Source organism: Centruroides vittatus, unplaced genomic scaffold (genome assembly GCF_030686945.1).
Source record: "Centruroides vittatus isolate TY-2023 unplaced genomic scaffold, ASM3068694v2 scaffold_464, whole genome shotgun sequence".
NCBI lineage: Eukaryota > Metazoa > Arthropoda > Arachnida > Scorpiones > Buthidae > Centruroides > Centruroides vittatus.
This window is the reverse complement of record NW_027122710.1, coordinates 2,422,840-2,551,799: the sequence shown is the minus strand read 5'-3', so window position 1 is coordinate 2,551,799 and position 128,960 is coordinate 2,422,840. Positions and strand designations below refer to the sequence as shown.

At 30.7% G+C, this 128,960-nt stretch overlaps 4 protein-coding genes and 1 long non-coding RNA gene across 5 annotated transcripts; 2 read left to right on the top strand and 3 right to left on the bottom strand.

The window, feature by feature from the left end:
* Positions 1-10,728: 10,728 nt before the first annotated feature.
* Positions 10,729-29,299, bottom strand: LOC136989327 (uncharacterized). The gene is made up of 4 exons (XM_067287458.1): positions 28,961-29,299; positions 24,838-24,948; positions 13,053-13,178; positions 10,729-10,914 (listed from the first exon to the last, which is right to left on the bottom strand). The coding sequence occupies exons 1-4, from the start codon at positions 29,114-29,116 to the stop codon at positions 10,783-10,785; spliced, it is 525 nt and encodes a 174-aa protein (XP_067143559.1). The 5' UTR covers positions 29,117-29,299; the 3' UTR covers positions 10,729-10,782.
* A 19,796-nt stretch (positions 29,300-49,095) lies between these two features.
* Positions 49,096-50,746, bottom strand: LOC136989278 (THAP domain-containing protein 1-like). The gene is made up of 4 exons (XM_067287396.1): positions 50,519-50,746; positions 50,268-50,433; positions 49,963-50,135; positions 49,096-49,804 (listed from the first exon to the last, which is right to left on the bottom strand). Exons 1-4 carry the CDS (start codon positions 50,669-50,671, stop codon positions 49,562-49,564), a joined length of 735 nt encoding a protein of 244 aa, XP_067143497.1. The 5' UTR covers positions 50,672-50,746; the 3' UTR covers positions 49,096-49,561.
* Positions 50,747-59,099: 8,353 nt separating this feature from the next.
* Positions 59,100-126,478, top strand: Hmt4-20 (Histone methyltransferase 4-20). The gene is given in 10 exon segments (XM_067287460.1): positions 59,100-59,466; positions 61,566-61,697; positions 82,805-82,962; positions 87,002-87,167; positions 94,250-94,362; positions 100,881-101,067; positions 114,031-114,167; positions 117,177-117,358; positions 123,941-124,283; positions 124,285-126,478. Coding segments are annotated over 8 exon segments (2,187 nt in total). The 5' UTR covers positions 59,100-59,466; positions 61,566-61,697; positions 82,805-82,813; the 3' UTR covers positions 125,195-126,478.
* On the bottom strand, positions 66,570-67,370 carry LOC136989298 (uncharacterized). Its single transcript, XM_067287418.1, has one exon. The coding sequence runs from the start codon at positions 67,368-67,370 to the stop codon at positions 66,570-66,572; it is 801 nt and encodes a 266-aa protein (XP_067143519.1).
* Positions 126,479-126,535: 57 nt separating the features above from the next.
* On the top strand, positions 126,536-127,052 carry LOC136989277 (uncharacterized). The gene is made up of 2 exons (XR_010882888.1): positions 126,536-126,641; positions 126,893-127,052. It is a non-coding gene; the product is annotated as an uncharacterized lncRNA (long non-coding RNA).
* The last annotated feature ends 1,908 nt before the right edge of the window (positions 127,053-128,960 follow it).

Below are 128,960 nucleotides of genomic sequence, written 5' to 3'. Positions count from 1 at the left end.
CCCCGTCCCTTGCCACTTACCGTCTCATTATCAGTCTAGTCAAACACATAATAGGCTTGCTAAATGAGACCCTCTTAGATCTGATTTTACAGATCGATTCATCTATTGATAAAACGAAAAACATTTATTAACCTAGGTGGTACTAACGAGAACAAATTCTGGAAAACTACACGTGACCAGCCCGTTGGCGAGATGCGAACCCACGACCAGTGTTAAGTAGTTTTTATCTATTCGGGCACTGGTGGGCACATTATGCAATGAGAATGTTTTCTAAAACGAAGTCGAAATGATTCAAACAGAAATCAATTTGCATTCACCGAATGACTTGTGAGACGATTGCATCATTTTAATGGTACTTATACACGGTTAAATTCTCAAATTCTAAGAAAAAAAAAAAAAATCAAAAGTTAATTATTGAAATTTACTTTCCTCTTGATTTAATGCGTAACAAAGAAACTCAAAAATTGATAATTTGTTGTTTTGCTCTTTCATTGTCAAGAGTGCGCTTTAGGAAACGATTCGAAAATGTTTTTTGATTCTTCTGGGTATCGACCCTTGCCTCGACTTTCGGGGTAAGATATTCTTTTACATTTTATCCCTCTTTATTCAAATAAAAATTCAATCAAGAAATTAAAGCGTTAAAACAGAAATATCTCGATGAAAATATTTAAAGAGTTTCACTGTGAAATATTTCTGAAGTTAGTTTTCAGTCGGTTTAGAATTAAGCGTCTATGTGTTTTGTTGTGTATATAATTAAAGTGTATTTATAATCGCTTGGGCGTCAAGAAGAGAAAACGAGTGCATTAAAACGCAAGCTCGACGAGATGCAGTTTTAGAGCCTCTTGGTACCTAACACAGGTACACAAAGGTCGTTCATATCACGAAATTTATTGACAGTTTAATCTATTAATATGAATTTAATTTAATATAAATTAACAGTTTTTATAAATTTCAATATACCTTACTTTAAAATAACAGGAGCTGATTTAGCCTTATTCAGACCTTAACCTGTAATTTATAAAAAACTCTTCCCTTCTCTCAAATATGTAAAAACACGGGGACCTAAGCAATACTTCATTTAGCTTGTAGTTTGATAAATTTTCTGAGAGATTAAACAAAAAGGTTCTTCAAAGTCTTAATCAAATAAATTCTCCAAAACTTTATAAAAATATTAATTTGTGAATTTTTGTATAATCGAGTTCGAAATTCGAAGAAATGATTTCAAATTCGATATTTATTGTCTCACGAGTTTTCTCTTTTCATATTCAGGGCGAGATTGGATAGATGTGAAGAGATGCGCGGGATATACAATCCTAATAATCTGGATCACTTTAAATTTCGGAGGAATAAGAAAGGCCTCCTGGAGCAGGATGAACCCGCTTTTGAAAATCTTAACATCATTGAAAATCATATCAATCCTGCGTGTAAAAAGGTTCTGAATAAAATTCGGCCTTTGTACCAGACTTCGTGCGATCGTTTTAATAGGTAAATTATAGTACTGTTTATATATAATACAGTTATATATATTATAACGTAATACAGGCAAATAACGATGCAAATATGCTCTGAGAAATACGTCGTTAAGGAATCATCATAGACTACACATACAAACTTATATTGTTATTCTAACATTTATAGAGGATGACAACACGTCCCTGTTTTCGTCTGATTTTAACCCTCAAAAATAAAATGAAATTTCAAATAGGATAATTTTATATGACTTGTAATGCAATTGAACCAATTTACAAGTCATACATAAAAATTTAAAAAATAATCTAAGTAAAGATATTTTTTAAATACGCTTTTCACTGATTCTTCAAAACTTCCTGGGTTAAGACCGTAAGCAATGTGGTTGTCGCCATGTGTACCACCGTAATAATAAGTACCTATATAACTAGAAAGCTGAGAATTTTTCGACTCGATGATAATCTTATGTGACCTTCATCGGCATATACACATTGAAACTTCGATACAGTACCATTATTCTCTTGTTAGATGGGCACTAAATCGAATGTGTGATGTATCTCGGCGACAAGAATTACGAATAATAACGAGATCTGCAAACAAATTAGAATTTCAATTAGGACAGGCCTGCCCGTTTCGAAACTAGTAATAAATTTAATAATATGATTCTTTAAGCCCGTGGTTCTCAATCCGTGTTCCGCGGAACACGGGTGCTCCGTGAAGCTGCTTCAAGTGTTCCGCGAAAAAATCAAATATACAATTAAAAATTGTTGCAAAAGAAAAATCAATACAATGTAAAATAATTTTTGTATGGGAATGTAATCAGCAAAGGCCAATGACGTCATAAACTGGACCGCGTGCGCTCTTGATTTAAAAAAGGTTTTCCACCCCTGCTTTAAAGTTGATGCATTGTAAGCGTTGCGCAGAAAAAAAAATGTCAAACACAACGTTTAGTGTTCCCCGACTTCAAAAAGATTGAGAACCACAAAGGCTTTAAGCGCTGGTTTGATTATGTCGTGAAAACTTTTGCGAGTAATTAGATACAAAGTTTTGCAAGTATTATAAGTTTTCTATAGATTTTATGAATATTCATTGAAGTTTGGTATATTTGGTTTCAAAATTATATATGAACTGTATTGTAAATTCTTCGTTTTCATGTTTAGTGAGAAATTAGTCGAAGATTACGAGGAACATGAACTGAACAATAAGACCATCGTGGTTCCTCCAAGTAACATCAAAATAAATAAAAATCACATGAAGCACGAAGATAATATGCAAAATTCTTCTGGATATAATGCAAACGCCTATGAAAATCGAGATGAGAATAAATTAAAGAAAGTGGGATCCTTCTTCAAAGCAATGTGGAAACCTGCGAAGAGGTAAGATTTTGTAAATACCAACAAAGTTCGATTTAGGCCCATTATTCGTTCGTCTGATATTGACGCTAAATAAAGCATGGTACTAAACCCAAACACTAAAACTTACACGTAATATTCGGATGTACGCAGAAATCTGAATTCGAAAGCTCTGTGATTTGATGTGAATCGTATAAATTTGGCGCTATATCGAGATTTGTCAAACCTATGTCATTTCTAATTCAATGAGAAAGTGAAATAATAAAGCTTATTAAATGCCAAAAAACAATTTACGATATTAAAATTATTTTACCAAGAATGAATTACTAGAAACTTACATGTCGTACGTTTGAGTATATTTCAGTCAAGTATTGAATCTGGACATAACGTCGTCAATATATTTTGAAAGAATCGAAATTCAGATAGACGTTTTCAGCGAGTAACAACACTTTTTTTGTATTCAGATCCGTGCACAAAGTGTGGAAAGGCGTGAAAGGTGGAGAAACTGAATACGTTCAGTTCAAATAAGATCTCTTGCTTCCATTATTGTATCAAGCTTAAAGATGTTTGCTTGATTTGGTCCGAGTTCGTCTTGGTAAAGTGTTTAATCGGAATATTTTTGTATTTTATACTAAACAGTCACTCGTCATCTAAAAATCCTAAAATAATCAAATTGACATTAATAATATTTGATACATAATAAATGACACACAACAATATTCAACTAATGGCTAATAATTTCTTTTATCTGCGTATAAAAGTTTTTGGAAGGAAATAAAGTTATTGATTTAAAAACGATTTATATAATATCATCATTTTCATATAAAATGTTTATTTTTTTCATTTTATTTTCAGATTTGAAAAGAAATTCAGAGATTTTTATCTCTATGTATATAGTTTTGTTCTTTGTTTATTTGCTTTATTCGTTACTCGTCATTGTTTTTATTGTTTCTATTTAATTTTCCTTTAATTTTTGCTTGTTTTACATTTAGTAAAAACCCAAAAAGATATAGAAATTTAAAAATAAAAAAAGTTATTCAAATTTATTTCGTTTTAAATTGTATTTATTCGTCTCTTTGTTGTTTCTATTTAATATTTCTTTTATTTTGCTTAATAATAAAGTTAAAAGAATTTTACATGTATGTTGATTTAGACATTCCAATTGTGACTCCCGAAGTTGTCTTTTTTGATTTTACTCTAGAAGTTTGTCTTTTTTCTCGATTGTTTCCAAAAATTGCGACGTTTCTCTCGATTGTGTCCCCAAAATTTGTGACATTTATCTCGATTGTGTCTCCAAAAATTGCGACATTTATCTCGATTATGTCCCCAAAAACTGCAACATTTCTCTCGATTGTCTCTCCAAAAATTGCGACATTTCTCTCGATTGTGTCCCCAACAATTGTAACATTTTTCACGACTGTCTCCACGATTTGTGACTTTGACCTTCGATTGTGTCCATTGAATGTCTGCTGATCATAGGAATACGAAAGGCTAAAGAAGATTTAATATAGAAAAAAATAAGACGGAATATTTCTGAAAAATTGTTTGAATAACGAATGTCTACCGAAATTGTCATGATAAAAATTGTGTTAAATGAAAGATATTATGAAATGGTAAGTAGAATTATTATTAAAAAATACAAATTTTAAATAAAGGTTGTTAAGCATTGTTCTTCATTTCCAGATTAGGAGTCATAAATTTTTATAATTAAGGAACATTTAAAAAGTTTGACATAACTGAAATTGATTTACGAGAAATATAACATCTGCATACAAAAGAATATATTTGGTTGAACATGGATGGATTCTTGATTTGTTAACTTAAATTTTAATCAATTTCATGAATGGAAACATCATGCGAATATAAAATAAAAATTATACATACATAATTGACTATTTTAACACTAATGGGCACTTTGGTAAAGCGGCTTGTGAATTACAATGAGTTGGATGAGCACACCAATGGCATAGCCTGTTTTATTTCAAGCAGATTGTCTTAAGTTTGCTTATCTAACTGTATAAAATGTATTTCATCAGACAACGCATCAAACGTCTATATTTAGTATTAGACAATGAAAATATACTGTATTTACTTTTCAAGATTAGTAGTACTGTACATAAAATACAGAGGGTTGATTACGTTACATAGTGCCGAATTAAGAGGCCTATAAAGTAACCTAAATGCCATGGCGCCAGTTTCGATTATGCTCGATCTGGTCATGTTGTGAAACTATAGCCCTATATCGAAATTTCCACTGTAGAAAACTTCTTTGAAGAACATTCATGTCCAAACAGTTCCATTCCTCCTTACAGGCTTTCCATACGCCTGCCATTGTTTTTGCACGACGGCTACCCAGAGCTCGTTTCAATAGACCAAACGCACAGTAGTCTATTGGAGCCACGTCAGGTGACTTCACGGGAATGTCAAAAGGGATGATATGTATTCCAGTTTCCTGTTCCAATACATGGATGAAATCTAAAGTCGATTTGGAAGTATGACTGGAATATACAGCAGCAAGTGGGCCAGTTGCTTTTATTCTACTTCCTACAACTGGAAGTATGGGTAATGTGCAAATCGGCATTATGGAACGCGATCAACCTTCTGTAGTTAATACATTTTCTTGCTTTTGGAAACATCGGATATAATTATATTCTATTGAAATGTATTTTCCCCCGTAATTCTGTGGGCAGTAGCGGATTTAGCACTTGATAGGCTCAGGCGCAATTAAATTTTCAGGTCCCCCTCTAAATATTTTCACCACCTCTACACCTTACAATGTTCATTCTACGCGCACGTTTTTTTACTCTGGTAGGCACTATACCGGTGGTGCAAACAAGTGAGATATAGGGAAATAACATTGAAAATTAACCAATATAAAATTACAGCTGTCTGGCTCTATTTAAAAGGTTACTGATGTTCAGATTGTGAAAACTTATTGGTACAAGAATTGTTAAGTTTCAATAGGTAAGTGTTAAAAACGAAAAAAAATTTAGTAATCCATGGATATAAAAAATAATTTATTTTAAAATTTACTACTGATTTGTATTTAAAACATATGCTCTTCACCTCAAATTAGTAATGGCTTGCCCCTGCACATCACACTTTTTCTCTAACAATAGAGTCGTGCCGGTCATCTAGTAACTGCTTCCAGGGGAAAAGTTTTGAATTGAAATAACGTGACTTCCGGTTTGTATCGGAAGTTTATGTATAGTTAATCTGGGTCTCCTGCCTCTAAGGTTTACATATCTGGTCTCGTCTTTTATCTATCTGACTCCGTTCTCGAGATTAAGGAAAGTCAGACAAGTGAAATTTATAGGTCTACAATTTTTTTCAAATTGCAGCCCAATAATCAAATATAAAGGTTAAGATACTTTTTACAAATGCAAAGTCAGTAAAGAATTGCGCGATGTTTCATAATTTTTGGTTGGATAATAGCAAAAACATACCTAAACTGGTTTACGATATATAGAAGGTAGAGCTGTCTAGGCGATGTGAATATATTTGTTTAAGTTGTTTTCTGAAAGTATAAAGCTTGAGTATTTTTCGTAGTTCACATTTTACCAGTAGTAAAATTCGACTTTTGAATTGACATTTGAAAAAAACCACTGTCGTGGAATCGGAGTCGATAAAATTCTTTCAACTCCGATTCCACAACAATGGTTACAACCATAAATTAGTAAAAAAACGGGGTGCGAATTATTCGATTAAATACAGTATATATTTGACTTCAATGTTATATGATTAATTATTGTAAGGAAGCATACAAAATTACATAAACTGAAGTAAAATGTTACTTACAGTGAATATGGAAATTTTTTTATTATAACATTCGTTTTCCCCACACGCACACACGCGCGCACACAAAAAAAGATTTATTTATTTATGAACCAATTTTTAATTTTAAAAATTTGCAATAGCAGCTAATATTGAAAGCTATTTTTGTTTTCTAAATCTGTTTTTGAAGTACTAATCATGTCTTATCAAATAATCCCCAGGAATTTTTCGGGGGTGGTTCATTCGGATATGTCGGGCATGGCCGAACTCATAATGGGATTGAAAAAAAGGCCCTCTTGGTGCCTATAGAGCAGAGTTATAAAAAAAAATCATGTCTTAAATATTATTTAGTAGTTATTTAAATGGGATGCAAGAAACAAAAATTTAAAAACAATTTTTTTATCAATAAAAAGTTAAATCATAAAATAAATAATTATACATTTTCCAATTTTCGATCAAGAATATAAATTTCCAACAAAATTTCTCCATAAACGTCTCTCCCCATTTTCTTCTTTTTATTGTTTCCACCTTGTGGGCAGTAACAGGATCCTTTTCTGGTCCATTACAGATTCAGCCAGGACCACACAATGGAATGGCCAAGAAACAAGGCCCAACATTTCTGAGACAGACCAAAATTTTCTGGGATTTACTCAGTCCCCCAGATTCAAATCTGGGAACCCAGAGCAGAGGCCGACTCAACTCCATTCGACTGAAGAAAAATCCCCATTTTGAGAAAAAAGCCAAACTAGCAACTTATCTCCCATCCTACATTTCAAATAAATTGTGAGCAACAGTTTCGGTGAAATTCTGTGATGATGTACAGTGAAAACTAAATTTTGCATAAAATTAAGTGGTTGTCATTATTCCCAGACTTTTCGAATAACAGGCCTTGTTTGATGACCTGTGATTAAAACTTCAACTTCAGAACACATTTATTTCATATTTACGACTAAAGTTTGCACTTTCAGTTACATTACCATTAACTTGCTATGATCTTAATTGCTATTATGGAACAGTGGTAGTTCCAGGAGCAAACCTAAAAGGGAGATTTTTAATTTGCATAATAAAAATATTCCTTATTTTTATTTTAAGTAACTATTAAAGCAATGAAACTAAGGTTACAATATAAAAATGTAACGGAATTGAAAAGCAACGATAGCTATATTGAAATGCAGTAGACTCTTGATAACTCGAAGTGGAAGGAACAGAAAAATTTTAGAGTTAATAATAGTTTCTGTAAATTGAAATTTTGTTATTTTAAATGAAATTGTTTTGAGGGAGTACAGCAATGTAACACTTGAGTGGTCTGCCAAGGGGAACGCCTCCCAGGTGGATTGTGTTTGGTGATTTTATCCACCCAGCCTGGTAGGCCATAATGAGATCTTAACTGTCACATTATTACCTAATGCAGACACCAACTGGGGCGTACTTCACTTTCATTGCACCTCTGGGCCAGAACAAGACCCAATGACTCGTGCACATGGGCTACATTATTATTTATAAATCTGTCAAAAACAAGCAGATGTAGAAAGCTTTCTGTTTTATTACTTCTTAATTAAAAGATACATAAATTTGGGAAATTTATCAGATGACTCACTGTTCTACCACCAGTCATTAATATAACCAAATAAATGAAGCATAAATGTAATTTGTTCCAACCATAGACAGATCTAGACAGGGTGATTGACCTGTAAGCTTTTTAATTACTAACAGGAACCTCATTACTTCTTTAAAGTAATACTTTTATTTTAACACATTTATCATTATTTTCCAATTTTGTTACATTTTTGTTATTTAATGTTATATAAATCATTGAGGCAATAATCTTTCATATATTTTATTACATAAATTAAAGTTACAAATGAAGATTTGCTCTTGGATCTTACTTGGTTTGAAACTTTTTGACTACATTTTCTTGAAAGGAGTCAATTCCATAATCTTTATCAAAAATGTATAAATCTGATCATTCTCAAGACATTCTAAATACTTGGGATGTCATTTCTTACAACAAATGCAAATTCAAACCAATTGCATTGACATATGACTAAATATGTAACAAGATGACATCGCCATAACTTCAGAAGTGAATATACCAAGCATATCAAAATACACTCATTGACAAAGTCACACACCAAAAACAAGACATTGGTATTCAATGAAACATTATTAGTAATTACATTGGTAATAAGTGATTACAATAGCATAGGAACAATTTCCTGTGGAACAACAATACAATTTTAAAAATTTTTTAGTATCTTGTAGGACTGCCTCTTCTCTCTGGATACACGTGGCAATATGGTTGAGCATGAAAGCATACAGCATCATATACTATCTTGCAACAGATCTGCCACAGATTTTGCGACTGCCCTCCAAAACCCACCACACTCCTAGGTGGCCAAAGCTGTTAACTCATCTAGTGTCAAAAATACTTAATAAACAACCAATTTGATGACTGGGCAGGTCAAGCAACATGACAGATTAATGTAAAATCTTAGCTACGATTGACCAAGTATTATCTTGCTGGAAATCGTATTTTCAACCTTGCAATGAAAGGCAATACAAGAGGGTACAGGATTTCCTAAACTTTACACTGCTGTGCTGACAATGTCTCTCTCACCACTACTGTGGGTACTATCATATAAGATGGCTCCCTGGACCAGTATGCTAGCTAAGGAGCAGTGAGCTACTCAACAGTAAAAGGTGAGATTGAAGTGATCACAATTGCATCAATTTCCAAAGAGAACAAAGATTGTTTGGCTTTGATTAAACAAGTACTAGACAATACTCTGCCAGTTTATAGCAGTCTATACTTATCTGCCATAGTACCACTGAAAACAAAACTGATGATGTTGGTTGCTAATGGCAAGACTCAGAGGCAGTGCATGTAAATTTGCCTATACTAGTCTCCTACCAATAGTATGGGAAGAGACAAGATTCTGGTTAGTGGACAAAGATGCCATTGCATTTATGCTTGTTTCATAATTAGATGATCAACTCTCCTAGTAGTCTGTCTGACATGTCAACAGTCACTTGCTATCAGTCCAGAACAGCCCAATTAGTAGATAATCTGGCAAAATGGTTTTCATACTTTTCTCAGCCTGATGATAGTCTTTCTCAAACCCAGTCAGCTTGCATAATGTCTTTAATTGCATTGTACAGGAATATCTAGTGTCTGAAGATCTCCAAAAAACAGATACACAAAAATCCTAAAGACAGTGAGCCTCTGTTAGCCTTTTTATAGGATACTGGGATAACAATTATAAGGCATTCTAGTGGCATTACCTAGCAAGCAACTGTAATTATTTGCATATCTGTCTAAGACATAAATGTTAGGCTAGCAAATAATTGAACAATTCTATCTGGATGCATAAATTTTTTGTCAATGAATGTATAAATGTATATGCTTGAACTTAAGATTATTCGAAATGAAAACGAACCTATAAAATAGTGATTTCCAAACTTTTTCAAGCCACTGCTCCCTTGGTTCCATAAACTTATACCCACTGCCCTCTTTCTTAGAAAAACTTTTCTATGAACTCACTCTTTACCATACATTGTTCTCCACATCTGGAAACCATTAAATGCAATGTTTCATCTTACCCATTTTAACAGAGGAAAGAGAAGGGTTGTCAGTCATCCCAACCCTTACCTATGATGACAATTCTGTACTCTGCCTCCAGTGCCTCGTCACCCACTTTCTTCATTATCATCCCACCTAGATTTACTTCAGTACCTACAGGGGGGTAGCACTCACTTTAGGAATTACTGCTATGAAATATGTTAAAATGAATAATTTTAAAAACAGTACAATACTTTTCATACTTTTCAAAATTATTCATTTACGATTTCTTTTTTTTGTAATATAAAAAAAATTTACAAAGTAAAAAGGAACTAAAGCCCTTAAATTCTACATCCCTTAAAATCCTAGCCCTTAAAATATGCATCATGTTTTTTTTTGTTATGAAATCAATGTTTGCTTGAAGATTGCCATTTGAATGGAAGACAATGGATTGAGGTATTTCCTTATATCAGTATTGACATACAATTTTTGTTAAGACAATATATTTAAAGCTGTTATCATCATCATGTATTATAATTCATGATGATGAACAAAGTTAAAAATCATTGATAATGATAATAGTTTAATTTTTTTTTATTATATTTTATTTAATTTACACTGTAATAACAATTAATTTCGTGCCATTATTAAGTCAATATAAGAACAAGGTAAAAGATCATCTTTCCTCACTCCTAATTTTTCCATCAATGAAAATGCAACATTTTGTCCAAATTCTGTATTTTGTCCTTCTGAAAGCACTACCTAAAATTTTATAAATTTCAATTATAAATTTATTTTCTAATATCTAGAAAATAAAATAATTACATAAATGTAGGGTACTTCATAAAAATGTTAACACTTACACAAGTTATAATTCATTTGCTTTCATTAAAAACAGTAAATGTTTTGTTTTTTCAATTTCAAACAGTTTCTACTTATTTATCATCATGATCAATACACACTTGAAATCTTTTCCAGGCAGTCCTAAAACCTACAGACCTAATTTTTGTATTAACATTTTTTTAAAGTATCCTATATAAAAGTGGTTACATATGATACATAGAATTTTCTAAATTATATTATTCTTTCTCTGACTTTCATAACTTTTTTATTCATTTTCTTCACTCATCTTGTAGAAATGTAAATGTTTTTAAAATTAAATTAATATAAAAACAACATTTTATATATAACTCCAGAAACATAAATAAATAAAAAATATGTAAATTTTAAATGTTTAAACTAATTTTGAAATAAATTCAACTATGTATATATGTAAATTTTATATAATTTACCTTTTGTATGATGTGTACAAATTTGAACTATTAATAAACTGTAGAGTTAAAATTAAAGTTTATATGCTGCCAAAAATGTTCCTAAAAGAACAACATCCTTTACTCCAACAGACCTCTTTTTGTAGGCTACTGTTGGAATCTAGAGACTTTAATCCTTCCTGGAGCTATACCTTTGCTAATATTAGTATATAAACTACAAGCACATCTATATATCTTTGTGAAAATTTATATAAAAATTGTATATTTATAACTAAAATTAAAGGCAGAAGTGTAGTTGAAAGAAGAATCAAAGTCTCTAGGTTTCAACAATAGTCTATGAAGAAAGAAAAGATCTGTTGGAGTAAGGATTACTTTGTCATTTATGAATTTTTTTGTCAACATGAAAACTTCAATTTTATTTCTACAATTTATTATGAAATACTTATATAACTTTTTGACAAAAGTCAAGTTTACAATTTTTAACTGTTTACTATTACATAATCTGAACTATATTTTTCAATAATAGAGCATTGTTTATACATCTCCCAGGAGACCACAGAAAAAAAAAAACATGTTTAACTGAAAAGATATAGAAATTTAGGTCAAGATAAACCAGAAGATGGCAGAAATAATAGTTTTTAATGACAAATGCATTCTCTTAATGAATATTTTAATGTCTGCTTTTTCATATTTCCATTATAAAACTAGCAATACTTTTTATTGATCATCAAAAAAAATATATATATAAATGAAGATATAGTGGTCAAGTTGAGTAGACAATCTATATACTTAATTAACAGCAATAAATTCTGAAGTAGGCTTTGTCTATTCAAGCTTCAAATATCACTTATGTGATATTTGAAGCTTCACTTGCACAATCTTCTACAAAGATTTTTTAAAATTTAAAATATTCATTAAGAACAATTAGGAATTCTATGTTAGAATCGTACATTGAAACAGTTCCTGAAATAAAGTTTGTTTTATTAAAGAAAAATTCTTTGTTTATAGACACTTTTGTTGTTACAAGATATTACAAACATGTAGACTTCTACATTATGATTTCTTTACATCAATACTTTAATATTAATCATGATTCTCTGAGAAACAATATATTTGGTGCATTAATTTATGTCATTTGATTTTAGGAATGTGAAGAGAGAAGTGAAAGAATAAAAAGAATGTATTCTAAAAATTCAGAGAAAATTTTCTAAAATTTACTATTGCAAAATGTATTATTTTTAGCAGAAAGAAAGAATTGTAAATAAAACTCAATAACAAATTTAGATGTATAAACAAAATATTTTACCTTTGAAAGGAGTAGAAATGTTTTGGGAGCATTACAACATTAAACAATCTATAAATGATAAAAATATTTTAACACTTCTTCAAATTCTGACTGGATGACTTAGTACATAAAATCTCACTAACTTCAAAACCTTTTCCACCAATTCTGAAAGTCAAAAACATTAGGAAGGTGACAATTTTGACAACTGCTAAACTAATTCTGGAGATTAGTGAGATTTTATGTAAATGATAAAAATATATAAATGGTGCTCCACTGTACATTAAACTATATGAATAAGATGTAATTTTAAAATTACATTATTCTACTAAATATAAAATACATACTTCTAATTCTAAAAAATAACCAAGATTTTCAACTTTATCCAAATGAACACGTGTATTGTCAATCAAGTATAATAATCTCTCTTTTTTCACAATTCCACGAAGTCCTAATGCTTGGCTTAGTACTTCCTACAGAACAGATTGAAATAATAGTTAGCTTATTATTATTGAAATATGTACATTTGAAAAAAATGCAAAGAAATTAAAATTTGCAAAACCAATTTTATTATTCTGCAAGATATTAAATAATTATTTATAAGATTCTTTATTTAATTATTTATCTGATTATCAAATTTCTCTGTAGACATTTAGTTTTTATTTCAAATATAATTTCATTTATAAATTTCTGGCTACAATTAAGCTAATTAAATTAAATTAATTATCTGTCAGCCAAAATTTTCCAGTTATCATTTTTCCATTTGTTAAAAACTTAATTAATAAATTTGAGTTAATTTGTCACAATTATTCCAAAATCACATCAAAAAATATATTCCAGAAGCAGGATTCAAATCCACAACTAAACATGTCCATATTCGAGAAAAATTATAAACTTTAATATACCTAACTTTAAAAAAGAAAAAGATTCTTAAAAGACAAATGATTATCTTCTAATACCAAATTTAAATTTAAAAATAAACAAGTTTCTCTTTGTTCTCTAATTGTAAAATTGTTTATTATGAGCTTATAAATATACTCATAAAAAATTTACATTAAAAACTTACATTAACAACTCAATCAAAGAATAATCTAAATATAAAAATTACAAACCATCTACAATTATAGAAAACTTGTACAGTTAGATTATAAAGTCTAAAGATGTTTATCATCAAACAAATAAGTATAACAGAAATAAAATATTCTATTTTCTAAAATTGTTTTAAAAATCTAAGATGAAACTTATCTAAAACTATCACAAATCATAGATTAAATACAAATAAACTTCATGTCTTCTTAAGTCCTTCACACCAATAGGAACACAACTGGCAGAATTGACTTTTTAGATTTAAAAAGTTGATTCAAAATACCTGCAATTTGTCACAAGTTTGTCAATTATGCTAAGTGCTGATGGCACGGGATCAAATTCTTATCTGATTCTAATCAAGCTGGTCTGAACTGCATAATCGCAAGTTTTCACTGTTCAAATGAAAAATGTGTGTTTACTGTTATGATTCATACAAAAAAAAAAACTCAACTCTTATTCCTGAATCAGATTCAATGATAAATGTTTAGCAAATGATGCAAAAGAAATCTTCAGTTTTTAATTTCATACACCAAACATAGTTTGCAAGACTAAAATTGTAGGAAAACAACAGCAATCCAATACAACACAATCAAAGTTTCAATTCACACTTTGTAAGCTTTGTTGCTTAGCCATGGTGACAGAATGATACATCACTTTCAAAATAAATGGTCCAAATCTTGAATATGTAAATTCATTTTCTCTTGTTTCGAGAAAATGAAAGTATAGCATATCTGTCAATGAAAAAATATAGGTTAATTATATCAAGTCTGGCAATGTTTTTACTGATTTATCAATATGTAATTGATTATAGAAATTTGTTTTAGGTGAATTTAACTAAAATAATGTATATTCACAAGCTGCAAAGAGACTTACACCACTTTCAAAATTAGTCAATTGTAAAAATCGTTTAATTTCAATTTTTAAAACTCAAATATCACTTAAAATATTTCATATTAATCCAATTTTGTTTACAAATAATAAGACAAAATAATAATAGTATTTTTAATTTTAAACGTTAATTCTATTGTTAAAATTAATATAACATATTGGTAGTATTTACTTATGCTCTTCATGTGGCAGTGTTTTAAAATATTCATGATGCACAGTAGGTATGTAGGGTAATAACTTCTCCATATCCTTATATTTTTCGTAAGTAATAGGTCTAGCATCGTGATATAAGGAGTCAGGTCGATTTTTTCAAATTTTGGCAGTCTTCCTGGATGTGTTGGTAATAAACTTAGTCTTAAATTCTTTGTCCTCCATCTAGGTTTTATATAAAATAGTATATGGTGCACTTTTGAGAAATCTCATCCAACATATTTGCAACCAATTGACTTTTGCTCCATTAGTGTTTCTGCTTATCTGTTTTTTGATTGCATTCTGTAGATTTTGTGTTGAAATGAAATCCTTTCATTTCATTTCATGCAAAATGAATTTATTACGTTGTCTACATTCTTTTATGACATCATAATAATCCTGTGGTGTGTACAGGAAATTCTTTTTTCATAATGCCATTTCTATAATACCGAAATTTGCATCATTTGGAAGGTATGAATGCCCGGAGAGTAAAAATTTGTGATCTATTGTTTCCATGTTATTTTCAAACGACTGGACAACCCTCAACCACATCAATACCATTTTTAAATTTCGATTTTGCCCAGTACACACATCACTGTATGCAATAACACGAGATTGAGTCGTTACACTTCGTAAATGTTTCAAACAGCAAGAAGCTACTTCTTGTGATCCCCTGGAAGCAGTGGTTTCGTCCCACACATACATATTAACTTTAACATCATAAAAATTGTGAAATCCCTTGTTTAAAACATACATATTTCGCTTATAATATGCAATTGAGACTAATAATTTGAGGTAGGGTAAAGCTTTTTGTAAGTCAAAAGAAAAGGCAAAGTATTTATCGCCATTTTTTGATGCCAGAACTTTGTCTTCTTGTAATGCTTTTCTTGCTAATTCAGAATCTTTCAAGTGAGCATCATGTCTTTGAACAAGAATTGCCTTTTCTTTGTCATCAGTTGTCGTCTTAATTTTCATATCAAAGAAATCGCATCTTACACAGGTATCTTTATGTGGCAAATGGAAATGTAACTTGAAATCTCATTTAAAGATTTTCCTGTATTCATTGACTGAACTCAAGTTATTTTCCTTACATTTTTCCAAGTACAAAGTATACGTTTTCCTTATGTTTAATTTAGGATTCAAAAACATCCATTCTGAATTTTGGGATCGAGTATAATGACTTTCAAATGCTGGGAAGCTTTTTATGTATTCTATGACTGTATTTGTCAATAGTTCACTAGTTCTTCTGCAAGGGCCGACCATTTTTCCACACATGTCTTTCGGAATATTCTCATGAGCTTTTAAGACATGATAAATTCGTCCAGTAGATATTTTGAAAGTATCAATGAAAAACTTCTTACATACTAAAATGTTTCCACCACAAGTGACCAGGTAAAATTTATAAGCATATGTCCTTGGAGTGCCTGAATAATGTCTTGGCCTTCTATTTACAGTTTCATGGTGAACATTACAAGAGAGAAATATGTTTTGCTTATTAAAAATCACCTATATTCCAAAACTTATCAAAAATTGCTTATGCTCTGATTCATTAACACGTTCTATACATTTCTTGAGCAGTTACAATTTTTAGATTCAAATTTTTTTGCTGGAATGAATTTTCCTTTTTTTGTATAGTAACCTTGTCAGCATTTCGCTTAATTTTGTTTGTCTGTTGCATATATTTCACTTTATTTTCTTCTGCAGAATCTAAGTTCTCAGTAACAATATCCTCATCTGATGCAGATTCTACCTCTAATTCTTCTTCTCTTTTTACGTTTCATTAATTTATTTTTCATAGTGGAATTATCTTCATCTTTCGATTCTAAGATTTTTCTTTCGTTTATATTCATGGGTTTTACTTCTATGTGAATTAATTCAAAACAAAATAAAATAAATATTTTCAATTGTTATAAAATAATATTGATTTACCACTTCTTACTACCTATATCACTATCTGAGGTTAATATGAAATTATCCATTTTAGGAGGAAAATAAAATAAGTAACCTAAAATAGTAACACTCGACAGGTGAAATAAAACAAATGTGAAACAGTAAGCCTACTGTTTGCATAAACAGGTGTCAAGGCTACTGACCCTGACACTTGTGTATGCAAATTGGACTTACACCACTTTCATAATCAATGGTTATGCCTTTGTCTTTCACTGGCAAATTTTAAACTAGACAAAGCATGGGCATTTAAGAAATTAAATACTGACTAGTTATAAATAAAAAGTTTACACTGAATTAAGCATAAATTATGTGATCTCATTTTTTTTTAAAATGGATTTGCACCACTTTCAAAATAAACAGTCCATTTGACACATTGGCTCTATTCTTATTTTGGGAAATATTATAGAAGACATAAAAGCTTCTTTGATATGATAAAGCAACAAAGCTTACAAAATGTAAATTGAAACTTTGATTGTGTTGTATTAGATTATAATTGCAGGAAAACAGAATCAGTCTTACAAATCATATTTTGGAGTAACAAATTGAAAACTGAGGATATTTTTTTCATCATTTGACAGAACATTTATTCCTAAATCTGATTCAATGATAAGTGCTTTTATCACCGAATTAAATTTTCTGTACAATTGCTAAACAGTTGCCAGATTATATCAAGCTATAATAAGGATACTATTTAGTTTTTCCTATATACAAGATATCAAAAAGCACACACTTTTGGAGAATAATGAGTCTCAAAATGAACCGTTCTAATGGATCTTTAATGGAAAATCATGAAAAAAGATCTGATTGTATGCTCCATTATGTAAGCACTTGGTTTATTTCATGTAAAAACACAACTTATAACTGAAAAAAATCGTTATTTCTATCTGACTGTATTATGCAATTTTCATCTGAATAATTTTATCTGAATAATAAGAACAATTATAGCATTTCTATCATCAGAAAGAAAATAAATTGTGATTCATTGTTTACATTAAAAAAGTTGAGAATGTTGTATTTCATTAAAATAAAAGAATTCTGAAAACAAAAATAAGATTTTATCTTAAATAAAGAGATCATTTGTTGGAGAGCAGTTTCAGTATTTCTACAATAATTCTTATAAATAACTGGTTGAAAAAACTTTAGTAAATGCCTGTAATAAGACATCACTAAAACTTAATTGTCAATTGCTTCAACAAGAACTTTGAGAAAATTGATTTTGAGATAAATATATACACTGCTGGACAAAAAGTGAAACACCCAGATGATGATGTTGCTTTATGGGTTAAATTCACTACTAGACAGAAAAAGTGTAAGTATAGAAATCCTTAATATTCACTTATTCAAGTTTTTTTCCCTCAGCTTTTATTATTTTGAGATCTCTGAAGAAATTTTCTTGCGATCACTAAGAATGTATTAACAGGGTGGAATCGACTCCTTACAAGAGTACAATCTCTGTAATATGACATATGTGGGAGCAGAACATTGCTGGATTAAGGAGATTGCCAGATCATTGGGAGTAAAATGAATTCAATGGTACATAAACGAATTGATATTAATAATGCAGCAAAACATAAATTGGGCTACTCAACTCATCAAAACATCCAAGTACAATGATGTTACTGGTGGTCACTGTTTGAGTTGGTGGATTCCACTAAATTTATTGGGAAATTCAAACAACTGGAAAATTTAATGGGAGGTACAGTATTTTTGATGGGAGATTTTGAGAGACTCATTTTTATATTTATACAGTATTGTGTTGTAAGATACTGTATCTTTTTTGGCAGCCTATGATGAAAAGGTTAACAATCTCTAATAATGTGCCCAAGCCAGAACCATCAAGCTCAACATCAAATTTTAATTCTCACTAAATATAGGATGAACTAGTATGAAGCTTGAGTTAAAATTGAAAAATGGCTGACAGTGTTTACATGTTAAAAATATACATTGAAGAAACAAATTATCTCTATGGTGGAAAATTGTTTTGTTCCTGGTGAAAATAAGAGTTTTAAAAAGAAGAAAATTTGCATTTCTTCAATGTACATTTTTAATATATAGCACTCATCCAATTTTAACCAACCTACTTTGTTTTTAAGTTTTGGAATTGCCACCAGAGGATGCTTTAACTTTTTTTTTTGGTATATTTTTGCAGATCATATTCTTAAATAAAAGGTTCTCTCTTTGGTGGGAAATTGTTTTGTTCCTAGTGAATTCAAAGGATGATTTTAAGATGACAATTTAAGTTTCACCAATGTATTTTTTTTAAAAGTGGGAAGCTTATCTATGACTTGGCAACATGCTAGTAATACCTAAGAGTTGAGAAGTGTTGGAGTACTCATTGTGTGGAAGTAGAAAATGGTCAGATTCTCAAAATTGTACTGTAGTTACATTTAGACATAAAATGTAAGAAATCATTTATATTACATTTTGTGAAAAAATGAAAATTCTGTATATTACTAACATACATTCAAACCACAAGTCTCATTAAACTAAAACTAAACAATGAAAAATTCTGAGATGATTGCTACTACACCTATCTCTTGATTTATTTAAAATTACCTTTTTTTTATAAAATAAATAATCTTGTAAGATCTAGCAGTTTGATTATCATTTAAATGTATCATACTTCCATAATTCTAAGATGGTTTTTCTTTTTTACCCATTTTTACTCGTCAAAAACAGATGCACTTTATAAATCAATACCTTCTTATATTTGCAGTCCAGAATAATTATCAGTAGTCATTGCAAGAAGACTACATAATACATTATGCACAAATAGGTAGATACTATTGGTTATACTGATCAACAGGAACATCAGTTTAAATAACAAGCATTTCATATGAAAAAATACAAATATAAACAATCTTTAAGCCCGATAATTATATTCAAGCCAAATGATCCATCAGATTAGATATCTACATTTAATAGAACATACTCAGTAAATAATTATTAGATCATCAAAACACACCTTATGTGCCAAGATAATTTATGAAAACATACTAATGCCTTCAATAAATTATCTTGGTAACATAAGGTATATTTTGATAATCTAATAATTTAGATATCCACATTAATAGTTCTGGAAGCAAAGATCAAATGAAGAACAGGTAGCATAACTGGAAATGCATCTGCACAGTAAAGAGGAGTTGTGGGTTAAAGCCTCATTCCAGGCCAATTTTTTTCTTCCAGAACCTTCTAAATTAATAAATATTAATTTTAATTATTTAATTTAATAAGAGATGACACTTAGCACCTACCTCTAATCCAAATTACTTAGCATTTAATTATTAATAGTAGGCAATTAATAGCAGTAATATAGCTTGATCTAATCTGGCAATCATTTGGCTTTAAAAAGCAGCATTAAAAGTTATTTTATATACAAAAGAACATAAAACTAGAGGTACTGGATATTATCTGTTTCATGGCATTTGTATTGGTTTTCATATTAGTTATTACCTGAAAAACTTAACAGAATTATTGTGCTACCTTTGAGGAACTCAAAAGTTAACACTACAGTTCCTCAATTCTGCACCACATGTGCAGAGAACTACAGTATTAAAAATATAACAGTCCCTCATTTAACAAATCATTCAGTTAATAAGATACTAAATAAATTACTTGTAAAGATGTTCAGTTTTAATAATGAATACTGTTCTAATTATTACAGACAGTGTTATGCAGGTTTCATCCAGGTGATCACATTCAGGAAGAATGATTTAAAGTTTAATGAAGTGTTTGAATCACAGTCACTTTTGGATACTCCAAGCAAATTAACTTGCCAAATATCTAAAGTACACATCTCAAACCATCATATTGAAAGAAAGTATCTGTATTTATCATGTGGTAAACATTTTAAACAAAAGCTTTTTTAATTATATAATTTAAAAACTAATGTTTTAAATATTACAGCATGAATAAAAAAAAGACATTTTTTACAGCTTTGAACTGTAAAATTAATTTGAAGTGTAATTTATTATTTTTTTTTTTTTCAAAAATACAAGTTATTGTAATAGTAAACAAACATATTCAGATGTTTTAAGTTAGGCTTAGACTGTAGAGCTAAGACATCTAGGCAAAAAATTATAGTTATAAAAATGATATGGTATGATTTTTATGAGTTCTAGTGTTTAGATGTTCTAGATGTTATAAAGTTTTAACTTAAAAACAAATTTTTATATTATTAGTTATTAGAAAAAGGCAAAAGCCTTACTGTTGTTGGGAGTAAATTTTTTAAAAAGTTGTCAGTCATAACAAGTAAAATTTTCACCAAGTTTCAATTGAGATATGATACATGGTCATCTTTATCTCCCCATCCCTTGACCTTTACCAAAATTTAATAATACCAATGTAAAACAGTGTATAAAAATAATCCTGCCAAGTTTCAGAATTTTTGGTTTACCTAGTCTCAAGATATAATGCAAATACAAAGTCCCTAATTTGGTGTTCAATGACCAATACCTTCCCTGTCAGAAGAAAAGGTCTAATCTCTCTCTCAGGATGACATGAGCAGTGAAAAATCAAATGAAGTGTAAGACAGATGCTCAGGTAAGACTCGGTGTCCACTTCAACTCCACTATCAAAACACTATTTATTGGAGAGGGGAAAATAAAAGAAGGGTTATAAAAAGCAACATTTTTGTACCATCCAGTCTTCCTTGACAAACAGGTTAAATTCAGAAGACTAAGTAATGTAATGTCTTTTGTAATGTCCAAGACTTCCAACTATCACCAGCAAGGTGTCCTTAACTGCTTGTTAGCTCCAGAGTGGCATCATTCAACAAATCAAGTTGAAGGCTACTCACCTCAAGGGGAACATGTTTAGAACTTGAATGGGAAGCTCAAAAAAAGTCTTATCACAAAAGAACAGTGGAAAATTTGCAGCACAGGATGAATGGAGGTAGGGATTCTCAGTAGGGAAAATTATTTCAAAGAGACAGAGCTTTGAGGAAGTTCAAAGAATAGATCTTGGAGAAAGAATGATACTTTTGGAGAAAAAGGATTCATGTCCTCGAGAGACAAATTTTTATCTATTCTGTCCTTCAATCACCAATTCCGATTGGTCTCTGTTCATCATCCTCATCCCTTGATTGCTGTGTTACCTGTTTCTAAGTGTAACTTAACCAATTCAGGTTGTGGGGGAAATCATTCACTGATGTTTAATGTGACACCAAATTCTAATCCAAACCAAGGATAGTTGATCCTAGGACTTGCAATGATTATTCATTTGTGTTGTGTTTATTTTACAAAAATCTCTCCCCCCCTATTCAAAAAACATTTTTAAATTAATTTTAGTGAGGGTATAAGACCATATCCAGAACCTCTCACAAGATAGATGGTACCAAACTTTATAAAATTGTGTGTGTATTTTTTAAGCCTCCTGGAGTTCAAAACATTTAGAAAGCAAAAAATACCCAAAGTAGTCAAAATTTGACCAGTTACCAAGCTTTCCTTATTATATTCTATAACAATCAGAAAGTAATTAGTAAATTTCTCCATACAGAACTATTTCATGCAAAAAGAAGATTTTTTAAATTTCTGATTATCTGTACAATAATTGTATAATCTCATTTTAATGGAACACTTAGGCCATCAAAAATCATCCTGTTCCAAGAATCCATATATTGTGAACAACTGATTTTTCACACACCCAGGAAAATATCCATTATTTGAAAAAATTTCCATTTTTTTAACCACAAACATAAGAAATCAGTTAATGTTACCTATGGTTCCAAAATGGCAGCTCATCTCTGATTCCAGCAAATAGAAGAAAGGAAACAGTGGGGATGCATGTTCTAACCTAACCTATTCTAATAATTTTGTCGGTAATAATTATGGTAATTCATTAGAATAGGTTAGGTTAGGTTAGAACATGCGTCCCCACTGTTTCCTTTCTTCTATTTGCTGGAATCAGAGACAAGCCGCCATTTTGGAACCATAGGTAACATTAACTGAAATATCTATACTTGAAATTATCCAGTCTCTTGAGATCTCTATCCTTTAATATATATAAACATGTTACAAGATCATACATTATGCTATATGCATGTATGACAAAGTTGATGGAAAACTACATAACACGAAAAAAGACAAAGTACTGTAAGTATGATCATTTGCACTTTACTTCATAATTTGTTAAAAACTCATTCATCTTGGTTTGTTTTTATGCTGCTTTTCTGTACATTGAGTATAACAATCAGAAGTAGCTTCCCACCACTAATCAGTGTGCTACAGGAAGGTGCTGACATGCAACTGCAAGTTAGCAATGTAAACTGTGACAATTATGCACATATTTTGTTCTGGATGCAATGCGTTTTAAAATTCAGTATTTGGAAACGAAAAAAGTTGGAAAAAAAAGAAAAAAAATAATACAGTAGAGCATCGATTATCCAAAACAATTTAGAACTGGGATCGTTCAGATAATCAATTTTTTGGATAACCGATTATGTACAAAAAATATATTAACCTATCCCATGTTGAAATTCGTTCAAATCCTGGCACGTCCTTAAGTACCCTCTCATGGTCGTGCCAGTGATGCCAGCTAAAACACGCACACCAACAAAAATAATATTGGAGTAGCCCAAGACATAGTCAAATATTGCAGTGTCATAGCACTAGCAGGAATTTAAATTTGCCGACTGGAATGCTTTTGGTTAAATCGATGTTTCAGTTAATCAATATTCAGCTAATCGATGCTCTACTGTAGTTACAGTGGATGGGGGCTAAAAATTTTTTTATTGCAGTATACATTTTGAAGACAAAATGTTTCTAAACTTTTTGAAAAATTGTTTTTGAAAACAATGCTATACAAACAAATCCATCTCCAATAAAATAACAAAAATATCCATTATATCAAATAAAGAAAATATCCAACAAAAAGAATATGCATGTCTCTTCTAAAAAAGAATAAATTGTTGGCAGTATAAGATTAAAAGATTTTTTAAAAAAACAAAATGCTTTAATGTAGTTATTTAAAAACACAATAAAATGCTTTTTTAATAACAACTGATATATTTAAATGTTTCTAAATGCCTATTATCAATTCTATTTTTTCTTAAAACAGAAAAACAAATTTTGTTTTTCTGTTCTTGTTGGAAGAAAATCATCAACTTAGAGTCATAAATATAAGTTATATCAGGACTGTGCTGTAAACTTAATCTTTAATAAAAAATACTTTTGCTAAAATGTAAGTAAAATTAAATGTTACAAATAAATAGTGGTGAATCTCATTTCCATTACTGTGTGGAGTTAATATAAAATATAATAAATATTACTACTATTATATTATATTTATTATATTATATTTTATAATATTCATACAAATTTTATTAATGTGTTTTATTTTTATTTTTATTAAAATTAATTTTTTGTAGATTTTAATCTGTATTCACTATAATTTTAAAATATGCATATTTACATAATTGTTAATAAAAGTAAATATATAAACAAAAAATCAGTTTATTCAATATAGCGCTAGTTATACATTTTGGAAAAATAGTAGAAAGGGGATATCAGAATGTTCTGCCACTGTCACTTTTTTATCTAAAGATTCAGAAATCATTGTTTACCACTTCTGTATTCACTGGTTTAAACAATTTATATATTATGTTGGCACTTATTACAATGTACTTTGACATTCATCACAATGGTTTCACTTGTTTTATGCAGTGTAATCAGTAATTAATTCTCAGTTAAGTCTTGTTTCAAATAGGAATACTTGCCAACAAGATTGCAAAAATATTAATATTTTTGCATTTTTATGTTAAGATTATTGATTCCTAAATTTTGTTAACAAATTCTTTTAAATAAATATCTGAAATCAAAAGAAAATTAAAACATTTTAATGGAATTTAAAATAAATTCTGTAAGCTGGAACTAATTATCCCTATAGCCCATTAAAATAATGGATTCAATTAATAAGATTTCCTGTTAATGAGTGACTCTGAAATAAATTATGCTTGTTAATGGAAGAATCATTGTATAATATGTATATAATATAAGCTTATAAATTTTATAAAATGCTTACTTTTAATCCATCAGCTTCCGCTTTATTTGCAAATGTTTGTTTCCAATAATTCGATAATTTTGGTCCTTCACTATTTGGTCTATCGTAAAAAACTAACATTGAAGATTTTCCCTAAAATTATAAATATAACTTTAGGAACAAATAGTAATAATCAAGTTAATGAATACAAAATATATTAAAAGTTAAAATATTTTAATTTTACCACAACTTTTGCAAAGTTAAAAAAAAAAAAACTTATGTTAGCAACTAAAATATAAAACATTTAAAAAGTTTTTTACCTGATATTTAAGAACAAAGTTTATGAATTTCTCAAAATTTTTAAATTTTATTTTCATTTAGTACAGGTTTGGTTTCAATTTTACTTTTAAAAAATTTTACAAGGATATTCCAGAATATAGTAATTTTACAATTTAACATTCCTGGTACTCTATTTGGAGTTAAATATTTCAATAATGATTAAAAAACAAGAGAACCAATTGAATTATCTGAGTAATTTATTATTTGTATTTTATAAATAACTTACTATTATTTATAAAAATACAGTACTTTTATTATGTACACAGGATGCCAACAAAAGGAACACCGAATACAGGAGTGTGTCTCTTACAAAGTGATCCAGACTAATAGCTCAGAAAGAACTATCAGATTCATGTAAATGATGCTTGCATTATCAAGCATGGGCTATTGGTGCATCAGTGAATTTCAAAAGGAGTAAAATTATTTTAGCTTCAATTGCTGGTAGAACTACAATTCCAATTGTAAAGTTGTAAAGCATGTTGAAATTAGTACATTTCACATTTTATTCAATCAAGAAAAAATAGAGGTCATACACAACCTTTAAATTTTTGGGATTAAATAGTAAGTTTGGTTTTCTGCAGTGCTGGGTTGCCTTTAAGTGTTTGCGTTTCAAAGTTTAAGTAATTTGTGATAAAGCTATCAGTGAAGAATTCATTTTGGTTTCATTAAAGAGTTCACAAGACAAAAAGGCTGTAATTTAGAAATTAGAACCCAGAGGAGTAAAGCAAATGAAAAGAATAAAACAATTTTTCCTGGTCATATACATTAAGCAAAAAATTTTATCGCTTTCTACATCAAAATATACAAATACTTTCATTTAGCAGTACCTCAAAGAAATTACTCAAGCCTATCTCGTTAACAGCAACATGTGTGTATTTGTGCAATTGTTGAGCTATGAACATCGGAAATTGTGACTGAAGTTAGCGTTTGATGGGTCTCCATAATTTGTCTTCAAATTCAACAAAATCCAATACTGGAAAAATTCCACAAAAGTAACATCAAGAGAATCTTGCAGAAACTAATTTTCTTATGGGAGTTTCTCCTCACAACAACCTTGGAGCCATCCACACCTGACCTGCCCAGCATATGAGTTGCCCTATATAAATGGTTAAATAGTAATGTGTCTGCCATCACATCTTTGACATAGGTATACACTCATTCGTGAGTGATACCTACCGTAAACATAAAATGATCATGACACAATGTGGTATGTTGATGATGTTGAAACTTGTCTTGGAACAAAAATATTCAAGACAAATTTCACATCATGGCATTTTAAAAAAATACTAGAACACAATGTGGCTCTTTAGTACCAACACATGAAATTTCTTTTACATTGGTTGTTTCTGTATATGAAGCGTGCAATGCCATAATGTTGTAAATGCCAAAAAACAAACCTTTCAGGAGAGTGAAAAAACATTTTTTCTAATGAACAAACTAATCAAATGCTATAAAAATTATTTTAACAATTTACACTTTGGAATAAAACATTGGGTTTAATTTCAAACACCTAAGTATGATAGTAAGGAAACAAAAAAAGTTTAAAAACAAGGTTAGAGCCATAACATTGTAAATGCCAAAATTGTGCAAGTGCATAAAGTTGTAAATGCCAAAAACAATTGCAATCATAAAATTAATGTTTCTACTGCTGCAAAACAGTTTTGAATACCAAAAACTTACATTTAAATTATTAAACACAATTTACAAATTCAATATTAATTTTAATATTAAAAACTGGCAATAATCTATTAGTGACTTCTTCCTGGCTTCAACAATGTTGGGCCCACAGTTTTGATACTTGAACTGGGCTGTAATCTTTATCAATTGTAATATAATTATGATAGAGGAAAATATAAACAATAAAGTATTAATTTGATGTAATAAAAGTTAAAATATATTTAAAAACTTCAAATTTGAAAGATTAATGGAAGTCCGAATATCATTTTGAAATATGAAATAAGGTGATACAGGTTAACTATTAATAAACTGGCATTTTATTAGCAATATTTATTATCCGGTTCTGCATGAAAAACTCAGTGTTACAAATTGGAAAAACAAAATGATGTAAATGTAAACAGTAACATTTTACGCACCAAGTCACATAGCTTGCACTTTGGCACTTAAAACGTTATGGCTTGCACATAAATTCATCTTCAAAATATAGCCACTTAGAGTGCCACTATCGCCACAATATTTTTTTGTAGGAAAAAACATTGCATTTAAAACTCATTTCTTCAACAAAACATATTTTGATAAAAATGGCATTTACAACCATATTGCATTGCACGCTTCATATATGTAATTATTATAAACTTTAATTAGTTATTAATTCATTAAGAATGTTGATTTAGAATGGCAATTCTATTCTATCATATAAACAGCAAATATTATATTAACAGATCTGCATTTAATAAGTTTAATTTTCAGCAATTTTTTTATAAATCTTGAAAAAACCTTAAAAATCTACTAATGTTCAATAATGTTACTAATGTTTTTGATTTATGAAAGCCATCTACAGCAATATAGAATATTCAAATATCAGATGAAATTTTAACTCTTTCCATGGGTCAGAACACAATAAAATAGAATTCCAACATTTACCACATTTCAAAAAAAAATCCAGCAATGAAATTTACTAAATAACAACAGTTTCAATCAGCTTCACTGACCTCCTTCAGTTATGATAGAATTGAATGTGAAAAATAGAATGTGAATGCAAAAATTTAAAAACAATAACAAGAATTCTAAAATAAATAAATAAATAAACAACATAAATTGTAGTTGAGATATTGTTTCTTAAATTTTTGTATTCATGTTCTATTTTTCACATTCTATTCTGACATAATCGAAGGTCAGTGAAGCCAATCAAAAACATTTAGTAAATTTCATTGCTGGATTTTTTAAAGGGTGTGATTTTTTGTAATCATCTATCCAATTGATACAAAATATATAGATTTACTGTATTTCTGCAACACACTCTTAAAGACAAGGCAAAATTGGCAAAGTACTTAAAAAAGCTTATTTTAAAAATTTTTTTATAGTATTGGAAGCATTTCTTTCTATTTTGGCATTTTATTTTTAATAATGGCTACCACAGATATGTCATTGGTATTAGTATAGTATGTATCCACATGAGAAAAATCTAATCCCTATAGTAGACTGTCTCAATATTAGAATTTATTTTTTAAAATAAAATTTTAAAAATTTATACAAAAATTTTTAATAGAAAAAAAAAATACAAAAAAACATCAAATCAAAGGAAACTGACAAGCTATCTCAACTAAAATATCATTGAATAGCTTTTCACCAATCATATTTTTTCACCAATACATCCTGGCAGGAGATTCTCTGACATACCACATACGAACAGAACCAATTTTATCTTGGTACGGTCCCAGTGGGACTAAACTCATTGAATGAATAAATAAATTTTTAAAAATAACTAAAGTTCAATCAGTTTTGTACTCCATTTTCACTGATTCTGAAATGTATCCCCAGTTGGATTGTAAATGTTTTGGCCAGCCTACCTACAACCACACAACAGAAAAAATCTACTCGGAAAAGATTATTATTTGAATAAATTGTTGAATTATTTCTTTTTAGAAAGTTCAGCCCAATTTGGATATTCTCGATTGAAATTTGCCTGAGAATTAATACATGATTACTTTATTAAAGCCCCGTTTTAAATATTTCTACTTTTATATATGTAAAACATAGATCAAAATTAGTTTAACGTGAAAATTACGGATGTTTACATCGGGTATTTAGCTCAACCGAAGCGTATAATATTTAAAAATGGCGCGCATTGCATCGTATTAATACTCACTTCTACTTGTCTAAATTTCATTCGTCCAATTGGTACATTAAAATACGTATCTTCCTGACGTAAAATTTCGCAATTATCGCCACATAATTTCTTGGTCGCTTTCAATACGCTTTCGTAATCGGATATTTTTGCTTTTATTTCGACGTTTGATAACATTTTCCCTTAATCAAACAAATCTACCTCAATGTGGAAGAGGAGGCGCTTTACCTTACCGTGTATATAAATAGGACTGAAGTGTAGCTGTAAGGAAGATTAATATAATTTACATTTTTCAACGCTACGTTAATAATATAATATATAAAAAAATGTGTAAGGTAATTGTGTTTACAATGTGCAAACAAAAAATAACAGCGGTTGGAAAATATTCTTATTTTGAAAGTAGAGGTGGCGCTATGTGTTGTTAAAAATACAGTCACGGTAATTGGCTGCAGCCATTACGTAATTTTGACGTCATTGCTTTCGCTCTCCTGCAGAAACACTTATTTGCATTATTCGTATATCTTACGTAAAAACTGGCTTACGTGTATTTATTACGATTTCAAATATACGTATTTATAAATTAGCATATTATAATTATGAAAATCATCATATACTTAATAAATTTGTTCGTAATCACTTTCGATGCCACTTTTAGCTAGGATCAATGTATCATTAAGATTGTTAACCATCATATTATGATTTAGTCCCAGAAAAAAAAAAATCCTACTAACTTGGCCGGGCCATTTTTACATCGACTCTATAATGCAATCACGTGTTTCTTCTAGACTCTAGAACAGGATCGTAAACTAACGGTCCATTAAGGAGTCATATCTGGCCAGCGGCCTTGATGATTTCTTTTATAAAAATCAATGTGTCTAACATTTTGCGGGGGTTATAATAGAAGAATTTAGCTTCTAAGTGTTCTAACTTTTTACGTAAGTCAAAGGCCTGGCAACAAAAGGGCCTTTGTTAAAGCCTTATTTTTTAGATCTCGGTTGCTTGCTGTTCTCTTTACTGTGTATCAGTGGCGTGCCGTCATTGGAAGCGATGGAAGCGCCGATTCCACCTTCCAATGACCTTCCCTTGTTTTTTATAATATATAAATTTTCATATTTTAACGTACTTTGCATTAATTAAAATTAATATTTATTATAACTGCATTATGTATCTTTTACAAATTTCTATACTACGTGTGAAAAAAACGATAAGATTGCTATTGTATATTCGAATAATTCGGTGGCGGAAGGAGTGTCGAAACCGGGTCAGTTTCCAATCAGCCAGATTATAGAGCTAGTGGAAGGAACGACGAAACTAGATCGAGGCGCCTCTAGCGGCGATGCAGGGTAACAGAATCGGGGCTACAAAGCCGGCGCCAGTGTTGTTGCATCTGGTACTTTTGTACTAATCTAGTACCTTTTTAATTGTTTCAGTACTAAGATACCCAACACCATTTTTCTGGTACTATTCATGAAATCCTAATACCTTTCAAAACATTCATTTTTATTCTTATTTCTATATTTTTTTACTTTAGTTTGGCAGTAAATAGATGTTTTTATTGCTTCCTCATTCAGCAGTTAAACGTATTTTTTTTTTTTTTTTTGCAATTAAATTTAATAAAAGCTAAACTACAAAATCAAGTTCTTACCGATTCCTGTGAAGCACTGTTAATAGCAAAAGAGCTACTTAAAAGCAATAACGATAAAATGTTACACTTGAAAACCATACAAAAACATTCTAGTGAGGAAGATTCTGGTGATGATCATCTTACCAGTGATTTTTCAATGTGATAATTTTCAAGTTCAGTACTTCATGTTCATTACTTTCGTTCCAACATTTTGTTCATTTGATTGTTGTTGAGGAATAGGCCTAATAGCATTCTTGCAACATACAAAATTCATACAGGATAAATTCATATGTTACATGTAAAACTATTTATATTTTAATAAATATAAATAATATGTTGATTTTGTCGAAACCGTGTTGTGTTTGATTAGTGTGTACAGGCACGATGAAGTGACGTTTATTTTTTCAACACTAGGCTAGTTGAATCTTTATTTAGTTAGAACGTGTTTTTCTACATCGACGTTTCGGGCTTCAGCCCCTCATCAGCTAACTAAACATATATAAAAAATATATTTTCTACATGGCATAAATAAAAATCAAAAAACTAAAAACTCACATAAATTCTTTGTAGACCATACCTTGCTTTTGCATGGGTACTATACACACAGCAGAAATCGGACGACACTTAGGCTTTACATTTTCAATATCAATTTTTTCTCGCAACTTTAACTCCATAAAAACCAAACCGTTTTTTCATTTTATTACATAAATAAGATAACTTCTGTAGAAATTAAAAAATTAAAAACCAAAATTTACAAATTCCAAAGGTCGTTTTTACTACCTCATCGACCAATCCGACAATTTGCATATAGCACTGTGTGCCGTAAGTTGCACCTATTAACAAATTAATTAGCCAACATTTAGAAACCCTTAAGGGAATTACAAAGATTTTTAATTTACAATTTTTTTATATTACAATAAATCACTATTTGGCTTAACGTTTACACTGTATATTTTTCTCTTTATCTAATTTACATAACATTAATACGGAACATTATTTCATTAAATAATTCTGTCTTTACCATTCGATTATCGCAAATTATAATAATTTAGTACATTTCTTCATATTATTTTCATTATATTATTTTTAACCAATTATTATGAATTTTAACGCTTAAGTTTTTATTTATACAACCTTGGTTTTTGTTTCGTAGTATTTCAACGCTTTCTTTAAATTTTCTATCATAAATCCTTTTCTCTTTATGTAAAATCTGTATATTTGATTGATTTATATTACAATTATTGATTACACAATGATCATAAAAAGCTGAGTTCAAACGACTATATTTTAAATCGGATATGTGTTCTTTAACACGCGTTTTTAATGTTCTTTTGGTTTCGCCTATGTAAAAACTATTATTCTCACAAGTACAGGGTATTTTATAGACGACATTTTTAATTTCATTTTTATCTTCTATATTATTTGTTGAACGTTGTTTCTGATTTAATCTAGATATTAAATTTTTATAATTTGGTGCAAGCTGTATGTTATTTTTTCTAAGTTCTTTATTAATCTTTTCATATACACATTTTATATATGGAAAACTTAAGTATTTAATTTTTTTATTATTTGCATCTTTTTTGGAAGGAAAGGGGCCTTTATTATGTATGTTTTTTTGCCAATTGTTAATTAATCTTGTAGGATATCCATTCAAACTAAATTTCTTTTTTAGACTGTATATATTTCTGATGTATCCTAATTCATGGTTATAATATATTCAAAATGAATGTAGACCCTTATATTATAGATTTGATTGAGTTTGCTTATAAGAGTAATTACCTAGAATTAAATAATAAATATTACACACAAGAAGACGGCATTAGTATGGGGTCAGTTATAGGACCGAAATTAGCGGAATTAATAATGATTGAAATCGATATTAAAATAAAAAACATTTTAGGTATAGATTTTTATAGAAGATACGTTGATGACATACTAATAGTATATAACGAAGCTGAAACAACAATAGACAAGATAGAAGAATTAATTAACGGTATCCATAATGAAATTAAGTTTACTATAGAAAAAGAAAAAACTGATAACAGCATAGCATACCTTGATGTGATGATAAAACGGAAAAATAGAAAATTAATACTTGAACCGTTTAGGAAACAATGTTCAGTTAATAAGACACTGAATTATCGTTCAAATATCCCTTTACATATAAAAAGGAATATCTTTTATATGGAATATATGAATATACTTAGTAGAACCAGCGAACAGGAAACAAATCAGAAATATATAAACAGTCTAAAAAAGAAATTTAGTTTGAATGGATATCCTACAAGATTAATTAACAATTGGCAAAAAAACATACATAATAAAGGCCCCTTTCCTTCCAAAAAAGATGCAAATAATAAAAAAATTAAATACTTAAGTTTTCCATATATAAAATGTGTATATGAAAAGATTAATAAAGAACTTAGAAAAAATAACATACAGCTTGCACCAAATTATAAAAATTTAATATCTAGATTAAATCAGAAACAACGTTCAACAAATAATATAGAAGATAAAAATGAAATTAAAAATGTCGTCTATAAAATACCCTGTACTTGTGAGAATAATAGTTTTTACATAGGCGAAACCAAAAGAACATTAAAAACGCGTGTTAAAGAACACATATCCGATTTAAAATATAGTCGTTTGAACTCAGCTTTTTATGATCATTGTGTAATCAATAATTGTAATATAAATCAATCAAATATACAGATTTTACATAAAGAGAAAAGGATTTATGATAGAAAATTTAAAGAAAGCGTTGAAATACTACGAAACAAAAACCAAGGTTGTATAAATAAAAACTTAAGCGTTAAAATTCATAATAATTGGTTAAAAATAATATAATGAAAATAATATGAAGAAATGTACTAAATTATTATAATTTGCGATAATCGAATGGTAAAGACAGAATTATTTAATGAAATAATGTTCCGTATTAATGTTATGTAAATTAGATAAAGAGAAAAATATACAGTGTAAACGTTAAGCCAAATAGTGATTTATTGTAATATAAAAAATTGTAAATTAAAAATCTTTGTAATTCCCTTAAGGGTTTCTAAATGTTGGCTAATTAATTTGTTAATAGGTGCAACTTACGGCACACAGTGCTATATGCAAATTGTCGGATTGGTCGATGAGGTAGTAAAAACGACCTTTTGGAATTTGTAAATTTTGGTTTTTAATTTTTTAATTTCTACAGAAGTTATCTTATTTATGTAATAAAATGAAAAAACGGTTTGGTTTTTATGGAGTTAAAGTTGCGAGAAAAAATTGATATTGAAAATGTAAAGCCTAAGTGTCGTCCGATTTCTGCTGTGTGTATAGTACCCATGCAAAAGCAAGGTATGGTCTACAAAGAATTTATGTGAGTTTTTAGTTTTTTGATTTTTATTTATGCCATGTAGAAAATATATTTTTTATATATGTTTAGTTAGCTGATGAGGGGCTGAAGCCCGAAACGTCGATGTAGAAAAACACGTTCTAACTAAATAAAGATTCAACTAGCCTAGTGTTGAAAAAATAAACGTCACTTCATCGTGCCTGTACACACAAATATAAATAATATATAAATTTAGAATTTATCAAATTTCTAAGTATATATTTAATAATATATAATATATACATACATTCTGCAGTTTAAGGTCAAAGTAATGCCTGCATTAGTCAATACAGTCACTTCTCGACTTACGACGGGGTTCGGTTCCGCAACTTCGGACGTAAGTCGAAATGGTCGTAAATCAAGAAGTGACTATACTTCAACAAAACAGTTAGCCATCTTACACAAGCACACGCGAAGGGTAACTAACTACACAACAAAACTAAAGATGACGCAATCAATCGCCAAAAGCGTGCAAGATATATATGTATATGATATATATTCCACAAAACCTATAAAAAATTGACACATTTTTAAAATTTTTTAATGAAATTTTTCGTCATAAGTGCGAATGGTCGTAACTCGAGAAGTAACTGTAGATCATTGGGACTGAGCAGTATTAATATTCTTATATTTATTATACTCTTAATTTTGTACAATTTAAAGGGTGGTGTGGAAGAAGTAAACTATATATCTATTTCATGGTAAATAATGAAATTTGTAACTAACCATATATATAAAGGAACTTCAATAAGGACCATAGCAATAGCTAATAGTATTGTATTAATAGGGAAATTCTTATCCTCATTTCCTCAAAATACTAATTTTGCTTCTTACTCCTTTCTTCCACACAGATCTCGTAAATTCAAATATCACATCATATGCCAATTAATATCTGTCAGATTAACAAAATAACATAAAAGAAAATTACTAAACTTTACATTACAGAACTAACCTTAGTTGGCTCTATTTTAAATTTAACAGGAGATTGGAGATTGGTTAGAATGCAACACATCATTATGTAATTAATCTCAGGAATTAAATTGCAGTCAGCCATTTCTCTTTCGTCCCAGGGTAGGCCTATTATTCATGCGGGAACGAATAAAACTTTGTACTTGGCGGCTCAGTAATATAGGTAACACTACAACCGACCACACAACAGTTATTTTTTGAAGTTTTGTTGGCAGAAAGCTGTTTTTCATTATCACAGGCAGAAAACAAGCACCGCATCTCAGTACGTATCTAACCCAAAGACGCTCATGTTTTCCCGAAAAAGTTTCCTTTGCCTGCGTACAGGTGGCGCTCAACGCAGTTCCACTAGCTCTATATAGGCATTGGAACATGTGGTTTACAGAGCACCAACCTCACCCGGTTTAGCCGGTAGAAGCGACACACGCGTAAAGCATCTAATTTTATATCCCGGACCAGTTGTGGGCTGTTAGCCGCCTGCCTGCTAGATATTCGGCCGCCCTCGCCCGAGTATGTGAATCACGAGTAGACTAGATCAACGGCGGGCAATCCCCGGCCCGCAAGATCTTTAATAGATTATTAAATTGGAAAATTCCAAATCTTTGTAATTTTCGAAAACGATAAGAGAAATAAATGTAGTAATTAACTTTATTTATTTATTTCATATTTGCAGACTAAAAAAATTACAAGTCACAAGAAGGCGTCAATTAACTACTATGGTCCGCGGAAAAAACGTAAAATTTATTCTGGTTCATGTTATAAAAAAGGTTGCCCACCCTTGGACTAGATTTATAACTTAACCCAACCGATAGGAGTTTACTGGCATGTTTTTATGATAGTTCTGTATAGTTGACAGGGGTTTAAAAAAACTCCATTAAAATATTTGATATATTTATTCTGCGTTTATTCTGCTCTCCCATCTTATATTACTTACGGATTTCAATGTTAAACCGGTGATATTACGATTTAGTATGTCCCATCTGTAAGGGGATGCAGAAAAAACGTGTACAATTCTAGTATAGTATTAAAAAATTAACTGTTACTTTGGCAGCATCATTTACAACCAAATTTAATGAATGAGACGTACAATGGTACAAAAAAAGCTCTAGAATTTATTTTCCTTAAATTTACGATTTATGTATCCGTTGTCATAAAAATTTCTTTCCACTTCTTTCCCAAGACTACAGATATCCAAGTACAAAGTAAGTGATTTCGACTTATTTCTACTTAAGTAGTAGTTAAATAATTAAGCGACTAAGAAATTAGAAACACAAATAAAACCCTGATGAAAGAGCCAAAATTTTACTTAAACAGAAGCATAACCGAACCAATCTCTTGCTGAGTACAGTGGGGTCTGTTCTCTTCATAATATTAGATGTAATAGACAAATTTTTCCAGTTCAATGAGAGTGACCGAAAAGTTGTAAATTTCCGTGAACACTTGGTCCTAAAACCAATTAGAAAACGAACGACGGACAATCTGTTAAGTTTAACATATTTAGATTTTTACAGCTATGGTGAGAAACGTTTAAAATCTACAACAACCCTGTCGCGTCCTTTGATATATACTAGTGATGCGACAAAAGAGGCATTTGACATTGACCGGTATCGGCACCCTCGGGATTTGGCACGCACACACCTACCTGGACCATCTGATTCCATTCATTAGCCACTCGTAGGGAGCTATTTGACTAAGTGGATTGTTTTAAGATTTAAAAAGTAAAGAATATTTTGTTATTTTTATGTACGTTTCTTCACAAAGTTATATTTAATTATAAGTTCATATATTCATACAATTGAAGAATTTTTTGTACTAGGCATGTATATTCATTACACATTTTGTTTTACCAAGTAAGTTTTTCCGATAGTTTTAATTTTAGCCCTTATATCGTGGCTAGTGATTCAAAAATTTATTTTAAAAAAATTTTGGCTCAAGACCATATAATGAAAAATAAAACATTATTAAAAGAGAAGGACCAATGCCTAAATTAAATATAAATACGTCAACAAAAAAATTTCGACATTTTGACGATAAAATTTATGACGAATGACGATTCTTTCGTAAAATTGAAGCAATTTGGAAATCAAAGCGGAATAGAATTTAACATTGGTAGACAATATAAAATAAATATTGAAAATTATAACAAGATTATTAATTTAGATATACCTATTAATCGTAATTGATGTGTGTGAGGGTGTTGGGACCTTAACAGCGCTGCAGAGCATATTAATAGAAACAAAAAAGTCTAATAAACCATGGGTATACGGGCGACCCTTCGCGAGATACAGGCCCCCCAAAATGACTATATGTGAACTTTTCGAGACCCTCAAAAATGAGGTAAAGTTTAAAAGTGAAAATTTTCGCAAGTACAACTAAAAATTGCGTTTCGAACGCTTTCTGTTACAACTGACTAGAGACTCCTAAAAACCCCCTAAACACGAGGGTGCCACCTCTCGACCGCCACTTCCGGGGAGCGCCGTCGGGACTCGCGCCGCTCTCTCCGCTAAGCCTGTCGCGCGTTTAACGGCCAGCAAGCCCTATTCTAACGATAGTCGTCGGCAAAGGCCATAGAAAAGCCCGATTAACAAGACTAATTAGGCAACGCTTTCTCCGACGCCGCTCCTACGTAAACAGAGCGCGCTTCTTCTATTTCGAGCTATCTCTAACACGCTCTGATTACCGAAAAGGCCAAGAAAACAGATCCTGTACTCACCTTCGACAGTGTCTCCTCCTCTCGCTACATGACGACGTCTAGCCTGTTTCCGATCTTGTATAGAACGGGGTGAGGTCGCCGCCTCCTCCTCGGCTATGTCCCGGAATTCGACGACGACGATGATGTCTGAACAATCGCATATAATCCAGGTTTCGCATACAAGTATCCTTCGGTCACGCGCACTATATACACACACGCACACACAAGCTTCACTGTTCGCTGGGCATTCTTCTTGTTGGTTAAAAGGCCGATGTCGTTTAAATGACATGGATGTTCAGATTACGCACCCATGCCATTCCAACGACATCGGGCAATCCTTTAACGAAATCCTCGGCATAAAAACTTTTCCTTGCGTTAACACTCAAAGCTGCAAAGAGCAATGCTTTTCGAACATCAGATGTCTTCTATTCCGCTTCGATCTAAACCCGATCGCGCTTCTATTCAGCTTTGATCTAAACCCGATCGCGCTGCTTCTATTTCGCTATTTCTAACATATTCTAACTACCGATAGAAAAGGGCAAGAAAACAGATTCTGCACTCACTTTTAACAGTGTCTCCTCTTGCTTCTCACGCGACGTCCTCCTCTTGCTACCTGGCGACGCCTAGCCTGTTCCTGATGTTCTGTAGGTGAGGACAGGGTGAGGCCGCTGGTTCCCGCCTCGGCTAGGTCCTGGGGGTCGATGACGAAGGTGGTGGTGGTGGCGCCCGATGTCTGAAAAATCACATAATCCAGGTATCACATCCGCAAAGAAGTATCCTTTGGTCGCGCGCACTATACACAGGCTGCACTACTCACTGGGCGGTCGTCATCCACCTGCCGTTCCTCTTCGTCGCCCTCGTGCACAGGAACATCGAAATAGGGCACGTCTGGCGGCAGATGTTGATCCACGGGCACACCGATCGTCTGGAGTTGGAGACCCTGGCGACCGGGGCCCGGGTAGACGGCCACGATGTCCCGTAGAAACTGCCGGAATTTGGCCGATGTTCTTGGCCACTGGGACAGGAACCGCGTCCTGTACACGTAAGTGCAGGTATAGGTTTGCAGGCTCCTGTCCGTGCGGAGCGATTTTATGGACTTCTTCAGCCAGCGATTTCTGCACTCGATGTTCTGAGTATGGGCCTCGGGATCATCCGTGTCTATGAATCTACAAAAAAAAACACATAAATGACGCTTCTCCATAACGGCCGTTCATTTCTTTCAATTAGTACATAGCACAGTTTCATGCTTACCTCCCGGGGCCCCGCCGGCTGTGGTTGACGATCTTATGTCCAGAGAAGCCCAAAAAAGCCGCACAACCGCGATACTGGGCCGTGCTGTCGGAAACTATGATGGAACCGGGAGCGATGTATCTGAGTATGTGGCTCCACAGAACACGTCTGCTTTTGTTGTCCACATGAAATAATACGAGAAAATATAACACGTCTGAAATGCGCCAATGTGTGCCGGACAGTGTGCTTTCCACGATAACTAAACAATAAAAGGAAGTAATGTTTCGCTGCTACTTACATGCCAGTACATCAGCTCTGGCGTTTCCCGACAGTAGGCACCAAATATTGTAATTTGGGTGCCTACACCTAGTGGCCGCGGTTGTATTTTCGCCTCCGGGTGAAGGTCTCATCGATCTGAAAGAAAGAAAAAATAACATTAATATAGACAGACATTTCGGCAACGTCAGCAACGTGGGTCGACGGTCACCTCGACGTGCAATCCTTCACCACCAAGCTGGATGTTCTGAGCATGGGAGACGAAAACTTCCGCAACTTTCCGGCAGAAGTTGTACCAATCTACTGCTGTCGCGAAGGCCAAGCGGCATTGCTCCGCGGCGATGGTGTTCGGCAGCTGCATGACCCACGAATAGACCAAAGTCAGCACCTGTAAAATACAAAACACATCTGTTATACGTCATCGTAATCGGCACGATCAAATTACAGAAATCGGCAATCGACTGTAATATCATACTTCTCGCGCTGAAAGTCTCGCCCGTTCAAAGAATGTGTTGTGGGTACAGTGCATGACAAGCTACCGGTGCACACGGCCCTCTGGACGGTGCCGCCTGTCCGTCGACGAACTGTTTTCTTTTCTTTCAGTTTTTCGCAGCGGTAGATGAATCCGAACCTCTCAGGTGGAGCCGGTTCCTTTTGCATGGGGCCTGCAAAATTATGACAAACACATTGAAATTGCTTGAAACGTACCGAAACGCTACGCTGCGAATATCGGCTGCTCCTGTACATGCGAGAAGCAAGCGATGCTTACCTCCGCAACGAGGACACGGCGGTATGGAACCGGTGAGGTCCGGATGTGGCACGAGCCCCACAAGATGGCAAAATTTCTGGGCGGCCTCTTCGGTGGGAGGTAGGTACGAAATTCGAACGAGGTGATGTTAAATATGTCGTCGGGATCCACGACGGGAGACGCTGACGTGTCGCACATGAATGGCATTCTACAATATGAATACAAGCCAAATACAAATACTCCAAATACTGTAAAATACTGATTGTAAAATACTGCAAAGACAGTAGAGCACCGTTAAGCCGCGGGCCAGTAACACGCGAATTGGCTGAAGCCGCGGAAAAAGCTTAGATCCCAATTTTGCACTATCGCAGATTAAACATTTAAATGCTGGCTTATAACTTCAAAGAGGTATTTATAGAAGATTAGTCTTATATTTATCAATAACAAAGAAAATAACTTACAATGAAATTCAAACTAGAATAGCGAAGATCGAGAATAACGTAAATCAGCTTCATTTCTTGTAATTTATGCATTATCATAAAATCTTTCAGCCGCGGACCACGTAAGCCGCGGCTGAAATATTGAACCATGGGTGTACTGTACGGGCGAGTCTTCGCGAGATCCGGGCCCCCCAAAATGACTATATGAGAACTTTCGAGACCCTCAAAAATGGGGTAAAATTTAAAAGTGAAAATTTTCGGAAGTACAAGTGAAAATTGCGTTTCGAACGCTTTTTGCAGTTTGGACCCCAATCACCGCGGGTTAACGGCGCTCTACTGTACTGTAAAAATTGTAAACATAGTGCAATTACCTGTTAACAGTTGTAAAACAAGGAACAATGGCACCAAGGCGGCCTACAGGCTTATAAAACTTCGGTAGACCGTGCCGCGGTCACATGACCCGCGGCCGGCTCGCCATTGGCCACGCGAAGGGCCCGCTTCAACTTCGCGGCCGAGGTGGGGCCGCGTGGTCGGGCGCGCCTGCATCTCTGGCGGAGGTGGGGCCGCGTGGATGGCCCGTCATGCACAGTGCGTTCCTCGGGCTCGCATGCCTGAAATATGAGTTCCGAATAGGTTCCGGCAGAGCGAGCTGGCGGGCGGGTGCGTACGGAAGTGGACCGGCGCCTGCCAGGACGGAGGTTCGAGTCCCCACTCAGGTAAGAGGTGTAATAATAATAGATACTTGTATTTACAGGCAACAGATGGCGACTCCGGACGACTGCAGGCGAGAGATGGAGGCGGCGCGGACAGGAGGGAGAGGTGCGCGCGGGGGGCTAGGAAAGGGAGCACGCTTTTTTTTAAACGCTGAGATGAAAAAATCGAAATATTGGGTCACGTGACCCGGCTTTTTTGCCCGCGAATCCGCATGACGTAGGCGCATCTTTCGAGGGCTATATCTCGCGAAGGGCTATATCTCGCGAAGGGTCATATATAGAGGTTTGGTTCTTTTGACTTTTTTGCTCGCACAAGGGGGTCGACAATTTGGGGGGCCGCCCTCCTCACACACATCTAGAATCTTGCCTGAACTTTCTTATTTATTAAGTACGTCAGATATACTTCTTTAAATGTGTTTTTAATAGATTACGGTTTTTACTGGCTTATCGAACAAACGAATACGAACGGGCCCTGACGCGCAATTAATTGATTGCCCCTGAAAATCGGCTTCTTACAGAAACACAGCTTCCCTATCATCAAATGTCACGGCACGCCACTTATGTTGCTATAACTTGAACAAAGAGTTCCTCTTAGTGTTCACGGCGAAAATAGATAAAAATAAATAATAATACTGTAATAATAGTAAATAAATATGAAGTTAATAATTTATTTGTTATTTTCATCGCATCAATTAATATTAAAAGCGAACAGAAGATAGTTTAAAATATTGTATCTAATAAAATTTTTATTAAATTCAGTACATAAACACAGTAACACTAGGTTTAAAGTCATGAATATACTCGTAATATATATAATTACGAGTATATTAATTGGGATGGAAAATACATTGTAAATTAAGTATATTATTTCTGCTCTTATTTCTTTCGAAACAACTTATGTATTTATAACAAGATAATTTTTCGTATTCAAATGGGTTAATGTGAGCTTAGGTATAACAAAATGGCGACACTTCCGGCCGCCATCTTGATTACGACTATCGGCGAAAATATTTATGCAAATTAGGCCTCGCGGATTATTAGACACTAAATCCCTATTTTAAATCTATTTTATGTAAAAAGGTAATTATTAAATTGAAAAAACAGATTTACTTACATTAAGATGCTTCTTTTCCCTTTTTCCGACGCTTGTTTTCTACAACAGTTGATTCTGACGGACCGGTCTGATTTCGTTTCTTTTTAGTGGTTTTTTCGCTCTTTTTTGTAACATCACATTTCTTGCATGTTTCCTTTTTCACTTTTTTCTTATTAGTACAAACAGGAGCGGCAGGAACAGTCTCCGGTTCTTTCCATTCGGGAAATCTGCCAGATCCCGGAAAGATCTTTCTTAAATGTTGTAAGAATATATAAAACCTTTTGCCGGGTTTCTTACATGGCCAATCTAAAAACTTCTTGTACATAAATCAGTGGCGTAGCGTAGGAGTCAGCCGCCCGGGCCGGAGGAAAATTTCGCCGCCCCCTTATTTAGGTATCTCAATTTAAAAGACTAAAATATACAGTAATTCTAAAAAACTTTTCGGCAAGAACAATCATCATTATTGTGTATTGTACAGGTTACAAATAAAAAAGTCATGTATACATGTTTTGCAATATAATAATCACATTTATTACAAAAATTTTTACAAGATGATATTATTATTTAATGTGAAATTTTGCCGCCCCCTAAAAGTGCCGCCCGGGGCGGGCCGCCCCTGCCGCCCCCACTACGCTACGCCACTGACATAAATGCATACATGTACGAATCGGATAGATCGTCGGTATAATGTTTCGGCAGATTTTTTTTTTATTTTTTAAATACCCCCAGAGTCTTTCAATATTTTGGGTGTGATCACCAGTAGTTGGATTAACGAAATTTTCTGAATGTTTTACTGAATGAATGACTGTTCTATGTTCAATATCGATTCCATGCAGATCGTCTATATGCATATAGCCTTTCCACTCGTCGGTAGGACTGTACTTCCTGAGTTAACAAATTTAGAAATTATCCAGTTTAAAGTGATTTCGGAGCGTTCGTTCACTTGACAAATAAAGCAGTTCCTGTCTTCTCTGCATATTCCACCGACAACCCATTTCGTACTTTTCAACTTCCGTCCTTTTTCATAATTGCGTTTGCTTATGACTGTTTCGTCTATTTCTACAGTTTTGTTTGGCCCGCCAATTTTAAATGTAGTTAAATTATGCATAGCAACCATCATTACAAAACGGATGTAGTTTGACCAGTCTATTCCAGCTCGATTAGAAATACCTGAGGCTAAGGCAGTAGTTGTAGTAGAACAGTCTAATCCAATGTAATGCCACATAAACGAAAAAATTCGATTCCATGAGATTTTGCCGCATTTTCCTTTAAACGTTCCCTCAAAAGCTGAAGAATTGCTTCTACATGTTTGGCATCGCATAACACATGATTCTCTGTCAATTCGATAGACTATTTTACATAAATTAGAACACTTTTTACACACATCCTGTACGTGCTGTATTCAAGGGCATCGCCAGGGGGAGGGGCAGAGGGGCAGTTGCCCTCCCCTAGAAATTCGAAAAAGTTATTTAAATGCTAAGTTTTAATTAAAATAATCTTCTTAGGCTTCTTGTAAGTTAAAGAAAATGTTTTATTTGAGATATTTCTTTTCCGGTACATAGTAAATGATTAAAACTTGATGAATCGTTTCTATTTTACCTACATACAATTCATATCCTCTATCAATTTACATCATCTTGCCCCCCCCTTACCCATTGGCTAGCGTCGTCCTTGGCTGTATTCCTAACGTTACTGCTAATTAAAAACCTTTATCAATTCGGGTATCAATACCCAATTCGGAAAAGTCAGATTCGAACAATTGAAAAAACGATTGAGAGGTGCATTCAGCCCAAAATGCTTCGGAATCAATATTAAACGATACCATTTTAAACAAATTACTATTAATAAATAACTAAATTGAAAAATTAGGAGTTTTAAAAAATTCAAATTTAGTATTAACACAAAATGTACAATTCTACTACCGTGTCTCCTCACAAGGGGCGTTTCAAAAATTAATTTGCATAACACGAGACAATCGTCAGCAGCTTCCTCTTCTTCGTAAGTCATTTAGTCATTGCATTCGAGATTATCGGAAGTGCCGCCATTTTGTATACCTAAGCTCACATTAACCTTAAAATGAACATGGTTGATAGTGTAAACGGGAAAATGCATAAAATGTATTAAATAACACTGCCTTTAGATTTATAAAGTGAACGTGATGACAAACAGTTCAAGCGTCAGTTGAACGAAAGGTTTTTTTTTTTTTTTTTTTTTTTCAACTCTTTCCGCCCTGTGGGCACTAAGAGGGCCTCTTTTAGTAGGACCATTATGGGTTCGGCCAGGCCCACAATGGGGCGACCGGGTGGTGAGGGACGGGGCCCGACATATCCGAACGGACCACCCCCCGAAAAATTCCTGGGGATTATTCGACCCGTTCGGATTCGATCCCGGTCCCCCAGAGCGGTAGGCTGCCACCTTGACCGCTCGGCCATCCGGCCGTCTTGAACGAAAGGTCTATAAACACAAGGTCAGGAAATGTTTCCTATAAAGCCGCCATATTGAGTCCATAGTTCCAAGGTCACGGTATAGATTTCATGCTACCTATGTGCAGTAAACTGCACGTTCTTTTGAGTTCGAGCCACGGAATATTTTTTTATAATTTCAAATCGAGTATCTTTCATTTAGAAGTTACTCTGACATATAATTAAAGACTAACTAAATAGGTTCCAAAGTAAAAAGCTATGTCAATGGTTCGTATAATAAAGTACAAGGATAAATTTATTTAGTTTTTTAAAAAAAACCTAACGTTTTTCGGCTTTTTTAACTGTTATGTAAAAAGTTACTGGGAAAAAAAGCCAAAACTGTAGTTTTTTAAAAAATCCACAGAAACCAGGAATGGAACGATTAATTAAATTATTTAGTTTTGAAATGCAAAATTACAGAAGAAATTTGGAGATATTTCTTAAAATAAGAATATATTTAGTTTACATTACATTTTTGCATTACAGAAACTGCAAGCAGGAGCTCAGAGCAAACATTTTTATAAATTAAAATTAGATCAAGAGAAAACCATTCTCACAAACTTTACATATTATGTAAACCTTCAAAAGTGTTTGCTAGAGATAATAACTTTCTTGTGCATATAAACTAAATATAAACTAAATTCTTATTTTTATAGAGAATTAAATAATATTTATAAAAATTTATTAAACAGTAGACAATACCAACAAATTAGAAATATGGACAACTTTATTTATTGTTTATTTTTTAATAAAATTATTATTAAGCAACAATTATTCATTAGAATATGTCATTTGTACTGTTACATTACTCTCAATTGTTATGAAATATAATTTAAATAACTTTGAGTTTTAATTTCAATTACTATATTTCACTTTAAATCTTAAAGTGGGTTTTCAGTCCACAAACAACATATAACAACATTTATTCTGTTTAATAAGTTATATAATGTTGTTATACAACCTCTCAGAAAACAAACTTTACCACAGACAGTCTATAGACTAGTACTGATCTGAGAACCATGTTTTAATGTATTTAAACAGGGTTAATTAAAACCAATTTAATGATGCATAGTGCAAACATTTTAGAATGTGTTTTCATCTAACAACAAAATATTTTTTAAAAATCTCTATCAGTAACCTGATACTGTATTTTCCAATTTCACTAAAACTTACTTCAGAAAATGCAATATGTTCACACTAAAAGTCAGTATATGCAGGAAACAGCATTGTTTGTATCAAAATATGAATTTATAAAAGCAATAATAATTATAAAGTATATACTAAAGTTCAGGTGAATTTTTCTTATTGAATATTTTCAAGCAATTTTGTTCCTGCTAAAGAAAAACATCAACTAGAAAAGGAAAACAATTTTTTTTGTAGTCTTCTAAGCAAGTAATCATTTATTGAAACATTATATTACAAATCTCACGCAGCAGAAATCTTCATATATAATTAATAAATAATAATAATTTAATTAATATAACCAAGATATTTTTGAAAAATAATTGATTAATGAATATTTCTTATGATAATATCATGTGGTTCTTGTGATAAATATATTTATTTAAATCTGAAAAAAAAATGTTTAATGTCTTTTTCAGTCTTTCTCTTTTGTTATCTCTGTATTTGACTTTCACCTTTTTTACATTGAAAATTATATATGAAAATTTATCATCATACAATTCTAATAAATCTGGTTCCTCTGCATATAATCATTAATAAACCATTACTTACTAACTTTTAACTCATTACACACACTATTAATTTATTAAACCATTTTAAAAATTATTTAATGTAGTTGTAGGCTCCTCTCTTCTCTATGCCTCCAAAGTTTGGGGGTTTCAGGCAGAGATTTTAAGAGATTGTATGAGCTCCCAAGATGTACTCCTGGATATTTAGTGTGTATGGAGTGTGCATTGATTCTATAGTCTTGTATGATCCTGAACAAATGCATTAATTGGGTTTTTAGAATGCAGAGCCTGGGAGAAAACATCTTAGCAAGATTTCTTTTGAAATGGATAGAGTTGCCCTGGACAAAGTATGTACAATGGGATGGGATTGATTTTGAAAATTTGTTTAAAAATGTTAATGGAGTTTATTTACTAAAGTTAAATAATTTTGATAATTATATTTTGATGCTGAATAACAGCATATTATTAATTACAGTACCTATTGCTGGTGATATAAAAATTTGAAATTTTTTTTTGACTGTTTTATTTATAATAGTAATCTTTATTTTAATGTTATGGAAATATTAGTGCAAGTTAAGTGTAATTCATTGAGTTTTTTATGTAATTACAGAAGGGACATTTGCATGTGTGGTATGGTTGTTTCACCATTGGATGCATATCACATGATTGCAGTTTGTACCTATTTGTCAAAATTACATGAGATTTTTAGTGTTACTTGTTTTTTGTATAATAATTTTTAAAAAGTAATTTCTGATGATATGTTTTCCAAGATATTTTTATTAAAAAGGTTAAATTGTTTATTTCATGATGTTGGCTTCATGGTAATGTGGTTTTTTTCATTTGTAGGTTTATAGTGAAAACTGTTAGTAATTTTATGTTAATTGTACCCTGAGGGGTGTGGTTTGTTTATTTAATCAGCAGTTAGCTTTGGATATTTGGGAGACTATCTGATTTATGAATAAGAGACTAAAGTGATTACTTTTCATTTTCTAGGTAAGATATAGCCTGGTTTTTGGGTAATTATTTATTTTAATTTATTTGGATAGTTTTTGAACAGTTTAGAATAAATTTAACTTTTTGTTTTATTATTATTTTAGTTAAATGTTGCTGCATATACAGTAGAACCTCTATTATCCGGACTAATTGGGGATGAAGGTAGTCTGAATAAGGAAAAATCTGGATAATCAAAAAAAATAATAATTGACAGTGAAAGACATGTACAGTACATACAGTATGAATAATTTTTATTTGTCTAGATTTACATATAGCTTCAATATTAAATTATTTTTTATTAAGGAATTCAATTAATGACTTTGTTTAAAGCTAGCTGTTCTTTTTGAAGCTGATAAATCGCGAATACTTTTAAGACATATAAGTTGTCCCGAGTTACACTCTTCTTAGCTCTCAAACCACTTCATGGCAACATCTAAGCACTGAAAAGCTTCAGAATGTGTAGAACCAATATTTCTTACTTTGCAAATCTCTTCTTCGTCTTCTCAATCTTTTTCATCTGAGGCAGATATTTCTTTAATTATTTCCTCACCATTCAAAATTTGGAATCCAGGATCGTTCGCATCGCAATTTAACCATCGGTTACATCTTCTTCGTCACATTCAGCACTTATTGAAATTTGTGCTATTGCTTCCGCAATGTCTCCTATACCACTTTCTACTGTGTTACTGGAATTTACTAATGGTCTTTTCAAAATTTTGTTCTATGCATTCCATCACGTATGTACTGTACATAAACAGTGTTGCAATTTGACAAGTGCAAATCAGCAAATTCGTACCATTTTTGTTTATTTTGAACAATCCGGATAATCAAAAATCCGGATAATAGAGGTCCGGATAATCAAGGTTCTACTGTATTTGTTTTGTATTAACGGATATTTTGTATAATCTTGTATGATTTTTGTATGTGTCTCTCTACATCATTATACCACTATGCTTAAATAAATAAAATTAATTAATTAAACCATTGAAAAACTCATACTTCTTTGGTTAAAACTTATAAACATACTTCATTCTATTTTTAAACTGAAAAACTGAATGATAACCATTGCAGTACAAAGATAGATTTTATTTAAAAATTCAAAACCTGAAATTTCTTTAGTGAAAATTAATAGATTAAAGTACAAAAATATATTCTATTTACCAGATATAGTTATTCATCTTTTTCATTAAAGATTTTAGACATTATAGTACATGGCTAGATTTTACAGAGAAACAAATTCATCATTAGTGTTCCATGAACAGTAATGTTATCATTATATTTAAGACAAACATTATTGTTAATGGAATTTTACTCACAAATTTAAAATTTACCAAATAACTAAAAATATAATTTAAAACAGATTGCACTCCTGTTTGTATTGACTTTTTATAGATTTTTTCCATTGAAACTTATATCCAATGTAACTTGTACTTCAAATGATCTATTTTCTCTGGTTGACTTTTACAGAGCAAATGCATTTTGTACCAACATAATGTCATACCACTGGTTGATTTGATCTATAAATCAGCTTGTTTAATGCATCTCTGGGAATAATTCCAGATGATGCACACAAAATTTTAAGGCAGAAGAAATGTTATGATTAAATAAACTTTTAGCCACTGGAACTTGCATTTTCTCAAAGGAATTTGGGTTTACTAGTGTCACTGATAGGGAGGGAACTATCACTGATCCTCCTTTTTCTTGTTGATCATTCACATACTCTACATAGTTCAGAGAAACTGTGTTTGAAAGTACCCCATTTTCTCTTAGTTTAATCTTACAGAGGAATATCTTGTGACAGTACACAGTTTCTAATGTTTTTAGTAAGTGAGGAACATCTGTGAAAAAAATATATGTTTTTACTTTGCATACTAGGATGTGAAATTTTACAGTTCATCCAATTGCGTCTTGAATGCACACCAACGGCACCCCACATACTGGTGTTGAAACCGATATTACTTGAAGCACACTTTACAACAAGGCCATAATCATGCAAACTCTTCACAAAACACCACAGAAAATGTGGATCTTGAATTTCCCATAAGTGCATAGGCCCCCACCTGCTTCCAGTGAAGGGTTAGTCACCACACAACAAAAACCAGAGCACGAGTGGCAAGATTACTTTCACCAAATTATTTTTGAATCCTTCTCTCATTAATCCAACATATCTCTTCAACCCTTGTCATATTCAAGATGAAGTCTGATCTGCATTTCATTCAATGAAAGGACACACAGTTTACTAGTGAAATCTGCAGAATGCAATTTTATACCCATCCATTCAATTATATCATATTGAATACAGAAGCAAATCTTCAAGATTCAATTCTTCTCCTAATTGTCCTCAATGACGGCAAAGGATACTCATTTTGTCTGAGGTATTCATAACCTCTCTTACCCACAACACATTTTAATTGTAACGCATGCCTGACGGTTTCGATAGTCCACGGATAGGGATTACTCTTGGTGATTCTCTGCAGATACTGCAGTTGGTCAGGCTTCAAAAATCTGTTAAGGTTTCTCTCCATTGCCTCTTGCTTCTCCATTAGTCTTCTTATCTGAAAAGTACATATAAAATAATTTAAACATTATCAAAACCTAGTTATTTTTGGCATTTCCTTTGCAATTTCACAAAATATCATGATGAAAAAAAAGCCTAACTTATTTATTCTCCATGCACATCATGACAAAGTTGATGTAATAACATTATTATTACCTCTCTTTTCAACTTTTTATTTTCTGCAGAAAGTTTTTCATTACGATTATCGTTTGTATTTACAGTTTTTTCATTATGACCACCATTTGTATCTACAATTTTTTCGTTATGACCATCATTTGTATCTACAGTTACGGATTCTTCAGCTTCATCACAATCCACAGATGACGAAGCTGTAAATTAAATTTAATCATTCAAGCAAAACTAGACAATTTTACAATTGATCAATAGTAGAACTGAATGTATGTGTTTGTACATTCAGTTCTACTATTGATAGTTTTGTAAGAGCTATAAAACTATCTTACCAAAGCTGCACTCATTTGGAGGTGGTTCTTTTTCTCTTGGTGCTTTTCTTCTTAACTGCAGATGGGATGAGGGATTTGAATCAAAAAGAGTAGGAACTGCATTCCATTTCAATAATTTTCTTCCATCCGCTCTTTTAAGTTCGAATTGTGACTCTTCAAAATGTATCTAAAAGATTTAGTTACATTACATTACAAAAGTTATTTTAAACACTTCGTAAATTTATATTTTCGACGTTATTCTATCCGCTAACCTCACATAGCCTGGAATTCGCTGTTGGTTTCCATTTATTTCTTCTGCAATATTGATACCATTTAGCTCTCCTGGATTTATCAGCGGGAAAACGAAACAATCTTACACCTTTGTCTGTCGAATTGTTACAATTCACCGCTGAACAGCAAACCATTTTTACAGTAATATATATAACAAGAAATCCAATTGAGATCGAAAGAAACAAATAACCAGATTCGCTCAAGAATCACGTTACACCTCGAAAGACTCAATATGGCGACTGCGCGATGCATCGCGGTATCGTCCTTGTGTTTACAGACGATGGTTCAACAAACGTTTTAAAACGCCATCTGTTATGATGGAAGGTAAGTAAATGGTATGTCGTTTGATCAACATCTTTCTATTATTTAAGTATGATTTAATGAACGGGAACAAACCACACAACGGTAACATTAGTCTTTGTGGATAGAGTAAATTTGTGTGATGTGTTTTTTAACCCGAATTCGAAACTGTTTACTAATTTTTAAATATTAATAGAAATGCCACAAATCGTCACTAGATGGCGAACAAATATGAATTGATCGAATGTAGGAAATTCGAAATGATACATTTTTTAAGAAATTCATGCGAGAAACGTATTTTAGAGGTGATTTTGTAGAAAAATTGAAAGCTTGAAAAGCGATTTTATAAGTAAATGGTTTCTGGTATTTAAACACCAGCGATCGGTTTGTAGCTTTGGAAAATAAAAGGGGAAAATAGAGTTTAGAATTCATTTGTGAAATATTTTCTATGAACAATGCAACGGAGTGTAACATGGCCATATCTGTCGATAGTAAACCAATTATGTCTAATCTTAAAGTAGTGGAACGTAAAGTCAGTAATCCTGAATTTAAAAATAGTCGTTAATTCTATGATTTGTCTAATCGTTTGTTGTTAAAATAAATCAAAAGGTTTTTCTAGAAAATGACTTGAGTCTTGGAAACAAGCCTGATGATCAGTCGACCAAAACTAACGATCCGAGCGTTTTCTAGTTTTTTAATATATGCAACCCTTCATTCGTGATCAGTTACAATCAAATGTGACAAGTAAACACTTTCTGATGATATATACCAAAAAGGATCAAAATCGAACAACAATTACGACCTCTTTTGAAAACTGTTTCCTCCCTCTGGGCGCTATGAGGGTCTTCTTCGACCAAGGTCGAGACACGCGTATTGGAGCCGCCATTTTGGGACTGTTTGATTCGCATGTTTAAAACAAACTTGTACGAGCAGTCAGTTTTATACGACATTAATTAAACTAATTTTGCATAAATTAGTTAAATTAATGTCGTATAAAACTGACTGCTCGTACAAGTTTGTTTTAAACATGCGAATCAAACAGTCCCAAAATGGCGGCTCCAATACGCGTGTCTCGACCTTCTATAGACCTTGCTTCGACAGCTCATTATGGGTTCTGCCAGCCCACTAAGAGCGGTCGGTTGGTGAAGCCCGACATATCCTGACGACCCTGTGGATTTTCGGCCCTGTCTGAATTCGATTCAACCTCTCTCAGAGCAGTGGGCTACCATCTTAACCGTGCGGCCATCCTGCCATCTAATTACACCTTCTAGCAATCTGTGGGACCATGGTAATTTATTTTTCTCTGGATTTATTAAATGTAAAACTATTCTTTGATTTCATTACTTTTGTATATTTTTATATTACTCTCTTTTTGTCGTCATAATTTGTAATAAATATACAGTCGAACTACGTTTATACGTTTTTTTTTTTTTTTTATGAAAATTAAGAAAAATATCTTATAAGTAAGACAGTGGCACATTATCCTATGGGCCGAAAGGGAAATTGCCCGGGGCCATCACCAGTAGGGTGACCAATGTTTTATAAGAAAATATTTCCAAAAAAATTCCCTCGAAAGAATAATGTCGGAAGTTAATATACATGGGTCTCCTAATTAAAATTTGCCTGAACCCCATGAAGTTTTATAACGCACCACTGAAGTGAGAAAAACGTAAATTGAACGACTTTCGAATTTATTTCAGAGTGAGTGTAGACGTTACAAAGGTACAGAGGGACACAAATTAACACTGTACAGTACAACGGAATCTGTACGTGTAATTCTTAACAAAAACGTTTCAATTTACTAAACGTACTGTATAATACAGTGGTGGGCAAGCAAGAGTTCAGTGGGAGCCGAAATGTAGGTTTTGCAAAATGCATGGGAGCCGCAGTTCTGTACTGTCGTGGCGGATAGTATGGTAAGGCGCGCGATTTTATTATATAATATAAATATAATATAAAACAAATATTGAATTTTTTAAATAAACATATTTTCACAAAATTATAAAAATAAAATTGTAAAAATAATAATAAAAAACCAGAAATTAACACTTTCAGCAAGAGCCGCATGTAACTCAAAAAGAGTCGCATGTGGCTCTCGGAGTCGCATTTGCCCGTGTCTGATATAATACATTTGAACAACACATGAAAGGAAAGTAAAACAGTGTAAAATTAAGTCATGTACTGTACTTTAAAAAAATTGACCAGGTTTTGTTTGTTTGTTTTTTTTTTTTGATGGACTTGTCACATAGTGGTACTGTACATTATGTAATATCAGTGTCTTCTTCTGTCGAAACTCTAGTCACGTGAAAGTATGAAACGTCATTCTGAAGATTAGCTCTACATTTACAGAGAACAATGAAAACGAAATTGGAAAGCGATTTTTTTATTTGCTTAGTGAAATTGGTTTTCGCCAATTTCACTAAGCGAATAAACGTCTACAAAACGTGAAAAGCGAATATTTTCAACGTGTTGGGTAGCGGAGCGATTTGCTAAATGGGAAAATTCGTCAGAAATGCGTTATACTCAAAAGCTAGAGATCCGGGAAAGCGAACCTTTTAAACACCTGGATCTCAAGGTCAAAGGCAAACTTCTCCCTGCCTCCCCTTGTGAAGTTTACTGTGCAGACTTTTCCCAGCCTCTGACTGTGAAATCAACTGTGGAGACTTTCTTCTGCCTCCTAAAATTAACTGCCAGGACTCCATTAACCATCCTACTGACTTCATTCCAAATCATCACCCTCTTGCCAGAGACTGTTCCCGTTATCCACTTTGTTCCGGACTTGGGATCCACCTAGTAACCACTAATTGGACTGCCCCGGAGCCAATGACTCTACGGATCAGCAATCAACAGTTGCGAAATTGCCTTATAGTATGTAAGATTAGCATAAATAAACGGATTTATTTGTTACAGCAGCTATTTGCCTTACTTTTATTCACCCCACATACGATAAATCCTGACATTTGAATATCCCCAATTCGGCGACTTCACACTGGTCATGGGTTCGGGTCTGGCCAACAGGCTTTTTCTTTTTTTTTTTAACTCTTTCCGCTCAGTGGGCACTAAGAGGGCCTCTTATAGCAAGCCCATTATGGGTTCGGCCGGGTGGTGAGGGACGGGGACCGACATATCCGGACGGACCACCCCCGAAAAATTCCTGGGGATTTTTCGACCCGTCCGGATTCGATCCCGGGTCCCCCAGGGCGGCAGGATGTTAACCTTGACCGCTCGGCCATCCGGCCCGGCCAACAGGCTGGCCACGTGGAGTTTTCCGGGCTTTCTTCGCGTTTTTAATACCCAAATAGGGGCCAGTTTGCATAGAAAGTCCTCCCGGGAGGCACCATTCTCGGCAGATTGCCGACGTGTCACGTTGGCGTATACAAATAAACGGAGACATTAACATCATTTTTGTTTTTTTTTTTTACAGAATAAAATTTTTCACAATGTTAAAAAAGTGGAATAGATCCACTTTCAACCTTCTAACGAAGAAACCCCTATGACTTCCTCCTCGGCAGGATATGGAGTATCCGCGATCTCAACTAAACGGTAGTCGTCTCGGAGGAAAAGACAAAGATCATAAAGGGGGAAAGGTAAGAACTAAGCTAAACCTATTGTGTCTGTAATTGCCGCTCGGCCATCCGGCCGTAAGTGGAGTAATCTGCTTGAAACATGTTACTGAGATCATAATGCTCCTAGTGATAATGGAGATCACGAATTGCAATATCCGAGTGTTGGCGACTCACTCTATGACTGCTGAAATAGAGAATCCGTCTATTACAACTGATGGGCGGATTCGTGGATTTCATAAATATAAGTAAAAGCAACGACGAAGATTTCGATTGTAATGAACATTTGCAACATCTTAAAAGACTGTTTGCTTTCAGGACAAAACAATTACCAAAATATCATTGGAACTGTACATATTACTTCCCAACAAAACTGGGAGGGTAACTAGATCCGACTAGAAGAAATTTGCCTTCTGCCTGCGATCGTAACCCCGGCCATGACTATTTTCCAAAATTTAGATTAGAGACTATCCAGAATATTGATTAGCGACTAAATTAAATCTCAGTTTCAATTCTCCGAAATCTCGGTCGACAACGCATAGTACTTCCTCTTGATCACCCAAAATTTCGATTGACCACTCCTTGTATTTCCTACAGACTTTCCGACAATCTTTCACAATCACGTTCCGAAATGTCACGATTGCATTAAAGTAGGAATAGAGAGGAGATGAAGCCACAAATTAATCTGTGATGAAGCGTTCCACCCTGCCGCGTGTTAGTAACCTTGAACCCCACCAACGCTATGATTTCTGGGATATAGTTACCCAAAACATTCCTGTCCACGAGAAAGCATTGGTTTTTTGCATGTTTGTCGAAGTTCTCGAGGAATAAATACGTCTATACTTAACTTTACGAATTTAATTAAATATTTTAAACGTTTTATATAATTAGTTAAAAGAATCATTTTGTCATTAATTAAACACGACATTAGAACATTTAACTTGTGTTGTACACAATACGATTTTCTAAATTCGTAATATTTGTCCACAATTATTAAATCGTGTAAATTTGATTCAAAATGTCTTATATTAAATTACAAGAAAGAAAATTTTCAAAGATAATAATAACGTTTTTAAACAAAGTGCTTATATTTTAAAAAAAAATTTCTCACTTATGAAAATTAATTCCCGGGAATAATATTTTTCGATTGATTTGTGCAGCCAAATGCTATACAAGCGAGCATTACGGATAAATCCTTAATAAATTTGAATGAAATTTAAAAACAGTTAATGATTTTTTCAGTTTAATATTTGAGAAAATGCTCAAAACGGATAAAAATGTGCCGCTTACAAATCCAGCCGACGAATATTTGGGTTGCTAAAACTCACAATGCTATGTTCCGATCTGCTTTAACTTTCTAGCCACGTTTCGCCTCTGCTATGTTCCTACCGCCATGCACGATTACAGTTTCTACTGTAATGGCGATTCTGCCAAGCCATTATAATTTCTGGATAAACAAAAAACCCATGGAAAAGGATAAAATCGTGACGTTATACCGTTGCTTCAAATAGACTTAATTTTCTACTGTATAACTAGTATCGTCTGCAAAATAGTTCGAAAATACTTTAAATTTTTTCTCAGATTTGTATGTTTCTAGCATTTTTCATCTTTAAGAACACCGATTCATTAAATATCCGCATAAATTTATATAAAAAGTAGGAGAAGAGAGCGCAAGAAAGAGAATTTACCTTTCTTTGATTTAAAATTTTAACAATAAATTAAATTAATAAAAAAAAGAACTAGCAGAAACCCATCGAAATTTACGGTTTTATTCGATAAAAATACAATGAACTCATTTAAAATTTGGAATTATACACAAAAGTTATAGTATTGATTTGAGGGTGATTCGCGTCTATCTGCATAGTATTAGGTTTTAGGTTTAGCTGTATATGGCAACGCGATTAGTGGGCGATCTGCCGAGGAGGATCTCGTCTCCCAGGAGGACTTTCTATGGGAAATTCACTCCTATTTAGATGTTACTAACGTGAAGAAAACTCAGAAAACTCCATTTTGGTCTTTTAGGGCGCGTTTGGAAATTCTAACTGGTGTTACCTATAACTATTAGTAATTACCAGAGCATTTAGAAAATGTAACCTGATCACCAACCGCTTTAAAATTACGGTCAGGACGTCACCAGTTGTTCATCAGTACTTACCAAAGTAACCACGGTGACAAAGCGATTACAGCGGTTCTCTTGAATTACAAAATGGTGAACATATTGTATCGTTGTGGCGAAAGTGGCCGTGATTTTATAAATTTAGAGACAAAAAACTTGTTCTTGGTCGCTTTGTGCCGCGAAAACATGCTGATGTTCGGATACAAAATGTTGTATCCGAACATCAGCATTTTATTTCCGCGGCGACAAAGAGACCAAGAACTAAAAGTCAAATCGTCCCAAATTTCAGATGAGACAGGACGGCATGGTCGATGGCCAGCAAATGCTGTGAAAATATTGATTTCGCAGGTATAAACTAAACGAAAATAAATTTGTCTCCGATACTTGTCCAAAAAACTCAACAAGTTCATTTTCATCTTCTGATAAACTTGTCGAATCTTCATTGTCGTGTGATTCTGAATCGACATTCGAAATTAATGACAGAATTAATGATATCCCCTCCTCTTGATTTTCCGCTATGTTGGTTCCACATCCTGACGTTTCCCATCCCTCGATCTTAATTGTGAGGTTAAGGTCTGCGGAATAAATTTTTAGTGGACGTCAGCGCTGACTTAAAAACTGATATTATATTAAATACAGTACTGTATATCTATTTATTAAGCTCTGAAACAACCCTTATATTTTTTTTGCACATAGAATAACGAAATAAATATCTTGTAAATTGCTTACGCTTGTGTTTCTGATTTACATTTTAAGCTTTTTTTATTTTTAGCAGGGGAAAAAGTGGATGGGTCATTGCATATGCAGCTTTCCTGTTCTGAAGCCCGTGTAGTGGTCGAGATTCTAAGAGTATGACACTTACTTTTGAAGATGGCGAAGAGTCAGTCATTGTGTGAAGCACGTTGGATGTCTTGGAAAGTCAAAATAGAAAATTGTAACTTTTTCTATAATAAAGTAATTATTATTACAGGTGCAAATTAGGAACATCTCTGGAATTTTTCATGGATGATAGGTCTCTGATGCGTTTGGCCACGTCCCTCGTCATCCGATCCCATTATGGGCCTGGCCAAGCCCGTGATAAATATGGAAAAAGAGATCCTCTTAGTGCCAAGTGGACGGAAAGAGTTAATAAATAAATAAATCAAATCTTGTGAGTATTACATTATTTTCATATGGTATCACAGATGTTTGTATCACTCTTTTCTGTAATTTTTACAAAACTATTTCCACAAAATAGAACGTTTCTTCAAGAGAACAAATCAAACTTGTTTGTTTAGTTATGGCAACGCAATACTTCGGCGATCTGCCTAGAGGGGGTGCCTTCCGGGAGGTCATTTAAGGGAAACTGGCCCCTATTTAAGCGTTACAAACTTGGAGAAAACCCGAAAAACTCCACGTGGCCAGCCCGTCCGAGCGAGGTGCGAACCCACGACCGACTCCCAGTGTTCAGGGAACGAAGACCGCTTGGCCACTGGTGGGCCGATCAACATCCATCTATTCATTTCAAATTTCGTATTGCAAAGTTGCAAGGATTTTTCAATTTCACTACGACATGAAGATTTCAAAATTGGTTTGTATCAATTTTGTAAAATCAAAATAATATAAAAATTTTTATTTTATACATTTAAACTCAAAATAAATAATCTAAAATAACAGAAACGCTAAGTGAGCTATATAAATCGAGAACGTTAAAATTATTTTAAAATTTCGTTTGCAGTAAACAGAACAGAAATAAATTAATTTTGAAAATTGTATAAATGATAACGTTGTTATGATAATGTTACAATTTTTGTTGTGATGATATTGCTAAAGTGGAATTCGAACCCGTAACCAACAGGCGACCACAGGTAAAGCGGCTTTAATACAACTGGATAAACAAACCAATGATGTAGCCCGTTTCAAATGAAACGGACTATGTTATTGGCTTTCCGGCTGTATTAAAACCTCTTTACTAGCAACGGATTGGCAAGATTATTTTATAAATTAAATTTTGAAAAAATCTTAAAACTTTAATTAATGAAAAACTCAATCTATAAATTATTTACAAAACCATTTTAAAAAATTTATATAATTTCACGTTCAAATTTTTTTACTATTCAATTTAATCGTTTTTTTTTTTTTGCAGCATTATTTATAGAAACCAAAATAAAAATCGTATGAGCTAAGGTGTCTTTAAATAAAATTCAAAATTCCTACGACGTTCGAAAACATTAACCGATTATATTCAAAAATATTTAAATTATTTTAAAAGCATCAGAGATTTTTATAAAAACTTTTGCAATTTTTCATTTCATTCTTATTATTTCTAAGATTATTTCCCGAATTTTTGTAAATTCGTTAGGAATTGTTTAAATGACGTAAAGGTATTTCATCGCGAAAATAACAACTTAAAATATATTAAATAGAAAAATAAAAAAATAACAATAGATTTAACGAAAGATAAATGTAAAAAAAATTAAAATGAAAGAAATAAAGTGAAATTTATGAATTTTTTAAAATAAATATTTTACATAGAAAAATATTGAATCGTGTAACAATCATCTTTATCCGTTTCCATTGATGTACTGTAATACAAATGTATTCTTCCGCATTAGAAATATAGATCCAATTCTTCTTTAAACTTTCTTACCAACATTAAATTGCAAATTATATATGGAAACGAAGTTATATATATAATAATTGATATCAATTTGAACCAGTTCTAATTTTATGCATCTTTAGATGAAGCGTCTAATCAAATGTATGAAAGTAGCTAGAGAAGTTGAAAAGTCATCAGCCATTTTTATGAGTAGAACGTATAGAATATAGTGCACTCTGCAACATGACATCTCTACAATCTAATATTTCTGTTCATTTAATAAAATATCAACGTAAAATAGGAATTTATTAAACATTTCTATATAAGGATTAAAGAGCGACATCAAACCATTGTGGATTTTCTGTGGAAAAAGTAAGTTGATCTATACACTTGACGGTCACTATCGGTCAAAGTCCCTTTACCTGACTAAAGAATAGTTTTAAAAAATACAATTCCCCATTTATTCTCTTAAATACACACATTAAAACAATACATAGACACGTGTATTAACAATTGGAAGCGAATCTCGTGTTGTATAAACACTGGATTTTCGTCTTTGGTAATTTGACAGTAATTGCAGTTGGGCATTTAAATCCACATGAAAACGTTGGAGATAATGAAGTTGTGCCAATTTAAATGCATTTATTTTACTCGTTTAACAAATAAATACACTCAAAAATTAAATATTATATGATTTTTGTGTCATCTACAGTTGTTTGTTAATAAGAATTATTTCTATTTTTTGCATCATTTAATTATTAAACAATTGATAATTGATTAAATTATTAAAATAATTAACACATTTCACAACAGTTGTTTGGTAATTAAATCTGATTCAAGTTTGTAAAGTTTTAAGTAAAATAAACAGATATATATCTAAATACTTTACCTACATACAATACATGCCCATTACAAAATACTATTTTAAAGTTTTATATTTTAAAATTCTCAATTCTTAGCAATTATTAAACATTATTGAATAGTAGGCTTATCTGTTGATATTCAGTGAATCATATTATCATTTGTTTTCATCTTCAAATAATTTAGGGATAAAATTTAATCAAATTCTTCACAATGTTTAGAATTTGAATGCATTAAGTGTGTTAAAATTTCATATTTCAAGCAAATAAAGATCAAAAGAAATATTATTTATATTTTAAGTAAACATGGAATTGGCTTGCTTTATATTTGTTATTTTAACAACAAATATAAAGCAAATTCTCATAACAAATAATAGTTTCCATTATCCAAAAAGTATAATAAATATATATGCTCTACACAGGGTAATATATTTTAATTAAAGATCTGTAATTTCTTTGAAATTGTAAATAAAATTCATCAGTTTTCATAAAAATAAAAACTTCGTGTTTGTTTATTTAAATATCTTCTTATGTAATACATATTTACACATAAACAAAATAATTTTATTATTTCACAAGCTAAATATTCATATTTAAAATCTCAATAAAGATCTGAAGCCCTAGAAATATAATTTATAAAATAATTATATTACAAAAGCAATTAAATACTGGTTTAGAAAAGTTTTTATACTTGAAAATTATTAAGTCGGAACCCTAATTTTATTAATTTTTGAATGGACGATAATCTATACATTTTTCCTAAATTAGAAAATAATTAATTAGGATTGAATATTGAGATCTTTAGAATTAAATAAGTAGTAATTTAAGATATTTTATACGAAAAAAAAATCGTATTTATTGTTACTTTAACATTTAAAAACTAGTTTGTAAGCAGATTTGTCTTCCGAATACGTTGTGAAGGCTGAAGTTAGGCCTAACTACTTGTAAACCGTATATTGTTATAGTTCGAATTTACATCGATATTTTGTATCTTGAAGGTATAAATTGTGTCAAATATTGATTATTTTATAAAGGAGAAAATTAATTTTTGAATAATAATCAATTTAATGGTCTAGATAGGCATTTTACTGTATAAAGTGTGTTCCAAATATGAAAAATTTGACAATATTTTAATTTTTTACTTTCTGAAATAAAAAATAAGCTATTCAAAACATTCAAAAATAATTCATTAGTTAGGCCTAAATGTTTTAAACAAATATGCGTTTAATTTATTATTTGAATATTACAAGGCTTATTATAGCATCATCTAATGCCATAATTTGTAATTGATTATTTGTAAGTACTTTATGATTTAAACATAAAGATTTGATGAAATGCTTATTGTTAAAAGTCAATTACATCTATAAATTATAAATATACTATAATTGTTAATGTTATAGATCTATAATATTTTATGATAAAAATTTTTATCACTTATTTATCATTTGATGTATTAATCTGAAATCATTTATATTAAAAATAATACTATAAATTTGTTTTGGTTCCCACTCAATGCATAATCAGTCAAAATTTTTATTTTTAAGAATAAATTAGAGTAATAAGTTCTGTTACCTATTAAAACAATAAAATAATGAAATTTTACACCATTAGAATGTATTAAGAAGCAACAAAAAAATGATAAGAGAAGCATGAGGGCTGCAATAAAGTACAGACTTCAGAATTAGTCTTTGAAAGTAAATTATCTATGATGATCGGTTTAGAATGAAATAAGTGAAAATCGAAGTGAGTATGGTTTTTGATTTTATATTTTATTTTTCACTGTGCATGGAATTTATTAATTTTGTTTGTAAATCTAAGCTTGTTGCATGAAACAATTGTATAATGTAATAGTTACTTTTGAAATGAAACAACTGAAGTCATATTATTTTGTATGGCCTTAATAAATTTTATTTTATAATTTCCACAATTGTTATTACTTTCTTATAAATAGTTAATTTAAAAAAGAAGAAATATATATTGGAAATTTGAAAAAAGAAATATTATTTTATTGCAAATTCACTGATGTTTAAGCTGTTTCAGTTAACTTTACCCATTTATTCAAAATATCTTTTTCTTCTTGTAATAAGGTAGTTAGACAAGTACAGTTGTCTTTATTTGATTGTCCACTTTATTATAGAATAAGACTATACTTTAGTGTGATATCAAGATAATAAGATATCTATCTAGATTTTCTGTGTATTAGTTGAAATAGTCATGCATTTAATGGATTAAAGTACTAGATTTCTCAGAAGTCCTTATTCTTATTATAGGCCAAACATAAATTAACAGTTAAGAAGTTTAGAGTGAGGTCTTCACTCTTCATATTTAGTAGTGATTTATGATTTTAATAAACTTTTAATAAAATTAATTGAAATAACTAATAACTAATAAACTTAATGACTATAAAAATCTCAACTACTATTATAACTATACATGCCAAGAGTTAATAAGGATAGTAAGAATTACTTTAATATCTTTATGTGATTAGGCCTAGCTATTTCTTTTAGGTTAGTATCATACTAGGAAAAGAAACTGATCATTTAACTTATAGGCTTATCTTAATTGAAACAACAAAAAGAAAAAAGTTGGAAGAAATTCTTGTAATAACAACTGAGAACTTGATGTAATATAATATTAAAATTACTCACAAACTAGAAAATCCAGCAGTAAAATTTAAGAAAGGATTAATAAGGATTAGTAAGAAATGTTATTTGCTTGTTAGTGAAAAATAGTATGTTTACTGTAAAAAATGATAACATTTTTAGTAGGTTTTAATGATTATTCAAAATGATATTGTTATAAAAAATTAAGATCTTTATCAATTAAGCTTTTTAATTCTTTTATTTAATTTATAAAAGAAATATGTTTTGTTTTCCAAAAAGTTTTTAAAAATAATTAAATGGCTTTTCATAATTTAATTTTGTAAAATTTAATATAAATCAACATGAATTTAAATACATATTATATACATATTTTAAAAGAATTAATATAAAGAAAATACACATAGGCCAACAGGTTTTAATTATGAACATATAAATATCCATTTTTCTGTACAGAATTGGTAATAGCAAAAGGTAGTAATATTGATATTACAATTTTCAAAGAAATTTTCTTATTCATTTGAATAAAGAGTAAATAATTCAATTTTATTTTTTGATTTATTTTTGTTTTATTTTGTTTTGATGATATCTGTAGCACTGCATGTACTTAATTACTTACGAAATACAAAGCAAGACTACATACAAAAAACTTAAATTTATTACATATACGATTTATGGCGCGATTGTACAGTACAATCGGACATAGAATGGAAAACACGCGTATACACGGTGAGGTCCACACCCAAAGTAAAGTCACAAGCCGAGAGAAGTCGAAGATCGGGCTGCCAGTTTGTTGGGTTCAGTGTTCCACCTGGTGGCGGCCTTTTGAATTACAACCAAAGCTATCGCTACAGTACTCCCCCCCCAGTACCGTAGGTACAAAGTTAAAGGTATCGGGGGTTGAATCTGACTCGTCTTCCAGATCGTGTTGTCGTCGTCGTGTTGGTAGGCGCAGAGTCATTCGGAGCGTTTATCGTTGGTCGCTCTGGGGAGTCTGGACGTGTTGTCCTGCACGAGTTTGGCGATGTACTGACGTTCTCGCTGTCTAAAAATGCTGGCTTCAGTCGGTCGATGTTAACTGTTGTCGTTTCTCCGTTGACTAGAATCGTGAAATGCTTAGGTGTCCGCGTGGTAACTGGGAAGGGGCCGTCGTAAGGGGAGGTCAGGGAAGTTCTATGACCTTCTCTCCGCACAAAAACGTGGGAGCAGGTGTCGAGTGCTGGATGAACGAAGTGTGAAGGTTTCACATGTGCAGATGTTGGAGTCGGCGTAAGCGACTGCATTGTGGACCGTAGGCGATGGAGGAAGGATGATGGATCTGCTGACGGTTCCCGCGAAGGATGAAAGAACTCTGCCGGGAGACGAAGGGTTGTGCCGTACACCATCTCAGCACAAGTACCATTGATGTCGTCTTTTAACGCTGATCGGAGGCCGAGGAGGACGATTGGAAGAGATTCTGTCCAGTGTTGTTGGTGGCATCTGAGAGCCTGTTTTAGGGAACGATGGAATCGTTCAACTAAACCATTTGCTGATGGGTGGTATGGTGTTGTGCGTATGTGTTGGATACCCAACATAGTTGTCAGTGAAGCAAACAGATGAGATTGAAATTGTCGGCCTTGATCGGTGGTGATGATGGAGGGAACGCCGAATCTGGAGATCCAGTGAGAGACGAAGGTGCGAGCGACTGTTTCAGCAGAGATGTCGTGGAGGGGAATAGCTTCCGGCCACCTCGTGAATCTATCTACGCAGGTGAGTAGGTAGGTATATCCATCTGAAGGTGGAAGTGGTCCGACGAGGTCAAGATGCACATGTGAAAACCGATTGGATGGAAGGTCGAATCTCTGAAGAGGACTGTTGGTGTGCCGATTCACTTTGGACCGTTGGCAGTTTACGCAGGAACGGGTCCAGCTGGCGACGTCCTTCTGCATCGAAGGCCACACAAAACGATCTTGGACTAGACGTCTCGTGGCACGAATTCCTGGATGGGCCAAATTGTGCATGGAAGAGAAGATTTGACGGCGAAATTGGAGAGGTATATATGGGCGAACCTTGCTGTCCTTTACGTCACAATATAGTTGTAGTGATGGGCTGATTCAAAGTGGCTGTAGTGTGAGTGATGTTTTATCGTCCGTGAGGAGTGCAGTTAGTTCATCGTCGTTTGCTTGAGCTTCCGCTATGGCGGTAAAGTCTGTCACGGGAAGTCGAATCTCGTTGATCCGAGAAAGGGTGTCTGCCACAATGTTGTTCGCGCCAGTGAAGTGCCTGATGTTGGTGCTGAACTGCGCAATGTAATCGAGATGTCGCAGCTGACGTGGGGAGCAAGTTTCTGGTTTTTGGCAAAACGCAAAGGTGAGAGGACGATGGTCCGTAAAGATGACGAAGTTTCGACCTTCGATGGTATGGTGGAAGTGTTTGATCGTGGAGTATATAGCTAGCAGCTCCCTGTCGTAGGTGCTGTATTTTATTTCGGTAGGCGTTAACTTCCGCGAAAAAAAGGCTAGTGGACGAGTTCCTTCAGCAGTGTGTGTTTGGAGTACAGCGCCGATGGCGACATTAGATGCATCTACCATTAGAGAGAGATTGTCGTGTGACGAATAGTATGCAAGAGTCGTTGCATTTGTGAGATCTGCTTTACATTGACTGAAGGAGTTTAGAGCAGATTCGTTCCAGCAGATGATGCGTTTATCATTTTTCTTGGAATCCTTGAGAAATTCGAGTAGTGGGGCTTGAGTTTGAGCTGCATTTGGCAAAAAACGTCTATAAAAGTTGAGCATGGCTAGGAAGCGACGAAGCTCAGCGACAGTTTTAGGTTGAGGAAAATCGTTGATGGCCTTGGTTTTTGATGGCAAAGGCTTTACTCCTGACGATGTGATCATGCAGCCGAGAAATGGAACTGCAGATTTTCCGAGGATGCACTTGGATGGGTTTAATTTTAGGCCGTGTTCTTGCAAGCGGAGGAACGTTTGGCGGAGATGGTCCTTGTGTTCATCTGCGTCCTTGGACGCGACCAATATATCGTCGAAATAGGGGATGCAGAAGTCGAGGCCAAGTAGGACCTGGTGGATGTATCGCTGGAAGATTTGGCCAGCGTTTCGTAGGCCGAAAAGCATATAGACGTATTCGAACAAGCCGAACGGGGTTGTTATGGCGGTTTTTGGAATGTCCTCGGGGAAGACTGGTATTTGATGATAGGCACTGGTTAGATCCAGTGTGGAAAAAATGATTTTGCCTTCAAGGAGTTGAGTACAGTCCTGTATATGAGGAACAGGGTAGCGATCGGGAACGGTTATAGCATTGAGACGGCGGTAGTCACCGCATGGTCGCCACTGGCCATTTGCCTTTTTAACCATGTGTAATGGGCTGGCCCAGGGGCTTTTGGATGGCCTGATGATGCCTTGAGACATTAAGAATTGGAATTCTTCACGTGCTGCTCGGAGTGTGTCTGATGGTAACCGTCTGGGTTTCGAGAAGACAGGTGGTCCTTTGGTCTCGATGTGATGGAAAGTGGTTGGCGTTTTTTTGGTTTTGGGAGTTATCGACGGATTTGTAATAGTAGTGAACTCGGCCAAAATGCGGTGGTGGGGAGAGTCATTAGTCACGGCGGTGATGTTAGTGACAGTTGTGGGACGGTTCTGTCGGCAGCCAGGAGACTCAAGTTGCGTGACTCCATCGATTAGTCGATTGTTTTTGACGTCCACCAGTAGGTTGAATTTAGTTAAAAAATCGATTCCTATGATGGGTTGGGTCACGTCAGCGATTACAAATGGCCATGAGAAACTCCGCTTTAAATTAAAATTTAGTGTTAATAGCTTTGTGCCATAAGTTGGAATAGGTGTCCCGTTTGCAGCAAAGAGGACTAGCTTCTCGGGTTTGCTTAAATATGTGTTGGGACTTTTTGGAATCACTGAGATGTCGGCGCCTGTATCTATTAGGAATTTATATTTCGTAGTAGGGTCGGCCATGGTGATTCGGTCGATGTGGCGGTTGCGACTTCTGGCCGTAAGTGCCCGCCCAGTCAGTTTTCCGCCGGTAGAAAGGAGCAAGGGGCTTTGCATTTTTTTGCCTGCGCCCCAAAGGTAGCGTGATAGTAACACATGCCGTTTTCAGAGGTGCTTTGCCGTTGACTATGACGTGATTTGCTGCGGTGCCTCGTGTTGTTAGAAGGGTATTCGGAGCGTCTAAAGGAGCGGCGCGGGTTGTTGATGGACATGGAGAGGTTCTTGACCTGTTTGGCTAATTCCGCAACTTGGTTCTCCAGGGTGGAAATGGCGACAGAGTCATGTTCTACAGTTTGGATGTGTGCGGGGGAGACTAATTCCATTATTTTGTCGGCCATGGCGGCTAATTGTTGGAGTTTCTCGTTTGATGCAGCTAAAATGGCCTGAATATTGTGAGGTAACCTCGACAGCCAGAGAGATTTCAAGAGATCTTCACTGAAATGGTTACCGGCCAAGTCGCGCATCCGTGTTAAGAGGAAGGATGGACGTTGATCTCCCAGTTCTAACCCTTGAAGAAGCGTTCTGATTTTTGAGGACTCGCTCTCAGCGTAGATGTCGATAAGGCGAGCTTTTAGAGTGGCGAATTTATTCTGCTCGGGCGGGTTGAGGATTAGATCATGCACCGAATTTAAGATTTCCGGCTCTACCGCCGCAACGACGTGTTTAAATTTCGTGTCGTCGGCGGTTATGTTGGAAATGGAAAATTGCGCTTCTAACTGTGCGAACCATAAGCTGGGGTTGCTCTTCCAAAAAGGTGGAGGTCTGATCGCGACGCGTGCTATATGACGGTGATCGTCATTATTTTCTGCCTCAGCCATGATTTTAGCGTAGTTGTAGCAGTGTGAAGGTGGTTATCCGTAAATGCTGTGTGCGCAGTTCAGCACGTGGCGAGAGGACAAAGAAAGATGGCGCGTAAAGGCATTTGGCGCAAGAACAAAGAAGGATGGTAATACCTTTTCGTTGAACCGTCGACCGTCGACGAAAAATATCCGTGGTTACACTTTTTGAAGGTCTAGGTGAACGATTACACAGTTCCAAAAAAGATGAATGTCCGACGTTTATGTTCGATGCGAATGGATTGAGTTTTCATGTCGTACGGTAGAGTCCTTCTTCGGATAGTGGGCACCATAAATCATATATCACGTTCGGGTCACCAGTTTGTAGCACTGCATGTACTTAATTACTTACGAAATACAAAGCAAGACTACATACAAAAACTTAAATTTATTACATGTACGATTTATGGCGCGATTGTACAGTACAATCGGACATAGAATGGAAAACACGCGTATACACGGCGAGGTCCACACCCAAAGTAAAGTCACAAGCCGAGAGAAGTCGAAGATCGGGCTGCCAGTTTGTTGGGTTCAGTGTTCCACCTGGTGGCGGCCTTTTGAATTACAACCAAAGCTATCGCCACAATATCATTAAAATAAGCAACTCATAATTTTTACCAAATTTATACTTTTTAAATAGTTATAGTTAAAAAAATCATAATATGAAGATACAGTTAGTTTTATTTGTACAAATACTTCTATAATTATTTTATAAGCACTCTATCAAAATGTTGAGCCTGTTTTATAAAAGTTACTAATACAGTAGAGCATCTATTATCTGACTCAATTGGGGACTGAGGTTGGTCAGATAACTGAAAAAACGGATAACCGAAAAGTATGAAAAAATACATTATTAGTATAGTGTATTAGTATATTAGTATATCCTATGTAATAAGCATATTAGTATATTGCTATTAACCTACTTTGCGTTGAATTTTCATCGCTATTAAGCCTAACAATTTTTTTTTTTTTTAAATAATCATCGTTAAATTATTTCTTTATTTTGCACAAAATAAATACAAAAACAAAGAAAAAATAGAAAATTAAGTCTGATTTAAATACTGGCCTCCCTTTCATGGTCGAGCCAGTGTTTCCCAACTAAAACATGCAAAAATTTAACAAAAATAATATTAAAGTACCCAAGACAGCCAAATATTGTAGTGCCACATCACTAGCGGACATTTGAATTTGCCAACTAGAATGCGATCGGTTAACCGATGTGACGGTTGATCGGGGGTCGGATAATTGATGCTCTACTGTACTATTAAATAGTAATAATAGTTTCATAAAATAATATGATGAATTAATTCTGTTTTAATAATTGCTTCAAATTGATTCATAAATTATTTCACTAATATTTTTAGTCATGCATAATATATTCATAGTAATATAAAGAAATAGTATCATTATCAGTTATTCCTAAACCAAATGTACTGTTTTTCAACACACTTGCATTACTAATGCTACCTAGCCAGTTTGCATATACATAATATTTCAATGATGGACCAAATATAAACATAATATTTAATAAATGGTTTCCACATCAGTCAACAAAAGCAGCTTCATGTTCATTTAGGACATCAATTTTAATGAGGGTTTTATCAACTTACCCACTAACTAATGGCATATCTACAATTTCATGAATGTCATAAATAACTTGACCAACATCATTTGGCCAACAAACTGTTTCACAAGGGTGAGAGTGGTTGATGGCTAAGACAACCTTATGAATAATCTGATACTATTTTGAAACCCATGCATATCTGCAGGACAGTGAACCTGCATTCTTATCCCAAACCAATGTGGCTATCATTAAAGTGTTACTATTACTTATTGCTGTGGTGTTCGTGGATGACTTTTTTGGTAGAGTAAACAAGATATTGGTTTAGTTCTAAGCTGAACTTTTCAAATGTTAATCTGAGCCTCTCATTAAATTCATGTGTTTTTTCGTCATGTAAGAATATGAAATTCTAGGCTTAAAAATTTTTGCCCCTTGCATAAAACTAATTTCATTGTCATTTGAGTTTTCCATTTTTCAAATGACTAATAAATAATTTTACTAATACTATTAGTCATAAACCAATAACATAGTCCAAAATTTATTAGTTATATTTATTTGTTCACAAACTTTGTTTCATGAGTATTTTTATGAACTTGTTTCATAAACTAATATTTTTTTAATGCTACATTATTATTTAATATTATTAGCTAATAGTTTTTGGAACACAACATAATACTAATATCTAATACTCAGTATAACTCATAATATTAGGCAGATAAGTTTTATGGAACAGACCCCTGGAATATTTTTTAAAATATCAAAAAAACCGTTATATACTTTTACAATTAGAAATTATAAAAAAATAACAATTTATTAAATAGAAAATATTTTAAAATTTGTACTTCACTGCAGTCACAAAAGTATTCATAACTAGTATACTAATAATCTCTGTTAAAAATATAAATGTCTATGATTCAAGTTTATAAAAGATAATACAGTGGTTAAAACAGTTAGTGGAGCAAGAGATGCTGCGTAGATCATTACAATAAATAGTTCTAAATGTCAGATGTTATTGTTACATAAGATACAGTAAAATATACAGTAACATTTGAAAAAATATATATTTGAGTCAAATTTTTGTCATATTTTCATTTATTGCATGCATTTGTTGCAATGTGCTGATCAACTATGTATATGTTAGGGGCCAAGTGATTAATAGGGCATTATAAATAATGACTAAAATGGCCATGCAGCCTGATAAATATAACTAATGTTAACAAAAAGTCTTATTAACAAATCTATACAGCTATAAAAAATCATCTTAAAGGAAACTTTTGGAATGTCATTTTTGGTATAAAGTATAAAAAAATTAAATATTTCTTTAGTTTATTTATTCAAGCAATTAAGACTTGATGTCATTTGGCATTACATAATTGTTTTCTTTGCAGCATTTGCAACCAATTTTGCAGAAACATTGACTATGACCTTGGTCTGCAGAAATTGATAATATTCTTGCATATTCTCTATGCGAAATTTCTACACTCAGTACATCTTCAACACAAATGAAATTTTCTTTACAAACAGTAAATTGATTTCTGGAATATAATAGGTTTGATATGTCATGCTGGTACCCAGTTTGTAAGTTTTTATCTTCAACCACAACATCACCTAAAATATTTTTTCCATCCTTGCAGGCTTGACCTACATCTGGTACAAAATTCTTACTGCATTACCAACATTAGCTGCTGGGTATTTGGAATTTGATATATCAATAATTTTTTCTGTCCCTTTTTAAGATTAGAGAAAGCTATTTCTCTTGTTTTAGACATAGTTCTTATTTTTCTATTTTTGAATCAACTGTTTGGGTTTTTTCTTCATCATTCACTGACTCTATACTACTGATAACATCCTGGGTTTTGAAAATCAGTATGGTTAGATCTTTTTCATACAAAGACTATATAGATCTTTGAACTTCATATTGCTTTGTGAGGGTGACATTATCAAAGAATCTTTTATAATTTTATCTTGAACAGTACCTAGTCCTCTAGAGTTTGCTCAACATTGACTTTCTTCATTGTCATTAGTTTTAAAAAGAGTCTCTAAATCTTTCTATGTATTAACATTGGTCAATAATTGGTCAACTATAAAATTCTTTAGTCCAACTTTTAACTTTTCTCCAAACATAGCCTCTTGGGGGGCTGCAGTTTATACCAGTATGATGTGCTCGATTTTTCATCTGTTGTACTAAACTTAATCCTTCCAACCATTTGTTAGTCTCCAATCAAGAACTAAGCATATTCTTTGTCTTGATTATATCTTTCTACTGAATCCTGACTGTGAGTGCTTGAGCTTTCCATGCATTATTTTTTAACTCAGGCCACACTACACAGTTTTTTTTTGTGACATTATTGGTGAATTCTATGCTGTTATCACTATGTAGGATGCTCAGTGCACCAAAAATTGTAAAAATGTCTGCGAACATATGCTACATCTTCAACCTTTTTTTTTTTTTTTTTTTTTTTTTGATATTAACAGTCATAGTTAAACAAATTTAGTCAGATGGTCTTGGTACGAGTATAAATTTACATTGCTCATTGGCTCATGACTGCATATCTATAAGGTCAATCTGACATCGAATTCATTTCATTACTTAAAATTGGTTTAACTATCAAGCCTTTCTTAGGAACATTCTGTTTTTTCTGACAGATTTCACATAAGTTCTAGTAAATTATGATCATCTCCCTTGTAATATTTTTATATTTTGCACTTAATTCTTTTTCTATGGTTTCTGCTGCCATGACCAATAGCAGTATTGGCTATTAGCCATGGCAGCAGAATATCTGAAATATTTCTTTGTGTAATATCTGAAATATTTCTTCAGTGTGAATGTAATATTTAATCAAATTACTTTCTTTTACAGGCACAATTAATTTTTTTATTTCTCCAATAGATACTATGTCATATTTATGTAAATGCTGATATTCTTCTGGTAACTTCAAAGTCACTTTGGTTTTTGACTCTCACTTTTTGTATCATTGTCAAATACATCAAATACACTGATTTTGTAAAAATTTGACTGTTATGACATTTTTCTGCTATTAACTCATTTAATTGTTTGCTGAAGAGGTTATTCATATCACTTAATGATTGCTCCATGATTGTTTATTTTTTCAAAGAAGAAAACACTGTTTTAAGAGGCAAAAATAAAATTAAGATGATGCACAAGTTTAACTACTGGCTACATGAATTTAAAATTCAGTAATAAATGCAATACATGCTCAACTCAGATTCAAGTGCTGGTTGGCTAGCACATGTTGAATGATCACTCTTCAAAGTATTATTATAACTTTGCCTGACCAGGTGATATCAGTATTCATAGGGACTGGTCAATCTGATAAATTATGATGATAAACCTGAAATTTATTACAGTGCCTGATTTTGTTTGTCATTATTCATAATGGCTGTCTTAATCATTTTGTCCATAACATATACATCTGCATAGCCAGAAAAAATGACTTTTTAGTATATCTGTAAGGCATAAAATCAATTAGATTGCTGATGAAGTGTTCAAGAATTTTTTTCAATCTTCAATAAGAGCAGTCACAAGGCTCCTCTAATTGTTTTGACTAGTGTATTATTATAAACTTTTTTTTTTAATAACAAGTGGATAACAACATGCATTTCTAAAAATGTCCACCATATGTTTTGATATAGTCTTCATCCTTGATTTTTACTCGTCAATAGCAGTACAGATGCTTCTAAAGGAAAGGCATCCGTTCTCACAGAAGGGATTTTTTGAGAACCTTAACCAGTTGTATGAGATTTAGCACAACTTAAACTTTGATCTTATGGAATAATCTAATGGATTCAGGTCAGGTGATGCAGAAAGCTATTCTTCCTTCAAAATGAAACTTTGGAACTTTCTCTATTAACTAATCCAATGTGGTTTTGCACTATTGGTTAGAGCTGACTCTTGCTAAAAAGCCCAAGTTTGATTTTTGAACACAATTTTATTCAATGATTCTACTGTTGCTTGGGAGAATTTCTTTCGTGTAATTTCTGGCATCCTGTTGATACAAAATGAAGTTCTGCTTCTCTTTGCTAACTGATTCCATTACACTTCCTGGATGGTGAGCCCTTTGAGACTTCTGGAAATGCAAGAGTAGATTTTTCATTGTTTTGGCATAGAGACAGTCATTTTGCTTGGTAAATTTATCTCTATGTCATAAAAGTTTCCATCTGTGAAGAGAACATTTTTTCTGTACTGCTGAGAAAGTTAGTTACAGCAAATCAGCTTTCTTTTGAGCCTGTATCAACAAGTGGTAGATACCATACTTGAAGCAGTTATGAGTGATCTGAAGTCCTTGGGATTCTAATATATGGCCTCTGGGACTTTGGCAACATAATTTTATTTTAGCTGATATTTATCCTGAAAAACATTCAAACTAAACTTGATGGAAAAGATGACAATAAAATATATAAAATAGAATTCAATTAAGAAGTTCCTGTATTAGAAGTTTTCCTATGTAAGTTCAATTTCAATTAGTTTTTCTCCCAAACAGATGTGCAAAGTTTTTCTGTATAAAAAGTTCCTGTTTAAGAAAATTTCCTGCTTATGTAGACCAAAATCATAGTCCATGACTGAAAAATAGACTTGGTTAAGAACTTTTCAACTGCATCCTATCAAAAATTTCATACATTTAATTATATGTAGAAAAAGACAAATGTTACATTAAGAAAACACAAAATTTTGTGTCATTTTGTATAGGACTTTGGGCTATTTTGAACATAGATATTACAGTTTTATTACATGGCTATATTTTTAATTGTAATCAATAAATTCAATAATATAGATGAAAATTATGATGTTTAATAAATTATTATATTATTAAATTCTTTTATTAGGTTATTGAATAGTTGTAAATTAACTAAAATATATTTCCACTATGAATCATTTAAGAACTGTTTTAATTTTGAGAAATTAGTTGAATAAATGAAATAATTTATGAACATTAATTATATAGTGAAGTTTCCATTTGTCAAAATGTGTGAAACACTTTCATAAAATGCTTGATCCAAAAATAACATTTGTAATGAATAAATGAAAATTCATTAAAAAATGTGATAAGAACATTGAACCAATAATAAAATTATTAGTTTGGATCAAATTGCAAGAGAATTGTCGAATCTTGATTGAAATGGTATGGTGTAGGAATTAAGTATTTTCAAAATGCAAGTAACTGAACATGAAGCTAAATTGTATTATTGTGTTTTGTTGACATATTAGTGTATGGGCAGTGACATAACAGATTTGTTTGCTAAAATAAACTTTTATGATCATTTGACAGAATTTTGCAGACTAATGCAAATTTTTTTATAAAATTCAATGGAACAAGTTTGTAGGAAAATATATAAATAAAAAGAAAGATAAATATCTTGAAAAAAGTTGAGAGGAAAGAAAAGATAATTTACAAACACATGTGTTTGTAAATTATCTTATGCCTGACACAGATGCAACTGTGCTACAAATGAACAAACTTCATAAAAACAAATTTTTATACAATGAAATTTTCTATTTTCAAATATGATTTATGTATTTTTTTTAATCTTTAGTGTTTTATTATATTGTAATCTATTATAGGACTTGGCAACCTATGACCCGCGGGTCACTGAGTCCCTCTTTTTTTAATTTCAAGTGACTCACTTGAGTTCCGAAAATAAACTATAATACAATATATAAAAATAAATTATAAAACATCAGTATGAAATGAACACTTGAAGAATACATAAAAAATAAACTGAATATAAATAATAACAATAACATTTATGTTTGATTACAAAGTTGCAGTAATGAACATGCATTTTTATTTTAAAAAAATAAAAATTGTAACATAATTTCAAGGAGAAATCGATAAGTTTGGCAACTCTGATTCATAATTCCTTAACAAACATGTGGTAACACTGGTGTCCTTATCTCAGTTCTCTCTCAGTTGTAGCACTTGTTCAGTAGTGCAAAAACAGTGATGCAATTATAGTTATGTAGAGAAATAATTATCATTATTTAAAACAAATTATTACCATGGACAAACAAAAAGCAAAAAAGAGATTATTTCAAGATGTGTGAAAAGTATGGATATATCGAAAATGGTGACAAATTGATATGTACTTTATGCACAGATGTAATCAGGGAAGCCATTGATATTGGAGAGAAAAATAAAGTTCATTCAGTTATGTTTGGTTTTATAATAATTAGAATTATAATTTTAATTTTTATGATTAATGTTTAAAGCATATTGTAATTATTTTCTCAATAAAATTTATCTTCCAAATATCAATTATGGTAGCTGTTTTTTTCGTTCTATAAATGTATGTCTCTTTAATCCAGGACTGTGGAGTCGGAGTTGGAGTCGTGGAGTTTTGGTATTTTAGCCAGAGTCGGAGTTGTCAAAAATCCCCCCGACTTCGACTCCTTTTCACTTTTTGAACTTGTTATGTATATAAAAAATGAAAAAGTATTTCAATCGTGTCACATTTGACTCTCCGAGTTTTTTTGCAAATCTATACGTTTGGAGATATCTTGAACCCAAAAAATGTCAAATAAAGGGAAAAATTCGCACGTCCACGCGTGTATGTTGGCATCTAATTTGTTTAATTTCTTTATTCTGCTCTGAACTATTAAACAATATCTCAGAATGAGTAAAGTTTAAGAAACAAAATTTGGCACAGTGGCGTGTGTATAAAGGGCATTAATGCTATTAAATTTTGGTTCTTTATTAAAGATCGACAGGGTAGAGACATAGAAGAGGACATGTGTCATATCTCCAGTGTGGTCGGACTTAATGAATTTTACTCGTTATTAGCATTCACAATCTTATAATATAATCGAGATGGGTTAATAATAATAATAATAATAATACTGTAATAATAATGATAAGCTCAGAGTTCAAACAGTTAAGAGTTGAAATTTGGTACACAGTTAGGATACATCATAAGAATGTACATACACTAAGAAGGGATTTTTCTAAATTCCTCTCATGGGGGGAAGAGGGAGATGGGTTAAGGATTACCCCAAAGAACTCCATTTCTACCGTGCTATTTTAGATGTGGTATTTTGCGTTTTTGTGAAAAATCGGACATACTTTTAGACCCATCTAAAAATTCTCTAATTAGTCTCGGAAGGGAGAGGACATAATTCTTGCACCCAGTGAAAACGAGTAAAATTGGCTATAATATAAATATTTTAATCTTCGTTATCATTACTTTTTGCGTGAGCAACATCTGGCTCATCTGCTAGTTTTTTTTTTTTATATTTTTTTATAAAACTCGTCTCCACCTTCAAAATTAAGCTCGAGTTCTAATATGAGAACAGACAGAAAAGAAAATCTTACAAAATTTGAAGATGATATTTATTATGCACTGGAAAAAATAAATCACATTGACCACTCTTCAAGTTTGGATGTTAAAACGGCAATACTGCACTATCCAGACATTATCCAAAATACAACATTGATTGTCACAGCATTGTCACCAACCAAGTTTCGGTAGAGCGTTTATTTTCCACTCTTAAAATTATTAAACATGAATTAAGAACTTCAGTGAATGCTGACTTAATAGAAGTGATTTTTTTTTGTAAGGAGTAATTCAGTTTATAACAGAGATGAAAAATAATAAATTAATCAACGTGGCAAAATAAGTAACCTGTTTTTTTACCAGTCTAAATGTTATATTTCTCATTCTTGACTTAGTTTAATGTATCTGTATACTTATATATTATCCAATATACTCGTATATTATGTACTGTACAACATTTTTATTAAACTAATTTGTTTGTATAAGAATGTATTTACTATTTTTATTCATACACGCTTACCAAATACCAATGCCATCATCAAACGAGTCAATAAATGTGAACTTATATATTCAGTAGATGTGTCAAATTTTAATGTTTAATTAATTTTTTAAAATTGTTTTATTTTGTATTTTTTTTAAAATAATCAGAATCATCGTCATTATTACTTTCCCGGCTGTTATACAGTATAGGCCTATAACAAAGGAAAAGAATGACGATCAGTCAAAAAATGATTTTCTCAGATTTTTACACTTTTGGACTCGGGAAGCCTTGAAACGTAGAGAAGTGCAAAAGCATTCGGGGTTTTTTCTGTACGCACGGATGTTAGAATGTGTACCAACCGATTTAGTTCAACGATTTTCAAGCTTAATAACTCCTGTGTTAAACCATCCCAACTCCAATTCAAAATCCTATCTCCCATACAGTCTAACATTTGTATATACAGAAAGAAAAAAAACCCAATCTTTTGCATATCTCAATATTTCGAGGTGCCCTGAGTCCAAAAATGCAAAAATTTGGGGTGGGATCATTTTTTGAACTATCGCTACACTTTTCCTCTGTTATATATAACAACAGAAAAGTAAAAATTATTGTATTGACTCATTACTTAGAGGCATATTTTAGCTTTGGAATAAAAAAGTTTCTACGTTCTATCTTTATTAGAACTAGCCTATATTTATTGATGCTAATATTCTGAGGCCACGTCAGAATTTTCGGGCCTACTTTGTTAACAAGTCTGCCCTTGGTCGGAGTCGGATTGTAAGAAAAAGTTGGAGTCATGTAAAAATCTACCCACTCCACAGCCCTGCTTTAATCCAAATTAAAAATTAATTTTGGTAGACTATCCACACAGCTTTCAGGTTAGGTACTAATACTGTGATGTATTAGTGTTTGAGTGGTGATTTTTAGTTAGTTGTTATTCCAAAATGGTTTTAGAGTAGTTTTTTAAAAGATGTTTTTACAGAAATTTTATTAGCATGTGCTGTTGGAAAATGTAAAAAGTGGGGTGTACCCTTGTGGATTTACGTGTCGAATGGAAATAATTCTTCTCAATGTAACCCGATATACGTACTGTACGAGTGTAACAAAAATTAAGAAAACAGTAACACCTTTTTTGTATTGCACTGAGGAGGGGCTTAGTAATTTAAATAAGCCTTAAATGTATATGAAACAATAAAAGAAGTATGTTAGCTGTGTGGATAGTCTACCGAAATTAATTTTTAATTCGGATTAAAGAGAGATACATTTCCAAAATTTATCTTATTATTCACCAAAAAAGACTGTTTTAAAATAAAAATACCACTGACCTGAAACATCTTAATACACACATTTTGGTTGACTTTGACCCCTGATCTATTATATTCAAATGATAATACTAAATTATGTTTTAAACCTCCATACTCAAACTATCATATTATACTTAAAATTGGAATTATTTAGCATATTACATATATTAAACTACTAAATATATCAATTGCAATGGAATTTAGTCATAAAAATAAAACTAAAGAGTTAAATGAAAGATGATACTTCTTGAAAAATTTTACTAATTATCTATAGTACTCTGACACAGGCTGAAAATTTATCATATTGTTATATATTAGAAAAAATGATTTAAATTTAAATATTATCATCATCAATGGTAAACTTGTTTTTCATTATTTTCACAGAAATATTGAAATTCACAATGATCAAAATGCCATAGTTTTATAAAATATCACAAACTTATTGTTTGGATTTAAAGTTAATGAAATATTTTGTTTCTTCTATAACAATATAATTCTGTATGAAATATTTATATTTTTCATATGCAAAAATATAATCTGATATAAATTATTATGTAACAAATTTTACCAGGCATGTTTTGCTTAGTAAAGCCTGCTGGCAGATTAACCATGTCAAGTCATCAAAATATTTATGTATTAAACATATGTGTATATTCATGAAGGAATATTCTGTCTTATTTTGTTTTAGTTTTTAGAGTAGGATTTTGTTTCTTTATTTATATTATTAATAATTTTGGATTTTTTGGTTTTATTTATTAAATTATGAGATACGCTTAAATGGATTATATGAACAAGTTGTGTAGCTTTCAAGCACTTTCAAATTTTCATTTATCTTCAGGAAAGCAAAAAACAAACAAAAACACTTTGCTATGGGAACCTAAGTAGAATGTTCAGATATTTTGATTACTTAAAAGCAACACTCCAATACTGGTTAATATTAATCAGAGATCCACTATTTCACAAAACCAATGAACCAGCAATAAAAAAGAACTACTCACTTTGAGAAGTGAATGATTTCATCCATTTTTAAAAGAATATCCTTATGCTGGTGTTCTAAAATTCAAATCACATGTTTTTGGAATGGATCATAAACTTTACATAGTCATTGATGATTGGAGAATAGTTGATAGATGCTGATTGATGGAATGTTTGTATATAGCAACCTGCATGGAATGTGCTTTTGTTGAATTTATATATGTGTATTCCACGGGTTTGGGATTGCACTATCCTCTTTATAGTTGATGGCTTTTGATTTTTGGGCTACTTTGTAGATCTCCATTAACTCCAGATATCTGATATGTGATCTATCTGCCGTTTTATGTATGATTTTGGCCTGGTTGAAATGGACCTTTACGTCAGGGTCCTTGGCATATGTTGATAGGGTGGTGGTTAATAGGCCTTTTGATATGTTAGATCAGTGTTCCTTGACTTGAGTGGTAATGTGTCGACATGTGGCTTCTATGTATTCTAATTCTTCATTGGATCTCTTGTCCACAAGAGGGATGGTATATACCCCTGGCAAATATTGCCAAGTTGGCAGATCTTTGGCATTTCTAATTAGATTAAATATTGATGGACTTTTTTAGAGCAGTGGTTGGCAACCTTTCTGACCTCACGGACACTAAACTCACAATTTTAAATCCCACAGACCACTATCATGAATTTTTTTAAATGATACAAAATCTGTAGAATAATGATCATAAAAGTTCAATCTTACTATATTAATATGAAACTCACATGTTTAATTATAACAAATTAATGCAAGCCTACAGTTCATTGATGCTTGTTTGAAATAAGTTTATGGATTATTAGTGCTTTCTATAAAGGGAGAGATTCGATCATTTGAATTTTGAAATATTCTTTTTGCATTCTATTTCAAAACCGTCGATAAAACCTGACGAAGATTGCGGAGGCGATCGAAAACGTTAGTTAGTGGTTAATTTTCGTATGGAGTACCGGAAATTTAAAAGGCTTAGGAAGTGATATTGGATAAAGGATGACAATTGCACTCACAATATTGTTTATTGTTCATTATTTATTGATAACAGTCACTTTGTATTTGGTTTTAGATTCAAATAAAAACCCCCAATGAGTGAAAAAGCAACTAAGCATTTTGCATTTCTTTCGTAATACTTTGTGTAACCTTCAGTTGATCAATGTCCAAATTTCTCCATGGACCACCCAAATTTTCTTGTGGACCAATGGTTGCCACTGCTGCTTTAGAGTACATTGGTATTGTAGTTGCAGGCTATTTCTCTATATATAGGAGCTAATGATGCATTATTACCCCTATTAACCACCACTCTGTCAACATATGCCAAGGACTTGACATGAATGTCCATTTCAACTGACTAAAATCATACCTAAAATGGCAGATAGATCACATATGGAGATCTACAAGGTAGCCAAAAAGTCAAAAGCCATCAACTATAAAGAGGATAGCGCAATCCCAAACCCGTGGAATACACACACACAAATTCAACAAAAGCACATTCCATACAGGTTGCTACATACAAACATTCCATCAATCAGCATCTATCAATTATTTTCCAATCATCAATGACTATGTAAAGTTTATTATCCATTCCAAAAATGTTCAATTCAAATTTTAGAACAACACAAAACCAATGAACCAGCAATAAAAAAACTACTCACTTTGAGAAGTGAATGTTTTCATCCATTTTTAAAAGGATTTTCAAAGTGAGTAGTATTTTTTTATTGCTGGTTCATTGGTTTTGTGAAGTAGTGGATTTTGGATCATTTTGATTACAAAATAAAAATAATTAAATAACAATTTCTCCTTGTTTTTTTTTATTTTTAACAGTAATAAAATAAAATGAGGTAATGTTATTTTAATAGGATTCATGGTGGTTAGCTTGAGAACATTTTAATCACTGCCAAGATCTTGCTAAGTTGTCTGAGTCTATACAGTTGATTACATTAGTTAATCTTCTCTTGTAGATCCATGTAGACTTGGCAGTGAGGTGTTGGCTCAAGTGTGTGTACTTTGTCCCATATGACATTAGTCTCTGTTCAACAGTATTTTCACTGGAATGATGTTGTCTCTATGTATTCAACATCTCTTTGCTGTTTGGATTTGTTCTTTGATGTTATATTTTGTTATCACAATATATTCTGAAGAAGATCTGATAATTTTTTCTATTGTGGATTGGAATTCTGTATACTCTGCTCATATCTAAGAAGAGAAGACACAATGTTAGATATGAGCGGAGTATACATAGAATTGCATTTTGGAAGAATGTGACTAGATTAATCTGTGTAGCACCAAATGTTCTTTGTAGTACCTTCTAAACAACTCTCCAGTGTCTTATTATCTCGATAATGACTAACTAGATAATAAAGTACTACGAAGAAAGTTTGGTGCTATACTTCCACTCCAGTATTAATAAGTGTGAGTAGAACATTACAAGCTATGTAGGTTAATCTGTGGACCACTTGGTGCATGCTTGCAGATCATCAGTGATCTACAGACCAAACTTTGAGAACCACTATCCTAGACTACTAATTATATCTCTAGAGTGCAGGCATATCCCACTTTATGACACTTTTAATTATATTCATCTTATTGTTTTGGGCACTTGCTCTGCTCTTAAGAAGGTTTCTTGATGGCAGTATTTTCAGTTTCTTACCAGCATAATTTGTGAAATGAATAATTATAATATGTATAGTACTGATCAAGCAATTCTCAAAAATATATGAATATAAAAAGATTAAATATGTTTACTTAACATCAAGTGCATTCAGTAAAAATAAGTAAATGAATAATCCACACATCTGCTAATTTAGGAAACCAAAGAACTTTTTATTAATGAAATGTTTTTGGCTTGTTACAAATCATCTTCAATGTTTATACTTTTAAATGGAAATTGGATATACTAAATCCAGTTATTACTGTAAAGAGTTAAATTTGTTTATTACAAAGAATAAACATGAAATCAGCCAAAATTGGCCTTATTCGTTAAATACAAAATCGGCTGATTGAAAAGTTCTTAGACTAGTTTTGCTATACAAGTTCCCCTTGTAGCCTGAAAGCTAAAAACAATTTAGTCATTAGCAACAGCAATGGAGTGAGTTTTCAGAGCTTTAAAAGTTAAACAAGTTCCTGGATTAACAATAAGAGATATAATTTTAATTAAAGATACTGGCTAATAGAAGTAGGAATTATAGACAGATATATAGAACTGACAGCAAAATTTAGAGATTTTTTTTTAGTATAAACTAAATGATTTAATATAAACATTTTTCGAAATTATTCCTGAAAAAATTATATCAAAAAATGTAAATACTGTTTACAACAATAGATTTTTGTTGCTTAGGAGAAGAGAAAATCTTTTTTCCCTTGGACAGCCAACCTGATATATTACATATTCCAGCCCGAAAATTCAGCTTTGGTTGGTTTATTGCTTTAATATATCAGGTTGGCTGTTGACATTTGTTTATGTTGATATATTAATATTATATAAATACTTATTTAATGTAAATTACAAGTAGTGTTATAAAATATAAGTACCATATTTTTACATGTAATTTTTTATTTTTATTTGATGATAACTCAATAATAATATTGTAATAATAATTAATCATTTGTTTTTAAAATACAAAATTTATGCATTAATTTATTATTATATATGATTGTCTTCTGCCAATTATATACTGTAAAACATAATACTTTTTTAAAGTAATAATTTTATTATTTTTAAAATTTTAGTAATTTAATTTATAAAAAAATATTTAAAATTTTTAAATTGTAATATTTCAGATAATAAAAATGGTTGTAGAAAGCTGTACAAAATCTAGTACTAGATATCCACCTTCTACTGGAATGACTGCTAAAGAACTCTGTGAAAATGACGATTTGGTCACAAGTCTGGTTCTTGATGCTCATCTTGGTTTTATAACTCATAAAATGAATCTTAGGTAAGATATAGTTATCTAAATTTTGAAATGATTACTTTTGAATGATGTTACTGAATATGTATGAATAGAAAAATTATTCCTATTATGTAGTGATAATTGTGTAAACAAATGTTATTTTTGATTTTACAGCATAAATCTTTTCAGTTTCATTATTAACTAAATTAAGAATGATTATTCTGTAAAGTTGTTTGAATAATAATTGATTCCAATGAACTAGAGAGAGCATTGTACAAATTTAAAATGGCAGATGCAACAGGACAAATTTGTTTATATTGTCATTAGATAATACCTTACATATTGTTGATGTAGATATAAGTTCACATTATTTTAAAGTTATATATGGATATATGCATTACTTCACTTTGATGTTGGTAATGTCATGTTGATGAAGAATAATGAATGCAAATTTGCCATATTAATTGGATTTCAAGAAAAGAATTTGATTAAGGTTATTCTTGTTGGATTGTATTTACAATCTATTAACATTGATTTTCCACTTCATAGAATCACTTTCACTGTTTCTAACAAAAATTCAACAACAATAATTGAAGCATGGACATTTTTAAGGGCCTAAGTTCCATAAAAATGAAAATGAGATAATAATACCAAAGTGTACTATGTGCTTTTCACCAATGGAATGGTATAGAGCAGGGGTGGGCAAGCAAGAGTTCAGTGGGAGCCGAAATGTAGGTTTTGCAAAATGCACGGGAGCCGCAGTTCTGTACTGTTGTGGCGAATAGTATGGTAAGGCGCACAATTTTATTACATAATATAAATATAATATAAAACAAATATTGAATTTTTTTTAATAAACATATTTTCACAAAATTATAAAAATAAAATTGTAATAATAATAATAAAAAAAAGAAATGAACGCTTTCAGCAAGAGCCGCACGTAACTTAAAAAGAGCTGCATGTGGCTCTCGGAGCCGCATTTGCCCATGTCTGGTATAGATTCCATGTGCTGGAAAAATCAGGAAGTTCCTCATTACAGACAATATTATCACCTGTCTAACTTGCTCGTGCTTCAAGAAACAATAAAATCAGTTTGCCTCAAAATCGTAATTTTGACTTAAGCCTGTAGGCATGTCCACTCTTCAATTGTAAAAGATCACAAATGTACTGATTATGTATTGCTAGACGTTCAGATAATGCAAACACGTATACATTATTATTTTTGATTACAGGAGAGTTGCATTTTAAGACTTTTAAATAATAAGCTACTTCTCAACATTTGGGCCAGTTTTTGATAGAAATGAGGCAATTTGGAAACAAAGAAGTCATCAAGCCAATGTTGAAACTGTCATTGCAAAAGGAAATTCTTCTCAACTTGTTGGAAAGAACCTGAAAGGGATGATAATTTGAGGGGCAAGGAATAGTATGGTGAGTGGAATAGAACCTTTCAGCTCTTGAAAGATAGACTTTGTTAGATTTGTTGTATGGATGGGCATTGTCATGTGAGAAGATCACTTCACATTGATTCAATACTTGGCTACTGAAATTAGCTGTGATTATCCTGTTCATTTGGAAGGAGTTTGAAATGGATGATTCCATCACAATCCCACTATATAGAGAGCATTGTCTGTTTAGGATGCAATTCAATCTTGGGTTGAAGTTTTGTGTTCTCAGGGCTTATCTATTGTTTTCTTTTCTTCATATTGGTATAATTTATCTCCTGTGATGATATGCTAAGGAATGGTTGACATTTATTTTGTTTGATACAGTTATGGTGAGGAGAGATGCAGAAGTGAAGAGTCTTGTTCTCCAAATTGTGTGGCATCCATGCTCCATGTTTTTTCATCTTTCCCATCTCATGAAAATGCTGAGTAATTGTTATGTAACTACAATACATCTTCTCAACCAATTTGCATATTGTTTGACAGCCATCTTTGTGTAGTAGAGCATTTAGCTGTCCCTCATTGAAGTCAATTGGTTTTTTGGATCTAAATGTCTGCTCAGGTTGAAATTGCTTTCTCTGAAGTGTGAAAACCATTTAAGAGCCTAGATTTTCTAAAAGAGTCTTCTCTGAAACACACTGAATGTTTGTATTGGCAATGTTCAAACCTTGATTGAAGACAAAAAACAGCAAGTGTCAGAAGTGTTCATTTTTCTCTTCACATTTCATACAGAATAAGGAAAATCCTAAGTATAAGTGAATTTTAAATGTCACTTTTGAGGGAAAAAAGAATTGAAAATTGTTATTTTAGTGGTTTTTTTTTTAATCAGTTAGAATAATTTGATTAATAAAAATTATCCGAGTTGTTTGCAATAATGTTTGATTTCAGAAATTCAACTAATGTTTATTTATACCTAATTGCCACTTAGTTAAATTTCAGGTCGAAAGCAATTTCAGGTGATTGTTGAATCTATGACTTTTCAGAAACAAATTCAATATCCCATAATCAAAGCAAAATTCCAGCATTAACAGGTACTACTTAATTAAGTACCTGAAAATGCTGAAATTTACAAAGCTAATAGAAACAACATGGCTATCAACTACAAGGACAACAATGTTATTCCCAGCTTGGAGTGCATTATTGGATATTTAATATTATTTTTACATCTAGATAATTACATTCCAATACAAACACATGACATCTGATGGCCAATCAGGCATTTGTTTTATATTTTAAATGATTATATTCCATCATATGTTCTATTCTGATATATGTTTTCAAATAAGTTCTTTAATTAACTTGAGGATGATTGCTAAAAGCAATTGAAAACGTTTGTTTTTCTCCAATGTTATGTTTCATGAGCTGGATTTTTGGTTACGTAAGTTTTGTGTTAAAGAATTTTTCAATATCTTGTCAAAAAAAAAAAAACAAAATAGTCTTTAAACAACATTTTGCCTTACTAATTAGAAAAGTTGTAAATATACAGTATTATTGGTAATTTATACTGAGTTACGGAGTTTAAATTTTTATAAATTAATAAACAAGCAATCTATTTGAAAATTCTACAGTAGAATTTTAGACTGTACTGTAGAAATTTATATACAGGTATATTCTACTATATTTTTATTAACTATATCCATATAATTATAGTTTAGTCTTATATTATTTAAGATTATTTTACTTTATTAATCTTGTGGTTATCTTTTTAAAATTTTCTATTAACCCACAACCACATTCAGTTTTATTAACATAAACAAACCTCCATGAAACCCAATAAATTGCCCAATAAATTTGTAAAGCCAGTTTTATTAACATGTGAACATGCATAATGTGGCAATTTTCTGTTGATTTTTCACATGTAATTGCTCTTTCTTGAATTTAACCATTCTGAATAATTCTGTAACATGTCTTCTCTGCCAAATTTTGATGTCATGCTTTGTTTAATTTATGAGATGTTGTTTTGTTTACTTTCAAGGGCTCCCATAGGAAGACTTTGAAACTTTGTGATAGTGTGGGTTAATTTGAAATGAGTACAGTTGGAAATAAATGACAGGAGAACTAAAGTGTCTCAGGCATAAAACAAGTCCTCAAAAACATTTAAAATCGTTTTTGAGGCTTAAAAAAATTTTTTTATTGTTGAAGGTTATAGCAAGTTGCAGACTGCCATCTCATTTATCATGTATATAGATGACAAACATCCATGATGTCATGACTACCTCTTGTGGCAATTGTGAGAGACATCCATGATGGATTTTTAATTATGTTAAATCATCATAAATGTTGTCAGAGTGAAAAATTGCTGCATATGCCTGCAATCATATGAAAAAGGTTGTGCACAAAAATCCACTGTAGAAAATTACCACCTTATACATGTAAGTGCATAAGGTGGCACTGCAGTTTTCTACAGTGGTGTTTTTGAGAGCTGTAATAAGCAGAAAAAGTTTTTTTGACTGAAATTTTCACACAGCTGCATGTTAGCAAGAGGATATCATGTAAGCACAACTAATTAAGTGAATCTGGTGAAAAGTGCCTATAAGAAAATTAGTAGTTCCAGAAAATCTCTGATACTTCATGTGATTGTGGGTTAAAATTAATTCAAATAATAATTATTGCATTTTTATGAATTTATTTTGATATAACAGGTTCAGACCATTGAAAATAAATAAGGAAGAATTACGAAATATTATAGCAGATTTCAAGCAGCACCAAGATTACGAAAAAGCATATCGTCAGTTAATAAGTGGAGAATGGGCTTTAGCTTATTTTCTTACAAAATCTAAACAACAACAAAATTCATTTAAAGAGCATGTAAGTAAAATTTTCATTTATATTAGTTTTGCTATTTAACATCTTATATATGTCAAATACTTTCTTAAAGCTTTAATTACAATTTGTTAATTGAGTCCATTTTTAATGATTATTTTGGAGTACATGACAACTAGGAAACTGTCAACTGGATTACAATTGGTTTTAGTCAAGTGGATGATAGTTAACTGGGCGACAGAAACTTAAAAATGTTTGCATGATTAGCAAACATATGATTTTGTGGATATTTTATTATTTATTTATTATTTATTTTTGTAAATATTGGTAAACTGTATATAAATATAAATATGGTTAAGATTTATGAGGTATGAGTTGTAAGTTAAGAACTGAGTTACAAGTTATTTCCAACTTAAGAAAAGGAAATGCTTTAGAACAATGTACTGTAGCATTGTTAATTATTGTAAATCAGAAGTGGTTAACAAAGAACATCAAAGAAAAGTAGTTCTTTGAAAATAAATTCTTTTGAAGAACTTTTATACTTTCTGTTTTAATGTACTGTACATTGTATTTAATGTATAACAATGTATTTTTAATTTTCTGTAATTGTTGTCTTTGTTTTTATGTATATTTGTTACTTTGAGGTAGATATCAAGTGTCTTTTGGGACTTTTCTATTTACTTGTAAAAATAAATAAATAATGTATTTAACATGTATAAATGTTTGTTAATTACAAAAATGTTCTTTTAACTAATTTCACTTGTTTCTTAAAAAATATTATTTAAATTTACCAGGTATTAGATCAATAGAAAAGAATGATGATTTTAATAAAGAAAAGAAAATCTTTTGTATTTTGCCTAATCATCTCTTATTTTGTCATCCAGATATGTGGCGTTCAGTCATCCATCACCCAGTTGACAATGTCCCGTATTTTGTGGGATATTCTATGATTACATTTTGTAGTTATTCTATAAGGGATATTTAAAACATTTTAAGAATGAATAAAAAAAAAAGTTAATTTATGTTAGGATATAAAAAAATTTGTTAAATATTTTTCAAAATAATCACATCCTGAACCTAAATACATTTTCTCCAATTCAGGAAATATTTAGGAAAATTAGTTTCTTTCAGTTATTGAAAAATTTTCTTCAATTCATCATGTATGAGTTTTGACTCAAACTATTTTGCTTTTTAAGATTTTTTTTTCCACTTTGGGGAAAGTAAACAGTAATTAGGAGTTGATCAATGGAATAAGCTAGCATAGAAGAATAGCAGTTCTAATTTTAATATTCTTTGTGAAAGTATTTGTCTGTTATGTTTATTATAAAGTTTATTTTTTGATGCTGATTTCAAAATTCAACATCAAACAGATTCAGTTTATTTCATAAATTTTATAACTTCAAAAAGTGACAAATAAGAAATTGGTTAATGTCACCCTTGGTGTCAAGATGGCGGCTCGTCTTTGAGTCCAGCAAGGAAACAGTGGGACACATGTTGTAACCTAACCTAACCTATTCTAATAAATTACCATAATTATTACCAACCAAATTATTAGAATAGGTTAGGTTACAACGTGCGTTCCATTGTTTCCTTGCTGGAATCAGAGATGAGCCGCTATCTTGGCACCAAGGGTAACATTAACCAAGAAATTTATTTTATTCTGATATTTTTAGCAAATATTTTGAATTAATTTAAATAAGTAGAAATAATATAAATAGAGTTTGACTTTTGAATTATGCAATTTTATTATATATATATATATATATATAATGTAATTTTATACATGTGAATTCAGTTATAATGAGCACTAGAGGACCAGCGAAATTTCCTCATTACAACCATTACTTGTTATATCCTGAAGAGCAGGGGGAAAATGGATGACTGCTTTTGGTGAAAACATAGGAAGTGTTCCATGGGTGGCAAAATTTGTAGCATTGTCATTGATGATTACCATATTTTATGGACTATAAGACGCACCTTAATTTTTAAGCAATTTAAAAAAAAAAATACCTATAAGACGCATCTGAATTTTGGAGGCAATTTTTTGAAGAAAAAAATGCGTCTTATAGTCCATAAAATACGGTAGTGAAATCTATTTTTTAATTTTTAATTCTAAATAAGTTGATAGATTCAAAAAACAAAAAAAGTATGTTATTACATTATAATGTATTTTTATTGATAGTTATAGGAACTACAAAATAATTAATATTAAACAATTTTATTTTTTCGTAATTAAAGATAATGCTAATTAATAATATGCCTGATTTCAGTTAGTCTTTTTATCTACAGATTTTAAAATTGGTGATTGCTTTATTTTTCCAAAATGTCAATACTGTCGAAGAAGACAAAGAAAACTTTCTACACACTTCAACATTTTTAGTATCATGTTCTAACTTACAAATAATTTCTACTTTTTCATGAACTGAGAGACATTTTCTTTTCTTCATAGACATCTTTCTCATAGAAGAGTTTGTTTCTAAGTACAATACAGTGAAACCTTGATCTACCATTCCCATGTCAATCATTTTCTCACATCTATTGGTTTTTTCCTCCAGTCCCAAATAATGACCCATATATATAATACTAATGTTTCCCATATTCTTCGTTTCTTCATTGTTCATTTTTCCACAATATTTGTTCTATATTTTAACTAAAAGAAAACTGTTATCCACATCAATTGTTCTATTAACAGTGGGGGTGCTAAATTGAAACACTGATTTTTGTGTACTAAAAATAAAAGCATGCAATATTTAAAAGTTAAACCTTAACATTTGTATATGAAACTAAACCAATTTCTCAAATAGCTGCTCTTAATACACTGTATTTAGAGTAATAAAGTACAGTACTGTACTATAATATTGCAATTATTCTGAAAGAGAGATATATTATTGTTTTTTCCTGGATAGTTCTTGTAATTATTTAAACAGCAGTTAAATGTATTTTATTTTATTGTTCACTGTAGTATGGCAATTTTACAATTATAGTGATGATTAGGTAAATTAGCAGAGCAAGGCTGGAAGCTATTTCAATAAAGTGAGGGGCTGTCTCCAAAAAGAAAGTTAAGAATAAATAGGCCTGTAATCCATGGGGTCATAAAACTAATTATCCAGTGGTCCTAAAACTAAGTAACCCTTTTAGTTTTATCTCTTCCAAGAATTTGGTACTGCTTTCTTACTACTTGAACAATTAAGGATGTTAATATGTTTGCATAAATATCAAAAATTTGCATGGTATATTCATAAAGTGTTCATTATAACTGTGAGAAAATGTATGGAAATGCATGTAAATTAAAATTGTTATTGTGTTTTGTTCATTATAACCATATTCCTTGTATTCCTTATAACAGAGTTCAACTAAATATATAAAGTTAAATCCTAAAGAACTCTTGTTTTATTGGTGTTATTTCTATCAGAGAATTATTAGTTGTTTAGTGTATTTTGATAAAGCAAATAACAATAATACAGTGGAGTTTGGAAGGCACGAATGTTTTCAACCCTTTTCTTCTAATTGTTAATTACATTGAATTTGAATATAGCTTATTTAACAGTTTACTAAAGTTTTGCTTATTATTTTTTATAAAAAAATAAAAATATGGCTATGTTCTCACATAAAATGAAATAATGAATTTATAAGAATTTTATAAAGAATAAATGTTTGCAAACTGTAAAGAGTACTTCCTATCATTAAGGGATTGATTATAGTCAGTTTGAAATAGAGTGGTTATGAAATTGAAATAATATAATAATTTTTTTATTTAACATTTGCTGTACAGCAAGTTCTCAATTAATATTGTCATTAGGTTCTTGGAAACTGTGATGTTAACCAGACTGATGTGTAACATAATCAATTTTACTAAATGACATAAACAAGAGTTAAGTTCCTATGACATATTTCCAGTCACAAAACCATCACCAAATTTCTAAAGATCCAAAACTTCTATAATATGAAAGATTGAAATAAATGTGAGATATTCATATTATATTTAAGAAAGATTAATGAAAACAATTAAGGTAATTATTTACCCAATTTTGGAAATCAGTGAGTGATGGCAATCATAGCAGTGGTATGGCAATTAGTGAGTGATGACAATTGTAGTGGTAGATGGTATGAGGAGGGAGACTAAATCCTTATCACTGGTAAAGATGAATAAAATGAAATAAGGAATTTATAAGAATTTTATGAAGAATAAATGTTTGCAAACTGTAAAGAGTACTTCCTATCACCAAGGGATCAATTATAGTTTGTTGGAATCACCAAAACAAACAACTTGGTGATTCCAATAAATTATAGAGGGTGTCATATAAATTAAAAATGGAAGATACAACAGGGCAAGTTTGTTTACAATTTCTTTGACACTAAATTATGCCTTATATGTTATGTTATTGTGAGAACTGGGAGTTAGAGAAGGGAACTCTAGACCCTCTTATCGGCAATGGAATGGTTAAGCCCATTCACGGTTGTCAGTTGGCTAGGAGGGCTAAAATCAAGTGGGAGGGGGTTAGTGAGGTCATTGATAGGCATCTTTATCTCAATTAAGATAGGTAACCAGATTTATAAACAATATAACAAACATTTAATATATCTCTAATTCTAAGGGTATACAAATTCATACACAATAGGTGATTAAATGCGATTAAATGATAATCATATAAAGTGGTGACTATTCTAATTCTTATACTGCAAGTGCATCCTTAATTTCTTGAATATGAAGAGAGAGTTTACAGATATCTATCCAAAATACCTCAAATCTTTGTTGATCATCGAGATGACAATGTTCTATAGTCTTGAGGAGGATTCTCTATCGAGGGAATGGCGAGTTTAAGGCGAGTCTTCTAGTCATTGACCTATATGGGCCGGAGATGTCCATTCTTGGATGTATGCTGAATATGGCATCAAGGGAGACTACTAATGTTGATGCCCACTGTTGTCCACTTCGATTATTGTGGGTCCTTTGTCTACTACTGATGTCCACTCAGATGATTGGGTATGACCCCTTTTTATATGCGTTTTGCGTGAGAACTGTTTAGGGTCATTTATGATGTAATACATTCTAAGACTGATTTGGGTCCGGGTTTTGCGGATATGGGCTGTCAAGAATTGGATGTATCGATGATTTATTGACATTTTCTTTCCGTTATTGCGATTCATCCTACCTCATAAATTTGTTTGTTTGTCAGTTGTTATCATGACTAATTGCCTATACTAAGCTCAGGACTTAGGTATACCTGAGGTCAACCTGAGTAATACTTGTCGATTTAGAGGGATATTTGATTGGTTTTATTGTTGAAGACATTGGGAGAAATAGGATGTGTGTGGGTTTTTTCCACCTTGTCATCCTTTCCCCGTTTGACCTTTTGTTTGCCCTTTCCTGGGGAATTGGAGTAAAAATATTACTTTTAAATATTTAATTATTACTTAAAATACTCCCTTAATTGATCAAATTCTCACATTATTAATGTGGATATACATGTAGTTTCACATTATTTGATAAATAGTGAAAGTAATGAATGAAAATTATATTAAATCAACCCTGTGTATTTTCAAGAAAAAAATTTGGTTAATATTATTCTTATTGAATCATGTTTGCAGCCTTCTACCAGTTGGGAATTTAATTCTCACCTTGGAGAATCAATTTTATTATTTATAAAGAAAATTCAACAACAATAATTGTAAATGATTACAAATATATTTCTTTTTCTCATTAATGTTATAATGAAATGACATTAAATGAGGACTTGCTGTATTTAAAATTTATAGCACTATCAATAAATGTCTAAAAATATTTTGACTTTAAGATGTAAACTAAAGAGAAGTAGATTAATTTTGTAAGAAAGAATATATTGTTTTATGCAAGCAAATTAAAGAATTTAAAAAAAAATTTTAATATCAAAAAAGATGAAGTTCTGATATTTAATGAAGTATGAATACTTTTTAACAGTTTTGTAATATTTAAATTTTGTATAATTTAGTATAATCTAACATATAAACCAGGGGTGTCTAACCCGCAGCTCATGGCAGGTTCCAATGCAGCCCAATAAACATGTAAACAATATCGACAAATTTTTTAATTATTTATTTATTTATTCAGTTATTTCAACGGCATAAACCTCAAAAAGAAGTTTCACAAAGCCATAAACCTTTATACATATTTTATTTTTGTGTGGAAAGGAAATATTTTCAAATACTTGGAAATGTGTGAATGAGGAAGGAACACTAAATAAAGGAGTTCTTGGAGTTCTGACTCAAAGGATTATAGACCCATATTCAGGGAAAAGAGAGAAAGGCCAAAAGATAAAAAGTAGTGAGAAAGCTTAAATAGACCTTCTGTTATGCAAATATTGATCCTTAATTTTTTAACCTTTCTCACTTCTTTGTCTTTTGGCCTTTCTCTCCTTTTCCCAAATTTGGATCTATAATTCTTTGAGTCCCAACTCCAGTTTTATTTAATATTTTTTACAGCATTGCAAGATTTAGCTACTTTGCACCAAATTTGGCTATCCTTTTTTAGTTTGGAGTAAAAAATATCATTTGGCACATTGGCTACTTTTTGGGCTACATATTATTTATAAATATATTAGTTGAATAAAAATGCACTTTAAAATGGTGTTTCCTTGTTTTTTTTATTAATTAGAGACCCAAATAAAACAAATATTTGTGTTTTTCAAATAAATTTTTGTTTGTCTCCTTTATAATAAATGAATTTATCTATTTCTAAGTAAAAATTAAGTGTCTGTAGAAGTAATTTTTTAAAATATCTTTTTTGTGATAAAGTTTTAATACTTATTACTATAATCTAGGTATGTTAATCCTTAAATATACTTGTATATTTAAGGATTAGGCCACGATATACTTGTGGCCCAAAACTCTGTGACTTCTTCCAGTGTGGCTTAGAGAAATAAAAAGGTTGGACACCCCTGATATAAACTATAACTCTTTTACATAAATTAATTTATATTTTTCTCATACAAGATCAAACTGGTTAAGAAAACTGTGAAATTTTATTTATTTAATTTTTTTACATGAATACAATTTACAATTATATTTTTCCAAAAAAATAACAAATGTAACTTTTATTATTTATAAAAGAAATTTTAAATTTGTTTATATATAAAATTGTATTTTTCTAGATATTTCGTTATTTACGAATTTTTGATAAAGAATCTGGATTTGAAGTATTACCATGTAATAGGTATTCAGGAGAACATCATTTAGGTGCTAAAATGTGTGCTACAAGAAAATGGTATAAAAATGTTTTCTATAATCTTTTATAATTAGTAATATGATATATATATGATTGATAATTTTAAGTAATTCTTAGATAAAAAAAAAATATCGATAGAAACATTATTCTGAAATTCAGAATTAATTTATAAATTTGTTTATCTAAACATAGAGATCATACAAATAATGTGTGTATTTTCTAAATAGATAGTGTTCTGTAAAATCAGTTTTAAAAAATTTAGAATTTATAGGACATATAGGAAGAAGTTTTAAATGTAAATAATAGAAAATGAAAACTAGAGAGGGGGGAAAAATCATTAAAAAATTTTGTCACATATATTTTAGCTTTTTAATGGACAGAATTATTATGCGGATAGTAGTAGTAAGATCAAATTTATGATATAATTTTGCAGTTGCTTTTTTTTTTGATTAACTTTTATACTTGTGTTAGCTATTGCATGCCATTAATGGTTACTATCTGTTAAAATATCTGTTTAATTAAGGAATAGAAAATATGCACATAATAGTCTTAAAATCCAGTAACTTGCATTTATTTTACTTTATCATCAGTTATAACTGTCATGTAATTCTAGTTTGTGATTGGTAAGAAATAATTTAACATAGTTCAATAATTTAACTTTGTTATTATTTCTTATTTTAAATTATTGAAATAATTTATTTTAAAAATACAGTAGAAACTTATTTAGCTGGGCTTGTTTATTTTTCAATATTAAAATTTCATTTCATTTAAATACTAATGTAATTTCAACTGTATTCAGATAAACCAAATTTTTGGATAATTGTGATACATGTATTTCTAATGTACAGTACATTCATAAATAGTTACAATAATTAGTTGTTTTAATGATGTAAAATATTTATTTTTATGTTTTTATTGATAAATCTTACAGCAACTTTTGTAAGAACTTTTTTAGCATTTTATCTGTTTTAATATCTTTGTCAAACTATAAAATTATATTATTATTTCATAGTTAGAAGTTTTGTCTCTGATAAAATATATATCATATTTTGGAAACTTGAATAATAAATATTAAAAGTTAATCATATTAATTAAAACTAATTTATATATTAGAGAATTTATTTATTTATATATTAGAGAAATTAGAGAATTTATATATTTTGAAAACTTTATAGATATGTTTAAGAAATTTATTTCAGTTACTTAATTATATAATTATATTTATCTCATTCCATTTAAATTTTAAGTTTAAAAAAATATATAAAACTTTTAAAATTTATAAAATTATTTTTTACTTAAGTAAAATGGAAAAAATTATTATATATTTGCTAATTTTATATAGTTGTTAATATTAATATCATTTTTGTCATAATATATAAGAATGCAGTTAAAGAATTTACAAATTTTTATATAAAGTGGTATTATATAAACCAGGCATGGGCAACCTTTTTATATTAAAGATCATACTACACTGTTTTTATGTGAGATCAGGCTGAAACATGACAAACATTTGATTTTATGAAGAATTTACTTAAAAGCTGATGTTTTTAGTGTTTCAAAGTCAAATCTCATATCAAGATTACTGTATTTTTTGCCTTCTAAGATGTACTTTTTGTACCTGAAACTTATCTGAAAATTAGAATGTCTCTCTTACTGTAAAGAATATTTTTTCTTCCAAAAATTAACTTGAAAAAACATGATGCATCAAATACAATGGTGCAACTTTTAAGGCAAAAATATGGTATATGCAGCATTTATAAGCAATAAAATTATATAATTTATTTTAAACTGTAGATAAAAAATTTAAAAAAAAATACCCATACTTAATGTTAGAACTTTGGATTTGCAACTTATTGATGAATTTTTCAATATATTTGTCAGTCTTGATCTTGTTTTTGATTTAATAGCTTTCATTCAAGAAAATAATTGTTTACATTTATGAATATCCCTAAATATCAAAGTGTGTCTTAGCAATATTTACAATTTTTGAAAAGTCTTTTTATTTGGAGATTGCAAAATATTGTAATAAAAGGTTTTTTAATAAAATTTTTGCTTTAGAAATCCATTTGCAGAAGTTCATTCAATTTCATTTGAAGTTTTTTTACGTCAGCTCAACCTATGATTTAATGCATATGAAATAAAGGTCTAGATTCATGATTTTCGTTCTGACGTCGTTAAATCTTGAATCAAATTCTTTGTCAATGGCCTCATCAGAAAAGGAAACATATTCAGACATCATAAAAAATAAGTATGTACTAATTATAAAAATAATAACACACTTCTAAACTGTCTTTTACAAATCTAAATTTTATTTTGAGAGGCTTTAATATGAGTATGCTGTTAATGAATTAATTGTATGTTGCAATTTTAAATTTAGACTATTTAGTGCTACAAACAGTATAGGTTTTGACTATTTAAGAAAAATGATAGCAGTCATTTTTGACTAATCGTTTTAATTGTAATTTTAATGAATATTTTGTGTTACTTAAAATATTATAAAATATTCATTATTAACATTTATTTATTGATCAAATTATTGATACAGTAAATACTTTAAAAACATACCTTTTATTTTGTAAAATATGTTCTTGAATGGGAAATACTTTTTTGTTAAAAATTTCAGACATTTAATTACTGTTAAACCAGGGTACTTTGTGACACTTTTTGCATTTTTTTAAGGTTAAATTCTGGATTATTGAACCAAATGTATTACTAGTTGTCATTTTAGAAAGATTTAACATTCCTTTTTCTTTACACAGAGTAGAAAATCAAATATCAAAATAGCAGCTCAGACATTTGTTCTTTTTCTTCATGCCACTACTAACATTTTCCAACAGACTCTATTGCACTTATATGCTCACCAGCTTTTTCATTTCTATTATAATGCCATAATAGTACTTCTGTTCAAAAATTACAATTACACAATGACTAATTTTTTTGTCTTCTATTAAATCTCCATTATACGTGATGTTTTATTTTGCTATTTGAATCTCATAATTTTGCAATTTTACTCCCTACACTTTTATCAGATTTTTTGTATACTATTGCAAAATAAAACCTTTCAATTGTACAAAATTTACTTCTGGAACTTAAACCAGCTAAACCAATTAATAAAAATTAATTCTACAACATGATCATAAAGTTCCTCTTCAGTGGACCATGCTCATGGTGATGTCATAACTTATTTTAAAGGTAGTATTCATAATTGTGTCTTACTGTAAAAAATTATGAAATCTTTTATACAATAGTAAGATATTTTGGGATAAAGTAATGAAAAGCCATTAGATGTCAATAATTTTTGCAGAGAAATTAAATCAACAAAAAATTTTCAGTAAAAAATAACTGCTTTTGCTTCTAATGTTAAATGGATGTAATGTCAATGAGAAATGTAAGATAACAAATCCAGTCACTGTGGAATGATCCTGCATCCTTTACAAATTCACCATCCAAGTAGATTTTTGAATGCTTCGTAATTTTTGCTAATAATATACAGTAGTTCATATGCATAATTTTATCAGAAACATTTGTCTATTAGAAATGTTTTCAGCTTCCCAGTTTGTGTTGTTAGTGTTACTTTGAACTTTCTGCTGTTTCCTGAAATTTATTATATGTAGAATGCTTGATAGTGTAATGACCCTTACTATTATGTGCTTTACATCTAGACATGGATTCTGCACATAGCAAACACAGCAATTTATTTTTCTCTTCAACAAAAAAGTATTGGTTCATTTACTTTTACTGAAATATTCTCATTTCATCTGATAGCTTTTTTTTTTTTTTTTTTTTTGAAAAAGCAAATTATGAAGGTTTATTAAAAATCTGAAATTATAGTAGTAAAACATTTTGTAGAATCAACACTCCAGTAAATAATCATGGAAAGGAGGACTAACATTTTTTGATCCTTTCCATGGATCTGAAGATCTTCAGATTCTTTGGATCAAATGTTTTGAACTGGTATGTTTCAATTCTTCTTACTGGAGTATACATATACACCCCAGTATGAAGAATTGAAGCATATCAGTTTAAAACATTTATCCTGGAAATGTAAATGTATGAAGAATTGTTGCAAGTAGAACAAATCTGACAAATTTAGAAAATTACATTTTATAGCCTGAAAAAACTTCTCTTTTTGAGAAAGAAAATGATTAACTTTCCAGCTGACATTGCCACATATATGAATATTGAATACTTCTTTTTATTACCAGATTTAACCTGATTTGATAAACATTAGTTGCCAGATCATTGACTTGACTGTATAAAATTACTTTGCATTAATGTACTCATTATATTGCTGAACTTTAACTTTGTTATGGTACAAATATAATTTAATTGTATAGAAACCTCATAATTTTTTACTTCTAAATATTTCTAAATAGTAGTGTAGACCCAAACACAAAGAGTTTATGTTAGTATGGAATGATTATTTAAACTTGCTAATTACAATTCACAATTCCTATGTATTGCCAAGTATACTATTTGTGAAAAAAATGTGAATGCTATGGATAATTAAAATTCATATTTATCATTTACAGCCTCATGATCTTTGTTCACTGGACATGTGGACTTACTTTAAACTACTTATGACATAAATATATTTAAGGATCTCAATAATATGTGGACATAAAAAAACATAACAGAGGGCTACAGGTTGCTCATGCCTGATATAAACTAACATAGTCTTTTTAATGAGTATCTTATTATAATATTAACACCAATAACTGCTAATGTATTTCTCAGTAAATTATAAACATTATTACGTACTTAGAAAAGAATGTAACAATATAATGTAACAGGTGTATTCAGAAAGTATGTTCCAATGGACTATTAAAAACAAATGATAATTTAGTTTCAAACCATATTTATTGCCACAAGATGTATGGTATGTACCTTATACATAGTTTTCATCATTGTTGAGGTACTCACCATTGTAGAATGATGCTGCCTGTGATGCAAATCACATGCCAATGGCTTTGAAATTATCATTACACAAATGCCAGACACCAGACTTTTTCATATGCAGGAACAAATGAAAATAATTTGGTGCTAGGTTGGGGTTGTCAGAAGATGATCTAATTGTTTCCAATGGAATGTTATGATGAGATCTTGTGTTCTGGTGACAGTAAGTGGGCAAGAAGTATGAAGCAACACAGCAATCTGACTAAGCATGCCAAGTTGCTTGTTCTGGATTGCATGATGCTGTTTCTTCAGTGTCTCTCAATAGATCCTGTATTGATTGAGTCTAGAGGCAAGAATTTCATAAGAAAAATGCCCTTTCTGTCCCAAAACACTGTGCACATGATCTTTTGAATTGAAATGATATGCTTGAATATTTTCTTGCTTGATGATTTGTGCCTCCACTGCATGGACTACTATTTTGATTGAGGGAAAGTAAGGAATGTCTGTGTCTTGTCACTAATGATGTGGCTCAGGAATTTATCACCTTACTTTATTCTGTCAGGAAAGTCAAGATACCATGTTAAACTCCATGCAATATATTATATAATACTAGATACACACAGTCAGATGGCCTTAAAATTGTTTTTATAATGCCTTTTAACAATATAAAATCGTTGTCTTCACGCTAGTGAACATCTCAAATTTGGACAAAACTTCACTATATGAAGTAAAAAATTTTCAACACTTAAACATTTAAAATTTACAATGGAATTCACAAGCCTCAAATTCCATTGTGAATTTTGAATGTTTAAATATTGGGAATATTATACTGTACTTAGTGAGGTTCTGTTCCAAATACAAGATGTTCACTACCCTGATGACAATGATTTTGTATTGTTGAAAGTGCTTGTGTTATAAAAAGGATTTTAAACACACTGTCAGATGGCATTATCTAGTAGTATAGTCGACATACTGCCAACCCATTTCATTTTGTGTTTCTCAGTGAACATATATGGCATCTAGCAGGCATGAGCACAGTTTCTGAAAATCCTGCTGATCAGGCACAATTTCATGCAGAAGTGACTGTGAAATTTGTGGAAAATGCAAGAAAAGTGCAAAATGATGAATTGTCTCATGAACTTTCTCTATCACCATATGTACCAAATTTTCATTAGCCACAGATGGTTGGCCACTTTGTGGATCATTATGCCCATTTTCCATCTTTTATTAAAGTGTCTTGCCCATCTTTATACTATTGAATCACTCATGGCTTGTTTTCCATTTACTTCACACAGTTGACGATGAATGTCTGCCAGTTTTGTATGTCTTGCATTCAAGAAACAAATAACAGACTGCATTTCATAGGTGACAGGCCACTTGATTTTTTTGAACATTGTAAGCACACAGAATGACAAGTCAGCAGAGCCAATTGTATGCAAATGGTACTGTTGTTTCCAATGGATAAAGGAAGTCAGCATGCATGTGCACAATCTTGACTGCAATGCTGAAGTGGCACTATTTGCAAACGGAACACTTTCTGGATATGCTTCATATTTATTCTTGTTAACTTTGATATTTGAGTTTAAAATAAAACTAGAAAAATAAAATAATAAACATGTCAATTGTAATTTCATAATAATTATGAATTTTTCTTTTAATAGGTGTAAAAATGAAAAAATTCCATTTTTAGTTGGATGTATTGCAGAACTAACTGAAGAAGAAGAAGCACAATTATTGCATCCTGGAAGAAATGATTTCAGTGTTATGTATTCATGCAGAAAAAATTGCGCTCAATTATGGCTAGGTCCTGCAGCTTTCATTAATCATGACTGCAGATCTAACTGTAAAGTAAGATTTGTATTTTGATGTCATATCTTAAAGATACAAAAAACTACAAAATTTTAAATTATACTTTAAATCGGAGGCTCTTAACTTTTAGGATTTGTAGTCTATAAAAAGGATCTCTTCCTGAAAGTTTTTAAATTCTGATAAAATATTGCCTGAAAGATTAATTATTTTTGTGTAGAATTATATTGTAGAAAGTATCATAATTTTCTGCCTATAATCTACAGTGGCATATAATCCACAGGTTCAAGTTTTTGTTTTCAAAAAAGTTTAGCATATAATTAGCACAAGTTTGCATTATCATTTATTTTCTTTCTTAGCACATCAACAATGAAATGATGTAATTTGTAAGCATATTTTATAATTAAAAAAGTATTCCTAAATATAGAAAAGAAATTAAACATTTTATTTTAAAATTATACAATGAAAGTTTAAATCCAGGATTATAAAACGTTGGAAATGGTAGTCAGACCCTGTTATACAATGATTAAAACTGATATATTATGAAAGTTTTTTTTGAATCCAAACAATTGGTTACACACACTAATGGCTAGTATAACAACCAAATGTTAAATATAATACTGTAATTCTGTAATGATAATTAAGCACAAGCTTTGTATATGAATAACTTGTATGTTTATTCATGTTTAATTTCATCCTAGATTTACAACATTAGCAATCAAAAATTTAAAACAAAACACTTTCTGAAAACTACTCCAGGATTATCATTATAATCTGAAATTTATAATAAAGTTAAGGTGAATTGATGATAAATATATAAAATGACTAATAAAAATACAGTCATTATGTGGAATTGATTATAATGCTCCTAGGATAATGTTTGATTCCTTTGAATTTAGTTGTCTTCCTAGTATTTTCAAAAAGTTTTATAATAAAATACAAGGATTGTTTCAGTAAAAGTGATTTCTCAATGATATTGTCTATTGTTTTCCACTTGTAGCAAAAAAATGAATCATATAACAGACTCATTTCCATCTCATGTAGAGATCAACACATGAAATGTTGTAGTTCTGCAGATTGATGTTTGATGGCAGCACTATACTGACTGTCACCATAGTCAGTTGTGCATTCTGAAACAATGTTCTCATGAAAGGAACAAATATCTCTCATCAAAATACAAGTGACACAAGGAAGGAACTCTGCAAAGTGTCACAGAGGACTTGTTGAAGCTTGTGATGATGTAGCATTTCTATTTCCAACATTAGTTTGATAGTCAAATTATTATTTCAACAACCCAATAATGTTGTTTTTTTCCAAACTTATCAAGGCTTCAGTATGTTATAACTTTCTTTTTTATTCTTTGTAAGTACCTTTAACAAAATGCATTTCAGAGTCATATTGTCCCTCTCCAGTTGTTATAAGTTGGTACATATTAAAATTTGGTGTACAGACCAAATTTTAATGTATAACGAGTGTAGATGATGAATACTGTTGGAAATGGTGGAAGTGCATCACCACAAGCTTCAGCAAGTCCTCTGTGATACTTTTCATTATTTTCATGTTCTTTTCATGAGAACATTGTTCTAAATCTTTCCACAGCTGATTATATATTAGTAAATAACACCAACAAAACTTTCAAAATTAAACCAGCAAATATATTTTAATATAAATATGCTATGACAAATGCTTTTGATCCTAATTGGGATCTGCTTCAGGATCTGTTCCAACAATTTTAAAATATAAGAATTGTTCTATTAGCATTCTAATTTTTTATCGAACAATTTGAGCAGAAGCAGATCTCAATTAGGATCGAAAGTTTTGTCATAGCATATTTATATTAAAATATATTTGCTGGTTTAATTTTGAAGGTTTTGTTGGTGTTATGAGAAAATTGTTTTAGAGTGCACAACTGACTATGGCAATAGTAGCAGTGCTGTCACTAAATGTCAATCTGTAAAACTGTGACATTTCAGGTGTAGAGGCAGAAATGAGGCTGTTATATGATGCATAATTTTCATTTTTGCTAAAAGTGGCAAACATTGGACAATATAAAAATGGTTAGATCATTCACCAAAATATTATCCATTAATTTAAAACAAGAAATAACTACTGTTTATTGGCATTAAACAGTTTTTGTAATCAACACAAGCACTTTTGACATTTTTATCAATGCCATCTTCAGGTGAATAACATAACTTTGAAACATTAAAATTTTAAAAAAAGAGGAACATTAAATATTTAAAAAGGATTTCAAATTTTTTTAAGTTAAATTTAAATCAACATAGCACAAGAATGGCATTCACATAGAGATTAATTAGTATGAAATAACAATAAAATTAGATAAAAATAAATAAGATAAACATTTACATGCAGTTAGTAAATTTAATATTATAGCAAATAGGTAATACCATGGCAACATAAATGTTAAATGCCCAAATTTTTAAAAAGTGATATCCAAATTCTTGGAAGATGTAATGTAGATTTATTATATGGTTTTATTCTTTCAATAAATAACGTCTTCCAGATAAAAGATTGCATTGATTATAGAAAGAGTGAAGCTTCTTGCTTTTATAATCCCTTCCATTTTACACCTAGGGCCTATTTCATTATGCATCACCAAAATTTTTAAGAAATAAGGGCTTATTCTTCTGACTAAATTGCAAATAACCTTGTACAGGCTCCTCTGCAATGATAGAGATGTATAGAGATAGAGATAGAGATGATAACATTCCACACTAGAAAATTGGGAGTTTATTTGGTTCCATTACATAGCGATGGCTGATGGCGATGCAAATAATTTTTTATATCAGGGCCACAACAAGAAAATTACAAATCCATCTTACTGAACACCAGAAGGATATCTGTAACAACAAGTGCACTACAGAACTTTCTAGAAGTGTAATGGAAAAGAATTGTGCGCTGAAATGGAATGATACTTCACTGCTAATGCAATGTGTTAACGAAAAAGTTACTTTTATCTGGGTGCATGCTGTTCTTGTGCCTATGTTGATTTAATTTTAACTTGGAAAAATTTGAATTCCTTTCTGAATATTTAACATTGCATTTGAAAATAAATATTCCATTTTTGAATATTTAATGTTCCTCTTTTTTTAAATTTAATGTTTCAAAGTCATGTTCTTTGCGTGAAGATGACATTCATTAAAATTAAATATAAAAAACACCTTACCACTGGGGTATTTAAATTACTTAACTAAATGTTTTTTGGCTCTATTTATGAGCCCTTGCCAGGTAAATTGCATTCAAATTTGGAACAACATAACATCAAACATTTCTTTACGAATTCAAAATGGATTTAACAAGAATATAGTTAACAAAATTTTTAACATTAAAATCCTAAATTACTATAATAATAATGAACTATCCCCAAAAAATTAATACAATAACTTAACTAATTAATTTTTAAGAATGACAACTGTCCAATATCATTGTACAATGTTACAAGTTGTTTTTACTTGTCCCAAGTCCCAAGTAATTTTCAACGGCATGGAGATCCATTGGAGATCCATGTCTCCATGCTGTTGGAAATTACTCTGTCCCTGGTGTTAATGTGTTTATTTCTAAGTTTGGATTTAAAAATCTCAGCTTTTCCCTTTATTCATGGCTGTAGAGGGTGAGCATACTTCATTAATGATTTTAGATTCCTCCAAAAAACATTTAGCAAAGTAATTTAAATTCCCCAGTGATAAGGTGTTTTTTTTATATTTAGTTAAAATAGGAGCTGGGTTAGAATGGATTATTATTGATACAAATGTCAAAAGTGCTTGTGTTGATAATAAAAACTGTTTAACGCTGCCAGACAGTAGTTATTTCTTATTTTAATGGATTGGACAATTTCATTAAATAGTCACTTTTATTGAAATGTGCATATCATAAATTGCACTACTATAAGAACTTTCTTGATCCATTATCGGAACAGATTTTCTTTATATCATGGATGAAGATGCGTCATGTCATTCAAGTTGTCATGAAGATTATCTTTTTGGTTAAGGTGTCAGATCAGATTCTATTAATTGTTATCTAAGTTAAAATATCTTAAGCTTAAAACATATTTTGAACAAAGATTGGCTTGAAGATGTTTATCAAAGGCCCTATGCATGTATATACAGCACTATGTTTCATTCATAAATAGAAGTGAATGTTGTCAGCATTTTTGTCTTTTGCATCTGCTTGACATGTAAACAATAACAAGACATTCCATTCCATCATATTTCAGCATATCAAAAGACTTCTTAAGGTAATAAAAAGTAAAATTAATTTAGAGTGATTTTTTTGATGTGGAAAAATTCTCACGTTATACTCAGTGACCTACAATTTACAGTCAAATTTAAGTTTTTTCAACACAATATGTAGATCATAGGCAGGAAATTATGGTAATTACAATAAGTAATTGTAACAATATATTAATACAATAATAATTAACATTAAAAAAATTATTAAAAATTTGAAAAATAAAATAATTTTTCTAACTGCTATTTAGTTAAACAGTTATATTTATTTCTTGAAATTGATTTCATCAAAGTTAATTCCAATGAACACTATACAAATTCAAGGAGTCAACACATTTTTCCAGACCTTTTTGTCTCATTGTCAGCTGATGATGAGACAAGGTCCTGAAAAATGTGTTGACTCCTTGAATTTGTATAGTGTTTGAATCAATTCAAATCAAATTCAAATCAAAACTTTACAGACTTCTTTAAGCCTATCCTTGGAATTCAGATGAAGAATTTCTGCTTTTTAAACAGAGAAAATATGGTGAAAATTTATGTTGACACTAATTATTTAAAACAACTGATGTGAAGAAAATGAAAATTATTTTTTGTCTAACTTTTCCATCTCAACAAGAAAATTATTTATATATTAATTTTGATTTTAGAGTTTTTTAATATCTTTGCTTTTTAATACTAAAATTATTAATTAGTATTAGTAAAATTATAAACATATATATATATATATATATATGTTTATAATTTATATAGTATTATATATATATATATGTTTAAAATTATAATTATATAATTCTAAAATATAATATAATAGTAATAATATAATAATCTAAAATATAATATAAAGTTTATAATTCTAATATTATAAATATATATATATTTATAATTTTAGAGTGTCCCAAAAGTCTCTATACAATGACACAAATCAAGCCCACAGTGGCCAAATAAATAAAATTATTGAACACTGGTAGTTGGTCATTGGTTTGTGCCTGACCAATGGGCTAGCCACCATGCAGTGTTTTGGGTGGTGTTGTCTTCATGTTCTATCAATCCACTGACACAAATCTTAATGGCTGACATTTTAATGTTTTATGGGTAAAGTTACATTTCACCTTTGTACGTATGGAAACTATTGGGACACCCTATATATATATAGCCCTATCCCTGAATCTACTGAAATCCTGAAAATGAGTTGACTAATAGAAATTCTGATAATGGGGCTTTTTATATTATCTCTTATGGCAAAAATTCCAACTGTTTTCCAACATTTTATATTAAAATAGTGTATAAGTGCAGAACAATGTAACTAAACAAATGGGGTGGTAAACCTATTGTTGCTTAAAACAAGTCTATAAGATTGCACTTAAATCTTTTAATAAAATGCAGTGTTGCACACAGACATAAAGCCATTGAAACAAAACAATTGCTGGAAACAGAATTGATCTATATTTCTTAGTTTTATTAGTACAACTTTCAAAATTTTACAAATAGACTTTGAAGAAATTTACAATACTGGGATTTGTTGTAGTGGGATTCCAGATACAAGGATTTGGCTATATACATATTTAAATATTACATATACTACTTTAATAAAAAAATTTTGAAACTCTGATATTATAAGGAACATTTACAACAGGGTTTTCAATCAGGTTGCGTGCAGCCTCTGAGGAGTCAATTGATTTATTTGGAAGTTAATAAATAACTAGGGATCATTTGGGATTAGGATCATAGACAAATTTATTTTTATTATACTTAAAAATATATAATTTATCAAATATTTTACACAATTTATTATATTATACATTAATATTTGGACACAAAAGTTTTAGACAAAACACACGATTTACTGTGTAATATTGTGGGATAGAACCTTTGGCTACTGTGATGGCTATTGCTCTTTGTAGCATACCCTTCATGAAATTTTTAGAAAAATCCAATGAAATGTTGCTACATTCAGCCTTTAATGTAACCATGAGTTTAGTTTTGTTCTCGTACAGTCTTCAAATGCATGCAACTGACACTACTCTATCCCAAAGATGGTCTGTGGGATCAGGGCTTTGTGCTGACTAGTTCAATTTTACATCTATATCTTGCTGATAGATGTAGGGGTCTTCCCAACAATATTATCACAATGTTTGAAGTGTGTAATTGTCTAGAATGTCCCAATACCACACAGCATTTGTAGTTTTATTGATAACAACTATTGGACTCAAGCTATGGAAACCAGCACCAAACCATGATATCACCTCTATCAAACTTCTTTGTTCAGATAGTAGTTTGAAAGGAATTGTTCCTCTAGTGTTCATCACACCCAGATGCAACTATCTGATTATTACATTAACTATGGACAGATAAACCAAAGTTTATCTTACCATAGTTAATGTAATAATCAGAACTGAATATATTGAATTGTAATAATCATACCATAGAATTGATTTTCACTTGTTTAGGTCCAGAATTTGCATTTCTTATATCATGTCACTCAGCATCTAGCATCTAGCATTTGGCATAGTGATTAGTGGCTTGGAAATAACTGCATAACTGTTGTAACTCATAGATTACACACCTGAGAAACCTTGTTTAATTCCAATAAGTCCTGTATGTAGAAAACAGACAAAATTTTGGATCCTTCTCTTTCTTCGAAACTTTATCAGATCCAGATTTTCTTATAAAAGTGTGAATCCAAAACAAACTTAATTACGAGTTTCAAATACATATTCTTTTTATGGATATCTAACAAAATTTCAAATTTAAAAATTATCCCAATGCACATTATTTTTATAGAATACTAAAAAAAGTTTTTTTTAAATGTCAATTGTATGACATAAATGGAGCATGCGCATAGTGATCAAAAAGTTAAATGTAACCACAATCAAGTCTTACATTTTTAAGAAATTTTGTTACCATTCATGCCATGATATTTGAATAGTTTGGTATATCACTTGCCAAACATCATTTAGTGTAAAATATGATAGAATTAAAACACTTACATTCAAGTATAAACATTTTAAACCTGATAGTTATATATTAAATTCAAATGATTGGTGGATTATATTAGGTTATATTACTGTTATATACTACTACTGTTAGTAATTAAATGGTATTATATACTACGGTTAATAATTAAATGCTAAGTAATTTGGCACTAGAAGTAGGTGTTAGGTGCTATCTCTTGCAAAATTTATTAATTAATATAGAAGGTTCTGGAAGAAAAGAAATCCACTCAAAGCAGGACTCGAATCCACAAATCCTGTTTACCATACAGTTGCATTGGCAGTTATACACTACCTGGATTTTCATCTGATTCTCTCTTCCTCTCAGAACTTATTAATTTAGATATAACCATACTAGGTAACTTACAGTACCAATTGGAGATGACTCAGCACCCATGACCTATAACTTCCACTATGGCACTCAGCCAGTTATCACTTGTATCTCAGTATGGTATATATGTATGTATATATCTTTATAATATTAATATTTGTATATATATATATATATATATGGACCGTTTATTTTGAAAGTGGTGTAAGTCCATTCTTTCTTTTTTCAAAAATATAAATAAAGTGTACTAAGTTTGACAATGTTTCTATGGCTTTAGAAATATGTAAGTTGATTGCATAAAGACTTCTATGTGAATTTAACTAAACTAATATATTTTTTCTGGGCCATAAATGGACTTACACCACTTTCATAATTATTGAACTGTAAAATTCATTAAATTTCTATTATGTAAAACTCAATTTCACTTGAAACACATTATGTTTTATTCTGATTTTGTTTATATATAATAACAAGAAATAAAATACTGTTGTTTATTCTGAATATTAAAAATATTTACTTATCTTTTAAAACAATTAAAAGACAGTCGTTCCAAAAATTAGACGATCACCATTTTTTATTTTCCTTTAGTGTTCCAGTGTCTTTTAATTGTTTTAAAAAATGTTTCATTCATCTGACAAAAATGAAAATGAAAATATTTACTTATTGTTAAACTATTTTATAAGTTTATCATTATTATGAGCTTACCATTAGACATCTTGCCATGCTTTTCATTTAGGTTCATTACATGGATTTTTTTTCCATTCCATTAAATTGTACATTTGTTGGTAAAATTCGTAGTTTTACTCCTCTGTTGTAAAGGGCTGTCCATAAATGATGTCCACACTGGAAGCGACTTGTCTTAAGAGAGGGTTAACCCCTCCCTTAAGACAAGTTGGACAAGAGGGCTGAGCATTAGTGGACATCCATTTATTTCATTAAATTTTATACAGTTTATTCATTTTATTATATTTATTTCAAAGTTTCTTGTATGTTTCATTTCCACTTATGGTATCTATCATTCATAAAGTGATGAAGGTTTTAATGGGGGTTGCATTATGTTGGACATCCAAACAGGGGAAGGGTTACAAAAACTTGGACAAACTTGGACAAGAGGGGGGAGTAAAAGTTCAAGGAAAATGCAGATGTATCAGGTCAGTCCATAAGTTCATGCGTATTTTTATCTACAAAAAAAGCAGCAAAAAATTTTAATTAAATTTTATTTTAATCTATAATGTATTCACCATTATTTTGTACAATTTCTTGCCATCTTGATGGTAGCTTTTTAATCCCGTCTTCGTAAAATGATTTTGGTTTTGAATCAAAATATTCAGAAATAGCCTTTTTTACATTGTTCTCATCCTCAAAAGTTTTCTCTTAAAAAATTCTGCAAACTGCGAAAAAGACAATAATCACTGGGAGCAATATCTGGCGAATATGGTGGATGAGGTAAAATTTTCCAGTTGTAGCTTTCAAGTTTCTGTACAGTTATTTTTGCAGCGTGTGGTCTGGCATTGTTATGCTGCAAGAGAACCTGCTTTCTGTTCACTAACGACGGTCGATTTTTTTTCAATTTTTCATTTAAACGCTCTAATTGCTCACAATACATTTGAGCTGTAATTGTTTGATTAGGTTCTAACAGCTCAAAGTGAATTACACCCGACATATCCCACCAAACAGACAAAATAATTTTTTTTGGATGCAACCCACCTTTTGCAGTCGGTTTTGGCTGCTTGTCGCGATCCATCCATTGTCCTTTTCTCGTAACATTATTATAGAAGATCCATTTTTCGTCTCCAGTAACCAGCCTACCAAGAAAAGGTTTTAAAGCAATACGGGATAAAAGAGATGTGCAAATGTTTACACGTTGTTGTCGGTTAGCTATTGACAGTTCGTGTGGTATCCATTTTCCTTGCTTTGAAACTTTTCCAATTTGTTGTAGGTGCCTATGAACAGTTCTATGGGATGAATTTAAACGTTTCACAATTTCATCAACTGTTAAAGATGGTTCTGCTTCAACTAGTACAGAGAGAGCATCATCATCAAAGTCAATGGGTCTTTCAGTACGAGCCTTATCCTCCACACTAAAATCGTTGTTTCTAAATCTTTCAAACCACTTCTGCGCAGTCCTTGCACTAATTACAATTTGATTATGTACAGTATTTATTTTTTTGGCTGCATTTATAGCATTCTCACCACTTAAAGTATAAAACATGTTTTTTATATTCGTCGGTTACTTCCATTTTAACGAAAATAAACAACTGAAATGTTTACAATTCTGAACAGTATTATATGAATGAGATCCAATTTAACACTTCAGTGTAAAAATTATCACATTAGACTGACATTTTTAACAGCAAAACAAGATTTTTCTCAAGGTCATAAAAATGCGCATGGACTTATGGACTGACCTGATAATTTATGGACAACCCAAGTGCTTAATTACACTGCAGAAAATGGACTTACACCACTTTCATAATCAATGATTATGTAATGTCATTTACCAATGAATTTTTAATTGATCAAACGTATGGTTATTTTAAAATGTTAAGTGTGAATTGTTTATAAATAAAAAGTTTACACTAAATTGTATGTATATTATGTGATTTCTCAATTTTTTCCAAAACTGGACTTACACCACTTTCAAAATAAATGGTCCGTATGCAAATATTAATATAAACATCTAAATGTTTTGTTTGTTTATATTTGTATATACAGTCAAACCTTGGGTTTTGAATGCAACACTTTTCAAACAATTTGGTTTATAAACAAAATTTTGAACTTAGCTTGTTCAGCAACTGAAACATATATACTTGGCAAGAACTGGTCATAGATAGTCAACTCCCTATACTTTCTATATTAAAGAAAGTTGATGGCCCAACCAATTAATGACAGGACTATCGATTCAGAAGTTAGTGACTGAGTATCTTGATGTTGCTATTTAAATTAAATTTAATGCACATGTGGGAAAGATACATTTGATCAGTATGCACTGCAGTCAAATCTAAATCAAATAAATTAATAAAAACTGCATTAATTGACATTCACATAATATAAATGGCATCCAAGAATTTGTGTTTAAGTATATAGTAAGTTAAATTAATAACAAAAATTTATTAATATAATAATATATATTATAATATTACTATTTAATATTTATTAATACTAGGTAGCCATTTGATTAAAATTAAAAATATTAATTCAATGTAAAAATAATAATAAAAACTCTGGCCTTTACACCAAAACTGAAACTAAAATTAAAATCAAAATTAATTAATTTAAATTAAAATTAAGATCAAATCAATGGAAACACAATATTTTGGAAAGTGTGGATAAAGTACTGTCTTGATTGATTTGATTATATTTCATCTAGGCTGTCAGAGTTGAGTCTCTATTTATAGCACTTCTTTGTAAAGTCTTAGTTTTGGTTAGGGTTTCCGTTGGCAATGATAGAACATTTTGCTTTTAATATACATATAGAATAGATATGGATATGGATAGTATTATATTATATATGATATTATATTGCATTTTATATTGTTTCTTGTGGGAAAATTTGTTTTGGTTTTAGAACAAATTGGTTTTCAAACAACATTTAAGAACAAATTAAGTTCAAAATCCAAGGTTTGATTTTATAACTATATATATAGATGTACTGTACATATATAATTTACATACATACATACAACCCATGCCAAGGTAGAAACAATAGCCAGTTGAGTGCTATAATGGGAGTTATAGGCCATGAGGTCAGAGTTATCTCCTATTGGTGTCATAAGTAACCTAGTATGATTATGTGTATATCAATAAGTTCTGAAATAAAGGATTGGATGAAGGTCTAGGTAGTGTAACTGGCCTGGTAAAGCAGGAGTTTCAGATTCGAGTCCCAATTTGGGTGGATTTCTTTTCTTCCAGAATCTTCTAATTTAATTATAACAATTAAATTTAGCAAGATATGGTATCTAATGCCTACCTCTTGTGACAAATTACTTAGTATTTAATTATTCCTGATATATCCTGATGTAATCTGACAATTGTTTGGCTTTAATATTAAAGCACTTACAAGGCATAGCAATTGTGAGAAGAATGAAAAAAGAAGTGCATCATCCCATTTACCTTCTCCTATCCATCAGCTGGCAAAGCCAGTTTGCAAAGGTAACAATTCTAGGTGACATGATGGGATAGTTCTTTAAATAAAAAGGAATTAGCTGTAATTTCTTTTAGGATAGTGTTGTAATATTAACTTTATCTGAAATAAGATTACAAATTTATTCTGTAGTACATAATAAAAGCATGCACATTCACATGTAGAATTTTCTAAAAATCAGTTCTGGATTTCCCAATTATTTTTCAATCTTAAGCCTGTGTTTATTAATTAATGAACATGCCATGCTACTAATGTAAATCATTAATTTTTCTAAACTAAAATAAACTTTAAAAAGTATTCAAAAGAATGGGAATTGGGCATTTTCAGTGAAATTGAAATTGAAAGAAATTTTAGTATCCTCTCACTACTAATTGCTAGTCATTTAATTATTAATAATAGATCAGAAATAAAATTTAAATACTTGTTTGATACTTTTTTGTTATTTCTATCTTGTTTTCAGAAAAAAGGTTTTAACCTAAAAGTCCAAACCTTAATAATAACTTGAGTATTCTTTGTGTGCATAGTTTGTTACGAGTGAAAACTTTTTTGATTTTAAACCTAAGTATATTTTGTTACATATGGGTTTGTTGTAGTCATAAGAAAATAATATTGGTCTTATGGCTGGTTTCATTCATACTTTTGAAGTTAGTTTATTGTTATAAGTGAACTCTAATGTATTATAAATAAGATAATATAATAGAAATCAGTTATATCAAGGATTTTTTTCAGTACCTAACAATATTAGAATTATACTATATATTCTAATAGCAGTGGATTTACACACTAAATATATATAAAAAATAACAGTTTACTACTAATATTGAAATGTTCTTTAGTTATTTTTCTTAAAATGTACAAAAAATCTTGTATGTTATAATGATAATATATTTAATTAAATGTAATAAGAATAATAATAAATTATAAATATTTCTATCACTTTAAGGTTAAAATGGTTATTTTTATAACACAAAAACATAAATGCAACTCATTATAGCTCATATAAATCATTACAGGAGTAATTTGATAAGATTAAAGATGCTATGTACTATCATCTTTCCAATTTAACTCCTACTTCATAGTTTTTTAATGATAATTTTCTAGAAGTGTAAAGTTAAAAAATACCAATCAAAAATTAAATTTGGATTTTATAGATGTTGAATTAGGAGTGAAAGTAATATTTCGAAAAATCATTTAAAAAAAAAAAAAAGTAATTTATTGAGCACCAATGAAAAAAATTGTTTGAAAGAATCCATTTTTTAAATTATTTATTAAAAAATTGTTTTAAAATTATAGTTTGTTTCTACTGGAAGAGATACAGCCTGTGTTAAAGTTTTAAGAGATATTGAAGTAGGTGAAGAAATTACTTGTTTTTATGGAGAAGATTTTTTTGGTGATAATAATTGTTACTGTGAATGCGAAACATGTGAAAGGTAAATAATAATAATAATATTTTTATTTTATTCTTAAATAATAATTATTAATCTTTATTATTTTAACTATTTCAAAATTTAAGTTGTCAAAGTGTTATTATATTTATATAATAATTTATTTAACACATGAATTTATCTTTATATAGTATAGACCAGAGATGGTGAATCTTTTTGAGTCCGCGTTCCATATAGTAAGCGTAATTATGTTTAAAATGTTTGTGTGTGTTAAAGTTTTAGACTTCAAATAATGATATTTAAAAACATGAATTGAACATGTTTTAATTACAATAAATGTAAAGTGGCTGACTAAAAAAGGATTTACTGAAATTTCACAGTAAAAAATAAACAAAATTGTACAATATGTTTTATGCCAGATCATGTCTTCTTTGGGCATGTGTACCAAAGGTTTGCCATTTCCCAGTATAGACAGAACTTTATTAAATGTAGATTATATAAGTGTTGGATTTTCTTCAGATAAAAAGAATTATCATCACTTGTTATATTTCTTTTTAAGATCTATTTTTATTTCAAGTGCACTCTTTTTATATTTTTATGTTATTGAAAACGCTTTTGTTGTTGCTATTATCAGTTGTCATAATTTATTTTCAGAAATAATTAATGAAGCAATCGTGGACATTATATACATAATAACACTGCTTGAATAATAAACTCTGATGAAACAAAGTTTATTATTTTATATTGGGCCAAATTATGTTTTAAAGAATTATGACCAAAGAAGAATTTGGCCAAACTGTGACTTAATGATATAAATAATATCTAAAAGAATTTTAGTAAAACATTTATGTATAATTGATAAAATATTGAATAAGTTTAAGGTATATATTTATTACAGATGATTATTTTTTTTATTCTTTAGAACAAAGTTTTTAGAAAATGTTGTTCTATATATTAATGCAGTGGTTCTCAACCGGTGTTCCGCGGAACACTGGTGTTCCGTAAGCATCTCCCAAGTGTTCCACAGATTTAGTCGCAAATCGGAAAGTGTACAATCGTATTCGAGCCGCCGAATATCAAAAAATTAAAATCATAAAATTTTCATAAACTTAAATATATATGTACGACTCGTACTTATGGAGTGTACTACTGTTTCGAATAAGATAAAGGCAATGATAAAAACTGAATGAAATATGTAAAAAACATCAGGCACAAGTTTCCCATTAAAGTTATTTAGATATATTTTTTCCTGTCTTAGAATTGGCGTTAATAATATGAGTAGAGATTTTGAATTATAACTGCTCAATTCTAATAAAATAACTGATGACAAGCTTATGTATTTCATATTAACTTAAGTAAGTGTTCCGCTAAAGAAAATTGCTCACAAAAGTGTTCCGCATCCTAGAAAAGGTTGAGAACCACTGTATTAATGTAACAGAACATTAAAAAACAGCACAAAGTTTAATTTATTGGATTTATTGAAATTTCTTATTCAATTAATATTTTATAAAAATATAAAATAATATTTTTATATTTTATTTTCTTATTATGTTTGTTCTATAAATGATAAAATTGTAACTAATGGAATTAGATACCCCGGAGATAAGTCTATAGGTGATTTAGTAAAGAAAATTAAAAGTGTGAAGATAAGTTTTGCAATGTGTTTTTTTCTGTTCTAAAGATTTTAGTTAGAAAATAACATTAACTTATGTGCACCACTTTGTACTGTTTCTTGTCATATATATAACTCATTAACAAACAAGTGCATGCTGCCGCACGCACACACAATTAAAACTCAATCAACGAATGTATATGACTCAGTCAAGATATCAGAACTGATACCTCTCAATAATGCATTGGAAATATTCAATTTGCCATTATATCTAGATTCAACAATAAATGCAATTTTCATTTTATTATACATTATTTATGTGTTTTAGTTTTTGTTTCATGTTTTAATTTATTATTTATGGCATTAATTGTGTTAGTTTTACCTTAAATTATGTGTAATTGCTGTTTTAAATTTATCAAAATGGGTATCATTTAGGGTCTGGGAATGAATTACAGTAGAGAGTCGTTAATCCGAAACCCAGTTATCCAAACAATTTTCAGTCGGACTGTGTCATGCTGAATCGAACGTTTTTGATACTAGATTTACTTCTAAAGTATAATTTTCATGTTTTTATATTCTTCAATATATTTATTTTGTTTGTACAAAATAAATTAATAATTTTTAACAATACAATAGCCTCGATTATTATTATAAAAATTTTTATTAGGCTTAAAATCGATGAAAATTCAACACAAAGTGACGTTCAACGGAGAAAAATTTCAACATCGGATAGGTTAATATATTTTTTCGTACATAATTGGTTATCCATAAAAACCAGTTATCCGAACAACCCCAGTCCCCAATTGATTCGGATTAACGGCTCTCTACTGTAATTTGCTTTTAATTATTTCTAATGGGAAAAATCGCTTTGGACTTTGAACAATTTGGAGTTTAAATGGCCTCCTGAAATGAATTAAATTCAAAGTACAAGGCACCACTGTAATTGATTGTACAAGGTACCACTGTAAGTTATTGTGTTGATTCACTCAATTATTGCCAAGACTAGTAATGTAAAATATGATTGTACTATATGTCAAATATCATATGCATAGTGAGAGATCTTGAGTTTAAACTGATATCTTTTGGAGTTATACTGCTAAAAGATAATTTGCAGCTATTGTTACTTACTCTATTCTCTTTTAACAACTAATGAAAAGTTAAATAGTGTTTAATACTACAGCAGTTAATAATATAAAATATATTTATTTAAATAATTAGTTGGTAAAAGTATTAATTTATTTAAATATTTTTAATTATCAAAAAATTATAATTATTATTTTAAGTAATAAATGAATATATATAAATAAACAAATAAAATGTAATTATTTCTGAAACATTTACAAAAATGTTTATTTTCTAAATGTTTTGATATGATAATGTTTGCAATAATGTATACTAATAAAACTATAATTAAGCATCTTTTATTGCACTTTTTATTACAGACGAAAAACTGGAGCATTTAGTACTCGTAAGAAAGATGCTGAAGAAGGAGGTGAAAGTAAAACAACATATAGTTTTAGAGAGACTGATAATAGATTAAATCGATTAAAGCAACAAGCAAAACTTAATAACAACAACAAGAATACTCATTTGAAACAAAAAGTTAATTCTAATGAGACTGTTGGTATGTTTACATTAATATAAATGATAATTTTTGATACAATAGAGTATTGATTATCTGAAATAATTGATGTTGGGCAATTTCAGATAACTAATCATAATCGATAAGGAAAGAATAAAAAGATAAATACCTGAAATGAAGTAAAAAATATGAATTTTAATTCTAGTACAAGCACAAAAAAAAAGTTAAGGCATAGAAATTTAATCCATAAGACTGATAAATAACTAAAAAGTTGTCTAATTTATTTTTAAAAAAACATTTGTTATTCATTACAATCTACAATTTACTAATGAAATTTTGTAGTAAATAGTAATAGTAAAATTAATATTAAATAAAATACAGTACTCACTTAAAAATTATTTATTACAGTTCTTTTTTAAAGAAGTCACTTATCTTGCTTTGTTTTATGTAAATTTTTATTTTTAACTATTAAATTCCTGGGTTGCTTGATTGTCAAGAGAATCAAAAAAGTTGCTTTAGATTGCTTTTCTGTCTTAATGGTGTTTCTAATGCATTGTATGCTTTTTAGTGCCTACATGCTGTGAAGCATTTGATGGATTAGAACTTGTGACTCATTATTTGTACTGTAATAAATAAACTCTAACACTAGTGTCAATAATAAAATAGCTTGATAGTTACCTTACAGAAGATCGTCGACAATCGTTATCATGTAAAAACTTTATAAGTTTTGGAATTATCACTCTCTGAAATCAATGTTTTGGATAATCAATACTTTACTGTACTTTCAAATATATAGATGTTGTGATACCATGTTTTATTTATTTTATTTTGATGTACACAGAATTATTATAAATGTATAGACAAGGATTTCATATGTTATATATAATTTAACAAAAAATTAAGTATAGTAAAATCTTTATAAATTGGAATCATGTGGTATCTGATTTTTTTAAAATTTTGATAGATTTTCAGTTTGAATAGGTTTTAGTATATATATATTGTTTTATTTCTAAACTATATCAAATAAATGTTACACAATCATTCATTTTTATAGTAAAATTACTTTTATTACATGTAGTATGTAGTAAGAAACACTTTATTACTAGATTAATCCAAATTAAAGTGATTCTGAAAATGGGCATATTCAAATGCAGTAATAGAAAACTACACAATGCTGTGTTCATGTTTTTTTTCCAAGAAATTGTGCTAGGTATTCAAATACTTCTCAGATGTGATTCTTGTGAGTTCACATGACAGTGAATAAGCTAATTGGAGTTCCTAGAACTGATGTCTTGCTTGGCTCTCAGAAATTCTAATCACATTAGAATGACTAAAGTTTTCAATCCTTTGTACTGTAAAGGTGATAACATACTAGAGATTTATTTAAGAAGATTCTTTAAGAGGTTTTGAACTACACATTACAGTAATACATAGATCAAGTTATTCCATGATCTGACTTTTTATGGAATTTTTAATACTTGAACTGTTAACTCTGTAATTACCAACAATATTAATCAATTTGTTTTAGATTACTCTGTATCGTTAGTTTGATACTACTAATTGTGTATATGGTAAATTGGTGGCTCCATATTCTCATTGTATTCAATGAATTACACTTGTTGCTTCTTCTTGGGAACTCAGTTGAGTCTTGAAAGTTCTTAGTTCTGTCCCTGTTTAATTCCAACAGACTAATACTGTATTAACAAAGAACTTGTATCTGTATGTCTGTTAAAAACGAAAACCTTAATATTTCCAGCAATAAATTATTTAATAATAACATTTTTGACTGTTTTAAACAGCCTTCATCAGTTAAAACAAACTCAAAAAACAAAAGAATGCAGAAAAATAGAACCCAAGCAATACAAATAAATTATTATTAAATAATTTATTGCTGGAAATATTAAGGTTTTTGTTTTTAATAGTTTATTTTTCCAGTAGCTATTTTGTTTATTGCTCTGTATGTCTGCTCATCACATGATCTAAGAAGGCAATGTGATGATGAGAAAAGGTTTAAAATTCTGGATATAGTATATCATGCTCTGCAGTGACCATTATAACAGGAGACAGTTTTGTTCACAAGTGGAATTTTAATTTTCCATTTTATAGGGCTGCAATTTAGATACTTTTATAGATTTATAGATTATATTTTTTTCATACTTATAAACTTCCATTTTCATATTGATTAAGTTTCTGGTGTATAGTAAAATTTAACACTTTTCATTCTGAAATTTAGGCAAATTCCATTCTAAAAAGATTTTACCATACTTCAAAAATTTATTTTTAAAAAACTTTAATCAATCTTTTTATCTAAATCAGTGGTTCTCAACTAATATGTCTTGTGGAACAGCAACAAGATGAATTAATAAATTAAAACACCAAATTTTAAAATAGAAAAATGATGTAGCTTTGTGTATTACTTAATTGTATTTCAGAAGTTTGTACAAGCTAATAACAAAGGAAGCAGTGGTGGATCTAGCTATGTGCAGTCAGCATTATGCTATATTATTTATGGGACCTTATGGGAACTGTTGCATTGGGTTTATCTCTTGGAATGTTACTATGTAGTATAATCATGCTCAAATATACAGAGTTGATGCTATTGATTAAAAATGGCAAATGAAATCATTGGTTATATGAACAAGATTTTGATATTTTGATTTCCACTGAAAATAACTCTGTAATGAAGTAGTCATAATTCAACTGTTGGCTGATCTACTATATTTAATAACAAAGTATACTGCAATATTCACATTACACTCAAACCTGTTTTTGTGCAGTCTATTTTTGTGCGATTTTTTTATTTGTGCAATTTGTTTTGTGTGATTTTTTGTGTGCAGTATATGAATTTCAATCAAATTGGTATACTGCACAAAAATAATTGCACAAAACACATTGCACGTATAAAAAATCGCACAAAAAAAGACTGCACAAAAACAGGTTTGAGTGTATTATAAAAGTGTGCCATGAGTTCAAAAAAGGTTGAGACTTGCTGATCTAGAGCTATTTTTGATTCAAAGATTATCATTATCAATTATGTTATTGATATTGTATTGTAAATTATTGATCTGATTCAAAATATAATGTGTTTGTTTCTATATTATATTGTTAGGATTTTTCTATAATTTTAAGAAATTTTCAATATGACACTTGATTTATTTGCATTTTTATGTTATTCAAAATGTTTCACTATAAAAATAGTATACAAATTAATTCGAGTAGGGGAGGAGGAGGAGGAATGGTACACTTTTGGGAAAAGTATGTCAAAAACATAAGCAATGAAAGAACTCTTAAGTCTTTCTTTTTTAGCTTGTTAGTTTGAACTATCTGTATCTGAAAAGTATTGGAAGTTTCAATGCTAACATTTGGTAGAAAAATTATAAGTTTTGTATGCTGTGACAAATGTCCCACTCCTCCCTAATAAAAGGGAGAGTGGGACAGTTCATAAAAGGATAAATTCACATAAAATTGGTATTAAAATACTTATTTAGCAAATATTATATATAAAATAGTTATTACTGATGTGTGTGTCTATACAATATTAGTTTTACTGAGATAGTCATACTATCAGCACAAGGTTTTGCTGTAAAGTATCATAGTATTTTATAGCAGTATTTCTTTGAAATGCTTGATTTGAGGTATTAAAATAAAATTTTACTACATGATTATAAATAAACAATTTATACAGAAATTACTCTGAATCAGACATTAACTCACATCTGAGAACATAATAAAATGAACCAACAATCACTGCAAATATTTATTGGGCGTTATATGCCGATAAATTAATATATTTTTCATAAATAGATTTCAGTTTGTCCATGAAGTCATCAATATTCTTCTTATTGAAGCTAGTAGTTCTTCCTAAGCTAGTGGTTCTGGTGATTGCACAATGAAAGCTGTAAATGACATCCCATAAACCCCTTGAAAACACCAGTCATATCCTGCAGTTTTATTGAAATTCCATGAACTGGGATATGTTTTATTCAAGGCAGCAGCAAACTCATATGCCAAATTTTTTACCTGCACTGTTATCAGTTCATAGTGTATTTTACTTGCACTAAGCAAGTAATTTCTTAACTTTGCTTCTTTCTGCACAGAGAAAACATTCAAGAAATGAGGTTAGACTGGAATACTACACTGTCCTTGTCTGAAATGCTATTAAATTTTTTACATGTCTTACTAGTGCTGATTTTGATAAATTCATGGCTTTTGTAACTTTCCTTATACTCTTTCCCTTGTCCACACACCATGTTCACTGCTTGAAGAATCACACTGTTAGCTGGTGTTGATTTTGTTGGATCTTTCTTCTTCCATTTATGTGGCATTTTTCCTGAAAAGACAGACTAAAATTTAACACCACATCAGAAAAATTATTATTAGGGAGGAATGGGACAGTGTCCCAGACCTTCCTACTAGGAGGTTTTGTATTATACTTGCTATAACTAGACATACGGTGGAAATAGCAAGAAAGTAATATAACAAAATTGTTCTATTAAAATACTGCTTTCAATTCCTGTATTAAGCACTAAAAGTTATCTTTAACATAAAATTTTAGATTACATCAGATATTGGTATTAATATTTACCTGGAGCAGTATAACGTAATTTTCTCTTCTAAAGCCTCTTCTGTTGAAACAATTCATCAGCCATTTTATAAGAAAATACAAGTGCAGCCACTCTCACTTGGGGACAAATAAAAAATTACAATAAATAAATAGGAAATCAGAAAATTCAAGTGTCCCATTTTTCCCTTGTCTCCCCTATATTTGTTGTTAGTAGCTATTAAATGTATTTTCATATTCTGTAGTAAAATTGATAGAATGTAAAATAAGAAAGTCATTTAAGCAAAGTAGTTTTAGGTTTCAAACTATTTAAAGAGAAAAAAAATGTAAATCTAATCTTAAAAATACAAGGTGTGCAAAAAATTTCAGGAATGAGTCAAAAATCAAAATTTGTTAGCATATAAAGATATTTATTTAATATATTTCAAAATAATCACCTGAAAGTGCTATATATGTGTTATTTGTCAAATGATAAATATTTGCCTGTAGATGTACTAGTACATCTCACAACTTTGTCTTATTCAACAGAATTGAGTTGGAAAGAAAGAAGCAATCCTTGCACTTCTTAGATAGAGAAGAGGTGATTGTTGTACTTGAAGGTTGCAGATAGGTGAACTTTGCACTTGCCATCACAAAAGAGGCTATTCTCATACCTGCTGGCCATGGAACATTGATCCTTGTCTGATATAGAGAGAGAATTCTTGCAGTTGCTGACATGGAGAAGCAATCAATGGAATTGCCATTGATTGCTTTACTCTTGTTTTGTTCATTTCTTGTGCCTAATTCCTGTTAGGCACATGCAATACTGTTTTTATTTTTGATTTCCTAAATTTTGTTAGTCCACTCAGTTGCATTGGAGAACACGGACATTGTCACTTTGTATATTGAAAATGAAGTCACAGACCCCAATTTTTTTTTTTACATTAAAATAGACACTTATTATATTTTTTGGATTCCTCATTGCAATTAATGGAAAATGGCAAAGTTTTATCAAAATCAAACCATCAAATTTTGAGAACAAACTCAATTCTATAAGCCCATAGAAGACGTGCTAGCAACCTTGAACATTGCCCAACAAAGTTGCATGATTTGTGTGATATTGCTTTGCTATTCATGCTCGTCCTATGATCTTATATCTCAAAAACAAAGTATATATCCTATTTTTTTACTTACTTTTTGGACTCCTCATCACAATTAAGGGAAAATGGCAAAGTTTAATCAAAATCGATTGATCGAACTTTGAGATCAAACACAATTTTGTAAGCCACGTAGAAGCTTTGCCAATGCTCTGCCTCAACTATTTGCCAAATTGTTTGTCAAATAATGAGCTCACTTGTATACATGTACTCCTATTTATACAATGTCTGTATTGTGATTCTGGAAGCATTCAGGATGAATATTTGCTTCTTTGATGTGGGTGAAAATACCAACTAAATGGGGAAACAGCAAACATAGGTATATTGGCTAATCCATTTATGACAAACTACTCATCTAAACTACTCTGTAATGACCAAATGGCAAACATTCATCATTTGGGATTTGATAAATACTGTATCTGTGGCACCAACTTAACCTTCAATACACTTTCTTTAATGATTTCTCTAGTTTGGGAAACATTTAGAAAAAAAAATCTGCTTCTTTCACGAATGACAAACTTTTTTTCTTATTGATTTTTATTGACACAAGCCATCTTCCTTTTGAAGTTGGAACTGCTATTCTTCTTCGATCACTTTTGTTCCCTTGATTCAGCTCTACCTCCCAATAAATTTTATCTTTACTCATCATTAAAAATTACTTTAAGTAATTATTTTGAAGAATATTAAATATCTTTATATCCTAATGTATTTTTATTTTTTGACCTATTCCTGAAACTTTTGGCCCCACTTTTAATTATTCATTTAAAATACAGTGTGGAAAATATCTAAAATGATAAAAAGAAGAAGGAAATTTCATGATTATTAATTTTGTTTAAAAATATTTATGAATTTTTTAAAATACTCAATAAATTGTTAATTCAGAATAATTTATGAGATATTTAAACTGATTTCTTTTTATAATTCTAGAAAAGAAGATTAATGGAAATCTCCAAAAATCATTAACTTTACATGAGATACAATCTAAAGGATTAAACAGACCTCAAATGTTGTTCAGTCAAAAATTTAGCCTTAACCATTCAAATGGTATTTTATCCGATAAAAATAGAATAATCTCTCAGAAAAAAGTAGCTAATGAACTTCAAACTGAAAATTCAGCGAAAGCACAAAACTCATTAAATAAAAAGTTGGACAAAGTTCAATGTCAATCAAAATTAGTTAACCATAAAAAAAATTATTGCAAAATTCAATATAAAACACTGTCATCAAGAACAGTTGGAAAAGATAGGAAAACTAATGTTGAGAAACCAGCTGTTGAGAAACCTGCAGGCATGTAACGAAAGAAACCAAAATATTGATGCTCTAAATAAGGCTTCAGTATATAATATAGATAATGAAGATCTCACTGTAATGACAAAATGGGCTCCACGTTGTAGAACAAGAATAGGTTCAAATTCATCTATAGTGCCATGTTATAAAAGTGATTCAGTTTTAAATAAAACAAATGTTAAAATTGAAACAACTTTTCCTAAAGAAAAAAATGATCAAAGCACTAATAAAAAATCTCTTGTTCCAAATACAACCCGTAGTAAAAGGAAAGAATTAACAGAACCAGAAAAGCAAGAACTTAGGAAAGACTCTATTAGTGAGGTAAACAAATTATCTACTAATTCTCATAAAACTAATGGTGGAAAAATTAATCCGTCCACATCTCCAAACCAAACAAAACCAAAAAATGGTAAGTATGACTATAAATTACAAATGGACACGGTCAATGTGAAGAACAATTTAGAAGACTCCCCGCAGGGGTGCTTAAAATTAACAATTAGAGTTCGGAGAAGCCACTTGACGGAAGATCACTACTCTTCTTCGGAAGGTGGAAACAACAGCATAAATTCAGCTAAAGGTTATCAGAAGCGAGCTATTTACGAAATTCTTCCACCCAGTAATGCTAGTAGTCCTCGTAAACATCAAAAGAAGAAAAAGAAAAAAAGGAAGAAGAAATCTCAGGAAAGAGATATTTCGAAATTAGAAATGAGTAATGGTAAAAGACCAAAACTGAATTCAAATACTGCTTCTCAATTGTGTTCCAATTCAGAATCTTCTAATTGTTCGTTAAACAGTTCTCCTTTAAAACCAGGTACGAAAAGACTGAGGTTAATCTTTGGCAACAATTCTATCGACATAGACATTCCACCATCTAAAGCAAGAAGATTTTTTTGATTCTTTAATTAGTTAGATAAACATTGGTAACTAGAACAGATTATATTAATAGGAAATCATCTTTATTTTATACTTGATAGATGGGAATATTATCCTATCAGCCACTTTTATGTGCCTTCATATATGTCCCTCATCTCTTTGAAAGGCAATTACAGGTTAAGAAAAATCATAACATCTAATTTTCATAAATTATGTTTAAAATTAGGACAAAAGAATAATAATGAATCATAGTGATATATCAATCCATCCATCTCTAGGTATCATGTCATAATCATAATTTATTTGTAAGTAGAACATCTTCAATTTAACTAATACTTATTACTGTTTGTAAATATAAAGTATATATATAATGTATATTTAAAGCATTTGTAGTTCTTTATTTGTTTGAAAACGTCTTTCCATTCTCATTATTATTATTGTTAAATTACTTCAGGTTTCTAAGAATTATTTACGAAAAATAATATTTAATTAAAAACTCAAATATATAATTTTTATGTTTTATATATTTGAAAATAATAATTTGTGAATCTGTGTATTTTGTAACTTATCTTCATACAGTTTTTTTTTTTTAATTGCATTAGCTTGTATATTAGTTAAGTGTTTGTAATGGTTTTTGTAAAGATATTACTGGAAGAAATATTTTTAATATTTTGTTCTGAAAAATTCCAGAAATTATTTTGTAATTATGATGATAATTTCATGATGAACATTCTTATATAATTTGATCTGTTAGAATGTACTTTTTAAGTTAGATATTCCTGTATTCACCTTTCAGAGATTGCAGTTAATATTGAAATGTGCAGTCCACGATTGACGATGACGGGGCACATTTCTCTTCATACTGTTTATAAATTCGACAAAAATGCACATAAAATTTAAAACTGTTTTATAAAGTAGTTCACAATGTGAAATTGGATTCGAATCATCCAGGGACAAGATTAGTTTGAAAAATAATTTTTTCTTAAATGAAATCTATTATTTTTTTAAGTAATTATGACTCTCTATTGTAATATTATTTTGAATTGTTTAGCAATGAATGGATATATTTAATATCGAATAAACTTAAAACTGAATATAATAAATATCGCATAGTAGTAATAAAGGTTTACAGATACAAAAAAAGTGTTATTTTTGTATATAAAGTAAGGTTTTGAATTGAAAGTATCAGCTGATTTTGGAAGAAATAAAACATTATCTCTTAGAAAATGTAAAAATATTGCTACGGTGTATTTAATAGAACGGAAAACGAAACTTGTACGAACAAAATTCATATCACAGAATAGAAATTAATGTAATATATAATTCTTATTCATAATTTCATAAATAACATATTCTATTATATTTGAACAATAATTTATTAGATAATTGAATTATATTGTTAAGTTTCTTTAACAGATTAAACGAAGATGAAGTATTTATGACAATTGTTCTGATCCGCATACTCTCGGTAAAAATAAAGCCACGATCTTTTGGGTGTTATAAAATTGTTATAAATGCATTAATATGTATGGTGATAGTGAACATTTCACATTCAATTAATTGCTTCTATTATTATTATTATTATTATTATTATTATTTTTGCACTGAAAATGTTTGTTTTAATAAATATTTCCACCCTTTGTTATCATTATTGTATATTTTCTAACAAATTTATTGTGATACTATTTTAAGACTATTTTTAATTTTATTTACTTGCAGATATTATTATGATGAATGTATTTTGGAGAAAACGGAATCAAAGATGGTGTAAATATAGATGTTAAAATTTATATAACTGTTACTTTATTTAAACTATTTCTCTAATTCATGTAAATTTGAACTTGGAAGTAAAATTTTTGTGCAATTTCTTGAACGTAAACTGTCTGTAATTCAATTTGATAAGAAAACATAACTTTTATCTTTTAATTTACGATTGGTTTATTTATTTTTTGCTGGATTTATTGCTCGTATCTGTGCTCAGACCAAAATATTTTCAGCATAATTCTTGAAATATTCATCGAATCTTGTCCCTGGATGATAATTTTCAGACAGAATTGTAATATAAAAATTTCTCTAACTCATGAACATCTCTGCTCTTTATTTTTCAATTAAAAAATAAACATTTATTGTAAATTCTATCTAACATCATTATTTTGATGAGAATAATTTTTATTGTAGATTGTGGTTTCATTTTAAAGCTTTGAAAAATCTGTCAGGAGCAAGTGGAATTTAAAACAGCTCATTGAATGTAATCAAAGAATTTAAACAGAATTAATTATTTTTATTTTCTTCTATTCGGATTAAAAATACAAAACAATACAGAGATCAAAGTAATTTTCTGTATTTGACTGAAATGGAATATAAAATAAATATTGTGAGAGGTTGCATAATCATTAATTTCATTGGCTTAATTGATTTTTTTATTAATTCAAACTGTATTTTTGGGGTTTAAAAATGAAATTTTTGCTAAGCTGCACCACTGCCAATGATATGTACAATTATTGTAGATATACACTTTTTAGTTGGGATAGATGTATTCTAAATGAATAATATATATAAAATAAATTATATATATATATATAATATATACACACACACACACAAATAGTCTTATATATATAATATATATAAAGCAAATGTAATTATATGCAGTAATTGTATTCATGTTCAGTCATAAGTGTTGTGGAACAGAAGGAATGATAGAATACAATAAAATAAGTTTTTTGAAAAGTCTTATTTTTATTAAATATTTCAAAAGAAAAGAAAAATTTAATTTTCTTTTAGACAATTTAGTGTACAAAATAATTCCAACATCCACTTTATTGAAGATTCTGAGAATGTTTAGTTTAATTCTCAGCTAAAAGGCTTGAAAGTGTTTGGGAATTAAAACAAAACATTGTTATGATCTTCAATATTGCAGAAAATAATGAATTTTGATAGTGATTCTAATATGCTTAAAGATTGCATGACACAAATATAAAGTCTTCGAAAAACGAATGCTAACATTTTAAATTATCGTAATAACATTAATTATCCAAGAACATTGTAATGTGCATTAAAACATTAGAAAACTGTCCAAGTTTCATATTTTCTTGTTACAGTTTCTCATCGTATGCACCTTGTGTCTCATGGCACACATCCAACAGATACATTCTATAGCACATCGGCTGTCATGCCTCCCACAGCAGCCATAATTCTACAGTTCCTGCAGATTCTTCATGTTGCACAATGACTAGGGTTGCCAGATACTTGGGGATAAAATCTAGGACAAAATGGAGTTCTTCCCACAACCTGGAACATTTCAATTCTAGGACATGCAGGATTCTCATTTCTACACTGCCAGTGACAGAAATACATTTAAAATGTGGAAAAAGAAACACATACTTCATTATTGGAATGGTTTTGGAATAAAGTGCCAATGAGAGGTGAAACTGAAATAGTTAATCTATCGATTGGTGTACATTGCATACCTCTTGCATAATAATTAACATAATTACAGTAATTTAAAATGGTCACATTCATATTGGAAGACACTGTATAACTGAAATTATGATGATATTTTGAGCAATCTATATCACAGTATGTATCAGTTTGTTTTAAAAAGGAGAAATTGTATTGGATCTAACATTATTTAATTAATACGGTAAGATCTTGGAAGTTTCTTGTGTATCAACATTATCTGTGATAAAATCTGACTGTAAATTTAGCATTTCCATCCATGATAGTTGGTAAGAAACCTTTGACAGATACTTAAACAGTATTTATTCAAATTATTTAATGTTACTTG

What these genes read in the sequence shown, in the direction of transcription:
- LOC136989327 (XM_067287458.1), bottom strand. Translation starts at nt 29,116, where the DNA reads ATGTTATCAAACGTCGAAATAAAAGCAAAAATATCCGATTACGAAAGC. An exon ending in CGGAAGCTGATGGATTAAAA is followed by an intron (nt 13,179 to 24,837) that starts GTAAGCATTTTA and finishes TCTGTTCTGTAG; the next exon opens with GAAGTACTAAGCCAAGCATT. An exon ending in GTTATTTTTTAGAATTAGAA is followed by an intron (nt 10,915 to 13,052) that starts GTATGTATTTTA and finishes ATAAAATTTTAG; the next exon opens with GTAGTGCTTTCAGAAGGACA.
- LOC136989278 (XM_067287396.1), bottom strand. Translation starts at nt 50,671, where the DNA reads ATGGTTTGCTGTTCAGCGGTGAATTGTAACAATTCGACAGACAAAGGT. An exon ending in CGAATTCCAGGCTATGTGAG is followed by an intron (nt 50,434 to 50,518) that starts GTTAGCGGATAG and finishes TAAATCTTTTAG; the next exon opens with ATACATTTTGAAGAGTCACA. An exon ending in TCCAAATGAGTGCAGCTTTG is followed by an intron (nt 50,136 to 50,267) that starts GTAAGATAGTTT and finishes TTTAATTTACAG; the next exon opens with CTTCGTCATCTGTGGATTGT.
- LOC136989298 (XM_067287418.1), bottom strand. Translation starts at nt 67,370, where the DNA reads ATGGCTGAGGCAGAAAATAATGACGATCACCGTCATATAGCACGCGTC.